General features: G+C 38.4%; 1 protein-coding gene and 1 pseudogene across 1 annotated transcript; one reads left to right on the top strand and one right to left on the bottom strand.

Annotated features, from left to right (window-relative positions):
* Positions 1-11520: 11520 nt before the first annotated feature.
* Positions 11521-41419, bottom strand: LOC132597175 (POU domain, class 5, transcription factor 1-like; annotated as a pseudogene).
* Positions 41420-41913: 494 nt separating this feature from the next.
* On the top strand, positions 41914-104513 carry GABRR3 (gamma-aminobutyric acid type A receptor subunit rho3). The gene is given in 15 exon segments (XM_070045372.1): positions 41914-41917; positions 64729-64855; positions 72918-73030; positions 79588-79607; positions 79609-79656; positions 83710-83933; positions 87354-87436; positions 88447-88587; positions 92510-92515; positions 92518-92653; positions 94766-94773; positions 99297-99350; positions 99353-99468; positions 104213-104376; positions 104378-104513. Coding segments are annotated over 15 exon segments (1380 nt in total).
* The last annotated feature ends 1230 nt before the right edge of the window (positions 104514-105743 follow it).

Raw genomic sequence — 105743 nt, 5'->3', positions numbered from 1 at the left:
CATTCAATTAACTCATTTCCTGTGGCAACCAAGAGGCCTGGTTCACAACAGAGAAAGACTAGGGTGAGACCAGAAAAGGATACTGAGCTGAGAAGCAGGAAGGAGACTAGAAAGCTGAGTGTTATGAACTTAGAGAAAAGATATTCAAAATGAACGAAGAGAATGATGTGTCAAATGCCAAAATAAATGGTCTAGTAGGACAAAGGGTGATCAGATTTCACTGAGTGTGGAAATTAAGGGATTTTTAGTGGCTTTAGTGAGAGCAGTTTGCATTTTGTGATTGAGTTAAGGCCAGAGACTAATGAGAAGTGAAAGGGAAACAAGTGGGTGGAAGGATTTGGAGTACTCCACGAAAGGTGGAGAACCATTGACATTTTCCTACTTCTCCTAGACACATATGGGGTTTTTTTTTCCCTCTAGAATATTTTAATGAAAGTTTTCAAAAGAGAGGAGAGTAAGGAGTTGAGAGGAGAAAGGGAACAGGAAAAGTGGGAAGATAATGTGTGTTGGTGAAAAGAAAACAGCGGGGAGATAACAGATGGAAAATATCAAGAGACATAGATGGATAAGTATAGGAAAGACAAGCCAAAGTAGAGCTGAGAAGGAAGTATCTGAGAGAGCAAGTGTCCAAGAAAAGCTGAAGAGGAAATATAGGTATGCCCCGCTTTTCAAAAGTTTGCTTTACCACCACTTCTCTTTTATGAAAGAACTATATTAATAATTGTTTTCACTAACCAAAAGAGATCCGAAAAGGATTTTTGCTATTACCAATAAAAGACAAAAACAGTGTTCAGCATTTCTTTTGCAGCAAGCAGCTATAGAGACGACACACACCCCCCAGCAGCCAGAATGGCCCCACCAAGCTCCTTCCCTGGGAACTACATTTATCATTATCAGCATCAAGCCATCATATCTTTGAACTGTGTCTGTATCTGTGCTTTATCTTGATTTATTTTGTCCGTCTGTTAGGAAGATGTGTCTTAAGGTAATAGCTTCTTCTCTTTATGCCATTTCAGCTTTTAAAAGGTTTCATAGGAATGTTCTACTTTCAGATAGCAGGGGAAACCTGTAAAGGGAAAGGCTCAGAGACTTGGGGGTGAGTGTTTGTTTTAACTCTGGTGTTCCCCAAGGTTGTCTGTCCTGAATCTTTTTTTTATGCAAAGTTTGTTTTCCTCTAGAATTTGTGTATGAAAAAGAGACTTCTATTTTAAATTGTATCTTACAAATTGTGTGTTGTTAATAAATATATTGGCACTGACAGAAAGTTCTTTCCATATTTAAAATTACTTTCTCTCTGTTATTAGAGTAATTAGAACTTACCTTATCTAGAAATCCTGCTCATTTAACTTGAGAGCACTTTACTCTCCACCAATTGTGGGCTTTTTAGTTTTGCGGGGAGAATCAAAAACTGATCCCAAACCGGATCTTGAATATAGGTGATATAAATAATGAACATCAAGAATTTCAGTTATTAAGTAGATTTTTATATGAAATTTCCTTCCTTCTCTTCAATCCCAATCACTAAGTAATTGAAAGTTCTCAAATTTATTTTGTGTGTGGGTACTTATTAATTCATAAATGCTGGAAAACATAGTGGAGAAACATTGTCTATATATTTCCTAACATATATATATATATGATTTATATACTTTTTTCATTTATATTCCAATGCCTGTATATATTTCTATGCTATATATACAAAATATTCAATAAAATTTTTCTCGTAAGTATGTGAAGGAATATAGGAATTAATATTTAAGTGATTTACCTTAAAAGTTTTAATCAGTTAACTAATCAGAGTGGGTCTTTTTGTCAGAAAGCTCTAAATGATTTCTCATATAAGAATCATATGACCTGAAACATTAAACCCAAATTTAAAATTATTTAACTTTCTGGTTCACCAGAATTTACCTTATAAATCTTTATAGTTAGGTTAACAAAATAATAAAACATCATTAAATTAAAGGGAACAATTCTGTCTTACAGCTATTTTACATGTCTAAATTTTAATCACAAAAGTAAAATACACAATTAATTCACTTTTTTTCATTTCTACGCGGCTATTTTGACATCTTATGAACCCAATCTAAAATTATTATAAACAGTATTTTAATTTTTATATAAAGAATAATGAATATTATACAAATCATTTCTCTCTTACCCATATCTTATGAGAAATTGTGGATATCCTGTCAATACATTAGGCTTTCTTTACAACAGCACAGAAATGACAATAACATAGGTAGCAATTCTTTGCACACTGATTCATTTTGGAGACTTCCCAAGCTCAGGAAATTATAGTTTATATTAATTTGCTTTGAACAGAAGGGTCAAACAATTATACAACTGTGTACTTTTGCCAGAAGAAGGAGGACTGAAGAACTAAAATTCCCTTGATACCCCCTGCAAGGATTCCCTTTAGGGCAAAGCTAAGCATTTACTGGGCACTGTGGACTTGGACATGTATGAGAAAGGCAGGTTGTCCCATGGGGCATCATAGGCTCTGAAATTATAAACATCAATCATTGTAGATAGTTCCAGTTTTAACAGTAGAAACCACACTTTATGCCATTACTTTTCACCACAGATGACACATCTGATATGTTTATGAAAACTTCAATTTATCTATAAATTTTGATGCTCTGCTTAGTATCCTATTGTCTGAGCTAATCATACATGATTTTAATGAGGTCAAAGTTCTAGACTCCCTTCAGGAGTGAACCCCAAGTAAAGTTGTCCTCCTCGTGCAAACTGTAGCTCACCTTCCAGACTCACACCTAACTCCCAACTTTAAGCTGAAATCTGATGAGAAATCTTACTAAGCAAAGATCTAGGGAGGAGCAAAGGAAAAAAAAGATCACAGTGAGAGGTGATCTAGATCAGTGCTCCTCAAACTTTATTGCCTGTGAACCTCCTGGAAATCTTGTTAAAAGGCAGATTTTGTTTCAGTAGGTCTGTGTGGGGCCCAGGGGTCTTCAACTCTAACAAAGTGATTGTTGCCTGTGGACAGGTCCCATCCACAGGGCCTTCATCATTGGAGGGACTATCAGATTATCAGAGAACCTAGGTAACTGGAGAAGCACAGCATGGTAAATGTGGCTTGCAAAAAGAGAAGCAGGGAGGAGCCCTATGGGGTCGGAGAGGCCAGCATATTTAGATAACACAGGACTTTGGAGGCCAGGTCAGGGACTTTGTTCTTTACCCCAACTTAAAGAAAAATTATTAACATGATTTTGAACATGGTGGTAATGTGTTCAGATTTGCTTTTTGTGCATTAACAGAGAAAATTATCCATGAACATTCATAAAATAAACCTTAATTTACTTACTTGTGACATTTTGATTTTATATCTAAAAAGTTTTAAAAAAATAACTTCCAATTGAAATGTGTCTGGCAACATACCAGGGAAAAAGGGCATATTGTTTGATAGATGCATTAATCCTTTTCCTGCTTCCTTAGAATTTTGCTAATGAAAGGCAAAAAAGTGGAGAAAAAATAACATAGATTAAAGAGGATTCACGGCGAAAACTCTGCAGAAGGGCTGAGTAAGCAGTAGGATGTGCAGAGGTAACTAGAATGTGCCGAGGGAACTTTTAACATAAAGAAAATTTGATGTAAATTTACTGCCCCCTTCAATTTTGTGTAATTATCTTCTAATTTATTGTGTTGCCTATCTATGAGACAAAGGTCTGTATTGCTGCTTCTGGAGTGGATTGTCCTTTCAATTTCAGTTATTTTAACAGGTGGGTTGTGGTATCTCATTGAGGTTTTAATTTGCATTTCCCTGATGGCTAATGATGATTAAGAATCTTTCTGCCCTTATTTGACATCTGTAGGCCATCTTTAGTGAAGTGTCTCTTCAAATTTTTTAGCCCATTTTTAACTGTTTCAGTAGTTAAAATTTGTTTTCTAATATTTGAGCTTTGAGAGTTCTTCACATATCCTACATATGAGTGTTTTATCAGATATATGATTTAAACATGTTTCCTGAAATTCTATGGTTTGTCATTTCATTTTAGCAATTTTTAACAGCAATATATTTAATTTAATTCTTTATTTAATGAAGTTAATTTATCAATATTTTTTCTTTTATAGGTTGTGCTTTTGATGTCATATTTCTTGGTTGTTTATTTAGGTTTATGATCCATCTTGAGTTAATTTTTGTATAGGATTTGGATTATAGTTCATTTTTCTTCATATAGGTATCCAGATGTTCCAGCATCATTTGTTGAAAAGACTCTCCTTTCTTCACTGAATTACCTTCTCAGCTTTGTTCAAAATCAGCTATCCATATATTTATAGTTTATTTCTGGACTATATTCTAGTCTACTCATCTGCTTGTCTATCTTTACAACAATTCCACACTATCTTGATAATAAAGTTCTATGTTAAATCTTAGAATCAGGTAGTGTTAGATCTCTAACTTTGCTCCTTTTTCAAACTTGTCTTGGCTATTCTATATTCTTTGCATTCCCATGTGAGTATTAGAATCAGCTTGTCAATATCTACAAGAAATCCTGCTGGTATTTTGATTGGAATTTTATTAAATGTATAAATGCATTTGGGGAGAATTGATATTTTTTCAATATTGAATCCTCTAACCCATCTTTCCATTTATTTAGGTATTCTTTAATTTTCCTCAGAAAAGCTTTTGCTCTTTTTCCATTTATAGGTCTTGCACATTTTTTGCCAGATTTAAAACTGAGTTTTCATATGCTTATTATAATTGTACACAGTATTTTAAACTTCAATTTCTGAGTGTTTATTACCACTATACAGAAGTGCAGTTGATTTTTGAATATTGATCTTGTATTCTGGAAACTTGCTAAACTCATCTGTTAGTTGTAGTAGCTTTTTGTGGATTCCATTTGATTTTTCTGCATAGATTATTATATTATCTGTTTAAAATACATTTATTTCTTTTCATCCAATCTGGATGCTATTAAGGAAAAAATCATTCAGTGACACTTGCTGAAGATGGTAAGGAAGACTTTATTCAAGCGTAGGCTATTTTACTAGGTGTAGGGACCACTTCAGTGGGGGAGAGATGTTGAGCTCAACTCTGAATATAGCATAAGCAAGTGGGTATTTATAGCCAAGGAGCAGGGAGGGGGGCAGTGGATGGAAAATTACCAAGAAGAAACAACAGAAGTAAGGGGATTCTGGCTAAACCCACCTCATAGTATTGCTGAAGGCAGTCTAGGGTGATCAGACATCACCTGGGGTATGGTGGAGGATAAGGAACCTAATTATGTATCAAGGATGATCAGATACCAAGGGTAGGGGTACTGGTCAGACTTAGCAAGAATTTTGATAAAACTGGACAATTCAGGGACGAATATGGAAGTCCAAAAATCAGGCCTGGTTGAAAGAGAGCTCAAAGGAACCTGAGTAGAGTTTGATCAATGACAGAATCTTTGTCAATATCTTCCATTCACTCTAAAATTATTTTATTTCACAAATAAAACTGTCCATTACAGAAATATTTGAAAATACTGCTAAGTAATAAAAATATTTTATAATCATCTAGAAATATATACTACTAATATTTTAGTATGAATCTTTTAAATTTTTCTATCATATATTATACAAACATGCATGTTTTCTGATAAAGAAATTATGCAAATACATACAGTTTTGCAACCTGCTATTCCTGATTACTATATTTGGAGTGATAAGAGTGAGAAAGGAGTTCAAGTTCCTACTCTGATCGCTTTTGCACTTCCCTTTTTCCTTCTCCCAAAGTAAGGAGATATTAATGTGTTGTGTGAAGTAACAAGATTCTGGTGGGACCACATGGGTGGGCTTAATGGGCATCTAAAAGTCAGACTGTGGCTTTGATTTACCATAGCTTGTCTCTTCTTTTAACAGAATGCTAAATAGTCCCCAGGCATGCTCCCTTGAAACAGGCCAGTCACCTCTTCTTTTTTCTTTTTTATTTCACATTTCTTTTTCTTCCAGTTTTATTGAGATATAATTGACATAGAGCACTGTATAAGTTTAAGGTGTACAGCGTAACGATTTGACTTAATACATCATGAAATGATTACTACAGTAAGTTTAGTGAACATCCCACCATCTCATATAGATAAAAGTTAAATAGAAAAAACTTGTTCCTTATGATTGGAACTCTTAGATTTACTCTCTTAACAACTTTCATATATAACATATAACAGTGTTCATTATATTTATCATGTTGTACATTACATCCCTAGTAACATCTCACTTTATTTTTAAAATTTTTATTTTATATTGGAGCATAGTTGATTAACAATGTTGTGTTAGTTTCAGGTGTACAGCAAAGTGATTCCATTATGTATGTACAAAAAATGGTTATGTACATGTATCTCTTCTTTTTTGAATTCTTTTCCCATTTAGATTATTACAGAATATTAAGCAGAGTTCCCTGTACTATACAGTAGGTCCTTGTTGGTTATCTATTTTAAAAATAGTAGTGTGTACATGTCAATCTCAAACTCCCAATCTATCCCTCCTCCCACCCTTCCCCACTGTAACCATGAGTTCACTCTCTAAGTCTGCAAGTCTGTTTCTCTTTTGTAAATAAGTTCATTTGTATCATTTTTTTTTAGATTCCACATATAAGTGATATTATATGATATTTGTCTTTCTCAGTCTGACTTACTTCACTTAGTATGATAATCTCCAGGTCCATCCATGTTGCTGCAACTGGCAGAATTTCATTCTTTTTCATGGCAGAGTAAAATTCCATTGTATATATGTACCACATCTTCTTTATCCATTCCTCAGTCGATGGACATTTTGGTTGCTTCCATGTCTTGGCTATTGTAAACAGTGCTACAATGAACATTGGGTTGCATATATCTTTTCGAATTATGGTTTTCTCCATATATATGCCCAGGAGCAGGATTGCTGGGTCGTATGGTAGCTCTATTTTTAGTTTTTTAAGGAACCTCCACACTGTTCTCCATAGTGGCTGTACCAATTTACATTCCCACCAACACTGTAGGAGGGTTCCCTTTTCTCCATTATCTCTTCTTCCTGACTGGAGAAATAAGCTCACCCTGGACTTTTCCTTCCAAACACAGCCAGCTCCACTTCACTTTTTCTTTTCCAAACTGGCCACCAGGCTTTGGTCTGGCCAGTGCAGGCCAGATTTGTGCACCAAGGCTTAACTTGTACACCTTTGGCTCCATCTCTTTCAGAGCTAGAAATCAAGGTTCAGATTAGGCTTAACAGTGAAAAATTCCTTGGACCTCTAGTCTAGGCCACAATATTCTGTCTTATTTTGACCAAGACTCAGGTAGCAATACATTTTACTTTGCTTTCTTTTCCTTGCACTTATATCTTTCTCTAGAACGTCAAAAAGAATGTTTAGGTACTTTTCCCCAAAACTCCTAGAAGATAATTTAGCTATTTCTGCTTATCTGTTTTATATAAAATATATGGACTTGGACTTTTTTTGGTTTAAAAACTTTTAACTAAAAATCCAAATTTTAAAAAAGCATATGAGTATTCAGATTACCTAGTTATTCTTAAATAAGCTTTGATATCTTATATTTTTTCTAGGGAATTTGCTCACTTCATCTAGATTGACAAATTTTCAGACATAAAACTGTTCAAGATATTTCTTTGCTGTCCTTTAAACATTATAGCCTCTGTAATAATGTTCCTCTTTCTCTTCTGATGTTTGCATTTTCTGTCATTTAGTAATTTAAGTTTTTTTCCTTTTTTTTCTTGGTCTGTTTGGCTAGAAGCTTATCAATTTTATTGATCTTTTCAAATAACCAGCTTTTCATTTTATTGATTTTCTCTATGACTTTTGTTTCAATATAATTGATTTCTGCTCTTATATTTATTATTTATTTCTGCTTGCTTTGGGTTTAATTTGCTCTTCTTTTATAGTATGTTAATGTGGAAGCTTAAAACATTGATTCAGTCCTTTCTTCTTTTCTAATGTATGTAGTTAATGCTATAGATTTCTCTTTAACCATTCTCTTAGCTATACTCCACATATTTAAATATTTGTATTTTCATTATCATTGAATTTAAAATATATTCTTATTTTCCCTGTGACTATTTCTTTGATCCATGGATATTTAGAAAGATGGTTTTTAATTGCCAAATACATGGAGATTTTAGAGATATCTTTCTCTTATTGATATCTAATTTAATTATGTTATGGGTTTATAGTTTGTATTAATTCAATTATTTCATTCTAATTCTTTAATCTTTAAAATTTTATTTAAAGCCCATTATTGAAGTTTAAATGGAAAAATTATCAAAGTATGTTTTGCTATTATATTCAAAGACTTGGTATCTATACAAAATACCTTATTTATTTTTTTGTTTTCTTTTTTTTTTCCTTTTTTTAAAAATTGAGGTATAGTTGATATACAGTATTATGTTTCAGGTGTATAACCTAGTGATTCACAACTTTTAAAGCTTATACTCCATTTATAGTTATTACAAAATATTGGCTAATATTCCCTGTGCTGTACAATATATCATTGTACTTTATTTATTTTATTCATAGTAGTTTGTACCTCTTAATCGTCTACCCCTATATTGTCCCTCTCCCCTTCCCTCTCCCCATCAGTAACCACCAGTTTGTTCTCTATATCTGGGAGCCTGTTTCTGTTTTGTTAAATTCACTAGTTTGTTTAATTTTTTTAGAATCCAAATGTAAGTGATATCGTACAGTATTTGTCTTTCTCTGCCTGATTTATTTCACTTAGCGTAATGCCCTCCAAGTCCATGCATGTTTGTACAAATGGCAAAGTTTTATTCTTTCTTACGGCCAAGTAGTATTCCATTGTATATATAAACCATATCTTCTTTGTTGATGGACATTTGGGTTGCTTCCATATCTTGGCAATTGTAAATAATGTTGCTGTAAACCTTGGGGGGCATACACCTTTTCAAATTAATGTTTTCACTTTCTTCAGATATATACCCAAAAGTGAAATTCCTGGATTGCACGGTAGTTCTATTTTAAGTTTTTTGAGGAACCTCCATACTGTGTTCCACAGTGGTTGCACCAATTTACATTCCCACCAACAGTGTATGAGGGTTCTCTTTTCTCCACATCCTTGCCAACATTTGTTATATGTGTTCTTTTTGATGACAGCCATACTGGCAAGTATGAGGTGATATTTTATTGTGGTTTTGATTTGCACTTCTCTGAAGATTAATGATGTTGAACATCTTTCCATGTGCGTGTTAGCCATCTGTATGTCTTCTTTGGAAAATTGTCTATTTAGGTTTTGGGCTCAGAGGGTCTTAAGGCAGTCTGTCTGCTAATGGGTGGGGCTGCTGCCATTAGCAGCCCCACCTAAAGGGGGTGTCCCTGCCCTTTTAATTGCTTGGCCTGAGATGTCCCAGTACTAGTGCCTATGGGCTGGTGGGCATGGGTGGGGCTGGGTCCTGAGGCTCATAAGCTAGAAGGAGGATTCCTAAATGGTGAATGCCAGCACCAGTGTCCACATGGTAGAACAAGCTCTCCAAAATGGCTTCTGCCAGTGTCTATGTCCCCAAGGTGAGCTGAAGTTGCCTTCTACCTCTCCAGGAGATTCTCCAGATCAGTAGGTGGGTCTGACCCAGACTCCTTTCAAATTACTGCTTCTGCCCTGGGTCCCAGTGCATGTGAGATTTTGTGGTGTCCTTTAAAAGTTGAGTCTCTATTTCCCACAGCCCTCTGGAACTCCTAAAATAAGCCCCACTGACCTTCAAAGCCAAACTTTCTGGGGTCTCACCTTTCTAGGACGAACCCCTGGTCTAGGGAGCCTGATGTAGGGCTCAGACCCCTTACTCCTTTGGGAAAACCTCTGCAATTGTAATTATTCTCCCATTTGTGGGTCCGAGGGTATGAGAATTGACTATATCATGACTCCTACCCACCTTGTTGTCATTCCTTCTTTATATCTTTAGCTGTAGAAGATCTTTCAGGTAAGTTCCAGTCTTTTTTGTTGATGGTTGTTCTGTAAATAGTTGTAAATTTGGTGGGCCCGTAAGAAGAGGTGAGCTCAGGGTCTTTCTACTCCATGATCTTGGCCCTCCCCTAATTCAATTATTTTAAATATTACACAGAATAGAGTTTATTTTGGTGAATGTTCAGTGCACACATAAAAAAATAATGTGTATTCTACTGGTGTTTGATATAATATTCTAAAACTATCAAGTTGGTTGATAATGTTCTTTAGGTCTTCTCTACTTTCATTGATTTTCTCTCTACTTGTTCTGTCAATTATTGAAAGAGGAGTATTGAAGTCTTAATCTGTAATTGTCTCTTTCTTCTTTGTCTCTTTCTCCTTCCCATTCTATCAGTTTTTGCTTCAAGTATTTTAAAGCTCCATTGTTCAGTGCTTACAGACTTAGTATTATTTTGTCTTTTTGATAAATTGAATCCTTTATCATTTTGCAATGTCCCTCTTTATCTCTGGTAATATCCCTATTTTGTTTGCTAGCCACTCCAGCTTTCTTCTGATTAGTGTTGGCATAGTATGTCTGTTTTTCATACTTTTATTTCTAATTTATCTGTGTCTTTGTATTTGATGTGTGTTTCTTCTCAACAGTATATAATTATAGTATGTGGTTAGATCTTGCTTTTGAATCCAATCTGACAATCTGTCTTTTATTTGGTATATTATACCATTTATATTCAATGAATTATTGATGTGATTGGATTAAAATCTGTCATTTTGCTGGATATTTTTCTATCCATTCCATTGTTCTTTGTTCTTCTTTCCTCTTTTCCTGCCTGCTTTTGGAGTATAGAAACTTTTTTATGATTCCATTTTATATCTACATTTGGCTTATTATTTATATATTGTCTATCTTTTGGTGATTCTCTTAGGGTATGCAATATATTATTTTAATTAATTACATCTACCTTCAAATAATATCATACCACTACATTTATAGGGCAATAATCTAACAAATTGTAATTTCTCCCTCCAATCTTTTCTGCTATATTATCATATATTTTACTTTTATCTGTAAAGGTATGATATATTGCTACTCTTTTGGCATTCAGTTACCTCTTAGATTAATTCATAAGAAGAAAGAAAGATCCTTTTTATATGAACCTTAATTTTTAACTATTTTCAGAGGTGTTTGTGTAGCACCAAGTTTCTCTTTGATATCATATTCCTTCTTCCTGAAGAACTTCCTTTCATAATTTTTTTTCCTCTAGCACTTTGGGTAATGATTTTTTTTTTTTGGTTCTTGTCTTAAAAGTTTTTATTTTACACTTTTTTTTCCCACTGTGTCCCAGGCTTCTTTATTTAAAAACAAAGTGATGACTGACATTGTGTTTAAAATCAAGAACATCAATGAATTTTATCTTGCTTCCGACTATTTCCCTCAAAACTCCCTGCCCCCGTTCTTCATATTCCCAATTAATTGAATGTTTCCTATTTATTGAATGAAAAACCTAACTCCAAAAGCCCTGGCACAAATCCCAGGGTCCTGTTTCCCCAGTTTCTCCTGCTTTCCTCATCCCCCACTCCTGCCCCCACCCCTCAGAGAAAAGCAGGCACCTCAGTTTGAATGCATGAGAAAGCCCAGAGTGGTGAGCTGGACAAAAGGGGACACTTCACCCTCAAAGGTCAAAGGGACCAAGGAGTACAGAATAGTGAAGTGAGAGCCCCCATAGTCTAGACTACTGAAATGGGCCCTGGTGCCAGAGAAAAGCACACTGGTGACCCCATGAAAGGAGACTCAGCAGCCTCAAAATACTCTCATTGGGAATAGTTCCTGCTTGATTGACTGCCCTTCTGGTACCAGGTGCAGAGCCACACTCAGACTATGTGCTTGTTGTTGCCAAGCTACTTAGTTCTCAATGCTTATCTGCTCTCCCTTTTGAGCCTGCTGCAGGAGGGATTCCTCTTTGCCTTTCCCCTGAAGATTCTCCTTGTTGTCAGCTTCCTCCACCTATTTCTGCAGCTTACACACATTACTGACACTGAGCTGCAGAGTCTCAAAACAGCAGCTGCTCCTTTGGCTAAATACCTTCCCACAGGGTGATCCTCTTCTGCTTTGGAGCTCCTGTAAAGTTCTGACGTCCTGAGACCCTTCCAGGTTTTGCTGCAGCTTCACATTGTCCTGCTTCATGCCACCAGGAAGACAGCACAAGGCTTGGGGGAGACCCCTTCAGAGTTGCTCTCAATCCTGGCCCCAGACTAGACTTCAGGCTAGAAGTTTCCAGCAGCCTTGAGGATCCAGCCCCATTCCAACCTAAAGGACCCATTATGCCATCCCTCTGCAGAACTCACATAGCACTGAGTACCCCAAAAACTTCAGCTACTCTCCAACCCCTGCCCAATTCCTGGACCATATTGGAGGAGGCACAGAAGCAGGGTGCTGGAAGCCCAGCCAGGTGAGAAGGTCAACCCAGCCCAGCTCCAACCCTCCTGACCCATCACCTACACCTACCCCTACATCTGTGGAAGTAAAAAGGCAAAATTCAAAAGCAACTAGGTATCTTGCAGTGAGGAAGAAAGTCCCCCAAGCTGGGGACCTGGACCACATTAATTTTTGGAAGTTATTTTTTGTAAGGTAAAATTCTGAGTTGGCAGGTCTCTTTCCCCCACAGTTTGAAATATGTCACTCAGTTACTCAGTTATCTTCTGGCTGTGTACTTTTCCCTCCCCTCTCACTACCTTCAAACTTTTCTCTCTCTTTGGTTTTTAGCCACTTCAATATAACGTGTCCAGGTGTTTTTGTGTTTTTATTTTCTTATGATTTGGTTTCTGTTTGTTTTGTTTATTCTGCCTCAGGTTCTATGTTTCTTGATTCTTTTGTTTGATGACTTTCATTATCTTTGAAAAATTCTTGACCATTATGTTTTCCAAATATTCCTTCTGCCCAACTCTCATTCTTTTCCTCTAAGTTTCCAGTTACACATAAGTTAGATAACTTGATAGTCCTTCACAGTACTTGAATATTCTGGGTTTTTTTTTTTTTTACTCTTTTCTTTCTTTGTGTTTAATTTTGATATCTATTGACCTATATTCAACATCACTGTTGTTTCCTCTACTGTGTCTAATTTACTGATGAGCTCACCAAAGGCATCCTTTATGTTTGTTCTCATGTTTTTAAAAAATTATTTCTACCATTTTCACTTGACTTTTAAAAAACACTTTCTATCCGTCTAGCTCTAAATTCTCTCTAAATCTGATCATGCATGGAAACTTTAACATATTACTCATGATCATTTTAAATTTCCTGACTGATAATCCCAACTTCTGAGTCATATCTGACACTTGTTCTTTTGATTGTTTTGCCTTTTGACATTGGGTTGTCTCTTTCTTGTTTTTTTTTTTGTTGTTGTTGTTTGTTTGTCTCACAAGTTTTATCTGAAGTCTGGTCTTCATGTGTAGGACAATAAAAATGGAAGCAAATCGTACTTAAAGGACAAATGAAATATCCGGAATTATAAAAACTTAAAATTCTTTTTATTAGCTGAAGTGTATATTTCAGATACCAAGTTAAAATGGACATTGACTATAAACTTTGGTAGAGTGTATTGTATATGTATGTGGTGGGGGTCAGACTCTTAAAGGTATGAGGTAAAAGGAAGAACCACTTTAAGATTCTGCTTAGATCTGAATAACATCTGGATAGATGGGGCATATCCAAAGTAGTGAGAGGACCACCAACCATTGAGATTTCTGTAAAGTAATAATCGCTTCATACGAAATAGTATAGTACATGTATGCCTGGTTTCTATATAAAACATTAAATTCTACCTTAGGGGAAAAGGGGTAGGTATCTTAGTTTGTGTTCTGCCACAGACTGAGACATTGTTTGAGTGCAGTAATTTATTTGTGAATAGTTGATGAGTGAGAAAGTAATGAAGTGAGACAGGAAAGGGAATGCAGCCAATAAAGGGTAATTTACCAAACAAGTTACAACTGTGGGCAATTAAGCTTAATCATTTTTGGAAACACCATGAGCCAGTATAGAGCATGAATGTCAAATTTATATCAGCCAAAGGGCGAAGGATCTGGGGTATTTATTCACCAACTCCTGCCAATCATTGGTTGATAAATGGTCTGGGGGAGAGTCTATGAACAGTAGTCATTTCCCAGTTCCTCCAATCTGCCTTAAATGCCTCTGGCCATCAGAGAAAGCCCTCAGATGAAGATGTATAGTTAGAAAAGACATGGGCAGGCACCAACAGTATCTGTAACAGGGAATATATCGGAATCAATGGACAGTGTGATCTGTGACTCACATTGAATGAGTCATTCAACACTAGCTATTATAGTGAGTCAGACTACCTCTCAAGCAACCCATTCTCAAAAACCTTAAATTTAGGTTTGTCCACATATAACAAAAGAAACGAAGAAAATTGCTCTTACAGTATTAGAAAAGTGGAAAACAGTGTTTCACAGTGAGTCATGGCATACAATTTATACTATGTAACACTTAACATTAGGGCCTTTTAATTGGAGTAAAGTTTCCTCTGATAGTTGCCAAAACTCCCCTAAAATAGTGATGGAATGTTATTTAATTTGTTTTGTAGTCTTTAAAAATCTAAGCAAATACTCTTCCCAGTCACATCATCATCATCCATTGGGTCATTGCTTATGGTGTCTAATACACAGGGCAGCCAGCAATACAATATTGTGTTGTGAATAGTGCCCCTGAGTTAAGCAGTGCACACAGTTTGCATGGCCATTCAAAATTCCTCTGTACACACTTTGTTATAACACTATTCATGGAACCCATTTTTCTCTCAGTAGTTTATAAATGTTGTTCCATTGTCTCTGTACTTTCAGTGCAACAAATGGGAAATCAAATATTACTGTACGTACCTTTACTTTGTTAGTAACCCAGTCTCTCTATCTAGAAGTTTAAAGATCCTCTCTTTACCCTGAAATCTGGGACTGTTTGCCAGGAGCATAGGCCTCTTGTGGTTGTTATAGTATCAGTGCTATCCACTGCAGATTATTTAGCTTAGGAATCCAAGATTTCCTTTGTTTCTAGGAAATGGCTTGATGAGCTATATTTTAGAATGAGTGAGCCTAACTTGCCAATTCTAGAATCACCAGTTTAGAGGGTGTAAATACACAATAGACTCCCTCCAGTGGTCATTTCTCTCCAAAAATACTCTCAAAAAAGAAATTCTTCTATATATGAGATTTTTCTGATGAGTTTGAATATTATATGGCTTTACAGCACTTGTGCTTTGAAATAACAGTGTCCTTTTTCACAAATCTAAACCCTTTCTCCCTATCTGGTTGAAGAGAGGACAGGACACCTTGCAGAAGCATGGGTGCATTAGATACTTTGATCTCTATCAGCACCAAAGATGCCCCTATTAAATTCTTCCACTTATACAACAAGGACAGTTTTCTCCCAGAACTAATTTGATTTGTAGAATTTTAGAATTCATTTGGCTTCAATGTGTTCATTCCTCTTGTTACTGCCTGTTTAGATGGCCGATTACATTTATATAATCATTTTAAATTCACGTACTCTCTGTGCCCTGAAGATAGTCTAAGACAGGGCAGTGGAGCTGCATTTCTGGCTTCAGTTCTCAGCCTTGCATCCTCCTACCTTGCATACCTGTTGTGTCTATACATCAGGTTTTCTGTATATGTAATTCTTCCTTTTAATTCTTCCTTACTGATCAGCAGTATCAGGTCGTCACCTAAGGATTTCGCAACAGCAATAGGTAGCCAATGATGATATAAATTCAAACTAATTTTACATTTTCTACCTTAGAATTCCTTTAAATTTAGGAGATGGCCAACAGAGAAAGTCACTACATGTTCTGTACAGAGCAGTCAATGAAAGAACAATAAATATTACATTGTAAGTTTTTACAATCACTTCAGAAATGAGAACCATTCCATACTGGCACTTACCCGAATTAAGAAGTATTGCATCATGTAATTGCAGAAATAAATTATTTTTACTTAAATAGTAAACATACAAGAGATTATAAGAAGCGTGAAAATTATGTAAATTTATGTTTCTGCCTTATTAAACATTGTAAAGATTAATACAGTAGACTGCTAATATGTGAGGAAATTTATTCTGAAATCTTTTAATATCTGCAAAGTCTTGAATACCACTGTTACCTATAATTTTCCTGATAAAATGCACTATGTACTTGCATATATTTGAGCCATGTTCAGTAGTTCACTTTTTATTTTATTCCAGCTTCCATTATTCTCCAGTAAAATCCACCAGTCTCTTATAATCTGTGCTTTTTAAACATTTTCTTTATTACAAAGAAATTTTCCTCCTTACGGACAATCTCCTCCAAGAAGTCACTTCATCTGAGTCTCTGAACAGTTGAGAAGCAGCAAGAGTTTTGATATGCAAGCTGTAGACAATTATCTTCACTCAGTCACACCAAACTCAAACAAAGAAACATGCAAATGTCTGCCACAGCAAAATTACAAACTACTGTATCAATTTAGAAGGAATTTACAGAGTCAAACATTGAAAATTCTAAATCCTTTGTTTTAAAAAGCCTTTTCTATTTTTCATTAAAAATTCAGTTTTCTGAAAGAATAAAATATCTAGGAATAAACCTACCTAAGGAGACAAAAGACCTGTATGCAGAAAATTATAAGACACTGATGAAAGAAATTAAAGATGATACAAATAGATGGAGAGATATACCATGTTCTTGGATTGGAAAAATCAACATTGTGAAAATGACTCTACTACCCAAAGCAATCTACAGATTCAATGCAATCCCTATCAAGCTACCACTGGCATTTTTCACAGAACTAGAACAAAAAATTTCACAATTTGTATGGAAACACAAAAGACCCCGAATAGCCAAAGCAATCTTGAGAAAGAAAAAAGGAGCTGGAGGAATCAGCTCCCAGACCACAGACTATACTACAAAGCTACAGTAATCAAGACAGTATGGTACTGGCACAAAAGCAGAAATATAGATCAATTGAACAGGATAGAAAGCCCAGAGATAAACCCACGCACATATGGTCACCTTATCTTTGATAAATGAGGGAAGAATATACAGTGGAGAAAAAACAGACTCTTCAATAAGTGGTGCTGGGAAAACTGGACAGCTACATGTAAAAGAATGAAATTAGAATACTCCCTAACACCATACACAAAAATAAACTCAAAATGGATTAAAAACCTAAACGTAAGGCCAGACACTATAAACCTCTCAGAGGAAAACATAAGAAGAACACTCTTTGACATAAATCACAGCAAGATCCTTTTTGACCCACCTCTTAGAGAAATGGAAATAAAAACAAAAATAAACAAATGGGACGTAATAAAACTTCAAAGCTTTTGCACAGCAAAGGAAACTATAAAGAAGACTAAAAGACAACACTTAGAATGGGAGAATATATTTGCAAATGAAGCAACTGACAAAGGATTAATCTCCAAAATTTGCAAGCAGCTCATGCAGCTCAATATTAAAAAAACAAACAACACAATCCAAAATGGGCAGAAGACCTAAATAGACATTTCTCCAAAGAAGATATACAGATTGCCAAGAAGCACATGAAAGGATGCTCAACATCACTAATCATTAGAGAAATGCAAATCAAAACTACAATGAGGTATCACTTCACACCGGTCAGAATGGCCATCATCAAAAAATTTACAAACAATAAATGCTGGTAAGGGTGTGGAGAAAAGGGAGTCCTCTTGCACTGTTGGTGGGAATGTAAATTGATACAGCCACTATGGAGAACAGTATGGAGGTTCCTTAAAAAACTAAAAATAGAACTAACATACGACCCAGCAATCCCACTACTGGGAATATACCCTGAGAAAACCATAATTCAAAAAGAGTCATGTACCACAATATTCATTGCAGCTCTATTTACAATAGCCAGGACATGGAAGCAACTTAATTGTCCATCGACAGATGAACTGATAAAGAAGATGTGGCACATATATACAATGGAATATTACTCAGCATAAAAAGAAATGAAATTGAGGTATTTGTAGTGAGGTAGATGGACCTAGAGTCTGTCATACAGAGTGAATTAAGTCAGAAAAAAAAGACAAATACCATATGCTAACACATATATATGGAACCTTGGGCTTCCCTGGTGGTGCAGTGGTTGAGGGTCCGCCTGCCGATGCAGGGGACACGGGTTCGTGCCCCGGTCTGGGAAGATCCCACATGCCGCGGAGCTGCTGGGCCCGTGAGCCATGGCCGCTGAGCCTGCGCGTCCGGAGTCTGTGCTCCGCAACGGGAGAGGCCACAACAGTGAGAGGCCCGCGTACTGCAAAAAAAAGAAAAAAAAAAAGGGGCAGAAAATATGAACAGACATGTTTATAGAAGAGCAAGTCAATGTGACCAATAAATATATTAAACAATATTCATCCTCCTTAATAATTAGGAACATTTTAAAAATTGATGCATATTTTCACTTGTCAGATAAGCAAAACAGCAAAATGAGAAATAATATCTGTTGATGACAGGAAAGTGAAAAAGAAAGCACTTTCTAATGTAACTGGTGAAAATATAAATTGTAACAGCCTTTTGAATCTGACATTACCTGTCAAATTAGAAATGTATATAAACTTTGATCAACCAGGCTTACTCCTGGATATATATTCTATAAATAATATCACTCATATACAAGAATAAAGTTCAAGGATATTTAATAAGGCATTATTCATGAGGGAAAAGCCTGGAAACAGAAAGAACACTCACAACTGTAGAATGGTTGAATAAATTATGGTACAGTCTTACTGTGAATTATTATTCAGACATAAAAGAAATGTATTTGAATTGTATCAGTTAACTGTGGGAGAATTTTCTCAATGTATGATTGAGGGAATCAAAATATAAAGAAGTTTAAATTTTGTGGTCCTATCTTTATAATTTTCAAAAATTTTGTTTATAAATATAAATAAATATGATGATGTGAATGTGGATAAATGTGGAATAATATACCAAGTTGCTAACACTGGTTTTCTGGTGCAGAAGTAGATGTAGTGGCAGGAATAGTGAAAGCAGAGAAGAGATATTTTGGTCCTACACACACAAAAAAATTATGCTAAAAACATATCATACACCCTTTTGTATATAATTTTGTTATATATATATGCGTGTATGTCTGTGTTTATGCCTGTGTGTCTGTCTGTATGCATATGTATGCCTGGAAAGATATATAAAAGGTTGGTCACTAGTATATTAATAGAAACAGAAAAAATAAAATGTTATTTTTACTTTAAACAAGAAGTATTTGACACTGGAAACTCTAATTAAAAATAGGAACAAAGATCTGTAAATTTTTCTATGAAAATATCTATTAACAGTCTTTAATTCTTAATGATATTTTCCATTTAAATACTCAGTAATAGACTACTGAGAGCAGGCATTATTCTTTGAAATAGTCAAAAGGCATTTGGAAATTGTTTAAGGTGGTATCCAAGTATAGTAGGCATTTTTATAGTTTCTTCATATAGTTTCAATGCTTTTCTTATTTATTCCTAAGGGGTTTTTAGGTTTTACTGGTATTATGACTATAATGTCAGATATTTTTATGAAGTAATAAGGTTGATTTTCTTTTATTACTTATGAACTATATCTGAATGAAAATCCAGAATAGAATTTCCCAAATATTTTGCAGTGAAAATGTAACTTCCTATGCTCTTTGAAAGGGAAACAAAAATACATTTACTATAATAATAACAGTTAAAATAAAAGTAACATTTAAAAAATAAATTTCATAATTTTATAGCCATACCCCTTGACACACAGTACATAGAGACATTGAATGAAAATGCATTAAAAGAACTAGGTTTGTTTAACCAGTGGCAAGAATAATGAGTTGTTATTCTCCCTCTTCATTAAGCTAAAAAAAAAAAAAAAATTTAATACATTTAAATTACTAAACACATACCCACAGGGATCCCTATTATAATATATACACCTAAAAAGATTCACTGGAGTATATTTACTGAAAATGGACTACATGAATGTTAACGAAATGTCATTTTCTTTCCAAAGTGGAGATTTGGGCCTAAATAAAGTGATCTTGCTTTCTTTGCAACCCAAATTACCAAGTAATAGACATTTTTAATTTCGCTTCATTAATTCAGCATAATTAAGCCAAGAAGTAGCAAGCTTTGCGAATTGTTTTTTCCTTAAGAGTAATATGAAAGAAATATCTGCAGATGAGAGTAAAGCAGACAGTGCTAGCTATATATTATATATTTTATATTATATATTATAAGGGCTATATTACTTACTGCAGCCCTTATCCTCATGATTCCATGAAGTTTTAAAAGCTATGTGTTATAGACAGCCACCAAATTTAAAGTCCAGGATTATCTTCATTCTGCAAAATTACAAATAAAGTATATACAACCCTCATGGCTGTGTCTCAATTCTAAACTCTCTGTATTATAAAATAAAACTTAAAGCTATTGAATCATTTTTATTGTGGTTACTTTAAGTTTTTCCATTTACTTCATTCTTCTATTAAGGTTTATTATTTACAAAATTTTGTGGTAAATATGTTTCCTTTTACAGTAAGCCATCCTCTCCCATCTGTCCAGATTTTGATGACTGTTGAAAAAAATCTCAGTGCCTTTCTGGAATTTTAATTTCCTACATAAATATCTTGCATAGATATTTTGGTATCTAAAGACAAATTGCAAAACTCTAAGTAATGGAAAATGTAGAAATCACTGAATTCTCACCCAATTCCTGCAAAACATAGGGAAATTGGAAAGTGATAGTTTTCCTGAAGTAAGGTAGAATAGACAGAAATGAGGCAGTGATTACTGGCACACTGATTTTCATCAGTAACTCAAAAATGAATGGTGATAATATTTATTACTTCTATTTCCAAACTTGTTCTTTAAAAAACAAAGGAAAGACAAATATTCCCTCAACACTTCCAAAGGATTCCCTGTAGGATGAAATTAAATTCATTCTGCTGGGCATTGTGAGTTAATCATCAGTTCACCACCACAACTAATTGTCACAATTAACAACTGTATTTATAATCCACAGGGATTACTGTGGAAGGTCTATACAGAACATCAATGAACAGCCTTTAGGAAATATTTGTTTTCCTTTCTCTTTTTTCTTTTAATGAATAGTATCATCCAAAACCCTACTTTACATGTTTCTTTGAAACTCTCAAAGTTACCTAAAAGTCACCATGTCCAAATTTGAAATTAGAATCTTCTTTAATCCCACCCCCAGGTATATTTACCCTCCAGTGTTCTCTATCTTGAGAAGTAACACCACTAAACCATCAGTTATGCAAACCATATAACAGAAAAATCCTTGACACTGAACTCCCCCTCTGATTCCATGCATCAGCCATTGTCAAGTTGTAAATTTCATCTCCTAGAGTCTCTCATATTCATCCACTTCTCACATTCTCTATAGGTACAACCAAGTTTTGCATGGATTATTAAAAAACCTCCTAAGTAATCCATCTGTATCCACTAATACACTCATCCAATTCGTTCTCTACATTGCCCCAAGACCAATCTGATAAAATGTAGAGTTTGTTATGTCACTACCCACATTCATTCCCACCACTGTCCTGGCCTGAACTCTGTCTCCAAAAAAATCATAAATAGAAGTCCTTGCCTCCAGTACCTCAGAATATGACTCCATTTAGAGACAGGGCTTGTCAAGAAGTGATGAAGTTAAAATAAGGCCATTAGGGTGAGTCCTAGTCCAATCAGACCAGTGTCTTTATAAGAAGGGAAAATTTGAAGACACAAAGAAACATCAGCTATGCCTGTACACAGGGGAAAGACCATGTGAAGACAATGAGATGGCAGCCATTGGCAAGCCAAGGGGAGAGGCCTCAGCAGAAACCAATCTCTGTTGACACTTTGATCTTGGACTTCCAGCCTCTGAACTGTGAAAGATAAATTTCTGTTGCTTAAGCCATCTAGTCTGTGGTGTTAGTTATAGCAGCCATAGTAAACTAATACATCCATCCATTCCCGTCTCCACTTAAAACTTGTAAATTTTTTTCTACTGCACTTAGGCCAAAGATCAAAAATTTTAAGCCTAGTTATCTTTTAGGCCATATCATAAAACAGACCCAATATTTAACTACATACGCTGTTTTTTTAATTTCATTTGCATTGAATTGAGTAGATATATTTGTTGTAGCAATCCTTGCTGAGCTTATTTTTGTATATGGTGTTAGGGAGTGTTCTAATCTCGTACTTTTAAATGTAGCTGTCCTGTTTTCCCAGCACCACTTATTGAAGAGGCTGTCCTTTCTCCACTTTACATTCCTGCCTCCTTTATCAAAGATAAGGTGACCATATGTGCGTGGGTTTATCTCTGGCCTCTCTATCCTGTTCCATTGATCTATATTTCTGTTTTTGTGCCAGTACCATAATGTCTTGATTACTGTACCTTTGTAGTATGGTTTGAAGTCAGGGAAGCCTGATTCCTCCAGCTCCGTTTTTCATTCTCAGGATTGCTTTGGCTATTCGGGGTCTTTTGTCTTTCCATACAAATTGTGAAATTTTTTGTTCTAGTTCTGTGAAAAATGCCAGTGGTAGTTTGATAGGGATTGCATTGAATCTATAGGTTGCTTTGGGTAGTAGAGTCATTTTCACAATGTTGATTCTTCCAATCTAAGAACATGGTATATCTCTCCATCTATTTGTATCATTTTTAATTTCTTTCATCAGTGTCTTATAATTTTCTGCATACAGGTCTTTTGTCTTCTTAGGTAGGTTTATTCCTAGATATTTTATTCTTTTTGTTGCAATGGTAAATGCGAGTGTTTTCTTAATTTCAATTTCAGGTTTTTCATCATTATTGTATAGGAATGCCAGAGATTTCTGTGCATTAATTTTATATCCTGCTACTTTACCAAATTCATTGATTAGCTCTAGTAGTTTTCTGGTAGCATCTTTAGGATTCTCTATGTATAGTATCATGTCATCTGCATACAGTGACAACTTTACTTCTTCTTTTCCAATTTGGATTCCTTTTATTTTCTTTTCTTCTCTGACTGCTGTGGCTAAAACTTCCAAAACTATGTTGAATAAGAGTGAAGAAAGTGGGCAACCTTGTCTTGTTCCTGATCTTAGTGGAAATGCTTTCAGTTTTTCACCATACAGGATGATTTTGGCTGTGGGTTTGTCATATATGGCCTTTATTATGTTGAGGAAAGTTCCCTCTGTGCCTACTTTCTGCAGGGTTTTTATCATAAATGGGTGTTGAATTTTGTCAAAAGCTTTCTCTGCATCTATTGAGATGATCACATGGTTTTTCTCCTTCAATTTGTTAATATGGTGTATCACGTTGATTGATTTGCGTATATTGAAGAATCCTTGCATTCCTGGAATAAACCCCTCTTGATCATGGTGTATGATCCTTTTAATGTGCTGTTGGATTCTGTTTGCTAGTATTTTGTTGAGGATTTTTGCATCTATGTTCATCAGTGATATTGGCCTGTAGTTTTCTTTCTTTGTAATATCCTTGTCTGGTTTTGGTATCAGGGTGATGGTGGCCTCGTAGAATGAATTTCGGAGTGTTCCTCCCTCTGCTGTATTTTGGAAGAGTTTGAGAAGGATAGGTGTTAGCTCTTCTTTAAATGTTTCATAGAATTCGCCTGTGAAGCCATCTGGTCCTGGGCTTTTGTTTGTTGGAAGATTTTTCATCACAGTTTCAATTTCAGTGCTTGTGATTGGTCTGTTCATATTTTCTATTTCTTCCTGCTTCAGTCTCGGCAGCTTGTGCATTTCTAAGAATTTGTCCATTTCTTCCAGGTTGTCCATTTTATTGGCATAGACTTGCTTGTAGTAATCTCTCATGATCTTTTATATTTCTGTAGTGTCAGTTGTTACTTCTCCTTTTTAATTTCTAATTCTATTAATTTGAGTCTTCTCCCTTTTTTTCTTGTTGAGTATGACTAATGGTTTATCAATTTTGTTTATCCTCTCAAAGAACCAGCTTTTAGTTTTATTGATCTTTGCTATAGTTTCCTTCATTTCTTTTTCATTTATTTCAGATCTGATCTTTATGATTTCTTTCCATCTGCTACCTTTGGGGGTTTTTTTTTGTTCTTCTTTCTCTAATTGCTTTAGGTGCAAGCTTAGGTTGTTTATTCAAGGTGTTTCCTGTTTCTTAAGGTAGGATTGTATTGCTCTACACTTCCCTCTTAGAACTGCTTTTGCTGCATCCCATAGGTTTTGGGTCGTGATGTCTCCATTGTCATTTGTTTCTAGGTATTTTTTTTATTTCCTCTTTGATTTCTTCAGTGATCACTTCGTTATTAAGTAGTGTATTGTTTAGCCTCTATGTGTTTGTATTTTTTACACATCTTTTCCTGTAATTGATATCTAGTCTCATAGCGTTATGGTCAGAAAAGATACTTGATATGATTTCAATTTTCTTAAATTTACCAAGGCTTGATTTGTGACCCAAGATATGATCTATCCTGGAGAATGTTCTATGAGCACTTGAGAAAAATGTGTATTCTGTTGTTTTTGGATGGAATGTCCTACAAATATCAATTAAGTCCATCTTGTTTAATATGTCATTTAAAGCTTGTGTTTCCTTACTTATTTTCATTTGGATGATCTGTCCATTGGTGTAAGTGGGGTGTTAAAGTCCCCTACTATGAATGTGTTACTGTCAATTTCCCCTTTTATGGCTGTTAGTATTTGCCTTATGTATTGAGGTGCTCCTATGTTGAATGCATAAATATTTACAATTGTTATATCTTCTTCTTGGATCGATCCCTTGATCATTATGTAGTGTCCTTCTTTGTCTCTTCTAATAGTCTTTATTTTAAAGTTTATTTTGTCTGATATGAGAATTGCTACTCCAGCTTTCTTTCGATTTCCATTTGCATGGAATATCTTTTTCCATCCCTTCACTTTCAGTCTGTATGTGTCCTTAGGTCTGAAGTGGTTATCTTGTAGGCAGCATATATATGGGTCTTGTTTTTGTATCCATTCAGCCAATCTGTGTCTTTTGGTGGGAGCATTTAGTCCATTTACATTTAAGTTAATTATTGATATGTATGTTCCTATTCCCATTTTCTAAATTGTTTTGGGTTCGTTATTGTAGGTCTTTTCCTTCTCTTGTGTTTCTTGCCTAGAGAAGTTCCTTTAGCATTTGTTGTAAAGCTGGTTTGGTGGTGCTGAACTCTCTCAGCTTTTGCTTGTCTGTAAAGCTTTTAATTTCTCCATCAAATCCGAATGAGATCCTTGCTGTGTAGAGTAATCTTGGTTGCAGATTTTTCTCCTTCATCACTTTAAGTATGTCATGCCACTCCCTCTGGCTTGCAGAGTTTCTGCTGAAAGATCAGCTGTTAACCTTATGGGGATTTCCTTGTGTGTTATTTTTCCCTTGCTGCTTTTCATATGCTTTCTTTGTATTTAATTTTTGACAGTTTGATTAATATGTGTCTTGGCGTGTTTCTCCTTGGATTTATCCTGTATGGGACTCTGTGTGCTTCCTGGACTTGATTAACTATTTCCTTTCCCATATTAGGGAAGTTTTCAACTATAATCTCTTCAAATATTTTCTCAGTCCCTTTCTTTTTCTCTTCTTCTTCTGGAACCCCTATAATTCGAATGTTGGTGCATTTAATGTTGCCCCAGAGGTCTCTGAGACTGTCCTCAGTTCTTTTCATTCTTTTTTCTTTATTCTGCTGTGCAGTAGTTATTTCCACTATTTTATCTTCCAGGTCACTTATCCGTTCTTGTGCCTCAGTTATTCTGCTATTGATCCCATCTAGAGTATTTTTAATTTCATTTATTGCATTGTTCGTCGTTGTTTGTTTCATCTTTAGTTCTTCTAGGTCTTTGTTAAATGTTTCTTGCATTTTGTCTATTCTATTTCCAAGATTTTGGATCATCTTTACTATCATTATTCTGAATTCTTTTTTAGGAAGACTGCCTATTTCCTCTTCATTTGTTAGGTCTGGTGGGTTTTTATCTTGCTCCTTCATCTGCTGTGTGTTTTTCTATCTTCTCATTTTGCTTATCTTACTGTGTTTGGGGGCTCCTTTTTACAGGCTGTAGGTTCGTAGTTCCCGTTGTTTTTGGTGTCTGTCCCCAGTGGCTAAGGTTGGTTCAGTGGGTTGGGTAGGCTTCCTGGTGGAGCGGACTAGTGCCTGTGTTCTGGTGGATGAAGCTGGATCTTGTCTTTCTGGTGGGCAGGTCCACATCTGGTGGTGTGTTTTGGGGTGTCTGTGGACTTATGATTTTCGGCAGCCTCTCTGCTAATGGGTGGGGTTGTGTTCCTGTTTTGCTAGTTGTTTTGCATAGGGTTTCCAGCACTGTAGCTTGCTGGTCGTTGAGTGAAGCTGTGTGCTGGTGTTGAGTTAGAGATCTCTGGGAGATGTGCGCCATTTGATATTATGTGGAGCTGGGAGGTCTCTTGTGGACCAGTGTCCTGAAGTTGGCTCTCCGTCCTCAGAGGCATAATACTGACTCCTGGCTGCAGCGCCAAGAGCCTTTCCTCCACACGGATCAGAATAAAAGGGAGAAAAAGTAGAAAGAAAGAATTAGTAGAAGTAGAAAGAAAGAAAGAAAAAGAAAGAAAGAAACAAAGAAGGAAAGAAAGAAATAAAGAAACCAGGGAGGGAGGGAGGAAGGAAGGAACGAAGGTGGGGAGGAAGGAAAAAAAGAAAGAAAGAAAGAAGATAAAGTAAAATAAAATAAGATAAAATATAATAAAGTTATTAAAATAAAAAATAATTATTAAGAAAAATAAATTAAAACAAAAAAACGGACAGAACCCTAGGACAAATGGTGGAAGCAAAGCTATACAGACAAAATCTCACACAGAAGCATCCACATACACACTCACAAAAAGAGGAAAAGGGGAAAAAAATCATAAATCTTGCTCTCAAAGTCCACCTCCTCAATTTGGGATGATTCATTGTCTATTCATGTATTCCACAGATGCAGGGTACATCAAGTTGATTGTGGAGTTTTAATCCGCTGCTTCTGAGGCTGCTGGGAGAGATTTCCCTTTCTCTTCTTTGTTTTCACATCTCCCATGGGCTCAGCTTTGGATTTGGCCCCGCCTCTGCGTGTAGGTCGCCCGGTCGCCGGAGGGCGTCTGTTCTTCACTCAGACAGGACGGGGTTAAAGGAGCAGCTGATTCGGGGGCTCTGGCTCACTCAGGCTGGGGGGAGGAAGGGGTACGGAGTGCGGGGCGAGCCTGCGGCGGCGGAGGCCGGAGTGACGTTGCACCAGCCTGAGGTGCGCTGTCCGTTCTCCCGGGGAAGCTGTCCTTGGCTCACGGGACCCTGGCTGTGGCGGGCTGCACAGGCTCCCCAGAAGGGGGGTGTGGATAGTGACCTGTGCTCGCACACAGGCTTCTTGGTGGTGGCAGCAGCAGTCTTAGCATCTCATGCGTGTCTCTGGGGTCCGTGCTGTTAGCGGCGCCTCGCGCCTTTAAACAGCGCTCTTAATTCCCCTCTCCTCGCACCCCAGGAAACAAAGAGGGAAGAAAAAGTCTCTTGCCTCTTCTGCAGGTCCAGACTTTTCCCCGGACTCCCTCCCGGTCCTCTCCCTGCGCTCCGACTGAAGCCCAAGCCTTAGCTCCCAGCCCCCGCCCACCCTGGCGGGTGAGCAGACAATCCTCTCTGGCTGGTGAGTGCCGGCCGGCCCTGATCCTCTGTGCGGGAATCTCTCCGCTTTGCCCTCCGCACCCCTGTGGCTGCACTCTCCTCCGCGGCTCTGAAGCTTTACCCCTCCGCCACCCGCAGTCTCTGCCCGCGAAGGGGCTTCCTAGTGTGTGGAAACCTTTCCTCCTTCACAGCTCCCTCCCACTGGTGCAGGTCCCGTCCCTATCCTTTTGTCTCTGTTTTTTCTTTTTTCTTTTGCCCTACCCAGGTACGTGGGGAGTTTCTTGCCTTTTGGGAGGTCTGAGGTCTTCTGCCAACGTTCAGTAGGTGTTCTGTAGGAGTTGTTCCACGTGTCGATGTATTTCTGGTGTATCTGTGGGGAGGAAGGTGATCTCTGCGTCTTACTCTTCTGCCATTTTCCCCTCGTCTCCCCTTCGCTGCCCTTTTTGAGATTACAAGTGAGACTATCAAAGTCAGCGTGCAATTTAACATTCCAAAAACACCAAAGTGGAAAGAATAGCCAGTGTTTAATGTTTTGAATATCTGGATTCAATTTAAATAGTAAAAATTAAAATTTTGTTTACACCCAAATCAAATGAAGAGAAAAGATGAAACACGTTGGTAGGCAATGGCTAACATGAAGATAGGTAAGGCAGAAAAGAGCCCCAAATTACAAATGTACCTGTTAATTTTATAATCCTGTGAAGCAAATGAGAAGGCTAGATCCTGTGGAAACCCAGAGGGATAAACCTAAGTCCACATCATCACAATGCATTTTATCAGTGACAAATTGTATACATTTCTGAATATAAAATGTGTTCTGTGCATCCAAATCCCTGCCTCGGTTATCTAAAGAAGGATCTAGCCATTTAGAAACAGCTAATCTAAGTATATAACCATGCAAGGGAGTAAGACTTGGATTCGCAGTTCCCTGGCTTTTATGACATGTCCAACCACATGGGAGTCATTCCAGCACAAATTTTTATTTCTATATCCTAGTCACCAACTCTGCAGAACGTAGATGAAGATTTCACTGCCAAGTCTGTGCTAGCCTGAAACATTTTCTCATAGTGCCTGCATTGTAATTCAAAAGAAGGAAACAATGTAGAAAATTTGAGGAAGATAGGGTTTGTGAATTCAGTTCTGACAAGAATAATATTTGAACAGTAAATATATAGAAGAATTGGGGTATTTTCTACAGAAATGCACATAGAGGTTTTGTGGGGGGGGTTATTTGTTTTTCTCTTTTGTTTGTTTTTTTTTCCTTTAAAAAGGGAAGCTATGTTGAGGAAAGCACTTCTGCACACTTCATAAGGAATAGGAAAAGAGAAAATTTGTTTGAGATTAATATTAGACTTAAAAAGTACAAAAAGAGAGGCTGGTAACATTGGCAGTAGTCATTGAGTAAGCACACTGCTGTCATATCACTGAAAGTAGCAGATTATCTACATTTTACATTCTGCCTAGAATACAATAATGAGGTATGGCTAGGGGCAGATGTGGTGAACTCCTTCTTTCTGCCTATCTCCAGAGAAGTAACAATCTAAAGAAGAACCAGGTTGAAGACAAAGGCATAGACTACCTTTAAAAGCTCCATAACCCTATGATTCTTCACTGTTGGAAAATTTTCTGGATTCTGTGACAGTACAGTAAAGGCTAGAATAAATTCCACCTTTACAGACACAAACTATTAAATACATTGGTTTCATAACTCATTATCCTGGCAAAGAAAATGTAACAAAATTTCTGAAGCTTTGAGTCTCAATTCCACCTCTAAATTACTAAATGACAATGCCTAAACCACTTTATGACCTTGTTCTAAGATTCTCATCTGTAGTGCACTGGATTTTCTAAGGCATATCTGCCCACGGTCTATGAGTCTATGACTCCTCTTTGCTATTTATTTAACTAGTACAGTATAACAGTTAAGCACACAGACTCTATATGTAATATCACCAATTCAAATCTTCATTCTACAAATATATAGCCTGTATCCATAAGGGTTCAGAGGATTGAACATAATGTTTATTTAACTGTTCAGTTCAGGATTGCTGCCTATTCCATTTGGTAGTTAAGTCATTTCAATTTTTTTTCAGATATTTTGACAGCTCCAGAGAAACTCTTGGTACTAAAATGATATGTTCTATCACTTTTCGTAGAAAGGATAATGACAATAAAATAAAGCATTGAATTCTCACCCAATCCCAATAAGAAGATGCAGAGATGCCATAAAATATAAATTTTCAAGAAGAGCTCTTAAAGTTCAAGAAGAAAAATGTCAAAAACAATTATTCATCTCATTAATCTTCTTTGAGAAATGCAGTTTAGAAGGAAAGGTATTTATATCCTCCCATCTTCAAATCTGTTTGTGGAGATAATATTGAATCTCCCTCAATGCTACCAAAAGATTCCCTGGAGAATAAATCAATCTACTGGGTATTATAGGTTAATCAACATATCATTTTGAACATACTCATTTGCAACTATTATTTTCATAGCTTCTTTCTTCTTCTAAAAGCAATTTCAGTTTAATAGTAGAAAAATTACAGCTTAAATATAGAAAAAAATTGAAAATGTAGAAAAGCAAAAAGAAAACGAATTGCTGTAATCTCACTTATCACTGGAAAATACAGTTAACTTTTGGGGTATTTTTTCTTTCACCTTTAACCAATGCATGTACCTCTCTTGGTATATTTACATATATATTTGTTTTACATACATTTTTATATATAATTTATTGAAAGTTTTATGTATATGATTATGCTACTGCTACACATATTTTTCACAAATTATTTGTAATTGAATAATATATCATTCATATTCTCCTATGTTCTTCTTTCTTTTTTTTAACATCTTTATTGGAGTATAACTGCTTTACAATGGTGTGTTAGTTTCTGCTTTATAACAAAGTGAATCAGTTATACATTATACATATACATATATCCCCATATCTCTTCCTTCTTGCGACTCCCTCCCTCCCACCCTCCCTGTCCCACCCCTCTAGGTGGTCATAAACCACCAAACTGATCTCCCTGTGCTATGTGGCTGCTTCCCACTAGCTATCTATTTTACATTTGGTAGTGTATATATGTCCATACCACTCTCTCACTTTGTCCCAGCTTACCCTTCCCCCTCCCCATAACTTCAAGTCCATTCTCTAGTAGGTCTCTGTCTTTATTCCTGTCTTGTCCCTAGGTTTTTCATGACCATTTTTTTATTTATTAGATTCCATATATATGTGTTAGCATACGGTATTTGTTTTCCTCTTTCTGACTTACTTCATTCTGTATGACAGACTCTAGGTCCATCCACCTCACTACAAATAACTTAATTTCGTTTCTTTTTATGGCTGAGCAATATTCCATTGTATATATGTACCACATCTTCTTTATCCATTCATCTGTTGATGGACACTTAGGTTGCTTCCATGTCCAGGCTATTATAAATAGAGCTGCAATGAACATTGTGGTACATGACGCTTTTTCAATTATGGTTTTCTCAGGGTATATGCCCAGTAGTGGGATTGCTGGATCATATGGTAGTTCTATTTTTAGTTTTTTAAGGAACCTCCATACTGTTCTCCATAGTGGCTGTATCAATTTACATTCCCACCAACAGTGCAAGAGGGTTTGCTTTTCTCCACACCCTCTCCAGCATTTATTGTTTGTAGATTTTTGATGATGGCCATTTGGACCGTGAGATGATGTCTCATTGTAGTTTTGATTTGCATTTCTTTAATGATGTTGAGCATTCTTTCATGTGTTTGTTGGCAATCTGTATATCTTCTTTGGAGAAATATCTATTTAGGCCTTCTGCCCATTTTTGGATTGGGTTGGGGTTTTTTTTCATATTGAGCTGCATGAGCTACATGTAAATTTTGGAGATTAATCTTTGTCAGTTGCTTCATTTGCAAATATTTTCTCCCATTCTGAGCATTGTCTTTTCGTCTTGCTTATGGCTTCCTTTGCTGTGCAAAAGCATTTAAGTTTAATTAGGTCCCATTTGTTTATTTTTGTTTTTATTTCCATTTCTCTAGGACGTGGGTCAAAAAGGATCTTGCTGTGATTTATGTCATGAGGTGTTCTGCCTATGTTTTCCTCTAAGAGTTTTATAATATCTATCCTTACATTTAGGTCTTTAATCCATTTTGAGTTTATTTTTGTGTATCATGTTAGGGAGTGTTCTAATTTCATTCTTTTACATATAGCTGTCCAGTTTTCCTAGCACCACTTATTTAAGAGGCTGTATTTTCTCCTCTGTATATTCTTGCTTCCTTTATAAAAGATAAGGTGACCATATGTGCATGGATTTATCTCTGGGCTTTCTATCTTGTTCCATTGATCTATATTTCTGTTTTTGTGCCAGTATCATACTGTCTTGATTACTGTACCTTTGTAGTATAGTCTGAAGTCAGGGAGCCTGATTTCTCCAGCTCCATTTATCTTTCTCAAGATTGCTTTGGCTACTCGGGATCTTTTGTGTTTCCATACAAATTGTGAGATTTTTTCTTCTAGTTCTGTGCAAAATCCACTGGTAGTTTGATAGGAATTGCATTGAATCTGTAGATTGCTTTGGGTAGTAGTCATTTTCACAATTTTGATTCTTCCAATAAAAGAACATGGTATATCTCTCCATCTATTTGTATCATCTTTAATTTCTTTCAGTGTCTTATAATTTTCTGCATACAGGTCTTTTGTCTCCTTAGGTAGTTTTATTCCTAGATATTTTATTCTTTTTGTTGCAGTGGTAAATGGGAGTGTTCTCTTAATTTCACTTTCAGATTTTTCTTCACTAGTTTATAGGAATGCAAGAGATTTCTGTGCATTAATTTTGTATCCTGCTACTTTACCAATGCATTGATTAGCTCTAGTAGTTTTCTAGTAGCATCTTTAGGATCCTCTATGTATAGTATCATGTCATCTGCAAACAGTGACAGCTTTACTTCTTCTTTTCTGATTTGGATTCCTTTTATTTCTTTTTCTTCTCTGATTGTTGTTGCTAAAACTTCCAAAACTATGTTGAATAGTAGTGGTGAGAGTGGGCAACCTTGTCTTGTTCCTCATCTTAGTGGATATGGTTTCAGTTTTTCACCATTGAGGATGATGTTGGCTGTGTGTTTGTCATATATGGCCTGTATTATGTTGAGGTAAGTTCTCTCTATGCCTACCTTCTGGAGGGTTTTTATCATAAGTGGGTGTTGAATTGTGTCGAAAGCTTTCTCTGCATCTATTGAGATGATCAGATGCTTTTTCTCCTTCAACTTGTTAATATGGTGTATCACATTGATTGATTTACATATATTAGAGAATCCTTGAATTTTGGGATAAACCCCACTTGATCGTGGTGTATGATCCTTTTAATGTGCTGTTGGATTCTGTTTGCCAGTATTTTGTTGAGGATTTTTGCATCTATGTTCATCAGTGATATTGGCCTGTAGTTTTCTTTCTTTGTGACATCCTTGTCTGGTTTTGGTATCAGGGTGATGGTGGCCTCGTAGAATGCATTTGGGAGTGTTCCTCCCTCTGCTATATTTTGGAAGAGCTTGAGAAGGATAGGTGTTAGCTCTTCTCTAAATGTTTGATAGAATTTGCCTGTGAAGCCATCTGGTCCTGGGCTTTTGTTTGTTGGAAGATTTTTCATCACAGTTTCAATTTCAGTGCTTGTGATTGGTCTGTTCATATTTTCTATTTCTTCCTGCTTCAGTCTTGGCAGTTTGTGCATTTCTAAGAATTTGTCCATTTCTTCCAGGTTGTCCATTTTATTGGCATATAGTTGCTTGTAGTAATCTCTCATGATCCTTTGTACTTCTGCAGTGTCAGTTGTTACTTCTCCTTTTTCATTTCTAATTCTATTGATTTGAATCTTCTCCTTTTTCTTCTTTTTGTGGTACGTGGGCCTCTCACTGTTGTGGCCCCTCCCGTTGCAGAGCACAGGCTCCGGACGCGCAGGCTCAGAGGCCATGGCTCACAGGTCCAGCCGCTCCGCAGCATGTGGGATCTTCCCGGACCGGGGCACGAACCCGTGTCCCCTGCATTGGCGGGCAGACTCTCAACCACTGCATCACCAGGGAAGCCTGTCCTTTTTTTTCTTGATGGGTCTGGCTAATGGTTTATCAATTTTGTTTATCTTCTCAAAGAACAAGTTTTTAGTTTTATTGATCTTTGCTATAGTTTCCTTCATTTCTTTCTGGTCTGATCTTTATGATTTCTTTCCTTCGGCTACCTCTGGGGTTTTTTATTCTTCTTTCTCTAATTGCTTTACGTGTAAGCTTAGGTTGTTTATTTGAGATGTTTCTTGTTTCTTAAGGTAGCATTGTATTGCTATAAACTTCCCTCTTAGAACTGCTTTTGCTGCATCCCATAGGTTTTGGGTCATTGTGTTTTCATTGTCATTTGTTTCTAGGTATTTTTTGATTTCCTCTTTGATTTCTTCAGTCATCTCTTGGTTATTAAGTAGTGTGTTGTTTAGCCTCCATGTGTTTGTATTTCTTACAGATTTTTTCCTGTAATTGATATCTACTCTCATAGCATTGTGGTCAGAAAAGATATTTGATACGATTTCAATTATCTTAAATTTAGCAAGTCTTGATTTGTGACCCAAGATATGATCTATCCTGGAGAATGTTCCATAAGCACTTGAGAAGAAAGTGTATTCTGTTGTTTTTGGATGGAATGTCCTATAAATATCAATTAAGTCCATCTTGTTTAATGTATCATGTAAAGCTTGTTTTTCCTTATCAATTTTCATTTTGGATGATCTGTCCATTGGTGAAAGTGGAGTGCTAAAATCCCCTACTCTGATTGTGTTACTGTCGATTTCCCCTTTTATGGATGTTAGCGTTTGCCTTATGAATTGAGCTGCTCCTATGTTGGGCACATAAATATTTACAATTTTTGTATCTTCTTCTTGGATTGATCCCTTGATCATTATGTAGTGTCCTTTTTTGTCTCTTGTAATAGTCTTTGTTTTAAAGTCTATTTTGTCTGATATGAGAATTGCTACTCCAGCTTTCTTTGATTTGCATTTACATGGAATATCTTTTTCCATCCCCTCACTTTCAGTCTGTATGTGTCCCTAGGTCTGAAGAGGGTCTCTGTAGACAGCATATATACAGGTCTTGTTTTTGTATCCATTCAGCCAGTTTATGTCTTTTGTTTGGAGCATGTAATCCATTAACATTTAAGGTAATTATCAATGTGTATGCTCCTATTATCATTTTCTTAATTGTTTGGGGTATCTTATTGTAGGTCTTTTCTTCCTTTTGTGTTTCCTGCCTAGAGAAGTTCCTTTAGCATTTGTTGTAAAGCTGGTTTGGTGGTGCTCAATTCTCTTAGCTTTTTCTTGTCTGTAAGGGTTTTAATTTCTCTGTCAAATCTGAATGAGATCCTTGCTTGGTAGAGTAATCCTACTTGTAGGTTTTTCCCTTTCATCACTTTTAATATGTCCTGCCACTCCCTTCTGGCTTGCAGAGTTTCTGCTGAGAGATCAGCTGTTAATCTTATGGGGATTCCCTTGTATGTTATTTGTTATTTTTCCCTTGCTGCTTTTATTTTATTTTTTTTTTTCTTTTTTTTTTTTTTTTTTAAAAACATCTTTATTGGAGCATAATTGCTTTACAATGGTATGTTAGTTTCAGCTTCACAACAAAATGAATCAGTTATATATATACATATGTTCCCATATCTCTTCCCGCTTGCGTCACCCTCCCTCCCACCCTCCCTATCCCACCCCTCCAGGCGGTCACACAGCACCGAGCTGATCTCCCTGTGCTATGCGGCTGCTTCCCACTAGCTATCTACCTTACGTTTGGTAGTGTATACATGTCCATGCCTCTTTATTGCTTTGTCACCGTTTACCCTTCCCCCTCCCCATAGCCTCAAGTCCATTCTCTAGTAAGTCTGTGTCTTTATTCCTGTTTCACCCCTAGGTTTTTCATGACATTTTTTTTTTTTTCTTAAATTCCATATATATGTGTTAGCATACGGGTCTCTTGCAGACAGCAAATATATGGGTCTTGTTTTTGTATCCATTCAGCCAATCTGTGTCTTTTGGTGGGAGCATTTAGTCCATTTACATTTAAGGTAATTATCGATATGTGTGTTCCCATTCCCATTTTCTTAATTGTTTTGGGTTTGTTATTGTAGGTCTTTTCCTTCTTTTGTGTTTCTTGCCTAGAGAAGTTCCTTTAGCAGTTGGTGTAGAGCTGGTTTGGTGGTGCTGAACTCTCTCAGCTTTTGCTTGTCTCTAAAGGTTTTAATTTCTCCATCAAATCTGAATGAGATCCTTGCTGGGTAGAGTAATCTTGGTTGCAGGTTTTTCTCCTTCAACACTTTCAATATGTCCTGCCACTCCCTTCTGGCTTGCAGAGTTTCTGCTGAAAGATCAGCTGTTAACCTTATGGGGATTCCCTTGTGTGTTATTTGTTGTTTTTCCCTTGCTGCTTTTAATATGTTTTCTTTGTATTTAATTTTTGACAGTTTGATTAATATGTGTCTTGGCGTATTTCTCCTTGGATTTATCCTGTATGGGACTCTCTGTGCTTCCTGGACTTGATTAACTATTTCCTTTCCCATATTAGGGAAGTTTTCAACTATAATCTCTTCAAATATTTTCTCAGTCCCTTTCTTTTTCTCTTCTTCTTCTGGAACCCCTATAATTCGAATGTTGGTACGTTTAATGTTGTCCCAGAGGTCTCTGAGACTGTCCTCAGTTCTTTTCATTCTTTTTTCTTTATTCTGCTCTGCAGTAGTTATTTCCACTATTTTATCTTCCAGGTCACTTATCCGTTCTTCTGCCTCAGTTATTCTGCTATTGATCCCATCTAGAGTACTTTTAATTTCATTTATTGTGTTGTTCATCGTTGCTTGTTTCATCTTTAGTTCTTCTAGGTCCTTGTTAACTGATTCTTGCATTTTGTCCATTCTATTGTCCATTCTATCTCCAAGATTTCGGATCAACCTTACTATCATTATTTTGAATTCTTTTTCAGGTAGACTGCCTATTTCCTCTTCATTTGTTAGGTCTGATGGGTTTTTATCTTGCTCCTTCATCTGCGGTGTGTTTTTCTGTCTTTTCATTTTGCTTATCCTACTGTGTTTGGGGTCTCCTTTTTTGCAGGCTGAAGGTTCGTAGTTCCTGTTGTTTTTTGTGTCTGTCCCCAGTGGCTAAGGTTGGTTCAGTGGGTTGTGTAGGCTTCCTGGTGGAGGGTACTAGTGCCTGTGTTCTGGTGGATGAGGCTAGATCTTGTCTTTCTGGTGGGCAGGTCCACGTCTGGTGGTGTGTTTGGGGGTGTCTGTAGACTTATTATGATTTTGGGCCGCCTCTCTGCTAATGGGTGGGGTTGTGTTCCTGTCTTGCTAGTTGTTTGGCATAGGATGTCCAGCACTGTAGGTTGCTGGTCGTTGAGTGAAGCTGGGTGCTGGCGTTGAGATGGAGATCTCTCGGAAATTTTTGCTGTTTGATATTATGTGCAGCTGGGAGGTCTCTTGTGGATCAGTGTCCTGAAGTTGGCTCTCCCACCTCAGAGGCACAGCACTGACTCCTGGCTACAGCACCAAGAGCCTTTCATCCACAGGGCTCCTTAATTTGGGATGATTGGTTGTCTATTCAGGTATTCCACAGATGCAGGGAACATCAAGTTGATTGTGGAGCTTTAATCCGCTGCTTCTGAGGCTGCTGGGAGAGATTTCCCTTTCTCTTCTTTGTTCTCACAGCTCCCAGGGGCTCAGCTTTGGATTTAGCCCCGCCTGTGCGTGTAGGTCTAGGTCGCCGGAGGGCGTCTGTTCTTTGCTCAGACAGGACGGGGTTAAAGGAGCCGCTGATTCGGAGGCTCTGGCTCACTCAGGCCCGGGGGTAGGGAGGGGCACGGAGTGTGGGGCGGGCCTGCGGCCGCAGAGGCCGGCGAGAAGTTGCAGCCTGAGGCGCGCCTGTGCGTTCTCCCGGGGAAGTTGTCCCTGGATCCCGGGACCCTGGCAGTGGCGGGCTGCACGGGCTCCCCGGAAGGGCGTGTGGCTAGTGACCTGTGTTCGCACACAGGCCTCCCGGTGGCGGCAGCAGCGGCCCTAGCGTCTCATGTCTGTCTCTGGGCTCCGCACTTTTAGCCGCGGCTCGCGCCCGTCCCTGGAGCTCTCTCAAGCAGCGTTCTTAATCCCCTCTCCTCGTGCACCAGGAAACAAAGAGGGACGTAAAAGTCTCTTGCCTCTTCGGCAGATCCAGACTTCTCCCCGGACTCTCTCCCGGCCAGCCGCGGCGCACTAACGCCCTGCAGGCTGTGTTCACGCCGCCAACCTCAGTCCTCTCCCGGCGCTCCGACAAAAGCCGGAGCCTCAGCTCCCAGTCCCGCCCGCCCCGGCGGGCGAGCAGACAAGCCTCTCGGCTGGCGAGTTCCGGTCGGCCCGATCCTCTGCGCTGGAATCTGTCCGCTTTGCCCTCCGCACCCCTGTTGCTGTGCTCTCCTCCGCGGCTCCCAAGCTCCCCCACTCCGCCTCCCGAAGCCTCCACCCGCGAAGGGGCTTCCTAGTGTGTGGACACTTTTCCTCCTTCACAGCTCTCTCCCGCTGGTGCAGGACCCGTCCCTATCCTTTTGTCTCTGTTTAGTTTTTTCTTTTGCCCTACCCAGGTACGTGGGGGGTTTCTTGCCTTTTGGGAGGTCTGAGGTCTTCTGCCAGCGTTCAGTAGATGCTCTGTAGGAGTTGTTCCATGCGTAGATGTATTTCTGGTGTATCTGTGGGGAGGAACGTGATCTCCGCGTCTTACTCTTCCGCCATCTTCTCCCTTGCTGCTTTTAATATTTTTTATTTGTTTTTAATTTTTGATAGTTTGATCAATATGTGTTTTAGCATTTTTCTCCTTGGATTTATCCTGTATATAACTCTCTGTGCTTCCTGGACTTGATTAACTATTTCTTTTCCTATATTAGGAATGTTTTCCACTATAATCTCTTCAAATATTCTCTCAGTCACTTTCTTTTTCTCCTCTGCTGGGTCCCCTATAATTTGAATGTTGGTGTGTTTAATGTTGTCCCAGAGTTCTATGAGACTGTCCTCAATTCTTTTCTTTTCTTTTTTTTTTATTCTTCTCTGCAGTAGTTGTTTCCATTATTTTATCTTCCAGGTCACTTATCTGTTCTTCTGCCTGAGTTATTCTGCTGTTAATCCCTTCTAGAGAATTTTTAATTTCATTTATTGTGTTGTTCATCATTGTTTGTTTGCTGTTTAGTTCTTCTAAGTCCTTGTAAAACGTTTCTTGTATTTTCTCCATTGTATTGCCAAGATTTTGTATCATCTTTACTATCATTATTCTGAATTCTTTTTCAGGTAGACTGCCTATTTCCTCTTCATTTGTTAGGTCTGGTGGGTTTTTACCTTGCTCCTTCATCTGCTGTGTCTTGCTCTGTCCTCTCATTTTGCTTAACTTACTGTGTTTGGGATCTCTGTTTCGCAGGTTGCAGGTTCGTAGTTCCTGTTGTTGGTGTCTGCCCCCAGTGGCTAAGGTTGGTTCAGTGTGTTGTGTAGGCTTCCTGGTGGAGGAGACTAGTGCCTGTGTTCTGGTTCTGGTGGATGAGGCTGGATCTTGTCTTTCTGGTAGGCAGGTCCATGTCTGGTGGGGTGTTTTGTCGTGTCTGTGGCCTTATTGTGATTTTAGGCAGCCTCTCTGCTTATGGGTGGGGTTGTGTTCCTGTCTTGCTAGTTGTTTGGCATAGGGTTTCCAGCACTGTAGCTGGCTGGTCGATGAGTGCAGCTGGGTCTTGGCGTTGAGATGGTGACCTCTTGGAGATTTTGACCATTTGATATTATGTGGAGCTGGGAGGTCTCTTGTGGACCAATGTCCTGAAGTTGGCTCTCCCACCTCAGAGGCACAGCCTTGATGCCTGGCTGGAGCACCAAAAGCCTGTCTTCCACATGGCTCAGAATAAAGGGGAGGGGAAAAAAAGAAAGAAAGAAGGAAGAAAATAAAATAAAGTTATTAAAATAAAATGAATTATTAAAAATATTTTTAAGTAATAAAAAAAGGAAGAGCGCAATCAAACCAAAAATCAAATCCACCAATGATAACAAGCGCTGAAAACTATACTAAAACAAACAAACAAACCAAAAAAAGAGGGACAGACAAATGGTAAAAATAAAGCTATAGGACAAATGGTAAAAATAAAGCTATACAGACCAAATCACACACAGAAGCATACACATACACACTCACAAAAAGAGAAAAAGGAAAAAAAATATATATCGTTGCTCCCAAAGTCCACCGCCTAAATTTGGGATGATTCGTTGTCTATTCAGGTATTCCACAGATGCAGGGTACATCAAGTTGATTGTGGAGATTTAATCCACTGCTCCTGAGGCTGCTGGGAGAGATTTCCCTTTCTCTTCTTTGTTCGCACAGCTCCTGGGTTCAGCTTTGGATTTGGACCCACCTCTGCGTGTAGGTCACCTGAGGACGTCTGTTCTTCACTCAGACAGGACGGGGTTAAAGGAGCAGCTGATTCGGGGACTCTGGCTCACTCAGGCCGGGGGGAGGGAGGGGTACAGATGTGGGGTGAGCCTACAGGGGCAGAGGCCGGCGGGACGTTGCAACAGCCTGAGGCACACTGTGCGTTCTCCCAGGGAAGTTGTCCCTGTATCACGGGACCCTGGCAGTGGCGGGCTGCACAGGCTCCCAGGAGGGGAGATGTGGATAGTGACCTGTGCTTGCTCACAGGCTTCTTGGTGGCGGCAGCAGCAGCCTTAGCATCTCATACCCATCTCTGGGGTCCGCGCTGATAGCCGCGGCTTGTGCCCATCTCTGGAGCTCCTTTAAGTAGCGCTCTTAATCCCCTCTCCTCACGCACCAGGAAACAGAGAGGCAAGAAAAAGTCTCTTACCTCTTCAGCAGCTCCAGACTTTTTCCCGGACTCCCTCCCGGCTAGCTGTGGCTCACTAGCCCCCTTCAGCCTGTGTTCACACAGCCAACCCCAGTCCTCTCCCTGGGATCTGACCGAAGCCCGAGCCTCAGCTCCCAGCCCCGCCCGTCCCGGCAGGTGAGCAAACAAGCCTCTCGGGCTGGTGAGTGCTGGTCGGCACCGATCCTCTGTGCGGGAACCTCTCCGCTTTGCCCTCCCCACCCCTGTTGCTGTGCTCTCCTCCGTGGCTCCGAAGCTCCCCCCTCCACCACCTGCAATCTCTGCCCTTGAAGGAGCTTCCTAGTGTGTGGAAACCTTTACTCCTTCACGGCTCCCTCCACTGATGCAGATCCTGTCCCTATTCTTTTGTCTCTGTTTTTTATTTCTTCTTTTGCCCTACCCAGGTACGTGGGGAGTTTCTTGCTTTTTGGGAGGACTGAGGTCTTCTGCCAGCGTTCAGTAGGTGTTCTGTAGGAGTTATTCCACATGTAGATGTATTTCTGATTTATTTGTGGGGAGGAAGGTGATCTCTGTATCTTACTCTTCCGCCATCTTGAAGCTCCTCTCCTCTCCTATGTTCTTAGTTTGAAGAACATTGGGGTTGTCTCTCTGGCTACATCAATTTTGTAAAAATCTATAATTATAAAATTATAGAGTTAAAGATAATTTTTCCAAATATGTTCATGATATTAAGGATTTTCTTTCAACAAATCAATGGGCCTCTTGGAAAATTGTACTGTTTTACAATACAAATTTTGAAGTTACTAATTTACCAAACTTTATATTACCAAAAAGAAATGTATAATACCGTTACCCTTGAACAACACAGGTTTGACTGCACAGGTCCACTTATACTCAGATTTTTTTCAGCATTAACTTCTACAGTACTACATAACCTGCTGTTGGTCAGATCCTTGGATGCAGAACCATTGTTACTGAGGAACCATGTATTTAGAGGGCCAACTATATGTTGTACTGGGTTTTCAACTGAGCGGAGGGTCATCACTCGTAACCCCAACATTGTTCAGGGTTCAACTGTGTATAAATATATATGTGTGTGTGTGTATATATATATATATATATATATATATATATACACACATATTCACATAATTGTATTTATCTATATTTATGATTAAACTTAGTAAGAAATATGTCCGATCTAATGTATTTGTCAGAAATGTAAATCTACTGAAAGGCATAAAAATTTGTTTAATGTATGAAAATTAATCATTTCAAGTCTTAGGAAGACTTGAAATCTAGTAAAGTTGTTAATTTTACCAAATTAATATATAAATTATATGCAATCTCAAACAAAATAATTGGGAGGTAGTTTGATTAGTAAATTCTAATTCATCAGGAATCAAATTGATTTTTTTATGTCAAAAGAATTTTACAAAAAGAATAAAGATGGGAGATGTTCTGTGCCTAATATTGCACTATATCATAAAGTTAGCTGTAACAATTGAAACTATGTTTATGTCGTCAAGGTTCACAATGGGTATGAATTCACTAAAATGTGATAGTCTACTTCTAGACATGGAAAGAAAGAGTAATGAAGTTGATTAAGAGCATAGACTTTGGAAAGACAGACTTGGGATCAAAACTGGCTTTGCCTCTAAAACTATGATCAATAACTTAAATTACCTAAGCCTTGATTTCCTCATTTTGAAAGAAAGTAAATAATGTGCACTTACAAGACTGTTACAAGAATCAAATGAGAGGACAAACAACAAGACTTAGTGCTGTACTTCACAGGTAGAAAGGGCTCCTTAAATATTAAGTTTAACTATTTGTGTTAGTTATTCTAGTTGTTTATAAGTAAAGCAGCTAAGCTCTTTTGTTAGGGAATGGTATTTGGGGTGAGCAAAATTGAGATATTGTTAATTTGTGACAATGACAGTTTAACTTTTTACATAAAACAGCTTTTACATCTAGCTCATGCCACCTGCAGGTTGGCACAGAGACCAGAAAATAGTGATTTTTGTGGAGTAAATGAGACACATCACCTGAAAGGGAAAAACCTATAGGGATTATATTTATTTATTTTATTGAAGTATAGTTGTTACATTATTATATTCGTTTCAGGGGTAAACTGGTAATTCAATATTTTTATAGATTATACTCAATTTAATTTATTATTAAATATTGGCTATTGTCTGCCAATACCTGTGGCCTCATGCTCACCGAGGTTTGAGAATGACAATCTCATGTGAAAAAATCTCTGTAACATTGGCTCCTCTTCTGCTTTAGTGACCTGTTATAAATGTTGCATAGAGGCCATTTACTCCAATTATATAAATTATGTACCTAGCAGACATTTTGTGATAGCTTAATGATATTTAATGGATTGATTATACTATACTCTAATATAGACAAAAATGGAGAACTTGCCAATATAAATAAAACACCTGCTGAAATACGGGACTCTAGGAAGGCAAGAGAAATATTTGTTAGGAAAGAATTGCAGTTAGCTTTTTATAAACTGAATGGATGTGTGTAGCCAGTCTTCTCAAACTAATTATCTTTTGGAAATTTGAAAAAATTGGTGTCATGTACAATTTCTTCATTAATGCATTTGTTTTTAGAGAGCAAACACCAAGTTCATATTTGCTACCATAGAGACAGTTGTGTCAGACCTCCAAAAACAATAAAAGAATATCCATATGAGGAAAATGGTAATACTGTGTATAAATCTTACATCAGTGTATTTAAAACAACTAGGACTATATTGTTCCTTTATCAAGAATTTATTTATTTAAGCACTTACCATATGCCGAGCCCTATGCTCTGTCACTTCATACATATTCAACTCACAGTCACTGATGGTTATTAGGAATAGTAGCAGCCTTGCTAAACTGTCATAAACTCATTCACTGGCTCATCATTTAAAACAATAATGTAGGGCTTCTCTGGTGGCGCAGTGGTTGAGATTCCGCCTGCCGATGCAGGGGACACGGGTTCGTGCCCCGGTCCGGGAAGATCCCACATGCCGCGGAGCAGCTAGACCCATAAGCCATGGCCACTGAGCCAGCACGTCCGGAGCCTGTGCTCCGCAACGAGAGAGGCCACGACAGTGAGAGGCCCACATAACGCAAAAAAAAAAAAAAAAACAAAAAAACAATAATGTATACAAAGTATGATCATAAGAAATTTTAAGGAACATGTCTCAGGAGACAGGCAGATGGATACAGGATGCTCTGCAAGAGGAATCTGATAGCCATTTGTCCAAGCAGAGTCTAATGGAAAACAGATTCAGTCTTTCACTTTTTCTTTAGCTACACCTGAAAGAAAACAAGAGTATGAACTAAACACAGTCAGGAGAAAATAGTGTTCATCAAGAGCAAAATTAAGCTATTATTTTTATACTACATTAATGTTTTATTAATGTAGATTTTTTTATCACAGCATTGTTGCCTGTTTTTATAAATGAAATAATATGGGAAGTACTCTTGTATCTGGCTTATTTTACTCAACATAATATTTTATATTCATCCATGTCATTGTGTACCATTAGTTTAATCAACTTTCTGTTGTATAGAAGTCCATTGTTTTCTTAAACACCGCAGTTTATCCATTCTCCTGTTGATAGACTTTTGAGTTGTTTCCAGGGTTTGGTTGTAAATAAGCTAGCTATGAATTTGTCTTTCAGTGGACATGTGCAATCATTTTCTATTCCTAGGTTTTCACCTAGAAATAGATTAGAATTGCTGTTTTGTAAGGTAGTCAGGGTCAGTGGCATAACAAGCTTATTTGACAGATGGAGTTGAAAATTTCTTAACAATGCCTCCTCTATATGATAGAAGTACTCTCAGTAATAATCACAAAATAAAATAATAATAACAATGGTCAGAAAAGAATACAAGCAATAAAAATTTTCTTTAATTTCACATTATGTCAGTAAAAAATAAAATATTATAGCATAAAAATGAAAAAGCAACAGATTAATGTTTTTAACCACATTTTTATATGTTTAAAAGAATATACATTTACATTTCTGTCACCATAATAAATAATTAATATTAGTTTCTGTTCTTATGACTCAACTTGTACAAATTTGCCAATGCTTTTCCAAATTTTTATCTTTTTTTACACTTATATTCAATAGACCTATAACCAGAGTCATCAACATCTTTGCTATAGCTGATGGAAGAACTAAAACATACACTTTGCAAACAAAAATATCCTACCTTGCAATTAGCATGCTATTTCATTTTTGTAAATTTTAAACACAGATAGAATTTTCAGGTGATTCCCATACAATGATATAATTAAAGTAACTTAAATTCTCCCTGTCTTTTTAGTCAATGTGTTCTCATTATTAATTTTTAATCTAACATTTAAATATAAGAATATGTAATACCAATGGGATTGGAGACAAAACTTCAATCTGAGTAATTTCAAACTTTTATAAGCTTATTCTTTTTTTTTAACATCTTTATTGGAGTATAATTGCTTTACAATGGTGTGTTAGTTTCTGCTTTATAACAAAGTGAGTCAGTTATACATATACGTATGTTCCCATATCTCCTCCCTCTTGTGTCTCCCTCCCTCCAACCCTCCCTATCCCACCCCTCTAGGTGGTCACAAACCAATGAGCTGATCTCCCTGTGCTATGCAGCTGCTTCCCACTAGCTATCTATTTTATGTTTGGTAGTGTATATATGTCCATGCCACTCTCTCACTTTGTCCCAGCTTAACTTTCCCCCTCCCCATATCCTCAAGTCCATTCTCTAGTAGGTCTGTGTCTTTATTCCCGTCTTACCCCTAGGTTCTTCATGACCTTTTTTTCCCCTTAGATTCCATATATATGTGTTAGCATACAGTACTTGTTTTTCTCTTTTTGACTTACTTCACTCTGTATGACAGACTCTAGGTCCATCCACCTCACTACAAATAACTCAATCTCTTTTCTTTTTATGGCTGAGTAATATTCCATTGTATATATGTGCCACATCTTCTTTATCCATTCATCTGTTGATGGACACTTAGATTGCTTCCATGTCCTGGCTATTATGAATAGAGCTGCAATGAACATTGTGGTACATGACTCTTTTTGAATTATGGTTTTTTCAGGGTATATGCCCAGTAGTGGGATTAATGGGTCGTATGGTAGTTCTATTTGTAGTTTTTTAAGGAACCTCCATACTGTTCTCCATAGTGGCTGTATCAATTTATATTCCTACCAACAGTACAAGAGTTTTCCCTTTTCTCTACACCCTCTCCAGCATTTATTGTTTCTAGATGTTTTGATGATGGCCATTCTGACTGATGTGAGATGATATCACATTGTAGTTTTGATTTGCACTTCTCTAATGATTAATGATGTTGAGCATTCTTTCATGTGTTTGTTGCCAATCTTATATCTTCTTTGGAGAAATGTCTGTTTGGGTCTTCTGCCCATTTTTGGATTGGATTGTTTGTTTTTTTGTTATTGAGCTGCATGAGCTGCTTGTAAATTCTGGAGATGAATCCTTTGTCAGTTGCTTCATTTGCAAATATTTTCTCCCATTCTGGGGGTTGTCTTTTGGTCTTGTTTATGGTTTCCTTTGCTGTGAAAAAGCTTTTAAGTTTCATTAGATCCCATTTGTTTTTACTTCCATTTCTCTAGGAGGTGGGTCAAAAAGGATCTTGCTGTGATTTATGTCATAGAATGTTCTGCCTATGTTGTCTTCTAAGAGTTTTATAGTGTCTGGCCTTACATTTAGGTCTTTAATCCATTTTGAGCTTATTTTTGTGTATGGTGTTAGGGAGTGTTCTAATCTCATACTTTTACATGTACCTGTCCAGTTTTCCCAGCACCACTTATTGAAGAGGCTGTCCTTTCTCCACTGTACATTCCTGCCTCCTTTATCAAAGATAAGGTGACCATATGTGCGTGGGTTTATCTCTGAGCTTTCTATCCTCTTGCATTGATCTATCTTTCTGTTTTTGTGCCAGTACCATACTGTCTTGTTTACTGTAGCTTTGTAGTATAGTCTGAAGTCAGGGAGCATGATTCCTCCAGCTACGTTTATCTTTCTCAAGATTGCTTTGGCTATTCAGGGTCTTTTGTGTTTCCATACAAATTGTGAAATTTTTTGTTCTAGTTTTGTGAAAAATGCCAGTGGTAGTTTGATAGGGATTGCGTTGAATCTGTAGACTGCTTTGAGTAGTAGAGTCATTTTCACAATGTTGATTCTTCCAATCCAAGAACATGGTATATCTCTATATAAGCTTATTCTTAAAATGAGTACAAATAGCTGAATTCACATGCGTCTAGAGCAACTGTTAAATGGAAGTTCTCTGAATAAACTTCTAAACAGAATGTACTCTTTATTAATGCTTCTTTAATAACACATGCTAATTTAAATTTATATACATATGTGTAATACTTAACAGTAATGGCAGCAGTTGTTTCAAACAGATTAACAAAATATTTTTTTCATGAAGGAGCATACTATTACTGGTATCATTTAGAACTGCTAACAAATAACAATAAAACTCAGGCTTGAGAGACAGAGTCAAGATGGTGGAGTAGGAAGACCCTGAATCCCTGCATGTGTTTGAACTTAAATGACTATCATTTTAAACAAGTAGATATAGTTATAGGTCAATATATATATATGAACATCAAGGTAACCATAAATTAAAAACCTACAATAGATACACAAAAAATAAAAAGAAAGGAACCTAAATGTAACATTAAAGAAAATCATCAAGCCACGAGGGAGTGGACTAGAAGAAGAAGAAAAGAATAGAGAAGAACCATAAAAACAACCAGAAAACGAATAACAAAATGGATATAAGTACATACTTATCAATAATTACTTTAAATGTCAATGGAGTAAATTCTCTAATCAAAAAACACAGGGTAGCCAATTGGATTTAAAAAAAAATCAAGACCCATCTATATGTTGCCTACAGAAGAGTCACTTCAGAGCTAAAGACACAGATAGACTGAAAGTGAAGGAATGGAAAAAGGCAACACATGCAAATGGAAAAAAACAAAAAAAGCTGGGGTAGCTATACCCATATCAGTCAAAATAGACTTTAAAACAAAGTCTGTAATAAAAGAGAAAGAACTGCGTTATATAATGATAAAGGGGTTGATCCAAGCAGAAGATATAACATAAATAAACATATATGCACTTAATATAAGAGCACTTAAATATAAAAAGCAAATATTAACAGAGAAATTGACAGTAACACAATAATGGTAGAAGACTTTAATACCCCACTTACATCAATGGATTGATCATGCAGACAGAAAGTGAGTAAAGAAACAGAAGCCTTAAATGACACATTAGACCAGATGGACTTAACAGATATTTATAGGACATGCCATCCAAAACGAGCAGAATACAGACCTTCCACCCTTCACAAAAATTAACTCAAAAAGGATCACACACCTAAATATAAAATGCAAAACTATAAATCTCATAGGAAATAACAAAGGAGAAAACCTAGATGACTTGGCTATGGTGATGCCATTTTAGATACCACACCAAAGGCATAATCCACGAAAAAAAAAAAACAAAAAACAGAACAAGCTAGACTTCATTAAAATTAAAAAGTTCTGCTCTGCAAAAGACAATGTTAATAGTATGAGTGTGTTTCATGTTTGGTAATTGCAATCATTGTTGCTATTGTTGTGGTCATCCATTTACAATGCTTGGTGTCAGTTTATTTATCTCTTGTAAAAATAAAATACAGTGTGTGTGAAAAAAATTATGGGTAACACTAAGCAATGTGTTCTTTAATTTTTCATCAAGCACATAATAAAAATTTGAATATTGAAAAAAAAACAATGTCAAGAGAATGATAATACAAACTACAATATGGGAAAAAATATTTGCTAGACACATCTGGTAAAAGACTATTGTCCAAAATATACAAAGAACTCTTAAAACTCAACAATAAGAAAACAAACAAACAAATAAAAAAAGAAAACAAACAACCCAATTTTAAAATGGGACAAAGACCTTAACAGACACCTCACCAAAGAAGTTATACAGATGGCAAATAAGCATATAAAAAGATGCTCCACATCATATGTCTTCAGGGAAATGCAAATTAAAATGAGACACCACTACACGTCTACTAGAATGGCCAAAATCTGGAACAGTGACAATAGCAAATGCTGAAAAGGATGTGGAGCAACAGAAACTCTCATTCATTGCTGGTGGGAATATGAAATGGTACAGCCACGTTTGAAGACAGTTTGGTGGTCTCTTACAAAACTAAACAGATTCTTACCATATGATCCAGCAATTACACTCCTTGGTATTTACCCAGTGTAGTTGAAAACTTATGCGCCCACAAAAAAACCGCACACAGATGTTTACATCAGCTTTATTCATAACTGCCAAAACTGGGAAGCAACCAAGATGTCTTTTATAGTAGGTAAATGGATAAATAAACTGTGGTACATCCAGACAATGGAATATTATTCAGTGCTAAAAGGAAATGAGCTATCAAGCCATGAAAAGATATGGAGGAAACTTAAATGCTGTGAACTGTTAACAGCTCTTTAAAAATTGTCTTAAAAACAAAAGAGGAGAGAGTTCTGGAGATGAATGATATTGATGGTTGCACAATAATTTGAATGTACTTAATACATACCTAACTGTTCACTGAAAAATGATTAAGATGATCAATTTTATGTTATGTATTTTCCCACAATTTCTTAATTGAGGAAAAAATTAATTATATTTCTATATATTAGCAATGTATAATTGGAAGCCAAAATTTTAAAAACCAGTGCCATTTATAATAACTCCAAAAATATAAATACTTAGGCACTAAATCTAATAAAATATGTACAAGATGCTGAAAACTATAAAACACTATTGAAAGAAGTCATAAAAGACCTAAGTAGAGACATACCATGCTCTGTGATTGGAAGATTCAACGTAAGATGTCTATTCTCACCAAATTGACCTACATATTTAATGCAATACCGATCAAAATCCTGGCAGAATTTTGTAGATGTAGAAAACTGACTGTAAGACTTATACAGAAGAACAAAAGAACTAGAATAACTAAAACAGCTTTGAATAAGAAGAATGAAGTTGGAGGATTTTAAGATTTATTTACAATAAAGCTACAGTGATGACAGTGTTTGCAAAGGTGTAGTAACGTAGGCCAATGTAACAGAATAGGCTTTCTCCTATAGGCAATATGAAAACACGTTAACCAGAGAAAAGAAGTTAGAAAAAAGAAGTATCACTAATAGAAATCTGGCAAAAGCAAACGGAAGAGAGTAAAATAGAAAGCCTGCAGCAAGAAGGCTGATTGAGGTATTTATTTATGTTAGAGGCAAAACAGTCTAGTGGCATTGGGAAGGCAAGGGAACTAAAAAGAAAAAAAAAAAAGAAGTCTGAAGGAAAAAAAACCAATAAAACAAAAACATTCAAGCCTTGAAAAGGTAGGGGGTCAAAGATGACTTCAGAATTTCAAGACTGGAAGAGTAGGAGAATGCTGGTAGTTTTGATCAAAGTCATGATGTTGGAAATGCAAAGACTACATTAATAAAGATGAATAAGATTGGCAGTTAACAATTATGTTAATTTTGTATTTTCAATGTACTAGACATTGTGTTAAACACATGGTATTATCCCATCAATTCTGACTATAATCCTAAGAGATAGGTCCTAGTGATGTCATCCCGAATTGACATATGAAGTAGCTGACTCAGAGAAAAATATCCAGCCATTGCCAATGTTCACACATCTAGTAAGTGCAAGAATTAGGATTTGCACCTAGGAAGTCTGTTGCCAAAGATCACATTCTTAACCACTATATTCGATTGCCTCCTCAGGGATTTCAGAAATCATCTAAATCCATCTGCCTAATGAATACAGAAGAGGAAATGGAAGCCCAGAGAGGTTAAGAAGCTTTCTAAATATCATACAGTTAAGTGCCACATCCCAACCCAGAGCTGTCTCCTAGCTCCTTATCCCATGTCCTTTCAATACATTACTCATGACACGCACTTTATTTTGATGGAAAGTCTCATTTTTATTGAAGTATAGTTGATTTACAATGTTGTGTTAGTTTCTGGTGTACAGCAAAGTGATTCAGCCTATATATAGGCTTTTTTTTCATATTCTTTTCCATTATAGTTTATTACAAAATATTGAAGATAGTTCCCTTTACTATATGGTAAGACCTTGTTGTTTATCTATTTTATAAATAGTAGTTTGTACCTGCTAATCCCAAACTCCTAATTTACGCCCCCCCCCCTTTCCCTTTGGTCTGTTTTCTATGTCTGTGAGTCTGTTTCTGTTATGTAAATAAGTTCATTTGTATCACCTTTTTAGATTCCACATATAAGTGATATCATATGATATTTGTCTTTCTCTGGAAAGTTTCTTTTTCCAGTGTTCACCTCTATAGCCTAGCGTTCCCAGAGATAAAACGATGCTGTTCTTATATCTATAAAAGATGCTTTAAAATATGCTCAGTGTTCAATCTTCACGCAAGGTAAATAATTGAGTTTTCCTGAATAAAAGGGAGTTTCTTTTTGCCTGAATCTTGGCATTATATTATTAATCTTTTCATTTAATTTTGCAGTATCATAAGTGCTAATCATTTAGTTTGTGGTTTTCATTTCATAAGGAAGAGAATGCTTAAACAATATTGTGTAGTCTGTGCTGCCATCTCGTGGTTATATTGTATTATTACACTATGATGAAGATTGCATTCCTGTCACCCACTTTCCACTAACGTGGAGTCCCCGCTCCCATCACTGTTGATTCTGTAATTCAGGAATGAAGTGGGAGGGGAATGAAAGAGGGCAGTGGGTTGGAAAGATGCTCTATCGGGGCTCTGGTAATTCTGGGAAACGGAAGAGAAAACACCATTTATGAGTGAGAGCAAGGGTTTTTGGAGGGATAGCAAATGCCTCCTAGTGGCTGCTCTTGACATGGCCATGTTATATTGCATTTCCAATGCACCAAAGGATAGCTAGTGGGAAGCAGCCACATAGCACAGGAAGATCAGCTCGCTGCTTTGTGACCAGCTGGAGGGGTGGGATAGGGAGGGTGGCAGGGAGACGCAAGAGGAAGGGGATAAGGGGTTATATGTATACGTATAGCTGATTCACTTTGTTATACAGCAGCAACTAACACAACAATGTAAAGAAATTATACTTCAATAAAGATGTTAAAAAAAAGAAAAGCAAATGAATTGCGTGCTTACTCTCTCCAGTCTTAGTTTCCCCATATACAAAAAAAGAGAAGGATGTAGGTAATCTAAGTGATCTCCAAAGATCTTTGCATATCAACATTCTATGACTCTACAATTTCCCACTTAGGATATTTTGCCTACTTGGCATCATGCGGACACAGGGGGAAATCTGTGGAGGCTTGGAATTCGTTATTGTTGTTGTCAAATGTTCTTGATCCAATATAAATAAGACCTCCACTTACCTTGTGTTTTCTCTTTGTAAGCAAAATAGCTGCATATCCCAAGATGAATATTGAGGACACAGCCCTGCTAGCCAAGTGTTCCCTTTGGCTCCCTGCCAAAGGAATAGAAACTGGCTGACGTCATCAGAATGGAAGGAGAGTGAACAGGAGGCAATTTACGTGAGGGAGAGCTTCAACCTTTACAAAGCCTCCAGGGACCCTGTGATTATTTTGTTTCCTGGTAGTTACCACTTTCTAATTTTTTTTTTTTTTTTTTTTTTTTTGCGGTACGCGGGCCTCCCACTGCTGCGGCCTCTCCCGTTGCGGAGCACAGGCTCCGGACGCGCAGGCCCAGCGGCCATGGCTCACGGGTCCAGCCGCTCCGCGGCATGTGGGACCCTCCCGGACCGGGGCACGAACCCGCGTCCCCTGCATCGGCAGGCGGACTCCCAACCACTGCGCCACCAGGGAAGCCCTCTAATTTTGACAGATGTGGTTTTCCGCTCTTTTCTTGAGAAGCTTACTGGGTTTACAAAGAAAGCACTAAAGGGATAAGGAGCAGATTCAGCAACAACAGAGACAGATGTCTTACTGTGATTGAATTGAAACCCCAAGACCTTCTGTGAGCCAACTCTTTGTATCCTAGGCCATCGCCTTATTTTTATTTTTATGCAGACTTAAAATTCATAACTAACAAATTTTAAACTGCGTTTACTCCTCCCTTAATGTTAACGTTGATATGGATAGTTGTTCTAGCAAAGATGATTCAATGAAGAGGTCAGATGGATTTGTGTCATTTCTGCAGTGTTTCTACAGTGTGTCATTTCTGCAGGGCACGCTGATATGATTAAGTGATGGTGAGGACGCATATGACCTGCCAGACATTCGTGAAAAACATATGTCCCCCAGAATAGCTCCACTGCCTGCCTGACAGGTGGATGAAATTCTACTTTAGTGCTTCATTCCTTCAGCTCAAAGTATTGTTACAAGAAATACCTGCTTGCTGTCTTGCCTACCCTTCATCAGCTATCAATATTTCATTATGAGCTTAAAAGTTTAGTAGTCATCAAAAGTAGTCATGAGAGGAGCTTCAAGATGGTGGAAGAGTACGACGCGGAGATCACCTTCCTCCCCACAAATACATCAGAAACACATCTACACGTGGAACAACTCCTACAGAACATCTACTGAACGCTGGCAGAAGACCTCAGACCTCCCAAAAGGCAAGAAACTCCCCATGTACCTGGGTAGGGCAAAAGAAAAAAGAAAACACAGACAAAAGAATAGGGACGGGACCTGCACCAGTGGGAGGGAGCTGTGAAGGAGGAAAGGTTTCCACACACTAGGAAGCCCTTTCGTGGGTGGAGACTGCGGGGGGGCAGAGGGGGGGAGCTTCGGAGCCATGGAGGAGAGCACAGCAACAGGGGTGCGGAGGGCAAAGCAGGGAGATTCCCGCACAGAGGATCGGTGCTGACCAGCACTCACCAGCCCGAGAGGCTTGTCTGCTCACCCGCCAGGGCGTGCGGGGGCTGGGAGCTGAGGCTCGGGCTTCGGAGGTCGGAGCGCAGGGAGAGGACTGGGGTTGGCGGCGTGAACACAGCCTGAAAGGGTTAGTGCACCACGGCTAGCCGGGAGGGAGTGCGGGGAAAAGATCTGGAATTGCCTAAGAGGCAAGAGACTTTTTCTAGCCTCTTTGTTTCACGGTGCGCGAGGAGAGGGGATTAAGAGTGCCACCTAATCAAGCTCCAGAGATGGGCGCGAGCCGTGGCTATCATTGCGGACCCCAGAGACGGACATGAGACTCCATGGCTGCTGCTGCCGCCACCCAGAATCCTGTGTGCGAGCACAGGTCACTATCTGCATCTCCCCTCCTGGGAGCCTGTGCAGCCCGCCACTGCCAGGGTCCCGTGATCCAGGGACAATTTCCCCGGGAGAACGCACAGCACGCCTCAGGCTGTAGCAACGTCACGCCGGCCTCTGCCACTGCAGGCTCGCCCCGCACTCTGTACCCCTCCCTCCTCCCAGCCTGAGTGAGCCAGAACCCCCGAGTCAGCTTCTCCTTTAACCCCATCCTGTCTGAGTGAGGAACAGACGCCCTCAGGCGACCTACATGCACAGGTGGGGCCAAATCCAAAGCTGAACCCCGGGAGCTGTGCGAACAAACAAGAGAAAGGAAAATCTCTCCCAGCAGCCTCAGGAGCAGCGGATTAAATCTCCACAATCAACTTGATGTACCCCGCATCTGTGGAATACCTGAATAGACAACAAATCATCCTAAAATGAGGTGGTGGACTTTGGGAGCAACGATATATACATATTTTTTTCTCTTTTCTCTTTTTCTGAGTGTGTATGTGTATGCTTCTGTGTGTGATTTGTCTGTATAGCTTTGCTTTTACCATTTGCCCTAGGGTTCTGTCTGTCCATTTTTTGTTTGTTTGTTTGTTTTAGTATAGATTTTAGCACTTGTTATCATTGGTGGATTTCCTTTTTGGTGTGTTTGCTCCCTTCTTTCTTTCTTTCTTTTTTTGTTATTTAAATTTTTTTAATTTTCAATAATTATTTTTTATTTTAATAATTTATTTTCTTTTTTTCTTTCTTTCTTTCTTTTTTTTCTCCCTTTTATTCTGAGCCGTGTGGATGTCAGGGTCTTGGTGCTCCAGCCAGGAATCAGGCCTGTGCCTCTGAGGTGGGAGAGCCAAGTTCATGACATTGGTCCAAGAGACCTCCCAGCTCCACGTAATATCAAATGGTGAAAGCTCTCCCAGAGATCTCCATCTGACCGCCAAGACCCAGCTCCATTCAACGACCAGCAAGCTACAGTGCTGGACACCCTATGCCAAACAACTAGCAAGACAGGAACACAACGCCACCCATTAGCAGAGAGGCTGCCTAAAATCACAATAAGGCCACAGACACCCCAAAACACACCACCAGATGTGGACCTGCCCACCAGAAAGACTTATCCACCAGAACACAGGCACTGGTGGATCCACTTATCCACTTATCCACAGCCTCATCCACCAGAACACAGGCACTAGTCCCCTCCACCAGGAAGCCTACACAACACACTGAACCAACCTTAGCCACTGGGGGCAGACACCAAAAACAATGTGAACTATGAGCCTGCAACCTGAGAAAAGGAGACCTCAAACACAGTAAGTTAAGCAAAATGAGAAGACAGAAAAACACACAGCAGATGAAAGAGCAAGATAAAAACCCACGAGACCTAACTAATGAAGAGGAAATAGGCAGTCTACCTGAAAAAGAACTCAGAGTAATGATAGTCAAGATGATCCAAAATCTTGGAAATACAATGGAGAAAATACAAGAAACGTTTTACAAGGACTTAGGAGAACTAAACAGCAAACAAACAATGATGAACAACGCAATAAATGAAATTAAAACTTCTCTAGAAGGAATTAATAGCAGAATAAGAGAGGCAGAAGAACGGAGAAGTAATCTGGAAGATAAAATAGTGGAAACAACTACTACAGAGCAGAATAAAGAAAAAAGAATGAAAAGAATTGAGGACAGCCTCAGATTCCTCTGGGACAACATTTGAATTATAGGGCTCCCAGAAGAGGAAGAGAAAAACAAAGTGACTAAGAAAATATTTGAAGAGATAATAGTAGAAAACTTCCCTAATGTGGGAAAGGAAATAGTTAATCAAGTCCAGGAAATGCAGAGAGTCCCATACAGGATAAATCCAAGGAGAAACACACCAAGACACATATTAATCAAACTATCAAAAATTAGATACAAAGAAAAAATATTAAAAGCAACAAAGGAAAAGCAACAAATAACATACAAGGGAATCCCCATAAGGTTAACAGCTGATCTTTCAGCAGAAACTCTGCAAGCCAGAAGGGAGTGGCAGGACATATTTAAAGTGATGAAAGGGAAAATACTACAACCAAGATTAGTTTACACAGCAAGGATCTAATTCAGATTTGATGGAGAAATTAAAACCTTTACAGACAAGCAAAAGCTAAGAGAATTTAGCACCACCAAACCAGCTTTACAACAAATGCGAAAGGAACTTCTCCAGGCAGGAAACACAAGAGACGGAAAAGACCTACAAAAACAAACACAAAACAATTAAGAAAATGGTAATAGGAACATACATATCAATAATTACCTTAAAAGTAAATGGATTAAATGCTCCAAACAAAAAACAGAGACTGGCTGAATGGATACAAAAAAAAGACCCATATATATGCTGTCTACAAGATAACCACTTCAGACCTAAGGACACATACAGACTGAAAGTGAGGGGATGGAAAAAGATATTCCATGCAAATGGAAACCAAAAGAAAGCTGGAGTAGCAATTCTCATATCAGACAAAACAGACTTTAAAACAAAGACTATTACAAGAAACAAAGAAGGACACTACATAATGATCAAGGGATAAATCCAAGAAGAAGATACAATAATTGTAAATATTTATGCACCCAACACAGGAGCACCTCAATACATAAGGCAAATACTAACAGCCATAAAATGGGAAATCAACAGTAACACAATCATAGTAGGGGACGTTAACACTCCACTTTCACCAATGGACAGATCAACCAAAATGAAAATCGATAAGGAAACACAAGCTTTACATGATACATTAAACAATATGGACTTAATTGATATTTATGGGATATTCCATCCAAAAACAACAGGATATACTTTCTTCTCAAGTGCTCATAGAACATTTTCCAGGATAGGTCATATCTTGGGTCACAAATCAAGCCTTGCTAAATTTAAGAAAATTGAAGTCATATCAAGTATCTTTTCCGACCACAACTCTATGAGACTAGATATCAATTACTGGAAAAAATCAGTAATAAGTACAAACACATGGAGGCTAAACAATACACTACTTAAGAACCAAGAGATCACTGAAGAAATCAAAAAGGAAATCAAAAAATACCTAGAAACAAATGACAATGAAAACACAATGACCCAAAACCTATGGGATGCAGCAAAAGTGGTTCTAAGAGGAAAGTTTATAGCAATACAATCCTACCTTAAGAAACAAGTAACATCTCAAATAAACAACCTAACCTTACACCTAAAGTAATTAGAGAAAGAAGAACAAAAAAACCCCCCAAAGTTGGCAGAAGGAAAGAAATCATAAAGATCAGATCAGAAATAAATGAAAAAGAAATGAAGGAAACTATAGCAAAGATCAATAAAACTAAAAGCTGGTTCTTTGAGAAGATAAACAAAATTGATAAACCATTAGTGAGAATCATCAAGAAAAAAAAGGAGAAGATTCAAATCAATAGAATTAGAAATGAAAAAGGAGAAGTAACAACTGACACTGCAGAAATACAAAGGATCATGAGAGATTACTACAAGCAACTCTATGCCAATAAAATGGACAACCTGGAAGAAATGGACAAATTCTTAGATAAGCACAACCTTCTTAGACTCAACCAGGAAGAAATAGAAAATATGAACAGACCAATCACAAGCACTGAAATTGAAACTGTGATTAAAAATCTTCCAACAAACAAAAGCCCAGGATGAGATGGCTTCACAGGCAAATTCTATCAAACATTTAGAGAAGAGCTAACATCTATCCTTCTCAAACTCTTGCAAAATATAGCAGAAGGAGGAACACTCCCAAATGCATCCTATGAGGCCACCATCACCCTGATACCAAAACCAGACAAAGATGTCACAAAGAAAGAAAACTACAGGCCAATATCACTGATGAACATAGATGCAAAAATCCTCAACAAAATACTAGCAAACTGAATCCAGGACCTTATTAAAAGGGTCATTCACCATGATCAAATGGGGTTTATCCCAGGAATGCAAGGATTCTTCAATATATGCAAATCAATCAATATGATAAACCATATTAACAAATTGCAGATTAAAAACCATATGATCATCTCAATAGATGCAGAAAAACTTTTGACCAAATTCAACACCCATTTATGATAAAAACCCTCCAGAAAGTAGGCATTGAGGGAACTCACCTCAACATAATAAAAGCCATATAAGACAAATCCACAGCCAACATCGTCCTCAATGGTGAAAAACTGAGACTATTTCCACTAAGATCAGGAACAAGACAAGCTTGTCCACTCTCACCACTATTATTCAACATAGTTTTGGAAGTTTTAGCCACAGCAATCAGAGAAGAAAAGGAAATAAAAGGAAACCAAATTGGAAAATAAGAAGTAAAGCTGTCACTGTTTGTAGATGACATGATCTTATACATAGAGAATCCTAAAGATGCTACCAGAAAACTACTAGAGCTAATCAATGAATTTGGTAAAGTAGCAGGATGCAAAATTAATGCACAGAAATCTCTTGCATTCCTATACACTAATGATGAAAAATCTGAAAGAGAAATTCAGGAAACACTCCCATTTACCATTGCAACAAAAAGAATAAAATACCTAGGAATAAACCTACCTAAGGAGACAAAAGACCTGTATCCAGAAAACTATAAGACCCTGATGAAAGAAATTAAAGATGATAGAAACAGATGGAGAGATATACCATGTTCTTGGATTGGAAGAATCAACATTGTGAAAATGACTCTACTACCCAAAGCAATCTACAAATTCAATGCAATCCCTATCAAACTACCACTGGCATTTTTCACAGAACTAGAACAAAAAATTTCACAATTTGTATGGAAACTCACAAAACCCCGAATAGCCAAAGCAATCTTGGGAAAGAAAAACAGAGCTGGAGGAATCAGCTCCTGGACTTCAGACCATTCTACAAAGGTACAGTAATCAAGACAGTATGGTACTGGCACAAAAACAGAAATGTAGATCAAGGGAACAAGATAGAAAGCCCAAAGATAAACCCACACACATACGGTCACCTTATTTTTGATTAAGGAGGCAAGAATATACAATGGAGAAAAGACAGCCTCTTCAATAAGTAGTGCTAGGAAAACTGGACAGCTACATGTAAAACAATGAAATTAGAACACTCCCTAACACCATACACAAAAATAAACTCAAAATGGATTAAAAACCTAAATGTAAGGCCCGCCACTATAAAACTCTTAGGAGAAAACATCGGCAGAACACTCTATGACATAAATCACAGCAAGATCCTTTTTGACCCACCTCCCAGAGTAATGGAAATAAAAACAAAAATAAACAAATGGGACCTAATGAAATTTAAAAGCTTTTGCATAGTAAAGGAAAACATAAACAAGACAAAAAGACACCCCTCAGAATGGGAGAAAATATTTGAAAATGAAGCAACTGACAAAGAATTAATCTGCAAAATTTACAAGCAGCTCATGCAGCTCAATATCAAAAAACAAACAACCCAATCCAAAAATGGGCAGAAGACCTAAATAGACATTTCTCCAAAGAAGATATACACATTGCCAACAAACACATGAAAGAATGCTCAACATCATTAATCATTAAAGAAATACAGATCTAAGCTACATTGAGGTATCATCTCACACCAATCAGAATGGCCATCATCAAAAAATCTAAAAGCAATAAATGCTGGAGAGGGTGTGGAGAAAAGGGAACCCTCTTGCACTGTTAGTGGGAATGTAAATTGATACAGCCACTATGGAGAACAGGATGGAGGTTCCTTAAAGAACTGAAAATAGAACTACCATCCGACCCAGCAATCCCACTACTGGGCATATACCCTGAGAAAACCATAATTCAAAAAGACATGTACCACAATGTTCATTGCAGCTCTATTTACAATAGCCAGGACATGGAAACAACTTAATTGTCCATCAACAGATGAATGGATAAAGAAGATGTGGCACGTATATACAAATGGAATATTACTCAGCCATAATAAGAAACGAAATTGAGTTATTTGTAATGAGGTGGATGGACCTAGAGTCTGTCATTACAGAGTGAAGTAACTCAGAAAGAGAAAAAAAAATATGTTAACAGACATATATGGAATCAAAAAAAGAAAAAAGTCATGAAGAGCCTAGGCGCAGGACAGGAATAAAGATGCAGACCTACTAGAGAATGGACTTGAGGACATGGGGAGAGGGAAGAGTAAGCTGGGACAAAGTGAGAGAGTGGCATGGACATATATACACTACCAAATGTAAAACCGATATCTAGTGGGAAGCAGCCGCATAGCACAGGGGGATCAGCTCGGTGCTTTGTGACCACCTAGAGGGGTGGGTTAGAGAGAGTGGGAGGGAGATGCAAGAGGGAAGAGATATAGGGATATATGTATATGTATAGCTGGTTCACTTTGGTATAAAGCAGAAAGTAACACACCATGGTAAAGCAATTATACTCCAATAAAGATGTTAAAAAGAAAAAAGTAGTCATGAGATGCTAGGACATAGAATTTTGATACGGAGGATTTGTAAAGCACAGATTAACTGATAAATCAGAATTTCCCAAACTGGGTGCTCTGGAAGAGCACTTTTTTTGAGGAATATTAGTAAGTCTGGTGGATTTTTTTTTTTTTTATGGAGATCTGAGGTCAACCTAGCTTGGGAAACACACAATTCAGCAGAACTAAACAGGATTTTTTCTGATGCTTTTAATGTAACAAATATTTATTAAACACTGATTATATGCCAAAAATGGTTACAAGTGTTTAGGATACCCCAGGGAACAAAACAGACAAAGAATGCTTCCTTGTAAAGCTTACATTCTAGCATGATTAGACAGAGAATGAATAATAACTATAATAAGTAAATTGTATAAAACATGCTAAGTGGAGTATATGGTAGATTGGTAACACGTGTTTGAAGGAAAGGGAGCATACTGCATTTTTTAAAGGGGGGTTAGGGTATACTTCATTGAATAAACGATATTTGAGCAAAGATTTAAATTTGTTAAAGGAGTTAGTCATATAGATCCTTGGGTGGGTCACAATCTATATGATGGGTGGGTCAGGCAAGTGTGACAATCTGTGCAAAGACCCTGCTGTGGGAGTGTGTTTGGTGTGTTCCAGGAACCACAGAGGCCAGTATTTCTACAGCCAGTGGTGGGGGAGGGAACAGTGGAGAAGGCAAGGAAGAGGAGGGAACTGTAGATTAGGTAAGGCTTTCCTAGCCTTTGTAAAGACTTTTCAAATTGAAGAAAAGGAGAAGCCATTGCAGAGTTTTGAAGAGAGGAGTTACTTGACCTGACTTATATTTTTAAAGGATCGCTGGTGGCTGTGTTGAGCATTAACTGAAACAAGGCAAGGGAACAAGCAAGGAGACAGGCCACCACCGCAATAATTCAAGCAACAGATGATGATGACTAAAAGGCCAGGGTAGTAGCTGAGATGCTGGTGAGAAGCACTTGGATCCTGGTTGTATTTTTAAGGTGGACTGGACAAGGAATGTCAGAGACAGGAGTCAAGAACGGACAGTGTTGTTATCAGTTGAGATAGAGAAGGCTGTTGGTGGGCTGGGGGGAGTGATATTAACAAACTTACTTTTGGACATGTTGAGCTTGAGATACTTATCAGACATCCAAGTAAGCAGGCAGTTGGATATGCGTCTTAGTCTGTTTGGGCCGCTATCACACTATACCACACACTGGGCAGTTTATAAACAACAGAAATTTATTTCTCACAGTTCATGTCCAAGATCAGGGTGACAGTTTGGTCAGACGAGGGCTGTGTTCCAGGTTGCAGACTTCTTGTTTTATCCTCACATGGTGGAAGGGGTGAGAGATCTTTCTGGAGCCTCTTTTATGAGACCATTCATCCCATTTTTGAGGGCTTCATCCTAATCACCTCCCAAAGCCTCCACCTACTAAAACCATCACCTTTGAGGGTTAAGATTTCAGCATTTGTATTTGGGGGACACAAATATTGAGACCATAGGAATATGAGATGGAATTCTGCGAGAAAAGCCTGGACTGATTATATAATTTGGGAGTGTATGTACGGTTCTTAAAGCCTTGAGACTGGCTGAGATCACAAAATGAGTGAGTTGGTAGGAAAGAAGAGTACTAAAGTACTGTAGTGCCAAGCATAGGGCCATTCGAGTACTGCGAAATCTGTTAGAGGAAGGGAGATAAGATAATAGAACCGAGCAGGAATGAGGAAGATGTAAGAGGAAAACAGGCAAGTCCAGTATCCCAGAGGGCAGGTGAAGAAAATATTTCAAGTAGGGAGAGCTCAGGTGTGTCACTGTTGCCAGCAGATCTAGTAAGATAAGCACTGAGGCTAGACCATTGGACTCACATCCTCCCCATTGCTGAAGGAGGAGAGCATTTTCACTGAACCGTGTGATGTGAACTGTGAATCCCCAACCTAGACTGGGGACTCACAGTTGGCAAATTATGCCCCGTGGGCTGTATCCATCCCACCAAATGGTTTTTACAGTGTTTAATCGGGGGAGAAAAGAGAAGAAGATTTCATGATACATGAAAACTCTATGAAATTCAAATGTCAACAAACAAATTTTATTGGTAAACAGCCACACAAAAAAATTTTTTTTGTATAGTGTTTCCCAGACTCACTTGGCACAGAACGTTTTTTCACAAAACATCTCCAGTGTAGCCAAGAACTACTTTGGGAAATGTTGGTGTAGATCCTGGTACTTAATGAAGAGAACAGGCCCAGGTAGCAGAGAGTGCTCGGGTCAAGTGTCAGGGCCCTGGATCTCATGAGATCACTAGGGTAGAAAACAAACTTTGACCATGGTGGCATCCTCCAGAAGTAGCTTAAGACCAGCAACTTTCCTCACATTTCTTCTATTGACTGGTTCTTTGCAGAAGAGGAAAGCTTACTGGCCCAGAAAGACATGGAAAAAAAATGCTCAAATTTCTCTAGCCATTAGGGACATTAAACTTAAAACTACAACATTGCTTGGATTGGGTAACATTTAAAAGCCTGATAATATTAATGTTAAAAAAAATTTTAAGCAATGAGGGCTCTCATTCACTTCTAATGGGGCTGTAAATTGGTACAGTCATGTTTAGGACCATTATGGTAGTCTCCTATAAATTTGAAGATGTGAAAATTGTTCGGCCTAGAAGTTTTACTCCTAGGTACTTACCCTAGAGAAACTGTTATGTATGAGAGCAAGAAAATATTGACAAAAATTCACTGCAGGTTTGCTTATAATAGATTGTTTATCATTGAAAAATAAGAAATAATGCCCATCAGCAAAAGAATAAATAAAATGTTAGTTATCTACACGGTGAGATACTATATGGCACTCAAAAATTAACTAGGACTGCAACTATCAACACAATAAATCTAAGCATAATGTGGAGAGGAAAAGTATGTTGCAGAGGTAAAAGTATAATTTAACACCATTTTTATTAAACTTTCTGAAATATGTAAAAAATCTGTACATAATATACATAATAGTATAACTATATACAATGATAAACACTAAATAGGGGATCAAGAGAGAGGTATTTATTACATCATTCTGTATATTTGTAATATTTTAATATTTGTAATATTTTATATTAAACACATATTTTAAAGAGGAAAGACATGCCAAAGAAACATAGGAGGAGATGCATGGGCCAAGAGAAGAGATAACCCAAATCAAAATAAATTAACACCATCAAGCAATAACACAGGATATGAGGTGTCAAGGAGACAAGTCAATTCGAGAAAATTTAAGAATTCCTTCACAGTATATCCCTGGGAAGAAAACAGCATTCTTCTTAAGTCCTAGTAAACAGGTCAGCTGTCACTGGATTGCTCACCCTGTGCTTTTTCAGTTGGAGAAACTGAATTTCACTAACCTGCCCATTCACTGGTACTTTGCATACATGGAGGGAGTATTTCTACTCGATGTGTGCAAAGTACCTTTAGGAGCTGATGTGGCCATAATTTAATTCCTTACCCACTGCCCAAGACTAATTTCTTTTTTTATTTATCTGGCTGCTTACCCCATTAAACCTTAAATTGAACTACTTTTTATATCAATGGAATAAACCATCATCTTAAAATATGGTTATTTATTTGATAAAATAATAATTTAAGTTTGTTTGTATCCTGGCAATCTGTACGCATTTGGAGAGGGAAAGATTCCTTTCTGGATTAAAAAAACAGCCATGAGATAAAGGAAAGGATCTTTAAAACTATAACTAAAATTAAACTAATCATCTTTATTCTCATTAAGCATATTATTTTGCTGAGTCATTAAATATATTCAAATGATATTGTGTTGGATTAAGGGGACTTAATGCCTAATCTCACTTCTTTGTCTGCGGAGGACTGCAGCTGGGAGTTTATTGAGTAGGGGATCGAGCATCCCACTAAGAACCTTCCCTGGAAAGAGGGACTAAAGGATGGAAACAAAATGAAAAAATCTGCTTTGTTTTTCTTAAATTGCTGGTGATTGGGACAGATGTTTGCCTGTAAATGATGTCAATCCATTTAACCTACTAAAACAAAAGACACAGCATTGAAAACAATGTCTCTCTTTTTTCCTTGATACCTTTTTACCTGGCACTCTAATTACTTTTTTTTTTTTTTTAGTGACTCACTCCTGCCACCTCATCTCACATTTGCTCTTCCCACCCTTTTCTCACTAGATTTTGATTGCTGATGTCTGATTTACATTATCTCAATTCTTTTTTTTTTTTTTAGAAGATGTTGGGGGTAGGAGTTTATTAATTAATTTATTTATTTTTGCTGTGTTGGGTCTTCGTTTCTGTGCGAGGGCTTTCTCTAGTGGCAAGCGGGGGCCCCTCTTCATTGCGGTGCACAGGCCTCTTAACTATCGCGGCCTCTCGTTGCGGAGCACAGGCTCCAGACGCGCAGGCTCAGTAGTTGTGGCTCACGGGACTAGTTGCCCTGCGGCATGTGGGATCCTCCCAGACCAGGGCTCGAACCAGTGTCCCCTGCATCGGCAGGCAGACCCTCAACCACTGCGCCACCAGGGAAGCCCCTCTAATTACTTTTTAAAAGACACGTGAAGAAGCAATATTGGTAACAGCGTTGGTTGCATCCATCTACATTCCTTTCTTTCGGCAGAGGTGATCCCGGCTTCCCAGTTGGTCTTCTTCACCTGCATCTGGATGGCACTGATGTCAAATGCTTGTGCTGCTGGTGAAATCAAGAAGCCCCACCAGCGCTGCTTCTCTTCAGTGAAGCCGACCCGGTAAGATATCCATAGTGTAGTCCCAGTTTCTCTCACCACCTGCCTCAGAACTATATCTTTAATGGTAGCACGTATTTGTGGCAGTGATTGTCTCTAGAGATAGCATTCAACCATCAAAATAAATCACCCCTAATTAGCATAGAAAGAGAAGAATCTGGGGTTTCTGCTGGCATTTGCTTGCTTATTTTTGGAGAAAACAGTTAAAGGGCTCATGTATGAATCTTCTTTCAAGGATTGTATTTCTCCAATGAGTAATGCATTTATTATCAATAACAACATGAGTTTAATGTTCCTTCAAAATTTTTTGAGTAGAAATTAGTCTAAGCACCAATTTCTAATGTCAAGTACTTGCTGAGTGTATAGTTCTGTATATCGATGAGACAGTACTGAAAGACATTAAAGCCATTTGTTGTTTTTTAAAATTCATTTTCCATTTTGAAAATCATCTTTGAAATATCATCCTGAATGTCAATACATCATCATTATTATCTTATCAATAATCAGAGTATGTTTGGACCTGCTAGTGAAGCGGCATAGCTCTCTACTAGAATGACCAGTTCATCCTGATTTGCCTGGGGTTCCATGGTTTTTAGCACTAGAAGTCCCAGGAACCCCCTCAGTCGCAGACAAACTAGAACGATTAGTTACCCTACTACCCTTTAATAACCAAGAAATGACCTCCTGTTGTAGGGAAAGTCTTTCCTTTTCACCAAGCACAAGATTCCCAAAAAGACCCAGTAGGAGAAATTGAGGAATAAAGGTGAGTGATATCACCCAGCCAACCTTAGCGATCAGTGAGGTAACTTTTGTTTCAGCCAGATTGCCCTCACATCTTGGATATTTATGAAGCACTCACTATAACATCAGGAAAGAACATAAAAATTTAATAAATCCTTCTGAAGCCTCAGGTTTAATGACCAAAACCAAAAGAGGTATGGGGGGAGGGGAGGAGAGGTCACTAGATACCTAATTCCTGCTCTGCTCTTAAAAATCAAGGACCACCTCCCACACTTCCCTTCCAGGCTTCTGCTCCCACACGCAGATCTGAGATGCTATGAAATCTTGCCCAGTTTGAACACTTTGAGTCTTCTTCAAGGCAATTGGGCAAGCAATATTTGGGAAATGTGGGGCTATACAACCAAACTGTATGTTTTTTCAGATTGCTTATAACATCTAGTATATTTTAGTAGTATATTTTATCTAATATTGAAACAAATAGAGACTGCTTAAAATATCATCTACAACTCAAACAATAGGAAGTTTGTCCAGTTTGTTTGGTGGATGTGCAGATAAGAAGGGAGATGGTCATAGGAACTCATCAATCTCACCAGCACACTCTCGGTGGAAGAGTTGCTGCAGAAAAACCTACCATGTGTATTTTTTAAGTGTCATTTAAGGGACAAGAGGAGAACATCTGTTCTTTGTGGTGGGGTGGGAATTTCTCTCTTATGATAGGTGTCTCATTTTTAGAATCTATTTAAATGAAGAGATAACCCCGGGCTTCCTACTCCCTGGGGCCAAGCATGTTTGTTTTCAGTTCTCTATAACCTAAGTGAGGTACCCCTTTCAGCGATAAGCTACAACATGATTCATTAAAATTTATATCTGCTTCTTTTGTTCTTCAAAGAAAAATCCTCTAGGACACTAGGGATTGCGTAAAACATAGACCCTAGTTCAGAAGCAGCCACTTAGGATGAGAGTCAGGCATTTTCCCCAGTGAAGAGAATAATTCAGCCAGCCTGTTTCTGAGCTGTCGCTCAGCACTCTCTCATGAAGATTTTAAGGCATTTTGACAAAAATACTGAAATTACTGTATAGGATAGTTTCTAGAGTAAAGAGCCGAGGATACATTAGACCTTAATATATGAATAAATGCTGTGAGGTTCTTTGCCCTACACACAATCTGATTATCGGTAATTAAATAAGTAAGTAATGAATGAATGAACAATCCACTCTGTCATAATGCAAGAGAACTAATAGAATGAACATGGAAGAAAGGCCTGATCTCTCTTTGAAAATTAGGAAGTATATCTTTATATATTAACTCACATTTATGTACATTATTTTGAGCCAGTTTTCCTACAATCAGGCCCTTAAATCCTTTCCTATTATCCTTTTTCATTCAGAATATAATCTTACTTTTTGCCCAAAGATTCCCTTTTTTCTCTAAGTATTTTAAAAATCTTTCATCCAAACATTTCCTTTATTTCTTAAAGACAAAATGGGGGAGAGGAGGAGTTGGTGAATAAATTAAGTATGGCAGGGGAAAATGTTCCTGTTTTGCCTAGGGGAGAGATTTGGCTCTCAAGGGATGCAAAGGGGATTAGGCATCTAGACTCACTGAGTATTTATTCATTCTTTCAACAATCGTACTGAGTGCCTTTTTTATGACAAGTACTGGGTTGAGAGTTAAGAACAACACACTGTCTCTGGCTTTAAGAATAATCAGCAGAGTGCCAATGTCTGTGCAAAATGGCTTGCAAGAGCCAATTGTTAAATTTTAAGGCTGTTAAATATAAGCATTATTAAAAATTAAATTATATAAATATACAATTAAATAAATTATTTTTAAAACGAAGGTAATAAATACTTAAAACTCACCACTTCCTAACTACTTTACTACATGTCGCTATTGTCTATTCTCCATTATTTATATCTATTTATGTCTGGTAGAAATACTACGCTATACTGTACTATACTATCCTATAAACTGTAGTATACTATAATACACAAAACTATACTTTACTATACTATACTACACTATGGGCTACACACACCTCTGTCATATCTGTAGCTTGAAATCAGCTATGGTGGCAGTATTTACATCATGGAAATCAACAAACACTACAAATAGGGCTTTTTTTTTTCCAGGGGAGCCACTTAAACATTTACCAGCACATCCAGGAACCTAATGTAGAAGCCAAGAGGGTCCTAGAGATTGCCAATTCAACTGCTACTGCAAATAACAAAGGGAGTGGCAGAGACTGTGGCAACTACAGGCTATATGCTCCTCTGGGGGCAGAGGCTGGTCAGGTCAAGACTTCTTATAAGACAACTTGAGCCTGGTATTGCCAGATTTTCTGATTTTTCAAGAGAAAAATTCAGATTTTCCTGTGAAATTTTCCACTTTAATACACCATATGGGCTATCCAAAAAATGTCTGCAAACCAGCTCCTAATCTGGTCCAGGTTCTTCATTTCACAGATGAGAAACTGAGACCTCACTGAGCTCATGATCTGATAGAGACACAAGTTAAGTCATGGAAACTGTCGTGTCTCAAGTGGGGCACTCTCTCTGGCTGGCTCTTCCACAGAAATGCTCGTCCGTGTAGATTTTTCCTTTATAAGAAACGGGCTGTTGACTAAAGTCAAGTGTGTATTCCCAGAGTCATGAGTTCAGGGGCAGTTCAGTCGAAGCCACAAGATTCACTCCGTATAATGCACCATGTCCTCTCTAAGAAGTCTCAAAAGCATCAGGGACCTAAAAATAAACATTGGATCCAGAATTATCAAGGTTTTCTTTGTGATCAAAAATTGGATCAACTGATTTTCCTTCCGACTACTTTACTGCATTCCTTGGATTGGCATCAAAGGATGGGAATTATCTTCGTAGCTCTCAAAATCAGCTTCTAAACGGGCTTTACAAGTATATTGCTACACACAAAGTATAAACATTTCTATTTCATCCTATTCTTAGCAGCATTGGGTACTAAAATTTTTTGTTTTCTGCTCATTTAATAGGTATAAAATGGCATTCGTACTTTTAATTGTTATCTCACTGTTAACTCTCTAGATTAAATATTTTTTTAATATGTTTCTTAATTATAGCCTCTCTTGGGTAAATAGTCTATTTAGTCAGGCCTAGTCGTTTCCAAGTCCTGATCCTAGTAAACTAATCAACTATATAGGCCCTTGGGAAAGCAGTTTGGTAAAGCAACCAGCTGAGTATGACTCAGTTAAAATGAGTTGTTGTCTTTCCACTGACTAAACACCAATGTATTAGAATGAGTTGGATGTATTTGCTTTTCCTCAAGCAGTTCTGGTACTTTTTAATTCTCTGCCTAGTATATCCTCCTCAAAGACCCCTTTATTCCCCTGAAACCACTCAAAATCCAGCCCTTCCTTCCCCCTGAACCCACACTTTCTTAGTGACAAAATTATAGTGAAGTTTCTGATACTGACAAGAAGGGGGAACATAAAAATATGGTTCCTTTGTTTCATCCAGAAAGAAAAAGTTTCTAACTCAAAAAGAAAAATGATAACTATTACCGAGCCTTACCTGTTGTTTCTCAAACAATGTTCATAGTCTTTCTTTGTGGGGAAAGAATACAAATGCTGTAATGATTAAGAATGCTATAAAGATTAAGAATGCTGTAATGATGCAAGACTCTTCCATGAGTTGAGATTTCTTTGTTCTATCCCATTGGCACCTAGCCTTCTAGAAGACCCTCTCCTCAGACAGAAGTCATCCAAAAGATTTCTTTCAGTAACTACTAAAAACAAAATCATTTTTTCTAGGAAAGGGAAGAGGGCAGAAGACAAAGGGACTTAAAATTATACATATATGGAATCAGGCCAGAAAGCTCCGAGCTAAATCTGATTCTCTGTCATAAATTAATCCCCTTATTAAGCATATTTACTTTTCTTGCCTTTGTTCTATTTCAGTCTTCATTTTATTGACCTTTCTATATATGTCTTTTTTTTAATAAGCCAGAGGTCTTCAAATAGGGCACTTATACTCCTAGAGTATAATGTTCCCCTTAGGGTACATGCAAGCTATCAGAGGGGCACGTGGGCATGGATAGTTTTAAAATAATTATTTCTGGATCTCTGACTTCCCCTGACCTCTTTCCTAAAACGGATCCTCCTGAAAACTTGCCTGCAGTCTCCTCTGTAGCCTCCCTTTAATGATTGCTCTGTCCCATTTGGCAAGATAAAGGCATGCCTCTCCCTGTTCCTGAATCTTAACTATGTGTATTACACCAGTGTATAAAACCTCCCAGGTACAAAGAAGCCTTTACAGATATCGTTGTTGAGGTAATGGATGACTTTAGTTTAAATAACACATCCTTTTCCAAACTGCGTGATTTTCTTTTTTCTTTTCTTTTCTTTTTTTTTGTGTTCATCAATATTGAAGTAATAACCTAATTAATTTGTCAGGTTACAAATCATTAGAAATAATTGGTGATAGACCACAACGTGAATTTTGGAAAATAAGAAGGAATTTAAATAATTAAGTTACATTCCTGAAACAAAATTTCTTGCAATTCCATGTACTTACATATATATCAACAAAGTTTTTCAATATTTTCATCTATAGAAGTGAAAAGTAGGATCAGGAAATGTAAATCAAAACTACAATGAGATATCACCTCATACCTATTAGAAAGGCTTTATCAGAAAGACAAAAAATAACAAGTGCAATAAGTAATATCCCAATACAGATACACAAAATAGGGAAAATGTACCATCACTTTATTAAGAAATACTTTTCCTATAAAATTTAATTCATAATTTTAATAAGTACTTATCAACATTTATATGCATTATGTTTTGCTCCATTTGCAATAGTCACAGAGGCTAAAAAAGATGATTTCAATGTGTATACATATATTCTTGCAAAGAAGTATGATGGGGTGATAAAATTCAATGAAGGAAATATTGGATTGGCCAAAAAGTTCATTCGGCTTTTTCCGTAACATCTTACGGAAAAACCCGAATGAACTTTCAAATAAAATGGAGATAAAATAAAATACAAATTCCAAGAAAACAAGGAATGAGATAAAACTTCTGGTTTTTAAAGAGGAGTTTATTCATGTATTTTAAAATGCATAAAGTGGGTATTTTAGGTTCATTGGATACATTAAAAGGAGGAATATGTTTTATTTTCAATTATTATCAATATTTAAGTAATTTTAACTTTTATGATGAAAAAATTGTAGGTGTCTACTTAAATATGTGTGAGGTTTTCAAAATTCTTTTAGAGGGTATCTAAGCCACATAAACCTCTTTGAGAAGTAGATGTATAAATATTTTGAGAAGTAGATGTATAAATAAAGTCAAAAATAAATAAAGATGGGACATCTCACTGTACATCAGAAGAGCCCTCAGGTAAAAAAAGGTGTGTGTGATTTCAGGTACTGCCAAGAGTGCCTTTCATAGCAGGCTGCATGTTCATTGTTCTGGTGATTCTTAATTAAGATTTATCCCTACCAATCTCATGGAGGGTTATGCTTTTGAAAGGAGTATTAGAGATTGCCGTTTTGTTGTGTATATTACTGAAGAAGTTCACAAATTTCCATGAATTTCCACCCAAGGTTACATGCCACTTTTCATAAAATAATAACAACTAGCTAGCTTTTATAAAATGTCTGCTATTTTCCAGACCAGTAGTTCTCCAGAGAAATTGTTATAAATGCAAATTCTCATACCCTAAAACTGTGGAATCAGAACCTCTGGGCATGGGACCCAGCAAACCTGGTGATTCAGATGCACCCCAAAGATAGTATTTACAAAACATCTGGTAGGGGGCCTTGAACACAGTAGGCATTTAATAAAAGTTAGCTGCTATTACTTTTTCAATAAATGGTTCATCCTAGCTCCCTGAAAGAAGTTTTCTAGTTAAGAGATCCTTGGAAGAAATAGTTCTATGTGTTCAATTATTCATAGGATAAAATGACTTATGTTTAAAATCAAACTCATTTGTCTTCTACTCAAAACAGATTTGTTCCTCCAACTTCGCCATTTCTATTAATGGCAAAAATACATACATAAATCTCTGAGGGTTTCAGCCAGAAACTTCTCTATTTAAAGACCATACTAGATGATCTGAGGTGCCCATAAGCCTGGACATATTTCTTAAACGAGCCGCTTCAGGATGTGAAATTCCTACAATCAAAGTCACTTTATTGAGTTAGGAAATTGCGTCCATGAGTCTTATGTTAAAATTTTACGTGTGTTTCCTGAAGAAGACATGTATCAATGCAAAAGTCAGTCAGGAATTCAGAGTAACTAGAATTCACCTAGAAGACCCCTCAGTGTCTTGTGTTATTGCTGCTGCTGACAGTGATGACGGTGATGGTGACAGGAACGTTCTTCTGGAAGAGGCAGTGAACTAGGTCTCGGGCACTGGGGATGAGGAGACAGCAGCATGTCACATACAGAGGAGCTGTGTGCGCTTCCACAGATATTCTGCCGCCACACTTAGAATACGTCTGGGAGGTATGTGTCACAGCACAGGAAATGAGTCAGGGAGGCCCAGTAACTTGCCAGAGTTCAAAGACCCAGGGATGAACGGGCTTCACTCCCAGATCAGGACTCCACACACGCGGGAGAGGCCACACACTTTGCCTTTGCCCTAGAAAACTGCAGATGAAAATAGGCTGCACCTGCTTCACAGCTGGACCTGACCTTAGGTCCAATCAGCTGTCAGATCATCCAGTTTTCCCTGGGATTCCTCTCCATCCATGCCCATCGCCTTCTCTCAGGTTCCAGAACCTGCCATAGGGGTACTTCCTCTAATCTCAACCAGCACCCATAATTTTTGCACATTCTGTCTTTGTAAAACACTATTTTCATCAGTCTACAATTTTTCATGTTTTTTTTTTTTTACTGTCTTAGTGCAAGAGGTAGTTTAACTTCAGTGACTCTAAGAATCACTTAGGTAGCACATTGAATGCAGATGCCTAGGTCCTGTTTCCTCTGGTTCTGGTTTAGTTGATCTGGGTTGGGGTCCATGGATCTGAATCTTGATCACCTCCACCCAGGTGCTAGTAACCAGGTTTTCCTACTATAACCCACATTCTGAGAAACATTGCCTGTCAGGATCACATCCAAACTCAGTTTATCATCTAAGGTGCTCCAAGATTTGCTTACCTGCCCCACCCTTGGATACTAAACAGTAAATGCTGGCAGATCTTTGGCTATATGTAATATGAACTGAGAAAATGAGCTTTTATGTGTGTATTTTAGAGCATATCATGCTGCACACAGAAAGCTAACCTAAATCAAAATATCCAGAAGCATATGTATCTCAGAAGCATTTTTCTCCCTTGGAGGTACAGCAAACAAGAAACTAGAATGAGGAACGATGACAGTGCCAAAGTGTGGCCCCTGAGGTATAAGCAACTTCTCCATATAGAGGACCAGAATTCTGCAGTGAGACCTGGATTTGGAGGTGAGTACTATCTTTACAAAACTCTTGTGTCACAGTCCATTGCACTGTCAAAAAATTGAGTTGAAAATTTGAAGGAATTAAGACCAAAACACAAGACCACCAATTTAAAAAAAACAAAAAACCTTTTACAATGATCTTCTCTTGAATAAGAACAGTTGATAATTTATGCATTTTAAATTAACCAAAAAGACTCATTTTTTTCTATATACATTGTCATAAATAGTGTGTTTAATAAATAGTGTGTGTTCAAAAATAGTGAATGTATATACCTTGCCCATACAGCAACATATTGTTTTAATTAAAATTTGTTAAGTTGGGTTATATGATAATATTCATAAAGTCTTGTTGAACATTCTTATGAGCTGCAGTGCCTGGCTTTTGTTGAAGAACTAGTCTGCCAAACGCCACGGCTTCCCTCGAACCACCTCTGCTGAGGATTTTTCCTTTATTTACTCCTAGCAACAAAAAGTGATCAAAATGTTGGAATGCCCTTTAATGCACTGTGCTAAGCCCTTTAATGCACTGTCTCGTTCCACGCTCACAGTGACCCTATGAAGTAGGCGTTATCATGATCCCTAATATTCCAGTGTGGAAACTGGGGCTTAGAGAAGTCAAGAAATTTTCTCAAGGCCATGAAAAAAGCAGTAAGTGGTGGAACCAAGATGCAATGGCTGATGAGAACAGAAGCAAACCACATTAGAAGGATACACTTGTAAGAAAGCCTTTCCTCCCATCGGATTGTTTACTGTGCATGTAGTTGTATCACTGAGGGTACCAAGTTTCCCAGAGATGCACAGGATGTGGTAAAATCCACAAGGTAAACTGAACTCTCCGTCTTACTGCTAAATCCATCCTGACTCTCCTGTCATTGACCTAAGGTCTCCCACACCTCTCCCACCTCCCACTCAACTTTTCATGCTAGAGCTATGGAGGTGAGAGAAGTGAGCGTGGTGGTGAGGAGGCAGGATCCCCCAGCAGTAGAACAGGTACCGCTTTTCGATAAATAACCAATGCTTCAAGTACTCAGCGTGGGGTGAGGAGAACTTGATACTCATCATGTTGTGGTTATGACAAAGGGAAGCACAACAGGTGTGTAGGTACCCTAGAAAACTCATTTGTTAACAGGGAAAATTTAAAAGTACATCAGGTAGCTGTTATGTTGAGGGTTGTTTGGTTTTTGTCCTCATTTCCTGGAATCCATTGGGTCGCAGTTCTAAGGGTATGGTTTTGATTTCATTAGGTTAGTGATGCAAACTTTAGCAAGCATCAGAGTCACCTGGGGGCTCCTTAACAGCCAGGTTACGGGGCCTCACCCACAGAGGTTTCGATTGAGTAGATTTGAGTGGGGTCACCAATTGTCACGTCTTATAAATTCCTTGGTGATGCTGATCTGAGATCACATTTGATAACTACTGAATTAGATTATCAGCATCGGATTAACTCATGGTGAGTAGAATTTGTTTGTTTTCCAGAGCATTTCTCACACTTATTGAACCTAATTTAAGATTTTTAGAAGCCTCAAAATCAATCAGGTTTAAAGATGTGTGCGTTTCTGTTTTTTTTTTTTTTTTTTTTTTTTACTTATAGGTCTATTTTTTTAATCTTCTTTTGGTTTTTTTTTGGTTTTGGTTTTTTGTTGTTGTTGTCTTACATCACTACTTCTCAGATGTGTCATTAAGGATGACAATTCTCCAAAAGATGCCCGAAATCTAACTACCATTCCCAACAGACCGTTTATTTCCCCCAAAGTTTTGCCCAAAGTTTGGAGAATATACTCTACAACTCTTACTCGGGTATTCTGAACCTTGGTCTCTATGATTCTATAAAGAGTTTCTAAAATCTTTTCCCTCTCATGGTTTAGTTGGGGAAAATCTTACAAAGTTAAACTTGCCGGGCTATGGGTCCTTTGAGCCATTAGGGGGCTCCAGACGCACAGGAATGGCTTGGAATGGGCCTCTCCCGAGTAGCGGTTAGCAGTTCAAAATGATGTACTCTCTTCAACACCGATTCAAAAAGCTGCCCTAATTCCTGTCAGGTTAGGTTCCTCAATTAAATGAACTACTATCCTAGAGGAACGGGTTTTATGGGCCTATTTTAGACCATTGAAAGCCAGAAAGATTAAGAGAAAAATTACCGTCCTTGAATTTGGACCTTGAAACAAGCACGCTACACTTTGTAGCTCAAAGTGGTCCAAGGACCAGCTGCAGAACCACCTGGGAGTTAGTTAGAAATGCAGAAGATCAGGCCTCACCCCAGGCTTTCTGAATCAAAATCTGCATTTTAACAAGATCTCCAGGTGATTTGAATACACTTTACAATTTGACAAGCACTGTCATAGATTACCAAGAGCCGACCCTCTACTTTTATCTTAAAGCATTTATGCCTCCATTCTCCCTCCTATATATCATCCTCATCCCTCAGAAAAACATAAAACTGATCTTAAAATTCCACTTCTCTTGATCTGTCAGGGATACATGTTAAGAATTTTTAAAACATTTTTTTTCCTCAGGCTACTTTGTGGGGTCATTAAAAATGCAATTTAAATGTACTATTTAGTGGCAGGTGGCAAATCATCCCACGATTAAGAAATTTTTCTGACAATCATGGACTGGGGCTAAATGGTATCCAAATGGCTTGTGTGTTCAGTCAGTTCAGGCAGAAAAATCCATAAATTCAGTCAGAAATGTCAGTCTGGTAGCCCTGTGAAATATAATCCTTAACCTTCTCTTGTCTTGGTCAGAACCGCTTTTTATACAGGTGACCCCTTCTCTGTTCTCTCAAGCCTGCCTTCCTGGGAAAATCAGTCTGCAGGATATAAAAGACAGGCTTAAATTTATTTTCTCTTTCTTTATACTTGTCCATAACACAAACACACACACATACTTCTTTCCTCTTGAGCTAAATGTAACTTCAGCACTTCTCTTGCCTTAATGTTTTCCTAATTAGCCTTAACAGTAAAACCAGCTGCTACTGCAGTGTCTTTTATAAAGCATTAGAAGATTAATTGACTCATTATGTGGAAAAAGGAGGATACATATTTAAGGGAGCTTTTTGTTTAACTTGGGTTATAAATTGCAGCTCATTTTCTTTATTTACACTTTCCCTACCCTTTACATCTCCCATAACTAAGGGATTTTTTGGTTTTAGTTTTATAGTTGATGATTTCTTTGTTTCTTTAAAGCGAAAACAATTCAGCATCTAGATACTGACTACTGAGTCAAAACAAAAGCTAAAGCTCTAAAAGCCGCTTGTGTAGTCTTTGCTTTCACACAGGAGGACCAGATTGGGAGCCAGAGGGACCTGGCTATATTCCTGCATTAAACAGCTCTAGGTTGCAGGCAAGCTCTTCAACCTTGCTGAGCATGAGTTCCCTCATATCAAATGGGGTTAAGATTGATTCTACCCAGCTAACTAATGAAGTGGCTATAATAATAACATTAGATAATATATAAAGTATTTTAAATGCACCTCACAAATAAGATGAATAACTTTCATTTAGCTCTCTTTATTCCAGCATGCATAAAACCAGATTGATGATCTAGCTTTATATATATATATATAAAGCAGTATAAACATCTATGCCACTACCTAGTTAGTGATCCTGGGAAATCAACACCTAACTGTAATAGTTAATAGTCATTTAATTTTTACTATATTCCAAATGCTTTACACAGAGAATTAATAAGAGTATTTATGAAAGTGTTATATTTCGTGTTCTATGTATTACACATCAAATAGATACTGAATAAGTTGGTTAAGACATTTGAATGTTAGGTTAGGCTAAGGACTTAACATGCATTTTTTCATTTTGTTTCACAGCAACCCAATTAGGCACATACCATATACTTATTTCCCCTATTTTACAGATGAGCAAACTGAGGCTTAGAGGAGTTAAGGATTTACGGACGTTTAATTTTGTGTGTGTGTGTGTGTGTGTGTGTGTGTGTGTGTGGTACGCGGGCCTCTCACTGTTGTGGCCCCTCCCGTTGCGGAGTACAGGCTCCGGATGCACAGGCTCAGTGGCCATGGCTCACGGGCCCAGCCGATCCGCGGCATGTGGGATCTTCCCGGACCGGGGCACGAACCCGTGTCCCCTGCATCAGCAGGCAGACTCTCAACCACTGCACCACCAGGGAAGCCCCAGACATTTAATTTTAACTCGGGTTTATGTGGCTACAAATTTCATGTTTTTTTGTTTTGGTTTGGTTTGTTTTTGCTTTATTGCCACTTTTTCTCCGGGACTCAGCTCCTGTTTTACAAAAAGAATGATCTTTGGAGCTTTTATCCAGCTCCAAAATTCTATGATTCTGCATCTTGCCTTTACACGCCTTCACCCTCCACTCTGTCCTCAGAATGTCAAACCAGAGTACAGAGGCCTAGACCCAGGAGAAAGTACACTTGGGCATCAAATGCAAAGGAGACAAAAATGAGGTTAGACAGCATCTGAAGACAAACACTTTCCTTTGAGATGGAAGATCCCCACAAGAATAGAAAAAATGAGAGGGAAGAAAGAAGAAATCTAAGATGTTTCCAGGAACCCATTCCTAAGAGACAAGCCATACTATTACCCCACTGTCAGTCCAGCCTTCAAACAACCCCGAGGGCCCAGTGCTTGTCCACTGGTGGCATGAATGTCCTTGTATGGTGGCTTTATAAGACTGTTCCTGGATTGCAGAGATAGTCATCAGTAAATAGGTCCTACTTACAAGTCATGAGATCTTGAATCCAAGTTGTGTTCAGGTTTTATCCTAAAATAAGCTCTCTGTAAGAAACACTGGATCATTTTTTAGTGAAGAGTGGACTGATTGTCTAAATGTTTGAGTGTAAGATTGGGAATTGTGGTTTGCAGTCCTAGGAACAGTTTCACATTTTTGCTGAATTGCAGTAAGAGTAACATTTATTCTGTGCTATTTACTGAGTATCAATTAAGTTTACTGTATATTTTATTTCTAGTCTTTCAGTAAGTCTCCAAGGTGAGTACTACTACTGGATCTTATAGCTGAGGACACTAAGCTTAGAGATGTTACTGACCCGAGATCACACGTGAGTCATGGAGCTGGATTCAAACTCTGGTCTGGACTCTAATGCCAGAATTTTCTCCAGGACATTCTGCTCCCTGTCCAAGACCTGTCCAATCCCTTCAGTCCCTTGGAGTATTGGAGTTAATGGGAATATTTACTCATCCTGAAAGGGCAGATAGGGGCAGGGATGAGATCTTTCCATGATTTTTTTATTTTGATAGCGCTACCAATTAAAGAAAAAAGACAACCAAACAAAATAAAAGCACCAGAGTTAAAGCTGATAAAGGAATAATACTGAGCTGTTCCCAAGTTAATGCTTAATCATAATTATCATTAAACAAAATTTTAATAGAATTGTCATTATTAACATTACAGGAAGTAATTGGTCCAATGACAGGAAGTAGTTGGTGGTTAAGGTGCAAGTAAGGTATTCCTAAAGCCTGAAACAGAAATATATTCTAGTGACAGGCCCAGTGCCTGGCCAGCTGATACCCTTGTAAGTAAAGAAGGATATTGAGGGTTTAGACTTATGGAATAGAAGAGGGAATCTGGGTCGATAAAGTGAAGGTAACATCAGCCAATTAATGGGGCAGGGGGGTCATAGAGGGTGCACAGGGACTGGTGAGGCATATCTTGTTTTATAGTGTGCATTTAAAACACAATAATTAGGTGCCTTATTAAATTATATGCACATATATGTCACATGTAGCACATCCAGACAATAAGGAAGGAAGTTTTTCTGGCCAGTCCCTTCTAAATCCCAGAATCTTGACTGAAACAGCCACCTGGGATCCATCTAGGCAAGATTTCTGTTTTTTCAACAACAGTTGAAAGCATTTTTTAACTCGGGACTATAAAGTTTGAGAATTGGTCACCATGGAAAGAAAACATACGAAGACTATATGTATAAATATACAAACTATTTGAACATATATATACATCAAATTTCATACACAATACTAAATAATGAAGTTATTAACATCAGCATCCCCTCACACAGGAACAGATGAAACCCTCTGTAAGGTGTAACAAGGAAATGTCTTGGTCTCAGTCTGTTCTCTGGGTGCATGAGCCTGATTCTGTGAGACCCAACGGCACACCAGTCTCAGCACCTGTCTGTCTGAAGTTGCTCCAATTCTGACTTTCAGAATACTCTCAGCCACACATTTCAAAGGATGTTGCTTTATCCCAAATGCAGGTTGTGGTTACTGATGGTCTGGGTAGCGACATTTCTGAACGTGCAGCATCCCTGTGTAGCACTGTACTAGCAGTGTGTTCCTCTAGCCTGCCATGCACTGCCCAAGTGAAAAAGGCTGAATTTTTGGCAAGGGAGGAAAGGCTCCCATATTTACCAAAGTCATGAACTCCATGACTACATCCACTCCCTGAATGTGTAATAATATATCAATAGACAATGGAGAGATTTATTGTTAAAACTTGAAAAATAATTCATTTGCAACATTGATCTCTCTCCACTTTAAATGTTTCCAAAATAATCCTGATTCCTCGTTATATTACCCATTCTTCTTTCTGAAGGATCTCCAGTGCCTGTGGGTTATAGATGTCCAGGTTGAAAGCATTGACAGCATTTCAGAGATTAACATGGTAAGTTTCTCTATGAGATACTTTTTCTGAAAGGATAGAGTCTCAATAGTGTCAAAATCACTGGTGTTTTAATAAATCATCTTAATTATGTATGTTACTTATTTTTCCTACTTTGCTTAATAAAGGTGAAGTTGCTTTACTCTCTTCTATCCACCACTTTCTACCTCTGATTAAAATTCTCATTCCTTTCCTCCTCTTCTCTTTTCCTTCTAATGGCTTTACAGTGGTGGAGCACTGAAGGACATGATATATTTAGCTATGTGACATGAACCAGAAACAATTGCACAAGAAGAAAGGGTGATCATAATATATGTGAAATATGAAGTCACAACCATGAGTCCTTACCCACAAAATGATAAACACCTGAATCTGGGTTGATAGAATGCTTCCAGATTTTTCAGTTCATACTAACTTTGCTTATCTGTAGAAAAACAATAGCAGAGAACAAAGGATTTTTTAAACTCATAGGACTAAAAATTTAAATTAAGAAAAGTTTGTCCATTCCCTTAGAGTTTCTAGAAATCCAGAAGAGACTGCCCTTATTTTATTTTTGCACTGAAATATTTGTCATTTTTATGGAGTAGTACTTGCAAACCACCATCACTTAAAACTTTAAACTGATTGATTATTATCATTTTCCTTTTAGCCTTTTCCTGTTTCCTTTGCCATTTTATATGCTTTGCTTTTTTGTCTCCTCTTCCCCATTCCCCCTAACCCAGTTTTACCATTTTAGCTATATTTATGTTTTAATATCCCCTACCATAATTTTTCCATTTCATTTTCTCTACTCCCACTTTAGAACTACCGAGTCTACATAATTACCAGAATTGTGTTTCATTTAAGTAATTTTAAGCTTTTTTCAGGTACTTTAAGAATAATATTTACTTGCACAAACATATACATTATTGATGTAATTCCTTTTTACCTACTACTATTCTGTTAATTTGTTAATGTCTCAGAGCTTTGTGTAGCCCATTTTAGTATATTTTTCTATGCCAAATAAAAAGTGCGTTATAGTTTCAAATTTTCAATGTCCATTTCCTTGTTCTTACCTAAGTGATGTATATTCTTATATTTGAATCACTCTTTCCATCTAATTTTGTTCTCTTCAGTTGTGTTGTCTTTTCCATCATCTCCTGTACTTGTCTTTCTTTTGTTTCCTATCAACATTACACTAGGTGCAACTATTAATGACAAGGGCCCTAACAGGTACTCACTGGTAGGATGCAGCTTTGAACATGTTTTGGTTTTGGTTGTGGTTTCAGTTTTGGATTTGTTCCTACCTCCCCCCAAGTTTTAGACAGTTTGTGAATGCCGTTAGGTAGGGCCTGTGCCCTCCAGTTTGCTCTGGAACCCATGCCTGGCTTTCCTCTTAGGTTCATCCTGCTTCGTTCATTGGTGTTTCCTGCCAGGTCCTGATCCAGGGAGACATCTGAAGTTGCAACTCTTAGCCAAACGCTTATTGTCTTTCATTTTCTACTTTGAATATGGAGGCTTGGTTTTTGCAGGGGGCTAGAGGGTGATAAAAATAAAACCAGGGAATACCCCCTCCATGAATAGAGAAGATATGAATTAGTTTCAAACTCCGTTTTCCATCTGGAAAGATTTAGTTTGTTGTTTATCTAATCTGGTCATTTCATGTATGTTAATCCTTGCATTTTATTCCCTTTTCTGGAATCTTTTACATGTGTGTTCTTGTGAAATTTTCGAAAGTTGCTTTGAGATATTTTTTGGAATAAAAGTATTTTTGATATATGAACTGTGGCTTATATATAGTGTTTTTCATAGAATTAAGTATTGAAATTTAGATTCTACGTATTATTTTTAGTATGCAATTACCACAAAGATAATTTTTTTAAAAAAAGAAGAGAATGAAAGAGAAAGAGTTTCTGAAAACCATCAAGTAGGGATCTCTTAAGGAAGCAGGACCTAGAAAATATAAATCACTTAAAATTGAAAGAGCAAATAATCTTTTCATATGTAAACTTAATTAATATTTTTATTTATAGTGATTCCTTCAACTAGTCATTGCCATCCAAATGCTAACTAAATGAAAATTACAGGACACATAAAAATTCCAGAAAAGTCTAAACAAGATCTTCTATGGCCCAACATCTGGTTTCAGTCTTCAGTTAATGTCCTTCTAGTCCTTGTCATTATCTAATTTAATATTTATTTCAGTTCAATATCAAACCTTAAATGAAACTTCCTTCATTTTAAGCACCCTACTCCCAGAGGGAATAGCACCACTAGTACCCACTATTCAAAAATGCCTTGATTAGAAAGCGTTGGCTTTTCCCTTACCAAAAGTGGCTTTTAGTGACATTTTCTTGAGCCTGTTGTGCTCCAGAAGCAGGCTCTCATTTCGCCTCTCCTGGCATAATCTCTAAGTGATACCTGAATGATCCAGTCTGCATCTAAAAATCTCGTTGTGTCTACCCCACAGCCCCCAAAACTGGACCTCATCCTTTTCTCCTGAATAAGTTCAGCCTTAGTACTCAGTATCAGCAAAAACTGGTCTGCATTCTCCATGCCTAATTTGAAAAAATCATCAATGACCTCCAGTGTTGGCTTCTTTTGCTTCTCATTTATCATTTTCCCATGCTCCCTTGTCCCACCCTGAATTCGCTTTCGATCCCTTTTAGTTTTGTCCTGCTCTCCTCAAAACAGGCTGTTCAGCCCGCTTCTCATGATAGTGCCAACTAGTGGTGACGCTGATGTACAACTGACATGTATATACCAATGTCTGCCATTTGACTTCATAGGCTCAGTATTTGCCCAGTGCCCTTCTGATCAGACTGAGCATCTAAAACCAAATATATGCTCATTAAAGCAATCCATGCAGTAACCCACAGGATTCCCTGTGGAGTAGTGTTACAGTAATGAATGAACCATTCTATTTATTCACCCTCACTGTAATCCAAAATTACACAGGGCTGATGCTCCCAGATTAACGCAGAGCAATAATACAATGTACCTCTATTCTGATCCTAAGAAAAACAAATGAGCTCATCATTGCTTGATGACTTATTTGTGGTTTACTGAGATTTGTTCTTTGCCTGTGTAATAAATGTCAAAGTTCTATTATACGTGTTATTTCAAGAAAAATAGGAGTGTTGTTGGGCAATAAATGATAGTGTGAAGTAAGCATTTGGGAAATGTAAAACACGTTGTCGTTGCCCACACCCAATGACTTGGACGAAGATAGGAGAATTTCTGTTCAAACAAAATATTTAATGTCGTATCTGAGAGCCAAATAAAACTAAAATTATTGACTAACCATTTTTTTTTTTCTGCTAACATAATGTTAATATAGCTTTTCCCCCTCATCCTTACCTCCTTACAACTGGAATACACATTAACAATTCAAATACCTGAGCCATACTGGATCAGAATCTCTGGGAACTAGCTTCTGGGGAATGTGCCATTCTAATGAATTCACAGGTGATTCTTTTGCACACTAAAATTCCAGCACCACCATCTCCTGGCATTCTTTCTGTCTCTCAAGAAGAGGGAGATCATTGTCGCTTTTTCAGAACCTCTGAAAACATGCTTTCCACTAACAGCTCCAATAAAGGCTGTGTCCAGGTTTTTGTGGGACTGTAGTTTTTTTAACTTGGGGAGGGCTTCTTTAAAACAATATAAATGTATGGATACAAAATCAATCACAAAAGTGAATATTTATTTATAATGAGAAAAAAATCAAAATAAAATACCAGACCATGGAGTTTCAGGTTCCTTTCTTCTGAGATCTCTTTAGGTGATTTACCAGAGTGCTTAGGTAGAAATGCTTCCCAGTTATAACCTGTTTCCCTTCACCAACTTGAATACTTGATGGTTTTCAGAAACTCTCCACATTCACCAGAGTCCAGGTGAGGGAGAGGCTCTGTGACTGAAGCTCAGTAGCTTCATTCTAAATCTACCTGAAAATATAAGCTATTCACGGACAGGTCACTAACACCCATGGAAACCAATCGAGACTAATAGTATTGATTGGTCACCCTGAACCATATTCCTACTGACCTTGACTTGTCTCTTTTTCTCTCTACCTAGGACTTTACAATGACTTTTTATCTCAGGCATTACTGGAAAGATGAAAGACTTGCCTTTCCCAGCAAAACCAACAAAAGCATGACTTTTGATCACAGATGAATCAAAAAGATTTGGGTGCCTGATATCTTTTTTGTCCGTTCGAAGAGATCCTTCATCCATGATACAACTGTGGAGAACATCATGCTGTGTGTACACCCTGATGGAAATGTCCTCTTCAGCGTCAGGTAAGGAGGGCTGTCTACTGCCTTTGGCTTCCTTATACCACACCATCTACACCAAAGATGATGGGTCTCACTTTAGGCTAAACTCCCAATATTGCTGTATTTAGTAATGCTGGAGCTTGGGACACAAGCAGAAGATGTGATTTTTCCTGGTTCTAACTTCCAGGTTTTAAAGAATGGTTTCCTAGTCTAACTGTACCCACTCTGGGCATGTATTGGAGAATGATAGGAAATAAGGTTGGACAGAGTGGAGCTGAATTATGGAAATCCTTAAGAATCTGGCCCACAATTTTATAAGTATACAAAACTACTTTTCCTCCTCACCAACTCCACCCCACCCTGCACCCCAGCAAGCAGTCTTGGAATCTTGGATCAACTAAATAATTTTGTTAACTATCTCCTTCATTTTTCACAGGAATATATAGTCATCATCCAAGTTACCCCTAGTTTCTTCATTTAAAAAATTTTGAAAATGAAAAAAATTTTTTAATTTAAAACATTTGTTCTGACACTATGCTATAATATCCCTCCATCTTTAATATACCATATGTTTTTAAGCCTGAGTCCTGTGCTTACTGAGTGGCTTACCATAGGTAATCCTAAAAATGTTTGGTAAATCCAAGCAATTCATTTTTTTTATGTCTTAGAAATCCCAGAAGGATTCAGTAGTAAACTGAAAAAAACCAAAAAAATTAGCTTCCCAAAATTATCCATGCCCTAATCCCCGGAACCTGTGAAGGTTATTTTATATGGAAAAAAAAAAGGATCTATGCAGATGTGATTAAATAAAGGGTCTTGAGATAGGGGAATTATTCTGGATTATCTGGATGGATCCTAAATGCAATCATCCGTATCCTTGTAAGAGAAAGGCAGAGGAAGGATTTGACATACATGGAAGAGTAGAAAGCAGTGTGACCATGAAGACAGAGATTGGAGTGATGCAACCACCAGCCCCAGAATGCTGGCAGCTACCAGGAGCTGTGAGAAGCAAGGAATGAATTTCCCCCCTAGAGCCTCTGGAGGGAGCAGGGCCTTTCTAACACCTTGATTTCAGTCCAGTGATACTAACTTCAGACTTCTGGCCTCCAGAACTGTGAGAGAATACATTTCTGTCGTTTTAAGCCACCAAGTTTATGGTAATTTGTTACAATGGAAATAAGAAACCAATACAGATTCTTTTTGTTCATTAAAAACACCTTGCTCACTTTAGTACAAAAGTGCTATTACCAGACGTTTCATATGCTTTTTTTTTAAAAAAAATGAAATTAAAGGAAAATACTACTTTCCATAGGACTTTTAAATCAGAAGTAACATAGGACTCTAATAAGTACCGGAATCAAGCGTTCCTAGGAATCAGAAGCCGATTGGCAGCTCTGGCCAAGGAATCAACTGATTTAAATTAATTATTTTGATGAGGTGATATCCACTGGAGAATTAACTCGGGGGATTATCCTTACCCTGCACATTCCAAAGAAAGATTTAGCTCTTGCCTGGTTCCTGGGAAATAACCTACAAGCCCTTGGAATATCCTGCCTGATAAGTATGTCTTTGTTTACCCGGAGGCCTTGAGCCACACGGTATCAACTTGATCTCTGGAGGAGCTAAAACTAAGGTCAGCCATAACTATGTGACCAACCTTCAGTTAATATATACTTTGGACTCCAAAGCTTATGTAGCTTCCCTGGTTGGCAATTGTCCGTGCATGTTGTCACACATCATCGCTAGGAGAAGTAAGCACTGTCCATATACCTCCACTAGAACAGGACAGCTGGAAACTTGCTCCTGGTCTCTCCTGGAACCTACCCTATGCATCTTATTTCATTGCTGATTTTAACTGGTATCCTTTCATTGCTATGAACCATTAACTGTTAGTATAACAGCTTTGATGAGTTCTGTGAATCCTTCTAGTGAAACATTGAACCTGAGCTTGGTCTTGGAGATCCCCCAACACAGAAGGACTCAAAACTGTTGTCTGCACAGCTATTTCAGCTGACAGCAGAGCCAGCTGAAGCCCAGCCAGTCACCTGGTTTCAGGCTTGGTTCTGACACCGTCTACTGACAAAGATTCTCTCTTTGACCAAATTCTACTCAGTCTCCTCTGAACTGTCTTCTCACCTAGGCCCTGCTCCCCCATTCTCAATATCTGATCACCCTCCATATCTGATGAGGTTCCTCATCCACCCCCTAACCCCCAGCTGATATCTGATCACCCTGGCCCCCCTTCAGCAAGAATCCTGTTAGGTCCATTTAGCCAGAATCCCCCAAGCCCTGATGTTTCCTCTTGGTAATTGTTCATCCACTGACCTCCGCACCTCCACCCCACTCCCTCTTCCTTCACTATAAATTCCCACTCATTATATTTGGAGTTGAGCCCAATCTTTGTTACTCATTAAAAAAAAAATTATAGTAGCCCTCCTAAATAGAGTCTGCCTTCCCATTCTTTAACAAGTATCATGCATAGTTTTTTCTTTAATAGTGCCTGCCTAATCTCCTTGGTTTTTAATTTATTCGTATGTACTCTGAAGGAAGTAGACTCAAAGATTTCAGAAGTCCTTTCCAGCTTTAAAGTACAAGGAAGATGCCAAAATGAATATGTTTTGTGACACAAAGTTATCCAGACATCTCCCTGGCTTGGCATTTGGCTGCATGACTATTGACAGTAGAATTCAACCCCCGGCAGATAAAATGGTTCTACTCCTCTGATTAACTTGGATACACCATCGGTAGGACCAGCTGTTGCCTTTGTTTTTTGCAGACTTGCTCAGGGGCCTTTTAAGGAACCTCCGATCTGCTATTGCGGGTACCAAAGTTCAACAGCCTCTGCCTGAAGCCAGGAAAAGCTAAAAGGACATAAAATTTGAAAAAGCAGTCCTCATCAGTATGCAAGCCTTTCACTTGATAGCACCTGAATTACATGCTTAATAGCACGTAGATCTATAACTGAAAATGCTCCAGGCTTTCCCCTCACTCCTGGAAAGATAATTTCCTCAGGTAAACTTGCTTTGTGAAAGAAACCTTTACTCATAGGTTTTTATTACCACCATTCCAGCTCTTTATTACTGGAAACTATTTAAGTTTGCATCTTCCAGAAAGCAGAAAGTATTTAAATCTATTTAAAAGTCTTCTCACTTTGAAGTGTGTTTTTCTGAAAACACCCAGAAAATATAGAGGAAGCTGAGCAGGAAATGGTGAGATCAGAAGCAATTATTAGGGCAGGAATTCACTCGTTAACTGTGTCTTACGCAAATCACCTACCTTCCTGGGTTTGCTTCCTTATGGGTTACTTGGAAAGAAGATGGTAACACCTGTTTTGCATTAGTCTTGAAAGGCACTCAAAAGTGTCAGAGAGCTTCAATGCTGCATTGCTTATTTGACCATGTGGTTAAATGATCTGCAGTTTTCTTTTTCTCATTCTTGCTATAGGATAACTGTTACAGCAATGTGCTTTATGGATTTCAGCAGGTTTCCACTTGACACTCAAAATTTTTCCCTTGAACGGGAAAGCTGTAAGTCTTACTTCCCTATGGAGTATGTGTGGTCTGAACACACCATCACCTACTTGCATATAAATAAGCGTACTCTTAACAAGCATGTAAACATCTTGATAAATATATTTGTCCAAAACAGCTGGTTGGTTGGTTGGTTTTTTAGTAAGAATCATGATGGCAAATTGTCTCTCAAATGAGAAGATAGAAGATTCAAGGGAAAAAATGCTTTGATAACTACATATTCTGCAGTTTCCACAATGATTTTAAAGGAATAGCTCCCTAAAAAGTTGTATTCTTGCTAATGCTATTAACAGAGACTGGCAGATTTAGAAAGCTCTGCCATTTATGTTCCCGTATAAATCCCAGTCTTCCATTAAGTATGCTTTGTTTCCCTGGAAAAACCCAGCTCTAGACTTAAACCTCCTAATCAAAGCCCTGTCAGAGGGCATCTGAGCCAGCTCCCTGTCAATTACTTTGACCCACCAGCTATTTTTGACCTGATATCTTAAAAGCTGACTGCAGTTTTCCATAATGTGGGTAAAATGCTGGGAATCTCAATGGATGTCTCCTACGTAGATGCTCCTCCCCAAATCCATTAGAAACTCTCTTAATAGTATTTGATTATAGAAGAAAATACTGTGCAAGCCCAGCTCACTCTGGAATTTCATCCAATAGAGCTACAAAACTAAAGGGGCCTAAAGACTTGGCATCAGACCTGTGAGGGAAAGGCGGTGCTGTGACATCACAGTACACACAGACATGGAAACAGCTATTAGGAGAGTTTTAATGCGTCACGTGGGCACAGAAAAAGCTGCCACACTATGCCAGTAATCGGGGTCTAAGTTTTGGAGGTTTTTTTTTTCTTTTTGAAGATGTGGATATTATCAGTCTATTGGCAAACGTATATTTCAGAGCCATGACATTGGACCAGACCCCAGGGATACAGAACTGTATAAAACATGGTCATAGACCTCATGGAACTTACAAGAGCTTACTCCAATAAAAAGAATGTTATTTTCTTGTCTTAGATGCCTACAATGAGGAGGATCTAATGCTGTACTGGAAACATGGAAACAAGTCCCTGAATACTGACGAGCATATTTCGCTTTCTCAGTTCTTCATCGAGGAATTCGGTGCATCCGGTGGATTTGCTTTCTATAGCAGCACAGGTACAGTATTTTATGTGGACAGTTCATCAGCATTTATTGAGCATCTACTGTCGGCAAAGTATGAGTGGAAAGACCCAAGTCCAAACAAGCATCCCATTCGGCCAATAACATCATCCTTCTTTTATAGGCAGTCACCTCTACCTTTCCAATACAGGTGTTCCTCAACTTACGATGGGGTTACCTCCCAATAAATCCATCATAAGTTGAAGTGCATTTAATATACCTAACCTCCCAAATATCATAAGTAGCCTAGCTTACCTTTAATGTGCTCAGAACACTTATTCATCTAACTCAAATCCTATTTTATAATAAAGTGTTGAATATCTTCTGTAATTTAATTGAATACTGTATTGAAAGTGAAAAACAGAATGGTTGTCTGGGTGCAGGATCGTTGTAAGTGTATCGGTTGTTTGCCCTCGTGATCTGGGGCTGACTGGGGGCTGGTTCGCTGCGGCTGCCCAGCATCACACAAGAGCATATGGCCAGCCCGGGAAAAAGATCAAAATTCAAAATTGGAAGTACAGTTTCTACTGAATGTGTATGGCTTTCATACCATCATAAAGTCAAAAAATTGTAAGTCAAATCATCTTAAGTCAGGGACCGTCTGTGCAGATTTCTGTCTTCGTCATATAACCACCTCTAACTAGATGCCTTGCTTCCTCTCGGCCCCTGCAGTCTACTCTTAATACAGCAGACAGAGTGTTCTTTTGAAAACATAAACAGCACAATTCTTCTCTGTTCAAAGCCCTCTGGTGTTTTTCCACCAAACTTACAGCAGAATTTAAGCTTCTCACCATGGCCTGCAAGGCCCTACATGATCTTTCTCTGCCTAAGGCTCTGACCTCAACAACTACCCCTGCCCCCTCTCCCTACTTCTTGCGTGTCTTCAAACACACCCATCTTATTCCATCTGCAGGGTTTCTGCTTTGGCCTTTTCTCTCTCTGCCTGGAATGTTTTCCCCTGATCTTTTGATGACCAGCTTCCTCATTTTGCTCAGAGCTTTGTTCAAATATCATCTCCTCAAAGAATGCTTTCCTAGGGCTTCCCTGGTGGCGCAGTGGTTGAGAGTCCGCCTGCCGATGCAGGGGACGTGGGTTCGTGCCCCGGTCCGGGAAGATCCCACATGCCGCGGAGCGGCTGGGCCCGTGAGCCATGGCCGCTGGGCCTGCGCGTCTGGAGCCTGTGCTCCGCAACGGGAGAGGCCACAACAGTGAGAGCCCCGCGTACCGCAAAAAAAAAAAAAAAAAAGAATGCTTTCCTAGCCATCCTATCTAGAATAGACTTCCCTCCTCACCATTCCCCATGTGTACTTGTCTTCACATCACTAACCATGTCCTGAAATACATCTCTGTTTGACTGCCTTATTGTCTGAGTGCCTGACTAGAAAGAGTGCAGGGATCTGTCTGCCTTGTTCACCATCTCTTCCCCATTCTCTTGTTCACCTCGAATGTGCCTGGCGCATGATAGGTGCTCAATAAATAGCAGCTGAATCAATCAATCAATCAGTACGTCACTGTGATGCCACACACATGCCAAAAGGGTATAAAGAGATTTATTACTCACATAATGAGGTTTTCTAGAGAGAGCAGGGCAGGCTCCTGAGAAGGTCTGAAAATGTCTGAGAGAACAGAAAAGGGTGCCTGACTTGGGGTTCTATGGTGGTTAGAAAGTGGGGCTAGGGTGAGGATTCCCTTAAATGGTGCAGTGTTTGCATGGTTTGATCTTTCCACCAGTGCCAAAGAGGTAACATCTGGCTTTCCTCCTAGCTTGCCCAGGTGTGGAACAGAAGGGGAAGTGGGGCTAGAAAGTTATCAGAAGTCAAATATGAAAAATGGACTCACACTCTATTTATTGCACTACCCAAAGTGAGGGCTCCACAACTTTTCAAAGCAGCACTACCTTTCCTGGTTGGTAAAGGGAGCTCTTCTTGGCTACAGCTTCAACAACAAAACCATCCCTAGTCTCCCCTTCCCAGAAGAACAGCAAGACAGAGCAACATTTCTCCTGCTGGGTTGCAAAAAAAAAAAAAAAAATTCAGAAAATTATGAGTAAAGAAAGGACCTCGTTACCTAAATATATTTCAAGACTTAAAACCATATGCATTAATGTCTTTCTTTATGAAGTACTTTCACAGCTTTTCCTTATCTCTTTTAATCTCACAATAATTATATGAAGTTATAACGTCAGAGATGCTATTATTTCACTCTACAACCATAATCAAAATTCTCAATTGCAAACCATAATGAAGTGGACTGTGACATGGGTAATACAAGACAATGAGTAGCTTAACAAATGTATATTTTTACTTTAGAATGCACTATGTAGTGTATCTTTTATTAGCCTTGGTAATGAAATTGTTTGGTGTTCCTGAAACGTATCAACTGATGGTGAGAGAAACTCAGAACGAGTAGGAAAGAGAAGGGTAACCAGCAGTTAATTAAGAGTAGAATATTGGGCTTCCCTGGTGGTGCAGTGGTTGAGAGTCCGCCTGCCAATGCAGGGGACACGGGTTCGTGCCCCAGTCCGCGAAGATCCCACGTGCCGCGGAGCGGCTGGACCCATGAGCCATGGCCGCTGAGCCTGCGCGTCCGGAGTCTGTGGTCCGCAACGGGAGAGGCCACAACAGTGAGAGGCCCGCCTACCGCAAAAAAAAAAAAAAAAAAAAAAAAGAGTAGAATATTAGGCATGCAGTCTGCCAATTCGGTGTGGATTGACTAGGAGTATATCTTAGACTAAGTGCCTAAATATTTACCTAATCTGTCTAAATAGGTTTGCCATCTTGAGTTACCTAAGAAATTACTACTGAGGAAGTAGAAGAGTTCTCCAACTTTGCAACATCTATGATTTAGTTTTATTTATTATTTTGACCTATAGTCTCTGTGATTTGAATAATTTTGTCTCAAAGTAAACTGCATTTATCATAGAAAAATTAATCTTACCACTTATTTATAAAAGGTGTACTTTCATTTTTATCATTTCATTATTCACTGCCTTATTTTAGAAAAGGTTTAATAAGATTGACATCACAGCTATTGTGAAATAAAGCATGATATGAATCAGAAATGTGTGAGAAAGAAAAATGTAAAATAAGGGTAAGTTATGTTATAGAATATATGTGGTTATTAGAGAATGGCACTCAGAGAAGTCCTATAGATGGTCCAAAAATATGGCTTTAAACTTCCTTGCAGCCAATGTGAAAAGGGAAACCTGAACAAAATGTGTGTGGATGTGACTACAATTTGTACTTTTGATCAGCACAAATTAATCAATATTACCAACGTGAGTTTATATAATTCCAACAACAAGCAAAAGAACATCATTTGGCTACTTTTTGGCAGACTTATCATAGATAAATTAATGGTACCCGTGAAACTTTGAAATAATAAAAAATAGTTTACGGATACTCCCTCCCCCTAGCTCTTCTTTGAATCCCTAGCTGTCTGGATCCTAACTTGGAATCCAGTGACCTAGTAGCTACTGTGAATCTTTTCCTTCACATAAAATATTTCATTTCATTTGTTATAGCTAATAAATAGTGTATTGGCTATTGCATCAGTCATTAGCCATGTACTGAAGACCTTCTCACCTGCAGAAACACTGCAAACACAGTATATTTTGGAGAAAGGTCTTTAAAGGCCATCCCATAAAATGTAATTACCATTCATCCCTGAACAGCAGGTATGAAATTTAAAAGAGGATCTTTGAGTCAGATAATTAAACAGACTGCAGTTCAGTTAGTTCAACAAACATTGGATGGAGTGCCAGGCCCAGGTCCTATGCCAATGCTGGGTAAACAAGGGTGAGTGTGTTAAGTTCCATGTTCCCTAAGAGCTTGGAGTCTAAAGAAGCAGGTTGTTTCACTAAGTGTGGGGTTTCCGTGAAGAAGCCTGTTCTGATGAAAACTTTGGCTTTTTCTCACAGGTTGGTACACAGGCTTTTCATCAACTTTGTGCTAAGGAGGCATATTTTCTTCTTCGTGCTGCAAACCTGTCTCCCGGCTGTGTTGATGGTAATGCTTTCCTGGGTTTCATTTTAGATTGACCAGAGAGCTGTTCATGCAAGAGGGTAAGTCTTTCCACACCTTTGTGAAATGTTAATATGGGAGAAATGTCGAGGAAGGTAAATAAAAAGGGTGGTAAGTGGAGAGGGAAAGAGACTGATGGTTTAGTAGGGATAGTTACTGATGTGGGCTCAGGTTACAGTATTTGGCTTGACAGCCTCAAGGGCAAATTGTAGTTGGACTCTTTCCTCGGGAATCCAGACATTAGGTATGAAGGCTGCACCAACTGACCAAAGCTGGATGATAGTAAGGAGAGAGGGTGAAATTATGAAGCATAAACAGCCTCACTTTATAAATGTCTCTCTTCTCCCTTTCAGGAAAACCTCCCTATCCCTTGCCCAAGTTCATTTCACTTCCCCTGACAAACCCGTACATCACAGAAGATTTCAATTCAAACCAATTCACACTATACTACTGGTACCTTAATAAATTACTTCTTGGAGAAGGGGATGTTTGAATTTGGAAACATGAGCACTAGTTAGAAATAAGGGCGTAATCTAAACGCTAAAATCAGAATCAGCTGCAGTGGAATTTTAGGTATGGTGACACATTAGTGGGCAAGAGATTTCAGGTGGAGAAACATGTCCAGCCTCATTAACAGGTATATTATCTCCTCTATCTACATATGTTATATTGGCACTGTCACACATACAGATTTATGGGAATGATTTCAGACTCACTTAGCAGTTATTGAGTCCTTACAAAGTGGAGTTGCCAAGCTAAGCACTTAGATAACATGTTACTTAGTGGGAACCCAAGAGTCAATCCCACCTGCCTTCTTAGCTGGTTTGGGGCAGAACTCTATCATTTTGGTTGATTTTGTTCTTTCACCTGTAATGCTCTAACTAGAGAGAAGATTGTCATAAGTGGTTCATAATCATTGTAATTATCACGCAATTCATTCCAGAAAGGGTGATTTCTAAGTTAATGTTCACAAATTATATGCATACTTCAAAAGATCATTTGAAAGACATAAATCGTCATTAATATTAATAATTTGTTCACCTCTTTCCCCTATTAAAAGCTTCAATCTACAAGCATTTGAGGCTTGAATGTCTTCAAGAGGAAACATACTATCTGAATGAGTAATTAAATTATTGTAGCTGTTCCTTCACATCAGAGCAGCCTGGCCCTGACCTCAGTAGGGCAGTGTAGACCCAAAAGAGGAGACTAAAGGCCTATTTCCAGCCCTCGAGACAGAATGAGAAGGGTATTCAGTCTCTAAAGGTTTATGGATATGATTTTCAATAGGATCCCTGAAGCTGACTGCTCAACTCTTATACTTTGAAAATGACAGCAGTAAACGCTGGTTCCAGGGCAGGGTGGGTGAATGGAGAACACTGAAATCCATTTAAGTCGCCCCTGAAATTCTGTGCTTCTTGTGTCTACATCCGATTCCTCAGGGTTAGGAAATTGCTATGCAGATTTATGTAAAATAATATACAAATAAGAAGTGTCCCTCTCCTTTTTAATAGAACTGTAGTATTCCTAGAACACCGCTATCCTCTCAGGCTTTTCCTTCCTACCACCTTCAAGTTCTTTCAAAGATACTTTGCCCTCTGTTGTTTTTTTGTTTTTTGTTTTTTGTTTTTGCCCTCTGTTTAAAAAAACCTTTTTTGTATTGACGTATAGTTGATTTACAATGTTGTGTTAGTTTCAGGTGTACAGCAAAGTGATTCAGATTCCTTCCCATTACAGGTTATTGCAAGATATTATGTATAGTAACCTGTTCTATATAGTAAGTCCTTGCTGTTTATCTATTTTATATATAGTAGCGTGTATCTGTGAATCCCAAACTCCTAATTTTTCAGTGCACCCAGTGAGGAGTAGGGAGCAGAAATCCAGCCCAAGTTCCATGGGACATGGTTTGGGGTGACGTCCTCCAGAGGAAGGGGCACCTCTTACTAATTTGTACAAAGATGTAGTTTGGGCTTGCAGAGGCCTTGTAATAGTTTATTTCACCTCCTTCTCTTCTTGCCCCAGTTCAACCCTATGACCAGAGTGATATCTCTAAAACGCAAATGTGATCACAATACTCTCATCTCAAATGCCATTGGAGTAAATACACTCAACTTGGAATCCAAGGTGTCCCTTGAGGGTTGCCAGATAAAATACAGGACACTTGGTTAAATCTGTGTTTTAGATAAGCACCAAATAATGTTTTCGTTTAAGTCTATCCCAAATATTGTATGGGACATACTGATACTAAAACACTGCTCATTGTTCATCTGAAATTGAAATATAACTGAGTGTTCTGTATTTTTATTTGCTAAATTTTCAATCATACTCCTGCCTCAACATACTAGCCCTAATAAGCTTCAACCAATTTGAATGTTCAATGTTCTCAAACAGGCCCTCATGCCTATCTGCGTATACATTTGTTCTGGCTCTCACTCTGCCTGGAATGCCCTCCCTACCTGTCTTTCTCTGTCAAATTCAGCCATTTCTATACAGCCAGAAGCCTTTACTGATGGTTCCAGGCAGATATGGTCTCTCCCATCTTTGGACCACATAGCACTTTGTATCTCTCCTGAGACCCCTACTTCCTCTATTTCATGTTCGGCTATGGGATGGGTTGGTAGCTCTTCTTGTCTCCTCTATTAGAATATGAGTTTCTTAAGGAAAAGGATCATTATTATCCTCTTTTCTGTCCCTACGTGACTGGCACAGTGTCCTGCACATATTTTGTGCTCAATACATAGTTGTTAAACTACCAGTATTTAGCCCACCATGTTTTCAATAACTGTATTTTAGCTACTAACTGAAAACAATGATGATTCATTAAGACTCTTCCACATTTGGGTTCATTTGCTGATTGAGGATGAATCATTTGCTGGTTAAGACCCTTCCACATTTGTCACATTTCAGATAGAGAACAATGGAAGCTGAACAGCACAAAAGTATCAATTGTGTCTAGACACTTCTCATAAGAGACAATAGCTGTCATAACTTGGAATGTGTAATGGGTTAAAATACCATTCTATGTTTCTATTCGATCTGGTGTGAGGCTATTACAAGCTGTTCAAGGATGTTTTAACCCTCATGGAGGGTTCTCCTCTCCTTTCTACCTCCCTCCTTCTTTCCTTGTCTCCATCGTTCCTGTTTTGACCCCTCTGCTGGGGTATGCCATTCATGTACAATGTATGAAGTAATGGGGTCATTTATCAGGAAATAAACATGGCAGAGAAAGGCAACTAAAACTTTCAGGCATGTAGTCATTCATAAAGCAAAATGTCTAACAGAGGATATCCCGTATACCTGGAAAAGTAAATACTTAGGAGCTATTCATTTTACCATTATAGAAGTAACCAGAACTTCTGTGCCACGGGCTCTGGCACCACCTTTGTGGAATAATGGTTGTTACTTTCTGGCCATAGAGTGGTATTTGGATATCCAGCCTGTGTTTCTCTCCCTCACATCACTTAATATTTTTCTTCTGCCTAGGCCTACAGGGAAAATGTTTTTGCTCATTTAAAGATGAATGTAGACACCTATTCCTTCAAAAGAGCTCCCCACCACACAGCCACTGAAGGGGTGAACTGACTCAGTAGTTCTAAGCGACGTCTGCAGGCCCTACTGCTTTCACACAGGTCAAGGAACCTCTCCATCATATATGGCAAAAGATAGCCAATGAAACACAAAGATAGATGAATAATTCTCCCCTAACTGCAGGGCTCTTTGGATCTCATATGTGTCCTTAAGAATTAATATGGTGAGCGAAACTGCGAGGCTCAGGGAAGTTGAGTCCCAGAAGCCAGACTAACTATTGCCTCTTAACACTTTCCTAACTATGCATAGCAATCTCAGTAGGTGGGAAAATAGTCCTCTAATCCCAACACAGGACCTTTCTTTGACTAAATGGTCACTTCCTATAATTCAAAACTCCTTTATTGAGATGTTAACTTTAATGGGCTTGGAATGAATACAGTTTGTCAAGGTTAATGTATTTCTAAGGGGTGGCTCAAGACAAGTGTGGTTAATGTAGCTGTAATACTCCTCACTCCAAGTCCTATTGCTTTAGGAATTTATATATCAGTTTTCTCACCCCTTACTCCCTGTACTCAACATTCCCTTCTCCCCAGTCTCCCTGTCTCTCCCTCTCTCTGTTTGCTCCTTTTAAAGAGGAAAGTCTAGAATGCTGGTTTAAAAATAAATAAAGCTACCAAAAATTAGTTGGACTAAGCACCTTTCTAAAGAAAATGACTGCTAGTTTATTGCTGTCTGGCAAATATAGATAATGCAATTCCCTTTTATTGACCCAACAGTCATCAATTTAAAATACATGACAAGAGCATGTATCTGTGTGTTTTTTCTAAACCCTTATTTTGTCCATTAAGCTTCATGTTACTGTTCACTGAAAAAAAATCAAGTTCTATCTTCCATATCTTAGAAAACCAGTAAGAGAAAACATTTCAACATTTTTGAACAAATGAGGTAAACATTCCTAAATAGGAATGTTCATTTAGGATTTTCACAGTTTTCACGGTTTTACCTGGGAAATCCTGACAGGGTAAGACTTTTGGCCTCTTGTAGAGCACAAAGTACCTTCATGCTTCCTGACACAATTCTACACTCAATTTTACAGCATCTTGTCTCAGAGATACGCCATATATAGAAATTGGTTTATAATCTTAAAAACAAAAGGAGGGCTTCCCTGGTGGCGCAGTGGTTGAGGGTCCGCCTGCCGATGCAGGGGACGCGGGTTCGTGCCCCGGTCCGGGAGGACCCCGCATGACGCGGAGCGGCTGGGCCCGTGAGCCATGGCCGCTGAGCCTGCGCGTCTGGAGGCTGTGCTCCGCAACGGGAGAGGCCGCAACAGAGAGAGGCCCGTGTACCGCAAAAACAAACAAACCAAACCAAAACAAAAGGAAGTTTCCTCTACAGGTTCAGAATGAGAGGCCACAGGTTTGCATGAAAAGAGCATGGTTCTACGCTCAGAGAGAAAGGTTTCAGTCCTGCTCCTGACCAAACTCAGGCTCATTAGCCACTCTCCTCTGCAACATGTGGTTAATATTTACCTAGGTTTGTGGCGGGTAAACATTCAATAAAGGCAAGCAAGTTTTATTTATTAATCTCAGCTTCAGCTATACATACACCTGATCCATTAATAAAAAGTTCACATCTCCATGTTTATGTAGCAAGGAATGCAAGCAGCCTCCACTGAGATGCAGATTATTGATATTACCATTGGTGGGGAAACCTGAGACTCAGTGGGTCAGTGGCCTGCATTTCATGGTAAGTGCTAGAGAAGCTTCTAGGTTTCTTATTCTGGAGTTCAAAGCAGTGTGAAGGTGAGATTCCAGGCCCTCCTATGGTGACTATCAAATTGCCAAATGGCATTGGTTTGGGTCATCCAAAGGAAAAACTTAATTTGAAATTGAGTAGCTCTGTAGCACTGTCATTGTCTTTGATACGGGCCTCCCTCAGAGGAGAACCTCGCAGAATTATAGAATTTGTGGAAAAGGTAGAAACGTGCGGGTGAAAGCTGTCCACGTGCTGTGTCTGTACATTTAGGAGTAAATCGCAGTGCTCCTCCTGCTGTTCGGGACTCTGTCTGTTAACATTAAAGTGTCCTCACAACTTATAAAAATCATTAAGGATTCCATCTGCACTCCCCTGGTGGGAAGTTAATAAATAAAACCATGCCAGCCAGTGTACATTTCAAATATTTACAATACTTTACTTTCTCTCCAGGCAGTACTCTTGCAGTATGCCTCTGAGAAATTAGTGTAGACACAGAGTAGCCCTCCCCAAGGCTGGCATTTTATTAAGGAAGTCTCAGAGTCACCTCTTTCTCCATTGTCCCCCAGAACATTGATCTCGTTACCTCTGACGCCCATGGCAGGGATTAAAGAAGGGAAAGGAAGAGAAGAAAAGGAAAGGGAAGGGGAAGGCAGTGGTCAGGGAGAGGAAGGGAAGAGAAGGAAAGTGGTAGGAGTACTGGACAACAAGGGAAAGGGAGGGGAGGCGCAGAAAGTAAGTGGCATTTAGCAGTTGCTTAGTAAATATTTACACTGAACCCAGCCTCCACTAACACACTTCCGTTCTGAATCTCAACTGAATTGTAGTTTCAGTAACCAGGGGCAAAGTGATACCAATAACGATGGCTTGTAAGTGTTCTATATGAAAGAAAAATACAGAGAAAGCAATCTTTAATGCTGCTAAAGATCACTCCCTGACAAATGAAAGATTAAAGATTGACATGAAGACGCTTTCTGAACAGTAGAAGTTGTGAAATGATGGGGAAGGGTAGTGGAAATGGTTTTAGAATTTCTTTCTCAGAAGAATTTTTAAAACTTGAATACATTATTACCTTCCTGGGATGGTTAGAAGAGGCCCAACTGAGGGTGGGAAGCAATGGATCCTTAAAGACAAGTCTGACTCCGTGGAGACTTTAGCTGGAGGGAAGGAGACGTCACAGACAATGGAGGTGACGGTGAGAAAATGAGATGGAAAGAGAAATCCAAGCAGAGTTTCTTGCTTAGGCTCAAGCCGTGTACTAGGTTAACATGCTGGGATTCCGTCCACACACACACGCCTTTGATCGCCAGGTATCAATCTGGAAATGTATCCCCTGGTGTCTTCCAGCACCAGCACCTGGAGCTGAATGGTTATGTCACTGAACTCATCACTGTTCTCAAATGGCAGGAATCATGGTGCTGACCATGTCCACGATCCTCTCTGGGGTGTGCGCCTCCATGCCCAGGTGTCCTACGTCAAGGCCGTGGACGTGTACCTGTGGGTTAGCTCCCTCTTTGTCTTCCCGTCAGTCCTTGAGTATGCAGCCGTGAACTACCTCACCACAGTGAAGACAGGGAAGGTATTGCCTTCTTTTGACTGTTGTATCCTTTCCGGAATGTGAAAAAGACTACCCTCATCTATGCCCTCTCCTGACAGCATTGCAACCCTTGTGTGAAGTCCATGTGCCTTGGCAAGATGCAAGTTTATGGGGTGATGACAATTATTGAACTTTATTCTTTCTGCTCTGTGCTGGTTGGTTTCCTCAGCATCCTCATTCACCTTTGCCAAGAGATTTTCTGTGTGAGGAATTTCTCTCAGTGTGCTCCCCTCCACTGACTCTAACCCTTGAAAAGAAGGGGTTGATGTACAAATCACATCCTTTCAAGTAGATGATGATGATGATAATAATAATAGCTAACATTTAATGAGTGTTTCTTATATATTGGCATTGTGCTAACCATCCAACATATTATGTCTTTTAATTCTCAGAGTAACTCCAAGAGGTTGGTACTTTATCACCTTCATTTTACGGAGGTGAAATAGGAGCAGATGGGGGAGTAACTTGACCAAGGTCACACAGCTTAAGAGGAATCAGGATTTGTTTCTGCAGCACCCTGACTCCAAAGGCTGTGCTCTCAACCAATCAATGATCGATCTCCACCAAGAGCTAGGATTTACTTTTCTTTTCTAGTCACTCGGGAGAGTGGTAGAGCACAAGGGAAGGTTCTTCTCTTCACAGTGTACTGGGAATAAGGTACCTTCTCGGCCTAAATGTTATCACCTGTTCCTTGTGACATTGTCAATCTGGATAGATTGCTCTCTCCCTGCTTCATTTCACAAAGGGGTGGGGCACCAACTTCCTGTTATTACGAGAACTGACACATGATATTTTACTTCATAAACCTAACTGATCAAATTAATTTGTTTGCTATATATGTGTGTGTGTATATGTGTATATATATATATGTGCAATTTTAATGTGATATATTCACACCGGTTTACGAAATTCTTATAATGACTATTTATACACACCCAAAACATTATTTAATATTTATTTATACTTCTAGTGAGAGTATTTCATACTTTTCAGAGCATTTGTATATCCTCTTCTGGAACCGAGCCCTCATATCAACTCCATTATGTAGGCCTTGCGGAGATGATGATCTCTGGTGATTTGCCGAAAGATCCAGAGCCAGCAGAGCTGCAATCGCAGTTCAGATCTCCTGTAATGCTACTTCAGTCTTTTATTTCATATCCTTTGAGTCAAAGCTGTAATAGAACCTGATTTTGCTTCATTGCAGATGCTTTAGTTTCTTTTGTTGACAGCATGGAAGTATGAGTCTCTGTCACATACATACCCACAGTGACCGCTATGCAGGCGTGAGAAAATCAGGAGCTTTTAGACGAGTGTGCCGTAATCGGCATGTACGCATCACCTGGGATTTGTTAAGATTTTCATTCAGTAGGTCTGGGGTGGGAGCTGAGGGTCTGCATTTCTAAGCCCTGGCTGCTGCCAGTCCATAGCCACACTGTGAAGAGCCATGATTAGATAAGCTGTGAAGTGAAAGAGATAAATGTGCGATGAGGAGAAGAATTTTGTTCTTGTGTTATTTTGTTTTGTTTTGTTTTCACGTGGGGAGTGGTGAACCCACGACAGAGGCACTGTAGTAATTTCGGCCACCTCTAGCTAGTCCTCTGACTCGCCACCTCCACCCACCCCACCACAAAGCACATGTGCTCACACTACCTGCATGTTTTTTTCACTTGATCGGGTTGTTCACAGTCTTCTGTGTACCCCAGAAGATATTCTTTTGAATTAATAAGCATTGTTCACTTTAAAAATTATTTTTTATTTTCAATTGTAGTAAAATATACATAACATAGAAGTTGCCATCTTAATTGTTTTTGTTTTGTTTTCTTTTTTTTTTTTTTTCGCTACGTGGGCCTCTCACTGTTGTGTCCTCTCCCGTTGCGGAGCACAGGCTCCGGACGCGCAGGCTCAGCGGCCATGGCTCACGGGCCCAGCCGCTCCGCGGCATGTGGGATCTTCCCGGACCGGGGCACGAACCCGTGTCCCCTGCATCGGCAGGCGGACTCTCAACCACTGTGCCACCAGGGAAGCCCTTAATTGTTTTTAAGTGTACAGTTTCATAGTATTAAGAGTATACACATTGCCATACAACCAATCTCCAGAAAGTGTTCACCTTGCAAAATCGAAACTCTGTACCCATTAAACAACTCCCCATTTCCCCCTCCTCCTAACCTCTGGAAACCACCATTCTATGCATTCTCCTTCAAAGGTGCAATTATCTCAAAGAAATGTCCTACTTGCCCTTCATATGTTTGTGGTACAAATGAAGGAGCACAGATTTGGAGTCAGAAGTGATGCCAAACCTAATATCCTAGCTCCGTGTGCCAGGCTGTCTCCTAAACCTCATTCTGCCTTTGCAAAATGGTGGAATTTCTTCCCTATTACCTCACAGAGCTGTTGTGAAGATCAAATGATATAATAAATGCATTTAACATTTTTGCATACCATATAGTGCTACACAAATGTTATGTTCTTATTGTGATTAGTGCCCAGAGCATATTCTCTGAAGGAGTAGCAGTTTTGAAAGGGATAGTGGGAACAGGCTGTTTGAGATGAGAGATCTTTAAAGGGGTGGGATGCTCTGGTGAGATGCAGGGAAAAAAGATATGTCTGTATGATTGGGGGCTAATCAATGATACCTCTCCCCTCTGTATGTGAGTTGGGAAACCAGTCTGAGAGAGAGAGAGAGATGTAGGAGCCAGACAGATGGATGTGATAATGTTACTTTTGTTATTGGTAAAACAGTTTAGAGAAATTGCCTTAGATCTGTGAGCAGGGGGTCCCAGTAATATTTCATTGCTGTATTCAGTGTACTTACTCTCTTGGTCACTGGTGAAGCTAGACAATTCAGGATTTCCCTGTGAGGACAGTCTCCTTTACCTTATTTCAGAAAACAAACCTGGACACCAATGCAGATCCTAAAGTGACTCCAAAAGGACTAAAAACACACATGCCAGTTCCTTCTTCCAAACCCCTAGGGTAGAGTGATTGAGGGATGATGAGAAAGACCAGGAATGTTAGGCTATGGAGTTCCTCCCTATGAAATCATGAAGTTAAGCAAAGCTCATTTCCTTCCAACACCACAATCACCACCATCACACACCCGTCCCAACCACCCCCAGATACCAAGAGATGGGAGAACAGTAAGGTCCATGGAAAATTTGTCCCTAGTATTGACCATTGCCCAGAAAGGAGAAAGGAAGCTATTTTCTTTCTTATTCTTCATCCAAATGTTTTCCTAATTCTAGGACTTAGAGCTCAGTCTAAAACCATCAAATCTGTACTTTAGATGTAATATGCCTTAGCTTTGTGCTTATTTGTAAGCTGGAGTGAAAAATTAAAGACCAGTTCTAAAACTGTTTCTACTGGAACAACCAACTTACAAACTTGTGGACATTAGCAGCCTACTGGTAAATTGTGCACTGCAAGGTTTAACCAATTTTATAGATCTAAATTATCATAATGGAGAAAGAAAACCAAGGAGACAGTATATAGTTATTCTATCCTCAGATTCAGAGTTGGATATAAGTGTTATTATTGGCTGTTGGTTAGTAATTCAGTCTCAATGTCGTTTCATGTTTATTTTACCCATTTTCATTTTACTATGAGAAGTTTCTACAACTAAAACAAAAAGGGACAACATAATTCGAGTATGGGTCCCTGGTTAGTTTACTGACTGCACAAAATAGTCCTTATGTCTCTTGAATTCAGTAAAATATTAGGTTTTTGAGTCAGTATTGAACCACATACACATTTTGGCAGAATTTACTCTGCAGCCTCCAATTTGAATAATGAATACTTTCATCCAGTAGTAGCCTGTCCATATTTGTTCATTTTTTAGCTTCCCTAGAGATCAAAAAGAAATTTTGTTTTCTCAGAAAGCAATTAGTAACAGCTGCTTCCTAGACACAGCTCTGTATCAGGGAGAACCACTATCTCCCGCAGAGTAAAACCTTAAAGAAAAACAGTGGTTTAGATTCAGTCAAGCAATGGAGCCAGAAAGCATTGATAACTCACTCCTTCAAAAAAATACACTAATTTCAAGTTGTTTAATTGAGCTATGTTAGTAGCATTTAAAGGTACTTTTCAGCAAAAGTGGGAAGGCTTGGTCAATTTGCATTTTAAAGGAGCAGCTAAAATCATTCCCTATCTCCACCCCAAATTCAAGCAAAAATGGATCACCAGATGATATTGTTCTGTTTTGGGACAAAAACCCCACACTGATTAGGCGTACTGCTATGTTTTCTCTAAAGAGGAAAAATACATTGAAAAACAAGTCCAATTGCTTATATTGCTCTTCTGATAAATCATATTCAATTTCAACACACAAACTTAGGGCAAGCAATTCATACTACTCAGAAACAAAGAGGAAAACTTGAAACAATGTTCCCTTTTGTGGAAAAAAACATTGAGTGTAACAGTCTGTCAGGCCTGGACTAAATTAGAAAACATTGACAATTATAGTTGTGATACATTTATTTGTATAATGCTCAAATCTCTCTCTCTCTAAATCCCTATTAAAAATGGATGTCTAAGATGATGTTTTCCATTTATTATGAAAATGACTTTTCATCAGACACCAGAAGCAAAACCAGAATTCTATTCTTTAAAATAAGCAAACATTCTTAGTATTTATTGAAACTATTTTTAAAATCTGATTGTTTAGATTTTTACTGTAATTCCAACTCCTAAAACCATATTCATGACTAACTAACAAAAGTCTTTTTGTCAGATTTCTGGAATGTACAGTATTGATGCAGCTCAAGCCATGGCCTTCGATGGTTGTTACCATGACAGTACAACTGACACGGACCAGACATCCTTTTCTCTACACTCAGAAGAGGACTCCATGCAAGAAAGATGCACAGGCAACCTCAGCACAGATTCACCTCTGATAAAGAAGAAAATCACTAGGAGGGCAGGTTGGTAGAATCATTCTGGAGAACAACCATGTCATTGACACCTATTCAAGGATTTTATTTCCCATTGTGTACATTACATTTAATTTGTTTTACTGGAGTATTTACGTGTGAAGAGGAAAGCCCAGTTGATAAAATTTGTTTTGGAGTCAGATTATGTTAAAAACAACAATAAAAACCACCAACTCTTAACTATAAATTGGATGGTACTAGACTACACTGGAGTCAGCCAGTCACTTCTCTTGGCCCAAAGAAGATTTGAAAGTTAACTGATTCACATCTAGGAAAGAGTTTAAGGTCTTAGGAGAATTTGGCTCCATCAATGAGAGTCGACATTCTGCTAGCCTCCCCCACACCAGAAGCTGCCTTAAGGACACAGCCTTGCGACAGTAAGGGGTTACTGAGACATCTGGACCGTATACAGAGAGAGAGAAAGCAAGTCAGAGAGACAGACAGAGACAGAGAGCGCTGCCCGGCTGCAGTCTTTATTGTTGGCTAATCATTTTTCTACAAGGAGTTGCAAATTAAATGGAGAACGTGACTACATTTCAGAAGCCGTGTGGCTGACAGGGTCCTGGTGCTCTGGCCTGGTATCAGGCCTGAGCCTCTGAGGTGGGAGAGCCGAGTTCAGGACATTGGACCACCAGAGACCTCCCGGCCCCATGTAATATCAACTGGTGGGAGCTCTCCCAGAGATCTCCATCTCAACGCTAAGACCCAGCTCCACCCAACGGCCAGCAAGCTCCAGTGTTGGATGCCCCATGCCAAACAACTAGCAAGACAGGAACACAACGCCACCCATTAGCAGAGAGGCTGCCTAAAATCATACTAAGTTCACAGACACCCCAAAACACAGCACTGGATGCAGCCCTGCCCATCAGAAAGACAAGATCCAGCCCCACCCACCAGAACACAGGCACCAGCCCCCTCCACCAGGAAGCCTACACAAGCCCCTGAACAAACTTTACCCACTGGAGGCAGACACCAAAAACAATGGAAACTACGAACTGCACCCTGTGAAAAGGAGACCCCAAACACAGAAAGTAAGCAAAATGGGAAGACAGAGAAATATGCAGCAGATAAAGAAGAAAGGTAAAAACCCACCAGACCAAACAAATGAAGAGGAAACAGGCAGTCTATCTGAAAAAGAAGTCAGAGTAATGATAGTAAAGATGATCGCAAATCTTGGAAATAGAATGGAGAAAATATAAGAAAGTATTAAAAAAGACCTAGAAGAAATAAAGAGCAAACAAACAATAATGAACAACATAATAAATGCAATTTAAAATTCTCTAGAAGGAATCAAAAACAGAATAACTGAGGCAGAAGAACAGATAAGTGACC

This window comes from Globicephala melas, chromosome 4 (genome assembly GCF_963455315.2).
Source record: "Globicephala melas chromosome 4, mGloMel1.2, whole genome shotgun sequence".
Lineage (NCBI taxonomy): Eukaryota > Metazoa > Chordata > Mammalia > Artiodactyla > Delphinidae > Globicephala > Globicephala melas.
The sequence above is the reverse complement of the archived record's forward strand: the minus strand, read 5'-3'. Positions and strand labels throughout refer to the sequence as shown.